General features: G+C 44.0%; 3 protein-coding genes across 6 annotated transcripts; 1 reads left to right on the forward strand and 2 right to left on the reverse strand.

Moving 5' to 3' along the window:
• The first annotated feature begins 733 nt into the window (after positions 1-733).
• On the forward strand, positions 734-74,338 carry CNOT6L (CCR4-NOT transcription complex subunit 6 like). 4 transcript variants are annotated; one of them, XM_074993764.1, is made up of 12 exons: positions 734-1,027; positions 42,164-42,285; positions 42,829-43,015; positions 44,120-44,205; positions 45,788-45,877; positions 47,387-47,455; positions 53,091-53,248; positions 60,606-60,760; positions 63,004-63,155; positions 64,917-65,144; positions 66,647-66,849; positions 69,041-74,338. In XM_074993764.1, the coding sequence occupies exons 2-12, from the start codon at positions 42,174-42,176 to the stop codon at positions 69,251-69,253; spliced, it is 1,653 nt and encodes a 550-aa protein (XP_074849865.1). In that variant the 5' UTR covers positions 734-1,027; positions 42,164-42,173; the 3' UTR covers positions 69,254-74,338. The 4 variants fall into 4 exon arrangements, with proteins under 4 accessions (XP_074849865.1, XP_074849864.1, XP_074849863.1 ...); XM_074993763.1 differs by lacking the exon at positions 734-1,027 and adding an exon at positions 1,519-1,570; XM_074993762.1 differs by lacking the exon at positions 734-1,027 and adding an exon at positions 41,970-42,080.
• A 10,017-nt stretch (positions 74,339-84,355) lies between these two features.
• CXCL13 (C-X-C motif chemokine ligand 13) lies at positions 84,356-91,595 on the reverse strand. The gene is made up of 4 exons (XM_074992023.1): positions 91,509-91,595; positions 88,364-88,499; positions 86,079-86,162; positions 84,356-85,124 (listed from the first exon to the last, which is right to left on the reverse strand). Exons 1-4 carry the CDS (start codon positions 91,570-91,572, stop codon positions 85,091-85,093), a joined length of 318 nt encoding a protein of 105 aa, XP_074848124.1. The 5' UTR covers positions 91,573-91,595; the 3' UTR covers positions 84,356-85,090.
• A 20,330-nt stretch (positions 91,596-111,925) lies between these two features.
• Positions 111,926-118,452, reverse strand: LOC142012172 (alveolar macrophage chemotactic factor-like). The gene is made up of 4 exons (XM_074992024.1): positions 118,361-118,452; positions 117,058-117,190; positions 114,749-114,832; positions 111,926-112,596 (listed from the first exon to the last, which is right to left on the reverse strand). The coding sequence occupies exons 1-4, from the start codon at positions 118,422-118,424 to the stop codon at positions 112,563-112,565; spliced, it is 315 nt and encodes a 104-aa protein (XP_074848125.1). The 5' UTR covers positions 118,425-118,452; the 3' UTR covers positions 111,926-112,562.
• Between the last annotated feature and the right edge of the window lie 25,727 nt (positions 118,453-144,179).

Genomic DNA, 144,179 nt, shown 5'->3' on the forward strand with positions numbered 1-144,179 from the left:
AGCAGACACACAATTGTGCAAGGGATGATATCCTCAGCACATATACACTCTCCCCATCCCCCAGCACACACAGTGCAAGATCCCAGCATACAAACAGTGAGATGTGCACCCCAGCACACATACACAGAGATCCCCATCCCCCGCACAGTGAACTCCCCGCCCCCCAGTGCGCACGCACACACACAGATCCCCATCCCCTTGCAGTGAGCTCCCTGCTCCCCAGTGCGCACATACACACACACACACATCCCCATCCCCCGCACACACAGTGAGATCCCTACCCCCAGCACACACAAACACACACACACACACACATTCCCCACCCCCAGCACACAGTGTGAGATCCCCACCCCCAGCGCACACACAAACAGATCCCCATCCCCCTGCACAGTGAGCTCCCCACCCCCCGGCACACGCGTGCACACACACACACAGTGAGCGCCCCACCTCCCCAGCACGTGCGCGCGCGCGCACACAGGGAGATCCCTACCCCCAGCGCGCGCACACACACACACACAGATTCCCCACCGCGCGCGCGCGCACACAGGGAGATCCCTACCCCCAGCGCGCGCACTCACACACACACACACACACACACACACACAGATTCCCCACCGCGCGCGCGCGCGCGCACACACACAGTGTGAGATCCCCACTCCCAGCGCACACACAAACACACACACACAGTGTGAGATCCCCACTCCCAGCGCACGCGCACACACACACACCCTCACTGCCCCGCAGGCCCAGCGGCCCCGGGCGGCTCGCGCGGCGCGGCGGCGGTAGGCCCGGCCCAGCCCAGCCCAGCCCGGCCCGGCCGAGGCGGAGGCGGAGGCGGAGACAGACCCCGCGCCCCGCCCCGTCGCTGCCGCCCGCCTGCCCCCGGAATAATCCCAATATTGATCCGGCAGCAGGCGCCCGCGGCCCCCGCTCCCCGCGCCCCGGCCAGGCCCCTCCCGGCCCGCGGGCCGCTGCCTGCATGTATTTGCTGCCCGCCGCCCCCGCCAGCCCGGCGCGCTGGATGCAGGTGAGCGGGGCCGGGGGCGGCGGGGCCGGCAGGCGGGCCCCCCGGAGGGAGGGGGCAGCGAGCGCGGCCTAACCGGCCCCGCGTTCGGGACGTGCTGCGAGGCCCAGGCCCGGCCGCCTCAGTCAAGGGGCTACCGGGGCGTGTGCGCCAGGCCCCGGCCTGGGCTCCGCGAGGCCCGGCGGGCTGCGCCTCTTGTGTAACACGTGGCCCGAGCCCAAGGCTGGGCCCCCGGCGAGGCCCGGGAGGCGCCGGCGGGGAGTGGGCGGCCCCGCGTCGCGGCCTGGCCTGGCCGGGCGGGAGAGCCGCGCCTAGGAGGGGCTTTCCCCGCACGGGCCGGCCCGGGCAGCCGCCGAGCCCCGGGCCGGGACACGGGACACTTGCAGCAGCGGGAGGCGCTTTCTCCCCACTCCCCGGCCACTGCCAGTACAACTTCCACGAGCTGAGCCCGCCGGTGGTCATCGGTACAACTCTTCCCAGCCTGGCTCCTGCCACAGGAAGTTTGTTTGACCCTCAGTCTCCCGGGGATCCTCGTCACACTCAGTGGTACGGGTTTCCTGGGTCCTTCGGGAGAGATTCCCACACACGTACCTCCAGTGAGTGAAAGGATTTCAGGGGGTCCGCAGCAGAAAATACATGAGTGAAAATCAGGAGATCAGCACTGGGAGAAGGGGTGCGCCGGCAAGGCCCACGTCCCAAAAGGGGCAGGCAAATGTTTTAAGTTTGGGAAAAAACTGGTGTAGAGAATGGTAACAGTCTTTTAAAACAAGCACTGCTCCAGCACCTTAAAGTCTAACAACTGTATTTATTAGGGAATGGTCTTACCCTCCAAAGCTCATTACCTGATAAAATAGTTAACTCTTTAAGGTGCTAGAAGATTGCTTGGTTTTTGTGATTCTACAGATGAACACGGCCACTCCTCTGAGTCTTTTAAAATGGTGTGTTTGTGGTATGCTAGCAGCTAAAAGTTGGGTGCTGTGGAAATATGGGGTGAAAACACAAGTCCGGCCCTGAAGAGTTTACTGTTGAGGCAATGACAACTCAAGGTGGTAAATAAGATAAACAGCTGAGAGGATGAGGTCGGAAAGGAGGTATGTTTTCAGTTAGGCTGTAGTGTATACATAGACTATGTCACCATAACTGTGCCACTCTGGGGTGTGGAAAAAAAATCCCTCTGAGTAACATAGTTACATCCACATAAGCCCTGCAAGGTGTGTGTTGTGAGAGTTTCTCCCCAGACGTAGCTGCTGCTCTAGAGGTGTTTTTATTGTACTGCTGGCTTCTGTTGGCCTAGAGGATTTTCACCAGACACGTTATATTGGCGCAGCTGTATGTCCTTGGACCAGCTTGCCTAGCTATCATCAGCTGGTAGTGTTTCTGCCAGCACTGTTCTGCAGATGTGTTGCTGAGAATTTAATCTACAGGAGAGATTTGCTGGAGACTAGGTTAGTCACTTTTTAAATTTGTGCCAGGCATATGAGGGTCATGGAAGATAGTGCTTAGGTGTTTGTAGGAGAAGTTGACTGGTGTAATGTGGAGTGGTTTCTGTAAGATAGTGGCTCTGGTAAGTAGGCCTGAGTTCAGTTATGAGCAGCCTTTAAGGTTAGGCTGAAGGAGCACATATTTGATGCTATAGGGAGAGGGGAATCCAGTGGATGGACACATGAGTGTATGCTATAATTGACATGATCAGGTGTGTGAGAAGACTTTGCCACTAGCATTTTGAATGGACTTGATGGTTAAGTTGCAATAGTCTAGGCTGCAGAAGAAGAGACTACAGTAGTGAAGATGTGACATAGAAGACCTCCATAAGAGACAGGGCTTCAGGAGTCAGGAGAGAGAACCTTTTTCTGTAACATAGTGATGTAGATACTTTATTGTGATCCTGCAAAAATTTAAGCACATGCTTAATTTACCATATGTGAGTACTGGTTGACATCTGCATGAAGTTAATCCTTGTGCATAAATGTTAGCAGGAAAGGGGCCTTTGCTAGTTAACATGTATGGCTTTACCAGGTCCCAGACAGCTTTCATTCTAGAGAGGTGGACCTTTATACAGGTCTCCCAAGCATCTCAGTAGAAGGAATTAGCATCACCTTTAAATGATGAGAGGAACATAATCTGCTAGAGCAGTGTTTCCCCATCCTGTGGTCCATGGACTGCTGGGATTCAGCAGACTGATAAGTGGTCTGCAAAAGGCTTACACTGAAAACTGGATGAGCAGAATTCAGTTGTATGTACAGACAGTAGAGTCCAAAAGAGTTCATACCTCCATGCAAATTTTTTCCGCAGTCCACAGATGAAAAAAGGATGTGAACCAGACGATTTTATTTCAGGCTCAAGATTTAGATTTTGTAACTAATATCTTGCAAAACCTTATATGAATAGAAATATTTTCCCAAAATTTTAATTCAGTGAAGTCTTCTATGTGAAGGGATATAATTAGTTTTTTTAAAAAATAGCTTAGGCACTAAACTGCTTCTGAGTTTGACAGTTTTTGTACTTTGTAACCACATTTTCCACATAGCTAGTTATAAGGCCCACATGAACAGGAAGATAACAATGCAAAACATAAAGAAACTAAAACAGAGGAGCCAGTTTTTATCAACATTTTAGTTATAGTTACCTTAAATATTACTTGGTTAAGAATATTTTATCTAATATCATTAAATTTCTTAAATAGTGACAGAGAGATAGCTGTGTTAGTCTGTATTCTAGCAAAACAAAAAGGCAGTCATGTAGCACTTTAAAGACTAGCAAAATAATTTCTTAGGTGATGAGCTTTCGTGGGACAGGCCCACTTCTTCAGATCATAGCCTTACTGAAACAGACTCAATCTATAAAGCACAGCGGTCCAAAAATTATTATCAAGGCTGACAAATCAGAAAAATTATCAAGGTCAGCAAATCAGAAGAGCAGAGAGATGGTGGAGAAGTTTAGAGGTAGATTAAACATCAAAGTATGTAAAAGAGTCCTTATAATGGGTTAGGTAATTGCTGTCCCTGTTCAAACCATGTGTTAATGTGTCAAATTTGAATATGAATAAAAACAAAAAGCAGTCAAGTAGCACTTTAAAGACTAGCAAAATGGTTTATTAGGTGATCTTTCGTGGGACAGACCCACTTCTTCAGACCATAGCCAGACCAGAATATGAATATGACCGGACTTGAATATGAATGTTAATTCTGAGCATACCCTCTGTAGGCAGCTGTTAAAGTCCCTTTTCAGTAGGACACAAACCTTCAGGTCTTTAACAGAATGGCCCACTCCGTTAAAATGCTGGCTGACAGGTTTGTGTATTTGGAGTTTTTTGATGTCTCTTCTATGTCCATTCATTCTTTGTCAAAGAGTGTTTGCAGTCCGACCTATATACATAGTATGTGGGCATTGTTGACACATGATGGCATATATGATGTTAGTTGAGGAACAGGAGAATGTTCCTGTGATTAATGTGGTTAGGTGCAGTAATGGTATCTCCAGAATAGATTTGTGGGCAAAGTTGGCATCAGGGCTTGTTGCAAGGAAAAGTTACAGGATTAGTATTATTGTGGTATAGCCTGTGTTTGCTAGTGAGAATCTTCATAAGGTTGGGAGGTTGTCTATAGGAAAGAACAAGTGACCATTCTAATTTCAGCTACGGCTGCCATGTTAGAGAGGGGAAAATTGCAAAAACAGCTTCACTGGCAAAAAGTAATGGTGTTTTAAAAAAAAAATCAAAAAACCTTTTTTGAATTTATTGCTAGTGTCAAAGTTCCTTTTGTTTCTCTTTTAAAGTTAGTTTCTGATTTGGAGGTCAGGAAACAAACACTGTCTCACTACGCATGAAGTACAGCCATATACAGACACTACTAGGACAGTGGGTGTTACTTTTCTACTCTCTTCCTTAAAGTATGTGTTGATAATGAATTTTTTAAGTCCACAGGAAATATAAATGATAAAATTCAGCATTTGCCTTGGTGTAGTTATTTTACAGTTAAAATTATAATACATTTTGAAAAGATAACTTAAATGCAGAAATGAAACATGAGGCTTCATTTGTATTTGTGGCCTACTTTGTGGTGAAAACAAATGCAGCAACCTGGTCCGACTTCCTGTGCTTAGCATTTCCCACTTTCAGGGTATGTTGTGCATCATACATTTAATTTAAGAAGTATTCAGGGCAAATAGTTCATTACGAGCCCTGGCTAAAAGCCCAGGTACCAGGAATGGTTACCCGTAAATCTTTGTTTAGTGGAGAAGAAATGTGTTTACACCTGTGTTTTTGGTTTAGGTTGAACCTCTCTAATCTGGCACTCTTGGGACTTCACTGGTGCTGGACAAGAGAATTTGCCGGACCATAGGAGGTCAATATTATCTACCACATTACCAACACTTCCACTGCTTACTGGGCTCTTAGAAGACATGTAGACATAAATTACACCTACTTAACAGCACAAGAACACTGAGTGCCAGTGGTGATGGCTGTAAACAAAAATGGGGCCGCGGGGAAGCCATGATAACTGGTCGTCCAGCTAACTAAAATCGTGTTGCATTATGGTTGTTGCTGGATGAGAGAGTTCCAGATTAGAAAGGTTCAACCTGTAGTATTGATTCAGAACAGGTCAAAATGTACTATTTTGCTAGTCTTTAAAGTGCTACTTGACTGCTTTTTGTTTTTACACCGCTATGACTGACTGCTCTTATGACTGCATACCTCCATCATGTGTGTGACCTGTACTTTCATGTTTAGTCTGATTCATCCTTACAAAACTGTTATTCACAATTAGCAGCCCAGGTATAAGATCTATTTGCTAAATGTCTTTCATGATGATGACAGAAAATACAAAGTAATAAATTTGGCTCTTCAAAGCAATTTTGCACTGCAATGACCAACACCAATTTAGTGTGTGCCATACTTGTTGTGACAAATGTGTTGGGATCCAAGCCATTTGTTTTTTAAAGCTCGGAGGTGATTATAATGAAGGAGCCCTGCAGGTGGGAGGTGTGTGGGTGGGTGCTACTGACAACTCATTCAGTTGCAGCCATAGGGCTTGATTTGGGGATTGGATTCATTATGACTGAAGGTACATTATTGTGAAAGCCATTACAGTGAGAAGTACTGTGATTTGTAACCCGGTTAGGCAGAGATAATTTTGTCCTCTTCACAGCTAATAGTATGTAAGGGTTCCAGTGATTCTCACTGAGTAACCTGTTATGTTTGATGAGCTCCTGTATAGTTACACCTCAATTTCTGAATGTTTTTTTTTTCCTTGCATATCAGAAATTTTTCCTTTCAGTTTAGTTTTTCAGAATTTAATCTGAAACTCTGAAAGACATTGTGAATAGATAACTTATCTTGAGAATCTTCAGCTTTGTTTACATTGCCTCTGTCCTTGACATAAGTTGAGAGTGTGAATATTAATCATCTTGTTAGACAAGAGCTGTGTTTGGTGATATCATATCGTTACTGCCCTTTTAGGGGTCCAAACTTTACAACATTGGTTTGAACCCTCAATTTTTACTGTACATTAAAATGTTACTTTATTTACTACAAAGAAGTGAGCAGTAAGTTTGTTTGCATCCTCCACCGTTTTATGCCTAAATGAAGAATTTTGTTGTATGTTAACAGCTGAAGTGAGTGATCCTAGAAACTTTTGCTTATTTGGGGTTGTTGGCGGTGTTTTTATTCCATTGTGTTAAACAGTTTTTCATTTATTGTTTTTCTGTCAGAATCCTTACAAAGATAATTAATTAACTTAAGTTTGCCAGGCACAGCACTATAGTAACTTCAACATTAATATTAAATTTACACCTCTGTTTTTAAAAAGTAAAGCTGATTTTTCTCTGAGCAGTACCCAGAACTAAGCTGGAAATGGAGTCTTTCCATGTAAATGGAAGGAAAAACATTTGAGGAAACATTTCTTTAGCACTGTAGTGTTATTAATTTGTTTCACTCCAAAGCAGAGCATGACTGGATCCACAGGGTGCATACTGGAACTGAGGTACCTTTAACTGTGCCCCTTTAACTATGCCCTGTCTGGGTTGTTTGTGAGGAGCAGCAAACCCTACAGGGTGCTGTTATCACTTAGTACAACAACATGTGGTGCCCCACACCCTGCTGAATTTCATGAATGCTCCCTGAGCCATGCAAATGAAACAGAAAAAGGCACAAGCAAAGTTTCTAAGACCCCAGCCTTGCTCCTCCAGAATATACCACCTTGCCTTGGTCAGAAGCTTGATCAGTATAAGTTCATTTCTCAGTGCCTCCCTTGATGTGGATTGGACATACATTAGCCTTTGTAAACTGTGCTAAGCTTGCCAAAACACAGTTTCAGGTAAAGTGTAAAACAGATTTATTGATTACAGAGAGGTTTTAAATGATTATAAGCTGTAAGCATCAAAGGGTAGAGATAGTTACTTAAGAAAATAAAGGTAAGCACACAGTCTAAATCTTAGGCCATATTAGAGTAGGCAGTATTTGAATCAAACAGTTTTTTCTCACTCTCTTGGGTGTTGTAGGTTTATAGAACCTAATACAGAGGCTTCCCCTTTAAGCTTGGGACCAGCCTCTCCAGTTCACATCTCTTGCTTCCCAGAATTCTTGTTGCTTCTAGTGTAAAGTGGGGGTAGGGGAAGGAGGACAAAGGCAATAGCAGCATCGTGCTTTTGCCGATCCAATCTCCTCAATCGTGTCTGGAAAGCCCAGACAAGCTTGAAGTTGAGCAATCTCTTGTTGTGTGATACTGGCACAGGCCTCAACAGCATTGGAAAGCTCTTGTTTACAACTCCCCTGTTCATTTAATGTCCTGGGAGGAGGTCACCTCCTTTGTTGTCACTGGAAAACTAGCAGTGGGGACTCTCAGACGTACATCATATTTCAGTAACAGCCATTCAGAAAAATATTCATAAGTGTGGATGATATACATTAGGGCAGGCAAAATATGTCCTGTGCCCCAAATCTGGCCCAACAAGCTGCCAGATCCGATCTGCAGCCCAGAAGCAGCCACAGCGAGGCTCCCTGCATGCCCTGCCCCTGCATGCTGCTTAGCAAAGCAGGCTGTGGGGCCATGTGCTTCTCTGAAAGCTGTGAGCTTTGGGGAGTAGAGGATTGGCCATGGTATTCATAATCTTTGCAGGTATGTCTCATACACAGATTCATCATTGGATAATAGTTGTTCTAAAATTGAAATCTGATGGGCTGTGACAGTGCTTCCCAAACTTAAACCATTCATATACCCTTTTGGGGACTTTGGCCTTATCGGTGTACCTGCTGTCCCAGTGCCATCACAGTGCTTGTCTCCTGACTTTTAGCAATTTATTTATCTGCGTACCCCTTCTAATCCTTTTGCATACCACCACCTTTTGAGTACATCTGCCACACTTTGGAAAACACTGGGCTATAGCAAGTTTGATTTCAGTTCAGTTTTTGGTGGGCAGAGTCCCCCCAGTTGGCATTTCTGGCATCCTTGACAAATATTAAAGTGAAGTAGGGGTCTGACAAGTACTGTGAGAGAAGTACTGTATGTGCGTGTAACTGGACTATCATTCATGTATGCAGCAGGAGAGACTTAAGATTTCCTGGGCAACTTTACTTTTGGCATTTCCTAACTTGAATGCTTGACTTTATAACCTTAAACTTTGCTTTTTTTTTTTTTTTTTTTTGTTCACTTATCTTAGAATATAGGCACCTTGACATTTCAGTTGTGAATAAGTATCAGAGAGGTAGCCATGTTTGTCTGTATCTGCAAAACCTGCGAGAAGTCCTGTGGCACCTTATAGACAAACAGCTTTATTGGAACATAAGCTTTTATGGGCAAAGATGTACTTCATCAGATGCATGGGTCTGACGAAGTGGGTCTTTGCCCATGAAAGCTTATGGTTCAATAAATCTGTTCATCTATAAAGTGCCATAGGATTTCTCATTATTTTTTCAGTTGTGGATGACATTTGAACTGTCAGTGCTCTTTATGAAAATAACTGTCTAGCAAGATTTATCCTTCTAATTGTGTATCTGCAGTTCAGCAAAAGCAGTCTCATGCATTAATGAAAAATATTGGACTCTAGCTGTAGCCGAGCAAACAAGTGAAATACTCATTTTTTAAACCTAAGCAAAAAATTGACACATTCTGACTTGCACTGTTCTTGGTGGGTCTGAAATCTTTCCATGTCATATTTGTCTGTTAATTTTTCCTGTGGGAGGCACCATTTCATGGATGATAACCTTGGATTTTTTGTAATGCCCAACTGTGCTTGCATATGCCTTTTCGCTGTTTGAAAGAGGTTATTTGAAAATGGAAGTGTTTTTTGACCTCCAAAGATATATTTTTGTCTGCTTTTATTATGTGTGAAAAACAGAGTAATTTCAGTTGTTGCAGTTCTTCACAAGGGCTAGGAACACTTGCTGGAACTTGAAATTATACTACCATAAGTTGAGAATTCTTGGGAGAGATAATTTCACTACTTAGATGACTTGAGTTTGTTGGGCATGACTTTTTATTTTAATTACTGTGCTTTTAAAATGCAGAATATCAGATTGTGTGTCAGTGACTCTTGCAAGTTTGAATAGAGTTTTGGAAACAACAGCAAAAAGCCTTGTGGGGTGTATTGTCTGCAGCTTAGCAGAACACTGGAAAGGCAGTCCTGTCAGTGAAGCTGAGCAGTTGGGTGTGAGTGAAAGGAAGGAGCTGTAACAAAAAAAAAAAAAAAGAGTCAAAGAATAAGTTTGAACTTGTGTGTATATGCAGGCTTGTGAAATCTAGTCCAGGTTTGCTAGTGGATTTTACTCCTGTGGGAGCATGAATTCTTACTCCTATGTTTTATTTCTCTCTTAAAATTCTGTGATTCTGTAGATAATTGCATATGACAGTATTTCAAGTGCCCTTGTAATCTGCTTGTCAGTTTAACGGAATGTTTGCTCCTGCTATCCTTGCCATAGTCATGAAGATGTATATTTAAATTCCTGTTTCTGCAAATCTGATATATATTTTGAATTCTTACTCATCTGGCTGAGGCATACTAGAGCAGCCAGATTGCCAGATTCAGCTGCTGCTTGCCTAACATCAATTTATTTTACTTCAGGGCAATTCATTTCATTTCATTTTCAGGTCTTCCTTCATTTCAAAGAATTCTGCATTAACGGAAGGCAAATCCAAGACTTGCTAGTTCATCCAAATTTGTTAGCTGAGGTACCAAATTGCAACTGTAACAAAAAGCAGCATATAATTGGAATTTGTGGACAAGATGTTTGGGGGAAGGCATCTTTTTAGTTAAGGTTTTGAGTTAACTCTTGGATAAATCAAAGTCCCAACACTTTCTCTATTTTCCATCTCTCTACCCTCAGGGAGTTCATGAATTTGCTAGTTGTTGCAACATGTAGATGATTGTGTCACTCAGTATTTTTATATAAAACTTTACCTGAGTGAAATCTAAGTTGTAGGTAAATGCGTGCTGTTAGTTCAATTTATGTGCTGGTTTTTTGGGTTTTTTAGTAATGTAAAAAGTCAATGGTAAGATTCCACTCACAAACAAGCTGTTTGTGCTGAAAAAAGAACCACAAACATAAGCCTGTTTCAGCCCTACTGCAGCGATGTAGAATTTTTGTAAAGAAGCACAGAGTTGAGCTTGAGGAAGGGAATAGTTAATAGAATATGATGCAATCTGAGTTGTTGACTTATTCTTGATTTAAGGACCAGTTTTACAATGCTCTTCCAGAATTTGGTTTGTTGTCTGAAGTATTATTAGGTACTCCCTTGGGTTCTAACAGTGAACCTTCAGTCATGCGGGCAGCTTTGGAGGTGGAGGCTTGTTAACATTAGGAAGAGGCTGATTTCCTTCTAGTGAAAAGCCAGATGGTTTTCTGTCCCTCCAGACCAGCAAAGGAGGTAACAGACCTTCCAGTAGAACAGGGAAAATCCACAACCCACCCCACCACCAGGCAAAATTTCTCTTCTTTGTCTACAGCCCAATTTTGAACTTGCCTTGATTTAATTTGGCTCCTAATCTTGTTTTGTAGTATAGTTGTGGGTTTTGTTTTGTTTTGTTTTTTTCCATGCAACTGAAGCTTCCCTAGGGGAGAAGGCTGACTCAAAAATGGTGGACCCCTCAGTAAACTGATCAGAGATGAGAGAAGCTCATGTTGGTATGGAGGTTTGCTTTTGGAAAGCTGCAGGATCGTCATCCTTCCTAGAGCAGCTACCCAGCGAGTGGAAAAAGCACCAGAGAGCATGGCAATTGCTTTGCGTTAAACATTCCCAAATTCTGGAATTTTAAGACAGTGGAAGCCAAAGAGGGTGACACAGAGGGTTTTAGCATCCCTTTGCACCTGGGTGCTGACTCTGCTGCAGCTACTCATGGGACTGACTGGCTGGCCATTGGTGGGCTCCCACTAGCTCTTCCAGTTTGTCAAGGCCATTTTGGCTTTTAAAACTTTTTTTTTTAAATATAATGTAGCAGTCAGATATAAATTTAGTGTTTGGATAAATGGTTTGGTGCTGGATATTTCATTACTTTCTTGTTTCAGAGGTTTCTTATTTCTCTCTGTGCACTGGAATCTGCAGAACATGGGTGTAAAACTCTATGGGGCTTATCTTTGGATTGGTAAGGGATTTAAGAAAGGAAATGTGATGTGAGTGTTTAAATTAAGTTCACACCAGTTATGTACATTTGGTCTGTGGGTTTCTTTTGTTTTTTGGTGTATTGTGTGCAAAAGTGACACCAATTTAGAACATTAGCGTATCGTGCAATGTCGTGTATTGATTATGGAGGGCACAGAAGATCAGGAAGGAAGGGAGAGGGGAAAAACCAATGATTGTTATATTTAATCTTTTAATCTCTTCTTTTGTCCGTCACTTCCTTCCCCCCACTCTGCCTGAATAGAGAAAATATTGATTCATCCACTTCTGATAAAATTGGTAAAGCACTGTATGTAGAAATAAGAGTAGAGCTGTTACATGGTGCCTTGAATGCTGGCACAGTCTAAAGCAAGATCAGGCATGCTTATGACCCTGATAACCATTTCTGACTCTGCTAATTTTAATTATGTTGAGAACAAGGCCGCTGGAAATGCCCTGTCTGGCTTCACTTTAAGTAGATTTGAAGAATGGGTATATTGCAATGTCAGTGCCAAAACCAGACTACAAAGAGAAACAGCAGAGCTGCAATTGATTTGCAAATTTAAAACAATTAAATTAGGGCTGAGTAAGGATTTTGAGTATCTGTCTCACTACAAAGGCAATTTCCCCTCCCATGTTCTTCACCTTTTCCCTGTCAGCTGCTGGGAGTGAGCCAGGTCCACCCTGACTGAATTGGCCTTGTTAACACGGGTTCTACTCTTGATAAGTATTTCCCTTTTGAGAGAGAGTGTCTGTATTTCCATTCCAGGGCATCTCATGAGCTGGGTTGTACCAATGAAAGCTTATGCCCAAATAAATCTGTTAGCCTTTGTGGTGCCACAGGCCTCCTCTTGGTTTTTGTAGATACAGACTAACACAGCTACCCCTCTGAGACTAGTTCCATCTTGTTTGCTAGTCTGCCAACAATGGACAGTACAAGCCTTTCCAGTGGAAATTTAAAGGCTGGGGATGAAGTGGGAATAATGGTGTATGTTGCCATGGAGTAAGTGCTCCATGAAAGAGAATTTTGGACCCCTAGTGTTGTTGACCCTTAAAATAGCTTCTGTTTTATATACAGGAGCATCAGTTTGGTCATCTTCCATGTGAGACTCTCCAAAGTGACTTACAAATGTTAATGAATTCATTCTTCATACAACCCCAGTAATAATCACCATTTTACAGATGGGGGAACTGAAGCAATATTATTACTGCCCCATATGAATGCACAAAGAGGAAACATATCATGCTCCCTTTCTCATCTGTACCTGGATTGTGAGCAAAGGGAGTCTTTGCAATCACTGGGTACAAAGACACAGCACTCTCCAAAGGAGGTGAGAACTATGCGAGGAGCAGGCATGGCTTCTGTAGAGAGAGTCTTCATAACATGTTCTGTGCCACAGTCTAGCCACGAGTGATGTGTTTTGAGGTCCCATGTAGTGGTGTTCTTATAGCCCTTTTGGTCCCAGGATATTAGGAGAGAGACAGTGGGTGATAGAATATCTTTTATTGGTTTTATTGAACCAATAAAATATACTACCTCACCCACACTAACTTTCTGGTATTCAGGTTCACACAAACCCACATTAACTTTCTATTATTCAGGATCGCACAGGCAGAGAAAGAGATTAAAAAAAGTCCCACGTCCTTACTACTAACACCATCACAAATGTTACTGGAGGCTGTGAAAAGAAGTGGGTAGTTCTTACTTTTTAAATCGAAAATCAAGGCACAGTATATTTAAATTATATTCAGAGACAACAAGTTTCATTGGTTGACTAAACTGTGTGGATTGGATAACAGTGTGGTGATTTTGCAGCGTTTGTGGTGTTGAGTGGAGGAGGTGGTATCATTTGTTGGTAGAGCCCTATACGGATACAAAATTTATTTTCATCTGCATCCATATCCGAAAAAAGAGCCACAGATACCCGCATCAACACTTGGAGATATAAAGGAGATAGGTGCAGTTTTGCAGGGTTTTAGTTACAAAATTTGTATCCACAGCCATATTTGCAAAAATGAACCATGGATTTCTGACTTAATGCCTCTCTGGCTTAAATAGGATAGATACAAATACCTATGGATATAAAGCAGATATGCATGGATTTGCCTGGCTCTACTTGTTAAAGACCCACCAAAGATTTGTCTCTTTTATTTGCTATTGTGACAGTAATGAAGGCCTGAAAACTAAGTCTGCTGTGTTGTACCTTAGAAATAAGCAATAAAAAGTAAAACAACTGTGGTGATGGAGTTGGCATTTTCTCAGCACTTAAATGGATGCTGTCAGCTCTAATCTTTTAAAAATTGACTAAAATAAAAACAAGTAGAGAAAACAATTATGAGTTTTGTTTTGTTGCTCTGTTCATGATAATAGTTGTGGACGTCTGGGCAGACACGAAACCAGAAATGCTCAGTCTTTCCTATTTCTTTCTGCGTCACTCATGCCTACTGCTACCTTGGTCTTAGCTCTGCTGCTATTTTTAATTTTTAAAATGAGTCATTTTTTTTCCGGGGGGTCCAGGAGCTAAAGAGGATGGGAGGATTGTAGACGGAGCTCATCTGCCCCTTTCCACACCCTCCAGAATTTTCAGTTTTGACCTCTAATGTATTAGTTTTGTCTAGTGACTTGTGTAAGTAAAAAAGCCAATTACAGAAAAGATTTTCTAAGATACCTTAATGTCAAAATTACAGAAGGTGTGTACGAGTCCTGATTGTATATTGTTTAACTTTTCTCCTTCAGAGGTTTGTAAACTGTGTGCACACGCTATGAATTTGTGGGTTTATGGGACGAGCACATTGTTACACTAAGCTTTCTCTTGTTGAACATGAGCACGGCTCTATCGAGTTCACAGTCCGTTTTGGGCGGTTCGAAGGCTAGGGTTTTACAATTAGTTTAATGTTTTCAGATGTTTACATCTGCAATTTTATGATGCTGTGTCTGTGGGGATCCCCACCCAAAAAAGCAGTCAGGGCAGGTAGGGCACCCTTACTTCTGCCCTCTTGCTGTCAAGGGCCCTGCCTTCACAGCTGTGGGGAGCCAGAGAAGGTGGCTTTCAGGCTGGCCATCCAGCTCTAAAACCAGCACCACTGCCGGCGCCAGCACAGATATGACAATTGCAGGATATCTGGGTGGGTGAGTTACTATGCACGGGATTTTACTGGCAGTCTCCTGACTGAGTGGGGGCTGGCAGCTGGAGCCACCAAACTTCCTGCAGCTAGGGGACACCCTAGCGATGGTGGCTGACCAGCCCGGGGAGCAGACCCTAACACTGAAAAAGTCTCATCTGTCCCCATCCCCAGCCAAGACTAGTAGCTGGAGTCCTGTGCAGGGTGGTAACCCCACAGCTGCAAGACAGATTTCACAGGTTTTTGCAGCCATGTAACATGACCATTTAAACAGAAACTCTCTGTGAGGTGGCTCCACACTGCCTATTGTGAATCTCATTCCTGTGTGTATCAGAAAGATGGCAACCAACAGAAGCAAGGTATCGCTGTGACTTCTAGTCACTGTAACTGCTTTTCTTGTTACAGGCCAGCTTCTTTTACTGCCTCTGTGTGAAAATGCTCTTCTGGAGACTTAATCTTTCTTAGTCCTTCATCTTCATCTTGGTGATGAAATGATCTACTTGACTGAAGGGGAATTAAAATTTGTGATTTGCAAGGACTTCATATGCCTTGGTGGTGGGATCTTATGTTCTTTTTGCTGCTATGCTGAGAAACACTTCAGTCTCTCTGGCTTTCAGATGGGTTGATTATAACCCTCTTTCAGCTTCTGCTGCTCAGAGTCTGGGATCCAAAGTCCAGAGACAAATCTGATATCCTCTAGTGGAAGGGCTTCAACATGGTCACGTTGAGACAATAGGCTGCTTTCATTGGTAGACTAGATATTTTGTCCGTTGAGCATATTGGTTGGTCTGACTCAGCTGGGATGATTCTCAGAGTACCCAGGTTTCAGAGTCATCTTGTTACTCTCTGCCTCTTGTGAGAGGAGCCTTGCCCAAAGGATGGCTAGGGGTTGACCTCTGAACACCACCAGCCTGGTAGCCACTCAAGAGCTCTTTTATGGGCTGTGCAAGCTCTGCCTTCACCTTTAGAGTGCTTTCTGCTTTCCACTGTGATTGCCCCCAAAGGAGCAGGGTACAACACTTGACTAATTTTACCATAAATCACTGCTCCTGAGTAAGACACAGCACTTGTAATAAACAGTTTATTTAAGAAGGAATTGAGATTCAACTAGAAACAAGAGAGTGTGATGGAAACATGATAACCACACAAAACAAAATCAAATCATAAAACCTGAACTAAGAAAGGTAACTCTGAGTTCAGGCTTTATGTAATAAAGTAGATTTCTTTCCAAAGTTCAGTCTGTTGTGGAACCGTCCAGCTTGTGCTCCATCAGGGGTTTCCACGCACCTTGTGTTATACTGAGACAGTCTTCTGTCTGAACATAAACATATGTCTGAACATAAACATAAACACTCCCAAATTAACTGTCATAATGTAGTAAGAAAAGCCAAAAAAGAGTTTGAGGAACAGCTAGCCAAAAATTCAAAAAACAATAGTAAAATGTTTTTTAAATACATTAGAAGCAGGAAGCCTGCTAAAAAAGCAGTGGGGCCCTTGGATGATAAAGATATAAAAGGAGCAATCAAGGAAGACAGTGCCATTGCGGAGCGATTAAATGATTTCTTTGCTTCAGTCTTCACGGCTGAAGATGTTACAGAGGTTCCTAAATCTGAGCCAGCCTTTTTAGGCGACAAATCTGAGGAACTCACTCAGATTGAAGTGACATTAGAGGAGGTTTTGGAATTAATTGATAAGCTGAATAGTAACAAGTCTCCAGGACCAGATGGCATTCACCCAAGGGTTCTGAAAGAACTCAAATGTGAAATTGCGGAGTTATTAACAGTGGTTTGTAACCTATCCTTTAAATCCACTTTGGTACCAAATGACTGGAAGACGGCCAATATAACACCAATATTTAAAAAAGGCTCTAGAGGAGATCCTGGCAATTATAGACCGATAAGTTTAACATCAGTACCAGGTAAATTAGTAGAAACACTAGTAAAGAGTAAAATTGCAAGGCACATAGAAGAGCACGAATTGTTGGGCAAAAGTCAGCATGGTTTCTGCAGAGGGAAGTCGTGTCTGTCTAATCTATTAGAATTCTTTGAAGGGGTTAATAAACATGCGGACAAGGGGCACCCAGTGGACATAATATACCTAGATTTCCAGAAAGCCTTTGACACGGTCCCACACCAAAGGCTTTTATGTAAATTAGGTGGTCATGGGATAGGAGGAAAGGTCCTTTCATGGATCGGGAATTGGTTAAAAGACAGAAAACAAAGGGTTGGAATAAATGGTAAATTTTCACAATGGAGGGGGGTAACTAGTGGTGTTCCCCAGGGCTCAGTCCTGGGACCGATCCTGTTCAACTTGTTCATCAATGATCTAGAAAATGAGGTAAGCAGTGAGGTGGCAAAGTTTGCAGATGACACCAAGTTGTTCAGGACAGTCAAAAGCAAAAGGGATTGTGAAGAACTACAAAAAGATCTCAGCAAACTGAGTGATTGGGCAGCAAAATGGCAAATGAAATTTAATGTGGGTAAGTGTAAGGTAATGCATGTTGGAAAAAATAACCCAAATTACACGTACTACATGATGGGGTCAAATTTAGCTACGACAGATCAGGAAAGGGATCTTGGAGTTATAGTGGATAGTTCTCTGAAGACATCCACGCAGTGTGCAGCGGCAGTTAGTAAGGCAAATAGGATGTTAGGAATTATTAAAAAAGGGATCGATAATAAGACAAAAGATATCATACTTCCCCTATATAAAACTATGGTACGCCCACATCTCGAGTACTGCGTGCAGATGTGGTCTCCTCACCTCAAAAAAGATATATTGGCATTAGAAAAGGTTCAGAAAAGGGCGACTAAGATGATTAGGGGCTTGGAAAGGGTCCCATATGGGGAGAGGCTAGAGAGACTGGGACTTTTCAGTTTGGAAAAGAGGCGATTGAGGGGCGATATGATAGAGGTATATAACATGAATGGTGTGGAGAAAGTGAATATAGAAAAATTATTTACCTTTTCCCATAATACAAGAACTAGGGGACACCAAATGAAATTGATGGGTAGTAGGTTCAAAACTAATAAAAGGAAATTTTTCTTCACACAGCGCACAGTCAACCTGTGGAACTCCTTGCCCGAGGAGGCTGTGAAGGCCAGGACTCTATTAGGGTTTAAAAAAGAGCTTGATAAATTTTTGCAGGTCAGGTCCATAAATGGCTATTAGCCAGGGATAAAGTATGGTGCCCTAGCCTTCATAACAAGGGCAGGAGATGGATGGCAGGAGATAAATCACTTGTCTTCTGTTCTCCTTCTCTGGGGCACCTGGCATTGGCCACCGTCGGCAGATGGGATGCTGGGCTTGATGGACCTTTGGTCTGACCCAGTATGGCCATTCTTATGTTCTTATGTTCTTATGTCTTTATGCATAGCCAGGTAAGTCCACTGACTGATGTAATGTTTGTTTTACTTCCAAGTGTTTTTTGATTTTTTTTTTTTTTTGCCCTGTCTCTTGCGGTTGTCAATCAGTAGTCTTGGGAGGGGTAAGGGTGGACAGTTGAGCCTTGCATGACATCCCTGGCTAATCAGGAAGCGTGATAGCTCCCTCTGGCCTGAGCAGGCCATCATCAAGGCGAGGTGTCCCTAAGTGACTTTCTACTTCAGATCTATAAAGCAAACTTTTAACACATTAGTCTGAAAATATTACCTGAACAGATGTGTCACAGTGATTGAGTCTTTATAATTTATGAGGTTTCTGTGGCTACTGTGTCTGTTAACCTTTATGGATAAATACTCTGCAAGTTGTGTTTGGTGCACTGTTGTGAGTTTGTTAGGGCTGAGCTGAGCTGTTTGCAAAGAACAGGGTTCCCTTTGACAAAGGCCTGTCTGTCACACTAGTCTAGCTTGTTAGATAACCAAGTGCAGTGTTATCCCCACTTAAAATTAGTAAGTGGTTTGTCACAGGCAGCATCCTCTAATTATTAATTTAGCCTTTTAAAAATCTTCCTTCTGTGCCATGGGATTCCAAGCTTGGAAAAGATTCCTTGTCCCTCCCATTTCTTCAGCTTTATTGTGTCTCTGAGTTAGCGTGAAAGTGAAACCTTCATGTTAGAAAGTAAAGTTGCCGTCCCCGGTCCTCACGGCAGTTATTCAGAAGAAGTGAGGCTGGGAACTGAGGCTAGCATTCTGAAAGTCCAGCTGTTCCTGGAGTTTCAGATAAAGGCTTGCTCACTTCTTCCAGTTAACCCTTGTGTGCATGAACTGACCTCAAGCTCTTCCCATGCAACTGGAAGAGGTTTATTAAAACTCTCTCATCCTTCTGAGAACAGATGGTAAATGTATAAGTGACAACTGTGATCTGTTAAGTAGAAAGAAAACTGAAAAACAAAGTCGTCCTCTGAAAAACTGTTCTCTTTAGAATGTCAGAAGCACTGTTCCCTACCCCCGCTCCCAGCTTATCCCATTCTGGTAGGGTTACCATAAAAAAAGAGGATACCCCTGAGAGGGAGTGTGTCTGTATCAGTATCCACCGACTCACATTGTATTAATGTCTTATAGTATTTATACTACATTAATACAATGTGAGTTGGTAGATAGTGATACTTATACAGTCCCTCCCAGGGGCGACCTCTTTCTTAAGAAGTCAAATGTGGTAACCACTGCATTCTGGGATGATGGAATCTGTCAAGGTGGGGGTACCGGTGTGGGGAAATATAGCTGGAGATGTGGCAGGTAAAGAAGATTGTGGAATAGTTGCCTAGTTATTTGATATGTCTAAATCTTGGTCTTCATTTCTATTTGTACTAACATATGATTTTTATAATCTGCCTTGGAAATGGAAGAGCTCGCACAGGATGAATTCTCCACCCAACAGAAATTTCCATTTGTAAACGCCTTTCCTGTAATGCCTTTTGTTTTGGAAAGCTTTAAGGAGGACAAAAGGAAAATAGGGCAAGACAGTTTCTTGATTACTGGAATATAGTCAAATACCAGGACAGCTTGGATTCAGATTGTCGGCCGACTTCAATGGAGCTCTGCTGGCTTCCGTCATCTGTGGATCTGATCCTTTTCTCTGAAGCGACCAGGCCTTGCTCTTATGATTCACTATGTCTGAATAAAGTTATGTGCCTATGCTTTGACCCTCTTCTTACTCGTTCCGTCTGCCTATACCTTGAGTGGAAGAGTCAGAAGAAGCTAAGATTATTAGGTACAATTTTTGACTTTCTGTTGAGGAGAAAAGTGCACTTCATCAGAGTACTATTGAGTATTTAATGGCAGTTGCTTGAGTGGGGACGCTTTAGTGCAAAGACCTCTCTGAAATGTCTTCAACTAAGAGAAGGCTTCAGATGCCAAAGCATTGTTCTGCTAGGCTACCCAACCTTCACAAATGTAAGGACTTAAAGGTGGTATGGTGGCCTCTACAAAAACCCTTATTGTTCCATTGATGTGTTTTGGTTTAAGAACAGCTGGCTATATTTTTAGCATGGAGCAGTTAATAGGTCAGTGTACAGAGAGTTAGGCCAGGAAGTAATTCATACCCCACTGACAAGTTTAGTTCTTTGTAGTTTTAAAAATGGAACTGCTCTCTTCCCAAATTAAGATATACTTTTTCCATGACACATGCAAGTTATAAATCAACTAATCATGGATAGGCTGAGGGATAGCTGGGTATAGCTCACCAGCATTTGTTTATCCAGTAGAAAAAGAAAATGAAGAAACCCCCAATGACCAAAAGTGTGCATTGGCTTTTGTTTGTCTCTGTAATATGGGAGGTTTTTCTGAGCGCTGCTGAGAGCGCCAAATGAGGGCAAATTGCTTAAAACAGGGCTTCTTATGCCCCTAGACTGGGGGGAGTCCTCCCTATAAGGCATACCAAACCAGTTGCAAAGAGCACTTCTGTTGCCATGCTGGTTAGCAAAAAGTCACACAAGCAGTTCCCTTGCACACTCCAGTTTCTCTTGTGCCGCAACCAGTATCCCTCCTTACACTGATGAGAGGTTATGAAAACCAATCTCATCAAATCTGAACAGGTTCTTCCAGTCCCAAAGGACCGTCCACATTTGCAGGTAAGTTGTGTACCTGAGATCTTACCCAGAAGAGCACACTGCACCAACCCTTTAGAATCTAAAGGTTTATTAATAAAAAGAAGAAAGAAAATAGTTGAGAGTAAAATCATTAAAGCAATCAAAGTACATACACTTCGCACAAAGTTCTTGATATAGGCTTGCAGCAGAGATGAAGCAGGCTGTTCTCTTAAGTCTCTGGAATACATCCTTTGTTAGGATGGCTCCTCAGTCCTTTCAGGCCTAAGTTCATAGCAGAGTTGCCCCTGAAGTGATGAGCTGTAGTGAGGGCAAATGAAGGAGTTCTCAGGGCCCCCTTTATGACCTTGCCCATGTGGAGGAAATTCCATTGTTCTCCCTGTGTGGAAGCACATCCAATATGGAGCCTGTTAGATGAGCAAGTCACCTGCCCAAGTCCCTGTTAGGTAATCAGCCATTGCCTGTTTGCTTGGTTCTGTATTTACGGCCAAATTCCTCAGGTGTTGATAGGAAGCTGAGAAGGCCCCTTTTCTGTCAAGTACTGCTTTCCTTGAGTAGGAACCCTTTCACAGGAGGTTGCCAAGCTTCCTGGTAAGGTCTCCCAGAAACTAAAATTTCAAATACAGGTACAAAGCCAATACTCATAATTTTAATTAAAAAATGATACATGCCTATGAGCAGTACAAACAGAATTGGCTTTCAGTAGACACCTCACTTGGCCCACTTTGCACAAGATTTGGTGCAAATATAGAACAGTGGTTGCAACAATGTATTGCACGTCCATTTCAAAATCCAATAATGTCACCCTTGGAGTGTGGGTCACTCTTTTAGGCTGTCATCTGCAGGGCGTCAATCCTGGAATTTGTGTGTGCCCATGTGTTTGTGATGCATTGCAAATTCTTTATGACAACTGCTTTCTGTGTATTTATACTGCATTTAGCAGAATGGGGACCTGGTAGCAATCCAAGGATGCAAACTCAATAGAAATAACCTTGAGTTGGTGCCACTGTCCTATGGTTGGTGGCAATAACAGTGGCACATACTTAACATACAAAAATGTATAAATGAAGCATGTCAACATGAAAACATGAAGCAAATGATTTAAATTAACTAATATCCAATGTGTCACAACATAACCAAAAAAAAGACCACATATATAAAAAGCTAATTGTATCATCTGGCTAACAAATTAAACTTTTTTTATTTAGAAACAAAGTCCTCCAAATGACAATTACAGAAGGCAGTCTATTAAACTTAAATTAGTTTGACAAAAATCTAGAAATAGGTTTCTGCTTATGCCCCTCTCCAACTGCAATGTATTTTGAGGCCTATTTTCATGTTTGTGGATCTACTTTATTCTGTTAGGCTAAGAGTAGTGCTACTGGTGTTAGCCTGATAGTGAATTTGATTTGGAGACTAGAATGCTGTTATAATTACACAGTAGCTTTCTGATACTGTATTTACCGGACCGGCACTGTTATGTACTCTTGAGGTGAGTTGCCTACTGGCCTTCGTGCTTGAGTTTAAATGATTTTATGGGAGCTTCTGTTGATGTTGTAAATGGGATTTTTAAAAAAAAGCTCTCTTGCATATTTCAGACTCATGGTTCCTTCGTCTTGAAAAGACTATCTGTTACTTTAACTGCCTTGGTGTAAAAACAAACAAACAAACCCAGCAGTGATGTAGCACTTTAAAGACTAACAAGATAATTTATTAGGCGATGAACTTTAGTGGGACAGACCCATATCCTCAGATCTGATTTGCCCCACTAAAGTTCATCACCTAATAAATTGTTAGTTTTTAAAGTGCTACATGACTGCTGGTTTGTTTTGTTAGAATCCAGATTCACACAGCTATCTGTTACTATTCAGCGTGCCTTGGTGTAATATATTTGTTTTCTCAGTGCAATTTTGCAAAGTTAGGACTATAAGAATGTATGCTGATAACTGTCAAATTAATTTTGTGAATAAGAATTTAAGTTTGGAAACCTGGTGTTCTCTAGAGTGTAGCCTTGCAGTAATATAGGTGATGAATTCATGAAAGGCTGAATTTTCTCTTATTTTCTGGATATAAAGATATTAAGCTAGACAGATGAGCATTATTGACTTCCTTGATAGAACAGCAAAACTTTTCTTCTTTTAAATATATTCTTTAGGAGGTATACATGACATCTAATACTGTTCTTCCTATTTCTCATCTTCCTTCTGCCCTTTCTGCGTGTCCCCTCGCTGCAAATACCTCTAGGTTTGGGTGTTTAAACATTCCTGTGGGGTAGTGTGACCTGTTGAGACAGTTTTATCTAAAAAAGCTTGGTTACTGTACCAGTGATTGCAAAACAGTTTTAACACTTCGTTTTCAAATCAAGCTTTGACTGGTCTAAACATATTTGCCTACAGCTGGATCTCTTTGGGTAAACCTTGGAACTGTTAAGGTGTGTGGAAATAAGCTTAGCTTTTGTGTGTTTTTTGTTTTTTGTTTTAGTGGCTTCATTCCATGTGGCTAATCTTTGTTGAAAAGAGCAGATCAAGTGAGAGAGATGAAGCTGGCCGTTATCTTTTTGTAATAGAGTGACTGCTGGGTTCACTTGTTTTATTTATTTTGACAGTCACCGTATAACACAAATAGTAAAAACAGTGGTGCGGCCTGCAGAATAAGTTCCTTTCCTCCAAGTGCAAGTTTTCATGGCAGGATGAAATGCCACTGATTATTAGACTTGATCATTAGATGGATTTTAAGCAGTTCTCTCTTTCTGTAAGGTTCAGGAGAAAATAGAATTGCTACCAAGTGAATTCTGAAAAATTCTTAATCAGAGAATATGGGTTTCTATTTCAACCCAAGGGGACCCAGCACTTTGGTGTGCAAAGGCAGCCCACTGAAGAAACTTTGATCAGTGACTCTCTTTTTAGGATAGTATATTCTTTTGAACTTTGATATAGTCACAAATCTGTCAGTAAAAACTTTGTCTACTGGAGGCCTGGCATCTAGCTGGAAACAGAGCTTCCTTCTTTCTAAGTTCACTCAGTATCTTTCCAAAGCAAAAAGCTTTCGATTCTGGTACTACCATCCTTAATTTGGACTCATGACAAAGTGCTATCTCACGGTAAAACTATGGACTGCCGCTATTGCACCGTCCCTGTGGACAAAGATAATGGTTTTTTTTGTTTCCTTGTGATAGTTGCCACTGGTCATACGATTACGTTGGCTGCTCCTCAGTTTCTCTTGCCTTTTTCTATGGCTACTTCGTTTCTGCAGCTCTTAACTCTTCTAGACCACTCTGATGACCTTTTCATATTATCATAAGGGCACTGGTAATGCCCTCTTATTGGGAGAAGAGGGAACCTCTAAACTAGTTCTTTCACTGGATAACCAGGCTACTTTTGAATCTTTGTGTAAACAGGGAGTCTTAATTAACCCTGCCTTTTCCTCATGGGGGTTAGTTTCATTTTATAGCCTGACTAGAGGTACATCATTTCTTCCTGTTCAGGAATTCACAAATATTCAGGTTCCTCTGAATTTAGATGATGAAACTAGAATTTTGTATTTGAGAAGACTTATATCTTTCTTTTTCCTTACAGCATTCTAGGAACTGGCTTGGGTTGTTTTCTTACTTGAAAAATAGTACATACAACATTCTTCATTGTGGTAGCTGTAGTCTCTGATAAACATAGCAAACATGATTTCTCTTCAGTGAGTGATGCAAACTTTCAGAATAATAGAAGAAATCTACTACAGTAAACCCTTGAAATGCACAACTTCGAGTTGCGCGTAACTCCCTTTAACGCGAGTTAAGCAGAACCCAAAGCTGCTCTGCAGCTGTCTGACCATCAGGCTCCCCCACGTGGCAGAAGCCAGGCAGGCAAATAGCTGTGCTGATGCGGCTGTCTACCTGCCAGGCTTCATGAGCTGGGGGAAGCCAAGTGGGCAGACAACCGCCGCTGCTCGGGGAAGCCAAGGAGAAGCGGCATTTTGGCTCTGAGAGTGGCAGGGAGCAGGGCACCATGTATTCACTTTCCTGGCTTCTGCTGCCTCCTGGTTCCCGTCTCCCCCAGCTTGCATGAGATTTGAGTTACACGGGGGATGCAAGGAATGCAACCCCTGTGTAACTCAGGGGTCTACTGTGCATATTTTAGAGAGTTTGTCTGTTTAATTAGGAATGGTGAGAGCGAGGACTACCAAATTTGGTGTACTGCTTCCTTTTATCATAACTTAAGCCGACTTAAGGGTTTAGTTTTGCAAGGAAAATGGGATCAGCCTGGAATGGGATTGCTTCTTGTAAAACCAAATAGAAAAGAGGCATTTACCAAATCTAGTACGGTCCTCAAAATTGACATAAGTGAACGAATGTTGAAAGAGACTGAGCCAAGATGATTCAGAAAAATGGGGTGAACCTGGGACAGGATTGCTTCTCAATAGGCCGTATAGAAAAGAGATAAAATGGAGAAATTGGGAGTAGTACTCTGTTTTGGCACAGCTACATCAGTGCTTATGTCTTGAAAACTAGAAGAAAATGTTACTGCAAACCAAAATGACTATAGCCTTTATTGTTAAAACATCATGAATGGTAAGAGTTTATAGGGATAAAGGAAAAAGAAATCACTTGATGAAATTCCTATTGAAAAACATATACTTAGAAATTAATGGACAAATTTTAACAGCAATCTGAAATAAAAATTAACATAATAAAAAGGACATTTTTGAAAAAAAAACAGTCATTTAAATAAAACAGGTACATTTTCCTTTTAATTCCCACCCCACACCCCCACTCCCCAGAAAACCCTTCATTGAGTTAAGGACCTGAGGAACCGTGGATAAATCTGTTTAGTAATTAAAATCTGCATGTAAGAAGTTAGTGAAATGATGTATAAAACAGAAAAATGTAAGTCATTCAAATTGGATCTGGTATTTCCAGTTAAATCTTTCTTGTAAAAATGCTGATTGGAGAAAACAAACAAAAAAAAGATGAGAGATAAAAGCAAGCTGGCTTTTACTGTAGTAGCAGAGATGATTTGCAAAATAATTAATCATTATTGCTCTTCATCTAAAGAAAGGAAAAATCATGGTGTTAACAGTGAAACAATTATCCGTTTCCACTACAAGTTGGCCCAGCAGCTAAGAGAACAGATTCCCTTAGGATTTTGCGCCTTTTCTTCAGGATTGGTTTCTACAGCATTTTTGTGAGCTTTATTGGACTAATAAAATGGAGCTCTCTGGAAGTCCACCATAAGAGCTACTCTCAGCTGCAGATTTCCAGACACCCTCAAGTTTCACGATTTCCTGGTAATAGAATTTCACTGTACTGGAGCTGGCACCATATGTCGAGAAAGTACCCCTAAAGTAAAGGGCAGGTTTGGAGAGTCCCACAGGATGTTTGCTGAATGTTGCTGCACCTAGCTGTGTGCTTTAATTGCTTTTAAATTATAGGGCTTTGACATTAGGCTCTTGGCTTCTCATCAGAGGCAGCATTATAAACCTAGAGTACTAGATTTGTTCAACTTGTTATTAAAAAGGAAGCTAACTGTGTAATTTTAAAACAGTCTTGCGCTAGGTTGCCTGACTAGTTGCTTTCCCAGATAGAAAACTAGGATGATCGTGCAGATATCTTTATGGATAACAAGCACCACAAAGTTTGGCAGCCACTGAAATGTGTTACTAGAACATGCAACATTTTCACTTAAATTAGGCAGGAGATTTCAGTGTAAGTGCTCTCTGCAATGAAACGTGAGCAAGGTTTGGACTGAAAACTAGCTTGCCCTTTTTATACCAGCACTGACCACAGAAGCTTGTGACAGTCACCTAGTGCAGCTGATCACAAAACTACTCCAAAATTCTGAATTGAACTTTAGGCAGAGATGACTTTGTCATCTACTTTTTTTCCGTGTGTGTTTTTGTCATTGTCATAATGGTGTCTGTATATTGGCCAGATTGAATTTTTTTAATACTTTAAATTGTCATATTTCCTCCATAATAGAGGTAATGGGTATTGCAAAGTGTTGATGGGAGTTAAGATCAGTTTTAAATTCAGTCTTAGTGCTTTTAATCTGGGAATGCGGGGTGGAAAGGGTCAAGAGAATGTGTGTCTTCCTAAAGTAACCCAGTCACTGAGTCTATACCTCCTTCCAGCAGATGGAGACAGGAAAAAAAGCTCAGTTTTGAGGACACAGCTCCTGTATGTGGTTATTCATTGCTGGCCCTCGAGTGTCCTGTCTTTACTTTAGCAGCTGCAATAGCTGCACCTGCTGGCACAAGCTTTCTGTCCTGCAGGTACATCTACACCCCAGTGACCTGTGCTTGTTGAGGTAAGCAGGAACTTGGGTACTTGTAGCCGCACACCACATCCTCTGGAGCACCCAGGGGACCCAGCGTCATCTTCAACTCAGGGGCCCTTTTCCTTCTCTTCACACAACTTCCCTTCTTTCTCCCTCCCTGTTCCCTCCAGCAGGAGCTGTGGGAGGAGCAGAGATGTAGGCCTGCTGCACTTTTCAGACAAAGAAGCTGTCAGTGAGCTGACACATTTTCCTTCCGCCGTGGTGGGAAACTCTTTGGTTTTCTTTTGTCTGGGTGCATCCTGGCTGAGGTGTGTTAGCTCTTGTCGTGGATCCACAGGATCGCTGCTCCATCCCTGTTTTTAAACGGAAAACGAGACCTTCCCTTACAGGTCAGTCATGTGGCCTCAGTGGTTCTATCAGGCCTGTCGCATGCCATGAGTGAACTCCAGTGGGGAGAAGCCCCCATGCAAAGACTTCTTACCCTCTTTTGAGATCAGTGAACCTTAGCAAGTCTGCAGTGATGCCAGCCTTTTAAAAAGAGAGCTGGTCAACTGGGGTACAACCACAGGGACTCCTTAGCTTAGCATGGAGAACCAAAGGTGAATGTCAGAGTTCAGACTGGCTGCTGTAGAGTCCACTTTGGGTTGGTCTTCCTCTGTCTCTGCCCAACCCAGGTGAGATCTCTGGGTCTCTCCAAAAGCCAGCTCTTGACAGAAACCTCTGACACCTCTCCCCTTGCTCCTCAGCTTGGAGACATATCTCTGCTTCCCTGTAGAGAGGAAGGGGAACTGGAGGGTCCTGGCATTGGAACATCTCCCCCCACTCTCAGCACTGAGAACCCATTACAATAAGCCTTTCTGTTTTTATTTCTTTTGTCTTTTAATGGGGTGAATGAAGGTTAGACTGAACAAATACCTGGCTGTGACTTTTAAACTGTACTACAGATGTTGTGCGAGTTTCTGCAGCAGTAGAAATTGTAATATGTACAGCTTACAAGAGCTGCCAGAACGATTTCTGAAGCACTTGAACACAGTTTTCAAGTCTTAACCTTTTTTTTACGATGAACCGTTTTTCTCTGTAGATATTAGCTGCAGTATTATCTTAGTCAAGCAGATAATAGCATATTGAAGAAAGTTAGCAAAAGTGTCTGCTGGATGCATGCGGTACTGAGAATCATACCTGGAAATCTTCAAGTTTAGAAATTAGGACATTTGCGTTGTGTATGAAGAAAGAGGTCTTAATGCCTTTTTACTCTACAAAATCTGTTTTTTGCACCCCTGTGTAACTTGAAAGTAGGTGAATTAGTTTTGCTCGGTTTTTTTAAATTGCCTTACTGTGACCTTAACTACATTGTTCACTTTCAGACATTCTATAAATAAATTGAACATCAGTGTTCATATTACACAGAGGCTTTTTTCCTTCTCTGTCCTGTGCATTATCAACCCATTTTCACACAAACTGACCTCTTCCCAAAAATGTAGAGTGCCTCCAAACACTTCCATGATCATTAAGGCATCTCTTTGTCACTGTGGATAAACACAGTAAACGTCTAAGAAGCTTTAAAAAAACTTGAATGTTTCTTTCTTATTGACAGTATTCTAGCTGTTGTGTGTCAGATTTTATTCAGGTATTTTAAACTGTCTCCTGCTTTTGTCAACTCACAGGAAGGTTGCAACGTGATACAGTATATCTATAGCTCTAGGTTATAGGTTCCTTTGCTTCCATATAACGTGAGTACCACTTCAAAAGAGGAAAATAAGCATAGAGTCTCCCCATAGTTCTCTTTAGAGGCTTAGGTGGTGTGGCTGTCTCTCCAGTCTTGAAAGGAGATAGAAGGAAATGACCTTTAATGCATCACGCTTCTGAAGTTCTCTTTTATGTTTAACTTATGGCTCTTCTGTTGAGTGGTCTTTTCAAGCTAGAGGAAAGGAGATACTGAGGTAATTTAGATCTACCCTTACATTCTGCTCACTTCGGGGGACCGTTGCTATAGGGTCAGAGTACCTCTGGCAGTGTTCTGCGAGAATGGGACAATAGAAGAATAGTATAAATAGGATAAAGAGAAACTAACCAGATTTTTTTTAACATAATCCTTTGTAGCAGATGCATTTATGGATTCTGAAATTTTCTGCTAAATCCATGATATCAGACATAGTGTTCAAATTCAGTTACTGTTGCTGGGTGATACATATTGATCTCTGCTAATATGTGAATCATACCATTAATTTTTTTCTCCTCTGAGCTGGTGAACATCTGTTTGAGTTAAGTTATGATAAGCTGTCTGTATTTGCACTTGTGATATAATTTGTGTCTAAAATTTTAAATATTTCATAATAGCCATAACAGTGACTGTAGAGAAGAATAAATAGTCCCAGTTCTCAGCAAAAAACACAAAGAATAGGCATGTCCTTTAGTCACGTCATTAACAACTTATTTTCAACAGAATTATTAGAATAAAAATTAAGTGAAGATGTGGCCAGAAAGGACACAGGAGCTCTTCTTGACACAATCACAGTGAGCCTAACTGTTCATTATTTTTTTCAATATAACCAATAACTAGTGGAATAGTTACAGGTATTTTTGGAGGAGTAGAAGAGGAAAGAACCCTCAAACAGATTCTGCCAGGGAAAGAATTTAGGCACAGTAGAGTCAAAAGATGTCCATGTTCTGTACTTAGCACGCAGCTTAAGAAAACCAGAGAAACAGCAATGCAAACTGTACTATTTTCATTTGTACTAATAAGAGCAGTAGAATCTGGATTGTGTTTATTGTAACATTCTGAAAAGGTTGAGAGAAACTGAAGCACTTCTTATTTACTAGGCTGAATCTTAACTTTCTGGCATCCACGCTGATGACTTTCACTAAGGGATTTTCAGTATCTATGGAACCTCTGAAGAATGCTGACCAACCCCAGTAAAAGCAGGACAGAGGAATTTAAAATCAAGCCAGATGCTACCAGTGCTACACCCTTCTGCTAGGTTTGTCAGATATATCCAAGGATACTTAAAGATCTTGACACTTCATTCAGTGTTTTAGCTTGCTTGCTTAATTTAGTAGGCAGTTTTGCTATGGCAGCTGTGAACCCATGACAAAAACAAGCATTTATACTTGGAGCCATCAAATACTACTTCAGAAGTATCCAATATGCTACTATATATATTGCTGGTGGATGTTGCTTCAAAGAGAATATATTCACAAGTTTTTTAAATGTACACAATCTTTCTGCTGCTCCTGTCTTACTGCAGCTAATAATGTGCATTCATATTTTGCGTTTCATTCAGCAGTAAGGGAGAGAAGGCCCAAGCTTAGTCTGTCCTATAAATTCTTTCTCTCAGTAATTCTCCAGTTCTAAAGAAGTGGGTCTTTCTCATGAAAGCTCGTCACCTAATAAATAGTACTGTCGGTCTTTAGGGTGCTGTAGGACTGCTTGCTTTGTTTTGTGAAGATACGGACTAATGTGGTTATATCTCTGAGACTACTTGCTAATGTAATTTTGTCTTAATTTTTCTACTCCAAAGTGATATTTTTTGGCCATTGTGTACACTGAAAGAGAAAGATACACGTGCTCTCTTTCTGGTATATTTGCTGTGGGTTTTTTTTTGTTTTGTTTAGATTGACATCTAGCTGTGTAGTTATGTTCAGGCATCCTACTTTTGGTTCTGTTAATTTATCTTGGTGGACGAGTAGTGTCAGCAAGAGCTTGAGCAGTCCCTTAAGTCCCCAGTAGAGGACATGGGAGGGCCTACTCAGAGCCAAGCTCTGGCTGCCATTACTGATGCAGCCCCTAGTGTAATATAAAATAAGAAAATGACACTGAGTGGCAATATGCAACTCTAGATATCTCTTACTGCAGCTTTCTGTGCTGTACTTGGTTAAGTAATTAAACAAGCTGTAAGGATTAGCTAAGCTAAGAGTTTTTTTTTAACAATATCCAACACAGCAAACAGGTTGGGAGTTCTCTTGTCAAGTCACATGTATACTAAAAGCCATAGAGTCTTGAAGAAGGATACATTGCAAAGTGCATTATTTAAGTTACGAACCAGTTCATCTTCTCAGCCATATCCACGTTATTTTCTCCCAATAAGCGGTTCTCTTTATGATGATTCATCCTCACAGCTGGGCCCTGAATCTCCTCCTTGCACTTCGTACACTTGAAATGTTGTCCTTTTTTACCCAGGGAATGAATGCCTTCAAAATATTCCTAGTTAGGGTCTCTCTTATGCCCAGAAGCAATGAAAGTTTTTCTGTGGCACAAGGTTGGGGGACTATAAGACGCTGTGTGTGTGATGAATGTTTTCCCTTCTCTCCAGTCCACTGTTCCTTTCTGTGCTGCCTTTGTCCTTAAATATATATTGTCTCTGTCTTTAGACAGTATTTTAACTAACTCCTCTGTCATGCTTAAGCCAAGTCTACCTCATAAGCACAGAACAAAAATCATCCTATTCAGCTTGTGTCTCTTTGCACATGTTGCTGTCCAGGCCGCTGACAAACAGAAGCCCAGAACTTTCAAGAAACAAGAGCCAGTAGTTAGGCTGAACAGACTAAAGCCATTTGTTCATTGTTATAAGACCGTAAGTGTACGTGTAGCATGTGTGTGGTGAGATTTAAGTGTAACTGTTGTTCTCAAATGAGAAATTTAGTATTTTATTGATTTTTAAGAAATAAAAGAAATTGATTTAAATTTTTAAGAAATTGATTTTTATCAGCCCTCCTGGCTGTCTAGCTCAAGCTTTAGATACTCCTGGTTTTAATCCCAGGATCGGTTTCTGATGTGGGCCATTGCACAGTCACAAATATGTTTGGCTAAGGTGTAAATACACACAGTTGTGCAGTACATGTAGGAAAGAAAAGCATTGTCAAGCCATTTTTCAGGGATTCCTGTACAGTTAGTTTTCAAGTGATATCATCAACTTGAAAAATGTGTCAACTTCACACTGACTACTATTACAATAATCTTAGGAGTTACTTCTAACTGAGCAGTTACTAAAACACTTCCTTTTCAGTTTGTGCGTTTAACAGCATATGTAAACATCTGTTCTGGGGATGATCAGTTGTATAGCCTGTCTCCAGTTAGTAGGGTGGTCCTGCTCTCAAGCACAGAAAGGGGCCAGGAAATCTGGAGAATGTATCCAGCTGAGCTGCTCACTTCCTTTTTTAGACTACTAAACAGTGCAAAACACAGGGAGAGGGAGCATAGCAGGAGGTGTGCGAAGGGAAGGGAGAGTCTTTACTTCCTGGAACTGGGAAGTCTCTGAGGGCGAGAGAGAGGAGGAACAGTACAACCAGTGCACAGATTATTAGAAGGGAAAAGTTTTAACTGCTACATAAAGTTAATATCCTCTCCTTCATCTTTGCAACTTCCACTTACACCTATGGACGTTTTATTGTCAGAATGGCATGAAGTTAGTTTTTCCTGTGTTTATATTGTGGTCCATGAGCCTAAATTAGAAATACAATTGTTCTACAAATATTAATTGGATGTTCTTGTGGTAGATGAAGTGATGAGGCTATTTGTATGGGGGTAGAGGATTCACTGCAGTGTTATTGCTGCACTAAGACAGAAATTAGTCCTATGGTTATGACACTGGCTTAACACTTCAGAGAACTGGGTTTGACTTTGTGAGCTTGGGCAAGGTGCATAATTCCCAGAGCCCCAGCTCCCCATATTTAAAGTAGGAGGACAGTTCCTCCTTTCTCTAACCCCAAGGCTATCCTGTGTATTTAGATTGTATGCCTGTGAGAACCTCTAGAGCTTATAGTGTTACTAATATCAGTAATCAAACAAGCAAGTACTTCCTGTCCTTGAAAACAGTCAATATACTGATGGACTGGTAAAATTAAGTGAAATTTAATTAACTTGATAGTGGTGGGTATGTGCTTATAGGTAACTGTATCTGTATTACCTCCTCTGTGATGCAGTCTAGGTGTTCCAGGTCTCTGCACACACGTTGTCCCATTCCCTTTGGACCTTGGGTTTAAATCTGCATGGCTCCCTGCCTTATCTTGTGATATCCCTGGCAAACCGGTCTGCCTGAAGGCCACTGTGGCTGTGTTACTTTCTCTCCAGGGCTATGAACAGGGTATGTGCTCACTTGCAAGCTACTTCTCTGCTCTTCCTAAGCATGCACCTTTATAGTTAAGGCCAAAAGCATTTTATAAAAATTCTTATATGCCTGCTAAAAGCTCACCAGAGGTCACCCATCAGTCCTTGGAAGTCCTGAGCTGAAGTCTGTACAGCCCTTCCACATGGGTTGGGAAGCGGTCCCACCTTCAAACAGGAAGTCTTAGCTCTTGGATCAGCAAGGCCCTGATTCGCTTTAAAGGCAGCATTTTTGTGGGAAAAACTTGTTCTTTGTCTGGTGTGTGGATAACCCAATTTGAGGCCTCCCCAGGAGGTGTGGTACCTTTCAGGAGATGTTTACCAAAATTCACCTTAATCATCCCCACTAATTTTGTTCCTGGAGCAGTTGTAGTAACCTAAGCCCCTGGGATTGTCTACAGTTCCCAGCCCTCTGTGGTGTATTAACTTTATAGAATGTGCTCCCCAGTGATACTGCATGGGGTTGCAATAGCTGTGTTTCAACTGCGAACATTTCTGCTTGTAATAAGTAATATTATGGTAGATGGAACAAACAGTTTGGGGATGTGGGAAGTTATTTGGTATTGAGTTCTGCTGGTAAACAGTTTGTGACTTATGGTAGGGATACCAAAAGCCTTATAAATGTCTAGTTTATCAAATATGTATTTATTTGGATTTATGGAACACAAGCAATCTCCATTTCAGTGCTTTTCTATTAGTTTCTCGCAGGTTGAGAGAGAAGGAACTATATACTTGTTTGCTAGTACTTGATAATTAAACTGAAACTAATCAATGAACAGCACAGGTTGATGGCTTCCTACATCATGTTAGGAGCATGGTTCTGCTTCATTTCTTTATCTTATCATAATTGTATTATTATTAGATTGAAGTGTTGGCAGACATTTGTTACCTTTTTCTTTTAAAGACCTCATGAATATGTCAATAAGGTAGCATGCCTGTTTTATGTTTTGAAGGTTTGTTTTGCAGAGTATTTCAGAAGTTACTGTTTCTGACCTTGTTCTTGCTGGCAATTGGATGTTTTGGGTGGCAGGGAAAATTTCCCTTTGCTTCCAGGGATACCAAAGAATGGAGAAACACTGATATCTCTGACCTAGAACATATTCAGTAGTAAGTGTTAAGTAGATTACTTTTAATACCCCGGAAGTGAATTACTCTTGTTTATTGTATATATAATGGATCTTTTTCATATTTTGTGATCAAGAGGTGAAAACGTTGTCTTAAGCATCTGTGGTTTGATCCCATTTGGCAAGCATTAAATAAGGTTGATGGGTACTGGATTGTGTTACGCTACAGGGAGGGGAAAATTATTCAGGCTGTCTGCTGGAGAACCTTGAAAAAGCACTGGGAGTTAGATAGAGATTTTGACAAATCATGAAAATGTCAGTGTGCTTGAGGCCTAGAAAGAGAGGTTTTGAATTGTGCTAACATGTTATCTTTTACATCTCTACCTCGCCTAATGAAAAAAGAAACTGCTTTTGTGTGTTCAAAACCTCTGTTCAGGCATGAAAGAAGTAAGATTAAACAGCATATGCTATAATGACTCAGTAAGATGGATTTCCATTAGTCTGTAAGCACTTCAGGGGAAAGGGCCATAACTTATGTTTTATACAGTGAACAGCTGGTCTCTGAGTGCAACTGCAATGGAGATATTAAATTATAACTTTAGATAAAGCAAGCTGGCTGTTCTCTCGTCCAACACAAATTGGTAAATTTGTCTTCTTCCTAGTTGGTGAGGGGGTGTACTTTGTTGATTTCCTCTTAAGCTCTTCTGAAAAAGACATCTAATTTAAACAAAAGTCTTAATTTAAGATGTACTTTAAGACGATCATAAATTTGAAATCGTAACTGGAGAATTCGGGGTTGTGGGTTAACTCCACATTGGCGGCTTAAAACAGTTATCATAGAAATTAGGGTTCGAAAAAGAACTAAAAGAACTAGATAAATTCATGAAGGATAGCTCTATCATTGGCTGTTAGCTGGGATGGGCAGAGATGGTGTCTTTAATCTTTGTTTGCCAGAATCTGGGAATGAGCAGCAGGGGATGGATCGCTTCATGATGATTATCTGTTCTGTCCATTCCCCTGGGGAACCTGGCATTGGCCAGTTGTGGAATACCAAGATACTGAGCTAGAGGGACCGTGGTCTGACCCAGTATAGCTGTTCTTATGTCAATGTAGGGCTGGAAGGGCCTTTGAGAGGTCAAGGTCAGCCCTTGCACTGAGGGAGGGCAAAGTAAGTCTGGACTATCCCTGACTGGTGTTCGTGCAACTGGTTCTTAAACTCCAGTGACAGGTATTTTACGTCCTTCCTTGGAAGCCTGTTCCTGCGCTTAACTACTGTTTGAGTTACAAAGTTTTCTCTCATATCTGACCTCAATCACCTTTGTTGCAGATGAAGCTCATCGCTGCTTGTCCTCCTTCAGTTATATGGAGAACAGTTAATCACCCTCCTTTTTACACAACAGTCTTCAAATAAGTCGAAGGCTTTTAGGTGCGCCCCCTCTAAATAGTCTTTTCTCATGACTAAACTTGTCTAGTTTTTCTAACTTGCCCTCATCGCTCAGTTTTGTTGCTCTCTTCTGGCTTCTCTCCCAATTTGTCCACATTTTTCCTAAAATGGACACAGCATTCCGGCTGAGGTCTCACCTCTACTTTGCAGAGTGATTAAACCCAGTTACATTTCTTTTTAAGTTGCAGAGAAAATTGTGGATATTTTTTTAGAAACATGAGACTGTGGTAGGCCAATCTAGACTATTTTATGGCTTTTGTCGAATAAACTTACGGGATTTGTATCACTGCCTCCAGTTTCTCCCTGTCAAAATTTCAGTGGGGTTATAGTACTGCTACCACATTTATCCTGAAGATCCCTTGTTATCTACACCAGCATCACTTACAAAGCTGTAGGATAAGTTTTTTAGTGAAAAACAAAAGATCGTTCTTTTTTTGGTTGACTTTCTGAAAGTCCATGTTTGAGTTCTCAGGCTACTTACAGTTCCTAAATTAAACCTTTGCAGATTCCAATCCACCAGTGTTGTCTAATGGCTCACCACTGCTTTGTTTGGCTGCATTTTCCACATCTTCAGTTTAAGCTGCATCTTTGAACTCTTTACTTTAGCTAGTAGTCTCATCTGACAGCAGATCCAATAGGTGCAGTTTCCTGTCAAGAGGGAATGCAGAAGCAGGAGACAGATGCACTAATTGCAATGTTGCTAGCTGAGAGTGGTGTTGGGCTAGCCTTTGTATACCCCTGAGCAAGAGCTGTTTGAGAATAACTGCAGCTATATATGTACCTCCTGGGCTGAGCAGGGTTAACCTGTTGTCTTAATTTCAATTTCAATATGTGTTAAACAGTTTGTCTTTAGATGATGATGGAGAACTGTTAGAATTCTTTGTATGTGCCTCTCCCAATAGCCAAGCATATACTTTATACATATAATTCTGTGGATGCAAAGATATTGTTTGGTTGTATGGACACAGTGGGCTTCTTATTAAAAAGAGATCTTCAGAGTAGGGATATGAAACCCTCTTTAGTTAATGTGAAGTTTAACATGTTAACTGATTAAATGGGGAAGGAAGTTAGCCGGGAGTGTGGGGGGCGGAGGGGTGTTGAAGCACCCTCACTAGAGTGGCTTAGCCCACAGAAAGCCCTGTGGGGCTGGTGCGGCCCCCTGTCCTCAGTGGGTGGGGACTAGTCCAGTCCCCACCTATTAACTGTAGCCAGTAAGCTTCATCCATTTAGGGTGAGGCTGACAGGTTAACTGGTGGACAGTTAGCATACTTATTTGAGAGGTTCAATAGTCTTTCTGTGCATTTGAGGATTTTTCTATACATTGATATACAGTGTTCAGTCTGTGAAATAATGGTCCTAAATATTGTTAGCACATTTTATGTTCTCTTTCTTTACTGTAATGTGACTGCTTTGGTAGCTTGCAGCTTTCCTAGGACTGCCTCGGAAATGTGTACTGTAAGCATTATTTCTATTGTGGTTACATATGCAAAAAATGAAAACAAACAGATAATGTTGGAAAGTGACCTGTGTAAAATGCTGTTGCCTCCAGGCCACTTGGAAATTTTAAGAGGTGGGTTTGCAGGTGATATTTATAGCAAGTAGCCAGGTTGTTGGATCTGTCTGTTTTGAATAACATACAGAAATAATAATGCAGAAATGAAAGAGTGTTCAATTTTAGGTTTCATTTTAAGCATTCATAAACTCAGGAATTAATTACACTGGTGTTTGACTCTAAAGTTGCTTTCAGTTAGTGCTGTGGATGGCAACTTAAGGTCTTTATAGTAAGTTAACAAGTTTCAGAGCTTGAATTTTAGGGCCCAATTCAGTGAATAGAATAATCATGGAAGAATCATAGAAGAGTAGGACTGGAAGGGACCTCGAGAGGCCATCAAGTGCAGCCCCCTGCCCTCATGGCAGGACCAAGCACTTTCTAGACCATCCCTGAAAGCCATCTATCTAACCCCTTCTTAAATATCTCCAGTGATGGAGATTCTACCACCTCCCTTGGCAATTTGTTCCAGTGTTTGATCACCCTGACAGTTAGGAACTTTTTCCTAATGTCCAACCTGAACCTCCCCTGCTGCAATTTAAGTCCATTGCCTCTTGCTCTATCCTCAGAGGCAAGGAAGAACAAGTTCCCTCCCTCAGCTGTATGGCACCCTTTTAGATACCTGAAAACTGCTATCATGTCCCCCCTCAATCTTCTCTTTTCCAAACAAAACAAGCCCAATTCTTTCAGCCTTTCCTCATAGGTCATGTTCTCTAGACCTTTGATCGTTTTCGTTGCTCTCCTCTGGACCCTCTCCAATTTCTCCACATCCTTCCTGAACTGCGGTGCCCAGAACTGGACACAATACTCCAGCTGAGGCCTAACCAGCGCAGAATAGAGCGGGAGAATGACTTCTCGTGTCTTGTTCACAACACACCTGTTAATGCATCCTAGAATCATGTTTGCCTTTTTTGCAACAGCATCACACTGTTGACTCATATTTAGCTTGTGGTCCACTATAACCCCTAGATCCCTTTCTGCTGTACTCATTCCTAGGCAGTCCTTTCCCATTCTGTATGTGTGACACTGATTGTTCCTTCCCAAGTGGAGCACTTTGCATTTGTCCTTATTAAACTTCATCCTGTTTACCTCACCCCATTTCTCCAGTTTATCCAGATCCTTTTGAATTATGACCCTATCCTCCAAAGCAGCTGCAACCCCTCCCAGCTTGGTATCATCTGCAAACTTAATAAGTGTACTTTCTATGTCAATATCTAAATCGTTAATGAAGATATTGAACAGAACCGGTCCTAAAACAGACCCCTGCGGAACCCCACTAGTTATACTTTTCCAGCCGGATTGAAAACCATTAATAACTGCTCTCTGGGTACGGTTATCCAGCCAGTTGTTCACCCACCTTATAGTAGCCCCATCTAAGTTGTATTTGTGTAGTTTATTGATAAGCATATTATGTGAGACCGTGTCAAATGCTTTACTGAAGTCTAGGTATACCACATCCACCACTTCTCCCTTATCCACAAGGCTCGTTATCCTATCAAAGAAAGCTATTAGATTGGTTTGACATGATCTGTTTTTAACAAAACCATGCTGGCTGTTCCCCATCACCTTACCACCTTCCAAATGCTTGCAGATGATTTCTTTAGTGACCTGCTCCATTATCTTTCCTGGCACAGAAGTTAAGCTGACTGGCCTGTAGTTTCCCGGGTTATTCTTGTTCCCCTTTTTATAAATGGGTGCTATATTTGCCCTTTTCCAGTCTTCTGGAATCTCTCCCGTCTCCCACGATTTTCCAAAAATGATTGCTAAAGGGTCAGATACCTCTTCTATCAGCTCCTTGAGGATTCTAGGATGTATTTCATCAGGCCCTGGTGATTTGCAGACCTCTAATTTTTCTAAGTAAATTTTAATTTGTTCTTTTCTTATTTCAACTTCTAAACCTACCCCCTTTTCACTAGCATTCTCTATGTCAGGCATTCCTTCACATTTCTCAGTGAAGACTGAAACAAAGAAATCATTAAACATCTCTGCCATTTCCAAATTCCCTGTTATTGTGTCTCCCTCCTCACTGACCAATGGCCCTACCCTCTTGTTGGTCTTCCTCTTGTTACCATTGTATTTGTAAAAAGCCTTCTTGTTTCCCTTTGTGCTTGTAGCTAGTTTGAGCTCATTTTGTACCTTAGCCTTTCTAATCTTGCTCCTGCATGCTCGTGTTGTTTGCCTATATTCGTCCTTTGTAATTTGTCCTCGTTTCCATTTCTTATATGATTCCTTTTTTATTTTGAGATCATGCAAGATCTCCTGGTTAAGCCAAGGCAGTCTTTTGCCATGTTTTCTCTCTTTCCTACGCAGCGGGATAGCTTGCTTTTGGGCCCTTAATAATGTCCCTTTGAAAAGCTGCCAACTCTCCTCAGCCCTTTTTCCCCTCAGTTTAGCTTCCCATGGGACCTTACCTACCAGCTGTCTGAGTTTACCAAAATCTGCCTTCCTGAAATCCATTATCTCTATTGTACTGTTTTCCCTTCTACCCTTCCTTAGAATTGTGAACTGTATGATTTCATGATCACTTTCACCCAAGCATCCTTTCACTTTCAAATTCTCAATAATTTCCTCCCTATTTTATTAAAATTAAATCTAGAACAGCTTCCCCCCGGTAGCTTTTTCAACCTTTTGGAATAAAAAGTTGTCTGCAATGCAATCCAAGAATTTATTGGACAGTCTGTCCCCTGCTGTATTAGTTTCCCAGCATATACCTGGATAGTTGAAGTCCCCCATCACCACCAAATTCTGGGCCCTGGATGATTTTGTTGGCTGTTTTAAAGAAAGCCTCATCCACCTCTTCCACCTGGCTAGGGGGCCTGTAGTAGACTCCTAGTAGGACCTCATCCTTGTTTTTTACTCCTCTGAGTCTAACCCAGAGACTTTCAACCCGTCCATCTCCTCCGTCCATCTCCACCTCTGTCCAAGTGTGTACATTTTTAATATACAAGGCAACGCCTCCTCCCTACTTTCCCTGTCTGTCCTTCCTAAGCAGGCTGTACCCTTCAATACCAACATTCCAATCATGAGTATTATCCCACCAAGTTTCTGTGATGCCAACAATATCATAGTTGTATTCATTTATTAGTACTTCCAATTCTTCTTGTTTATTTCCCATACTTCTTGCATTTGTATATAGGCATCTCAGACATTGATTTGATCTTGCTTCCGAGTTTTGCCCTGGCCTTCTTTTTACTCTCCCAGTGTAGCCCATACTCCCTCCCATTTCAAGTTCATCTCCCAGGTATCCATGCTCTCCACTTACCTGCAGGCTTTGCTCCCCTGCCCAGTCGAACCTAGTTTAAAGCCTTCCTCACTAGGTTAGCCAGCCTGTGTCCGAATATGGTCTTCCCCCCCCGCCCCCCTTGAAAGGTGAACGCCATCTCTGCCTAGCAGTCCTTCCCGGAAAAGGATCCCATGGTCAAAGAAACCAAAGCCTTCCTGGCAACAACATCTACGCAATGAAGCATTCACCTCCAGGATACACCTGTCTCTGCCTGGGCCCCTACCTCTGACAGGCAGGATTGAAGAGAATACCACCTGCGCCCCAGACTTCCTGACCCGTGCCCCCGGAGCCCTGAAGTCACTCTTGACCTGCTCAGCATCACACCTCGCAGTATCGTTAGTGCCCACATGGATGAGAAGCATGGGGTAGTAGTCAGAGGGCCGGATAATCCTCGACAATTAACTGAAGTGTTTTGTAGCAGCTGCTCCATTTACTGGCATAGAAACTTTCACAGTGCAAGACAAGGTGTGGAACAGCACCTATTTCGAAATAGGTGGTGTTAAGACAAGGAATAGAGCCTATTTTGAACTAAGCCATAGTTTATCCAGTGGCTCTATTTTGCAATAGGTTCTATGTGTGTAGACACTGTTTTTTTTAAAATAGGTAAGTGCTGTTTTGAAATGCATTTTGTGTGTAGCTGTGTTATTTCTAAAAAAACTGAATATTTCAGAATATCTCTTCCAGAATAGCTTATTTTGAAATCAGGCTGCGGTGTAGACATATCCTCAAAGATTATCACAAGGAGGAGGAAGAAAAATTATTCTCCTTTATTTCTGAGGGTAGGACAAAAAGCAGTGAGTTTAAACGACAGCAAGGGAGGTTTAGGTTGGAAAAACTTCCTAACTGTGGTGGTGGTTAAGCATTGGAATAAGTTGCCAAGGGAGGTTGTGGAATCTCCATGACTGGAAATACTTAAGAGTGGTTTAGATAACCATTTATCAGGGATAATCTAGACGGTGCTTGGCTCTGATCTGAGTGCAGGGACTGGACTCGATGACCTCTTGAGGTCCGTTCCAGTTCTGGTATTCTACGATTCTATAAGTAGTTAGTTTCTAAGGCACTGTTCAACGTACATGTAAGCTCAGTTTTAAAAGTTGATAAAGTCTGTGAGATAATCAGAAAGTCTAATTGGCTTTAAACCAATAATTAAATAATACTGCTAATGGAAATTTACCTTTTTTTTTAAACATTTCACTGATGGTAGATTACGTAAGAGACCCTTGATTTAAACTCTGCAAAACAATGCAGAAAAAGCTTAACCACATTTGTTTTGCTTACTATAAATGCTTAATGCACCTATGCAGCCTGGATGTTGAATTGTTGTGAATTCTATCCACTTGTGTGAAGACTTTTTCCTTTATTTGTATTTTTGTTTGTAAGAGAGAAAAGGTGTGTATTGGCCGCTTTATTGTGATAAGTCCAATAGCAGTGCGGTGGTGAGATTTAGTAGATTAGGGTGATGAGGTGGATATTCTGGAACACTCTTAAAATTCTCCCTGTCAGTCAGTAAAAAATAAAGTAATTATTCTGATGTTAGAAACCAAACTTCCATGGAAGACACTCCCATTCACAGCATTGGCCCTGACTTTATGCACTGTGAGAAGTTCTGTTGGAAGTACCAGGACTTTTGCAGAAAGAAGCAAGTTCCTGGGGTATAATCTGTCAGATGGCTTGGTTTCAAAGTTAAAGTATGTTCGTTCAGCTGTGTACTGTAATAATCCTGGCAATCTTTTAGACTCACAGGGATGCCAAAGGAAAAATATGATCCTCCAGATCCTCGCAGAATTTATACCATCATGTCAGCAGAGGAGGTAGCCAATGGGAAGAAGTCTCACTGGGCAGAATTAGAAATCTCGGGTGAGTATTTATTTATTTTTTTCCCTTCAAATCTTGGCATGGCTATCTTGCTGATTAGGAATAGAGCTCTGCTGTATATTAATAATGATTTGAATTTTTCTCTTACAAAGGTGCATTGTTTTAGGGAAGGGAGAGAACCATAATTAAAGAAAAATACCTGACTTTTAAGGATCACTCGAGAGAATTTCCATTTTGGCCCCTAAACACTGCCAAGTTTGGAGTTCGAATAATTTGGTTAAAAGCTCATTTGCTTCTGATTTACTTTTTTTTTTCTTTCCATTTCTCCTTCCTACTTAAAACTAGTGTTGGTCATTTATTGATGAAATGTTACAGATCCAGGACTTCTTCCTGGGGTATGTTTCAGCACTTACATAGGGTAAGAAATCAAAATTCTACTGTTAACAGCAATGAGATTTTCCTATCTGATTATTCTATGCAGTTCATTAAAAGTGTATCTTCATTTCCTATGATTTGTGCCTATTATCTAGAATTAAGAATAAAAAAGCTGTTTGAAGACTTAGTTCTTCACATTTTCTCTTTTAGGTAGAGTGCGGTGCTTAAGTACGTCACTTTGGTCACTGACTCACTTGACTGCTCTACACCTCAACGATAATAATCTTATTCGCATTCCACCTGATATTGCCAAGCTCCATAATCTGGTTTACCTGGATCTATCATCCAACAAACTCAGAAGTTTACCAGCAGAACTAGGAAACATGGTATCTCTCAGGTGAGAAGTGCATGGATAATGTCCCAAGAGTCTGTCAACAGTGGAGATGAGAACAAGTGAACTTTCTGAAATTTCTCAATAGACTTTTTTGAAAAACTCTTAAACATTCAAGGCAAATTTATTTTTATGATGAAGGGATTCACTTTAGCATGAAACCTCCAAATCACCAATTATTCTAGTGGTTTTTTTTAAATTACCCCATATAACTGGCTGATGTTTTATGTGGGTATTTAACTAATTACATTGTCCTACTATCTGTTGCTACAATATTCAGTGCTGGCTTTCAGCCAGCTTAGGGGTGGAAAAAAAAGACAACACTTTCAAATATCCATTGAACTTACAAGTAGCACCCCTTCCCTTCCAAGTAAAACGCTTTCTACATTGTTAAAAAGATTTTTTTATTATACCATTTATGTGACCCTGAAAGATCAGGACAAAAATTAATGTAATTTCATATTTCCTCAACTTGAAATCTTGTACGTGTATGGTGTACCCTCGGTCCTGATGTATTGTGATTTTTGTACAGTTCTTTATCTTTGAATTTAGATGTGAATGACTATACTCTTATTTATAGAAAGTATAACAATTTTAGAGCCAAAGTAGTCATACAGGCTACATCTACATGGGCAGCCTCTGTCGACCGAGGTCACTGTTGACAGAGAAAGCTCAGCAGTACCTCTGTCAACAGATCACATCTGCACATAAAAGCAGCTTGAAAGAGCAAGCCACTGTGTCTGCAGAGAGCAGCCACATTGCCCCGCCCTCTGTTGACAGAACGGCTGAGTGGAAACTCTCCAAAGAGGGCTGCCCCGGGGAACCAGAAACCCTCTCTGTTGACAGAACTGTCTACACGGGCACTCTGTCAACAAAACACGGTCAACAGAGGCATTATACGTGATCGGGGAGAGGTATAACACTGCTGGCTGAACAGCTGGGTTTTGTTGACAAACTCTCGACAAAGTGCTTTAACCACGTAGTCGCTCAGCGAGTTTTGTCCACAAAAGCCCAGCTTTGTCGACAGAGGCTTCCTGTGTAGAAATAGCCACAGTGTCACGATGGTCCTTCAAAAATGATGCTAATAAATTACTTTTTCATCTGTTGCAGGGAATTGCTTTTAAATAATAATCTGTTACGGGTTTTGCCTTATGAACTTGGACGTCTCTTCCAGCTACAAACCCTAGGTTTGAAAGGTAAACACTCATAATTCTCCAGACTGATATTTTTGGTCTCGGTAGCTTTCTGTGCTATTTTAAAACTCCTTTCCAAAGCAAGCCGTAGTCTAAATTTGTGGTATACATGGCTGCTTGTGCTGTTTGCTCCGCATACCTTGTTTCCTGCAATCCTAGAACAAAATTATGCCAGTCATATGATTACATTATTATTTTATAAAAAATATGCTCCTGCATGTGTTTCACTAGAAAAATATTGCCGGTGCTCCGTACAAAAGTAATTCTGCATTCCTAAAACATATGTAATTGACCGTCACTATATTGGAGGCTGAAAGGGTAAAAAGAAACTTTAGAGCGATTATACATGCCTTTTGGAAGGGGAGAGTAGAATGAGATTTCTGGGCAGTGGAGGTTTTAATAAAAGAGCGAAAAATAGCAGACTACTTTTTAAATAAAAATGTGTGTACTTCACTGAAAAAGAGAGTATTTATTACATTTGTGTTTGTATTTTGGGAAGACTTATGTTTTTAAGGAAAATAATTCCCAAAACTTTCAGAATTTGGCGAAATGCCCTGCAGATTTCCAGTAACCCTCTTCATAATTGATTTTTGGTGGTTTTTGTTTTTTTAAAAACTTTCTGTTTAAAATTTGTCCAGTGTCCTGAGTTTGTTCATTTGGAAAATTAAACAAAATATGCATAGCCATATTTGAGATAAGCAAGGATCCACTGTCTCCTGTAGAACAGTAACAAAACTTGGAAGTAAAATACTCTACACTGAGCAAAAGAGAGTGCTCTGGGTTGAAGCTAAAATCAGTTTTGACTTTGTTGGCATTACTATTTAAACTCTGCATTTTGTGTGCCCTCAATACACAGTTTCAAAATCCTTGAGTTGACGTGCTCTTGGAAAGAGATGCATCCTGCATGGATGCTCAGTTAGGAAGTGCATTGTGAGCCTGTTGGTCCTGAAACCCCTCTGTTTTACTTAGAAATTGTTGGAAAGTATAATTGCTGGCTCTTGCATTCAAGTTCAGATTTTCCAGGCTTTTGGGCTTTGTAATATGAAATACAAAGTTCCCTGGGAAAGTTTGGGGTTGGTATCGAGCATTTGTCTCAGAGAGAGAACACTTGTACCAGAGCTGTGCATACCCACCATGTGTGTCATGGTGCCATCTCAGAGCATACATGTCATAGTGGCACTGCACATTTTGCTACAAGAAGCTTATCAGCACCCTCCAATTGTCCATTTTCTTCTTCCCACACTACTTAAAATGTTGGGGTTTTAAATTTATTTTTAATGCAACACGTACACGCATCATTTCCAAATATAAAACTGAATGTTTTGGGCGAGGTTGAAATAAAAGTAAACCACTTACTGCTTAGTTGAAATGTTATGACTGTGTACTATCATCTGTGCTAGTTATCGCTGTGTTATCCATCATATAATAATCTGGAATTATAGAAAATGGAAATAGAAAAGACCTAGTGGATCATCTTGTCTGTCCCCTCCCAAGGGCGCTATTGGCTTTCAGGAAAGTTCAATTGCAGTGCACATTTTGATTCAGGAAGTTCTTTATTGCATTTTTTGTTCTGAATTTCTTTCAGGCAATCCTTTATCACAGGATATTCTCAGCCTGTACCAGGACCCAGATGGAACGCGAAAGCTACTGAACTACATGCTTGACAATCTAGCAGGTAACTCAGCCAAAAGTTTCGTTGATAGGCATAACTAACTGCCAAACACTGTCACTTGTATTTGATAGTGCTGAGTTGAGGCTCTGGGTTTCTGAATCACTTCCACCTGCTTTTATGTTACTATCAAGCCCTGGCATTGATGTGGTAGTATTGTAATAGCTATGACTTGTGGTAGAGCCTTCAAGGTAAATGGCTCAGGGTTAGGATTCAGAATATGGTGCCCTTCACCACTAGGTCACTGGTTTGAGTCCAGAACTGATCAGTGGTGACAAAGTGGGTGTGTACATCCAGGAGAACATGTTGCAGAAGCACTGCTGTCTCCTACTCAATTAAAAATAGGCATCATTGATGTGACTCTCAGTGGGGTCCAGAATTAATTTGACAGGGAGCCAAATTATCCTTTCACCCACAGAGGCTGAGGTACATTGGCTGGGTGACATGGGAGAGCTTGCTCAGCCTCTGTCCTTGCTTTATATTTCATTAGCAAACAGAGGGCTTCAGTTTCAAATGCTCCTATTTTGGTACTTTTCACTCATATTAAATCCAGTTTGATGTCAACTGGTAAACTTCAGTCCAGAAGTAGATCTCACACATTTGTTTTAAATCCTGGCCTTATGGGTTTATGACTGATCCTTTCTAATTCACTGCTAAATATTTTAGTTTTATGTCCTGTTTCCCTGCTTCTTCCTCCTCCAATATATTTGGACCCAAAATTGAAATGGAGATTGGCTGTAGGATGTTTGTTTGAGGCGGGGTTCTTTTCGAGTATTTAAAGTATTTGAGAGTGATACTTTGTCATCCTGTCTACAAAAAAGACTTTTTTAAAGAACACAGTAATACAAACTTCACTATGATTTGTGGGGTACTTTTGGTAAACATGAATGAGTTTCCATGACTACTTTAGTGCAGTGTGTTAGAAACTACGTTTATATGCAGATGGAATAAGAGAAGTCATTCCGTCACACCTGGACTCTGCTATGCTTTTGTAAAATCAATATCTACAATTTACTCAACATTATTTTTAAAAAGGGCTTTTTTTCTTGGACAAAGACCTTTAGAGTTTTATTGCCACCTATGTACTGACTATGATGTAAACAAGGTCTGGGGAGGAGGGGTTTCAGGAACAATACCAGATGAGAAGATTTGATCAAGTGGCAGTGTTACAGTGGTGCAGAAGTGTTTCAGTGACTGCCTTTTGATATATGAAGAGTAAGAGAGGCTTCCCAGCTGCTGAAAAGCCACCAAGAAGCTAGATGATTGCTGAATTTGCTGTTTTATTACATTTACAAGTTTTTTATGCCTTTGTGTGTGATGTTTCATACCCCTCTTTCTTCTCGTGAGCATAAACAGGCTTTGGAATTTCATGTAACTGGGGCATATCTCTCCTCTGGGTTTGTATAGCACTGTGTTGGGCAATGCTTTTGAGCTCTCAATTTGATGGTAAGTTAAGATAGTGACTTGGATATTTATAAACACCAAATTCAATTAGCCATTCTCTTTTAATTTCAGTTCATCCAGAGCAGCTGCCTCCAAGGCCGTGGATTACTTTAAAAGAACGAGACCAAATTCTGCCCTCAGGTAGTTTTTGTGGTCTTTCTGCCTCCTTCCCCTCAATGGCTCACTGACAGTGGGGTGGGGAAAAACCCAAAATGTTTATACTTAACTGAAAGCATTAAGCATAAATGTTTAAAATATGGATCAGTCTAAAAATAGCAGCATGTTTTTTAACTTTCTACAATTTATTCTGTTGCAAAGATCTATTTTAGATCATTACTAACTGACTGCAACGATCGCTAAATCATGCAGAGAATTTGTTTTAAAAAATAGCCATTAACGTATACTGCTGTCTTGGTTTTTTCCCTGTGCACATAGTGACCCCCTCGTTGTTTTATGATACTGCTTTAGAAAAGTATCACAACCTAGCCTGTGCCTGTTGACTTGCTGCAAAAGCAGTTACCTTCCCAAGGGCAGAGTTCAGTGTCTCCTACATGTCATAGCCAGTGATGGCCCTGACAAGGCAGATGGATACACAGTTGAGTTTGATTTCAACTAAAGAAACTTTTATGGCCATCTCACAGAAATTAGTGAAAAACCATAAAATAACTGCACACAAATATCACAGGCAGTGCCTCTGGACTGCTACTAAATGTAGTTCCAGAAGCTCATGAATCTGTTTTCATTTTCCTTTCCTTCTCTCTGCTCCTCTGCATTCTTCAGCTGCAGTAGGAGAAACATTGGAATGTCTGGTACTGAAATTAGTTTGTTGCCCTCTGATGCTGCTAATACTGAACTGCAATCATCCACTTCAAGGGATTTTTTTAAAGAAACTGAACCACATTCCTTGGCCCAGTACAAGTTCATCTCTCTCTTTTTTTCCTCATAAAATTTCTGGGTTTAGAACAAGAATTCTTTTTTCTCTTCAAACCAAAATTCATTATTTCAGTGGTAACACGCTTAGAGTCTTCAGAGAATTATGTGGCTTCAGATGCACAGAGTGATTGTTTCCTCCAAAGACATTATTCATGGTATCATTCTGATATTTAGCCTTCTAATAGGAATGCTAACATCAGCTGCCTGCTCTATTTAACCTTTGCTTTTTCTTTAATTAATTACCTACCTCTTTAATGTAGCAAACCACAAATGATGCGTCTTCTGGGTGTTTTATTCACTCTTTATGACTTACAAAACCTTCGTAAGTTTCCATTGAAGTTTCCAGTTCCTAATCTGGCTGCAGAAAATTCCCTGGTAGTAAGTTAAGCATAAGAAAATGATTCTTCAGAACAGACTTTCATCTGTGCTTTTATTTTTCCTTGTGCTTGTCATTTTAATTCATTTTCATTTTTAATGAAGTTATTGCTTTAAATGAGCTGCCAGCTTTCATGAGGAAAAACTATTTTTGGTTAAAATTAAGACAAATTCAACAAATTAAAATGGTCTGAGAAGCAATTATCTAGTTAACTTTTAAGGCTTGAAATATTATTTTCCCAGAGCTCTGTGGCCAGTGTAATCAGAACTTGGGATAATGTCATATCCTCAAATTGAGATATCTATCCCACTCCTTCCTCCAAAAAAGATTTGTCTTATTGCTTAGGAGAGAGAAGTCTATTTTGGATTACTTTTAATCATTGTAAATGCTAAGATGAAACATTCAAATATTCTGAATAGCAGTTGAACTTGAGAGATCTGTGGTTCAGGTTGAATGAGTTAAGCATAGAATCAGAGAATCATAAAATACTAGGACTGGAACGGATCTTGAGAGGTCATTGAGTCCAGCCCCCTGCCCTCATGGTAGGACCAAGTACTGTCTAGACCATCCCTGACAGACATTTATCTAACCTGCTCTTCAATATCTCCAGAGATGGGGATTCCACAACCTCCCTAGGCAATTTATTCCAGTATTTGACCACCCTGACAGTTAGGAATTTTTTCCCAGTGTCCAACCTAAACCTCCCTTGCTGCAATTCAAGCCCATTGCTTCTTGCTCTAGTCTCAGAGGCCAAGAACAACAAGTTTTCTACCTCCTCCTTATGATACCCTTTTAGATACCTGAAAACCACCATCATGTCCCCCCTCAATCTTCTCTTTTCCAAACTAAACAAGCCCAATTCTTTCAGCCTTCCTTCATAGGTCATGTTCACTAGACCTTTGATCATTCTTGTTGCTCTTTTTTGGACCCTGTCCAGTTTCTCCACATCTTCCTTGAAATGCGTTGCCCAGAACTGGACACAGTGCTCCAACTGAGGCCTAACCAGCGCAGAAGAATGACTTCTGCCTTTCTCACAACACACCTGTTAATGCATCCCAGAATCATGTTTGTCTTGTTTGCAACAGCATCACATTGACACACAATTTAGCTTGTGGTCCACTATAACCTCTAGACCCCTTTCTGCCATATTCCTTCCTAGACAGTCACTTCCCGTTCTGTATGTGTGAAATTGATTGTTCCTTCCTAAGTGGAGCACTTTGCATTTGTCTTTACTAAACTTCATGCCGTTTGCCTCAGACCATTTCTCCAATTTATCCAGATCATTTTGAATTTTGACTCTATCCTCCAAAGCAGCTGCAACCCCTCCTAACTTGGTATCATCTGCAAGCTTAATAAGTACTTTCTATGCCAATATCTAAATTGTTGATGAAGATATTGAACAGAACCGGTCCCAAAACAGACCCCTGCGGAACCCCACTTTTTATACCTTTCTAGAAGGATTGAGAGCTGTTAATAACTACTCTCTGAGTATGGTTATCCAGGCAGTTTTGCACCCACCTTATAGTAGCCCCATCTAAGTTGTATTTGCCTGGTTTATTGATAAGAATATTACAGGAGACTGTATCAAATGTGTTACGAAAGTCTAGGTATACTATATCCATTGCTTCTCCCTTATCCACAAGGCTCGTTATCCTATCAGAGAAGCTATCAGATTGGTTTGACATGATTTGTTCTTTGCAAATCCATGCTGGCTGTTCCCTAGCACCTTATCACCTTCCAACTGTTTGCAGATGTTTTCCGTAATTATTTGCTCCATTGTCTTTCCTGGAACGGAAGTTAAACTGACTGGTCTGTAGTTTCCTGCATTGTTCTTATTCCCCTTTTTATAGAGAAGCATTATATTTGCCCTTTTCCAGTATTCTGGAATCTCTCCCGTCTCCCATGATTTTCCAAAGATGATAGCTAAGGGCTCAGATACCTCCTCTATCAGCTACTTGAGTATTCTAGGATGCATTGCATCAGGCCCTGGTGACTTGCAGGCATGTAACTTTTCTAAGTGATTTTTAACTTGTTCTTTTTTTATTTTATCTTCTACCTACCCCTTTCCCACTAGCATTCGCTATATTAGGCATTCCTTCTTCAGACTTCTCAGTGAAGACTGAAACAAAGAAGTCATTAAGCATTTCTGCCACTTCCTAGTTTCCTGTTACTGTTTCTCCCTCCTCACTGACCAATGGGCCTACCCTGTCCTTGGTCTTCCTCTTGCTTCTGTTGTATTTATAAAAAGTCGTCTTGTTTCCCTTTGAGCTAGTTTGGGCTCATTTTGCCTTTCTAATCTTGCCCGTGCGTTCCTGGGTTGTTTGCCTATATTCATCCTTTGTAATTTGTCCTGGTTTCCATTTTTTATGAGATTCATTTTTTTATTATGAGATCATGCAAGATCTCCTGGTTAAGCCAGGGTGGTCTTTTGCCATATTTTCTATCTATCCTACGCAGCAGAATCGCTTTCTTTTGGGCCCTTAATAATGTCCCTTTGAAAAACTGCCAACTCTCCTCTGTTGTTTTTCCCCTCAGTCTTGCTTCCCATGGGACCTTACCTACCAGCTCTCTGAATTTACCAATATCCACCTTCCTGAAATCCATTGTCTCTATTTTGCTGTTCTCCCTTCTACCCTTCATGAGAACTGTGAACTCTATGATTTCATGATCACTTTCACCCAAGCTGCCTTCCACTTTCAAATTCTCAGTTAGTTCCTTCCTATTTGTTAAAATCAAATGTCGAACAGCTTACTCCCTGTAGCTTTTTCAACCTTCAGAAATAAAAATTTGCCTCCAATGCAGTCCAAGAACTTATTGGATAGTCTGTGCCTGCTGTGTTAGTTTCACAACATATATCTGGATAGTTGAAGTCTCCTGTCACCAACAAATCCTGGGCCCGGGATGATTTTGTTAGTTGTTTTAAAAAAAGCCTGATCCACCTCTTCCACTTGGGTAGGTAGCCTGTAGTAGACTCCTAGCAGGACATCACCCTTGTTTTTTGCCCCTTTTAGCCTAACCCAGAGGCTCTCAACACATCCATTTTCTATGTCTATCTCCCCCTCAGTCCAAGTGTGTACGTTTTTAATATATAAGGCAACACTTCCTCCCTTTTTCCCCGTCTGTCCTTCCTGAGCAAGCTGTACCCTTCCGTACCAACATTCCAATCATGTGTATTATCCCACCAAGTTTCTGTGATGCCAACTATGTCATATTTTTTTTAATTTATTAGCACTTCCAGTTCTTCCTGCTTATTACCCATACTTCTTGCATTTGTATATAGGCATCTAAGATATCAATTTGATCTTGCCTCCCAGTTTTGCCCTGACCCTCCTTTTACTCTGCCATTATAGCCCATGCTCCCTCCCATTTCCGACCCATCTCCCAGGTCTCCATGTTCTCCACTTACCCGTGGGCTTTGCTCCCCTCTCCCCATCGAACCTAGTTTAAAGTCCTCCTCAGTAGATTAACCAATCCGTGTCCAAATAGGGTCTTCCCTCTCCTCAAAATGTAAATGCCATCTCTGCCTAATGGTCCTTCATTGAATAGCATCCCATAGTCAAGGAAGCCAAAGCCCTCCTGGCAACACCATTTTCGCAGCCAGGCATTCACCTCCAAGGTGCACCTGTCTCTACTGGGGCCCCTACCCCTGCTAGATACTTTTGGTATTTTCTCTACTGTTCTGTACATCAATATTAAGCATTAACTAGCTGCCACATTTACTTTTTTTAATCTATACCTTCTGACTTCAAAGACTTCACTCTTTTGTCTTTGGTATGGGTGTGGTTTTTCACTGGAAAAAGGAAAAGTTAATTCTCGGATTATCTGTTAGAAGTTGGAAGGGCCGTGAAGGTAGTAGCATACCAATCTGATTTAGAGAAGTACTATTTTAGAAAGCTGTAATACTTTTTAACTGAGTATCACTGAAAACTATCAAAATGTTATAGGAGTGGCCCGTCTTCCAGCAATTTGTTATATAACCATGCTGTTTAATTCTGTTCAGTTATATAGGCTATTTCAGCTTGAAACTGCCATTTCAAGGTATCTGAAACAACAGATACTGGATCATGGCTCATTTAGCAATCCTTTCTGTGAAACTCATTGCTTTTCCTAAACAAAAATTCTATAGAGGCCTATTGGCTTCTCTGGATTATTGATGAGTTGCAAAAGTGCAAAACAAACAGTTAAATAGGGACCTAACTGACATATCGGTTACACTTGCGACTCCAGTTGAGGTGTTTTTTTCCCAGTTTACCTACTGCTATCTCAAATTATGCCTATTGCTATCTCAAAGGATTTTATATCCCCCAAGTTAATAAAACTCATGGGGAAAAACCTAGTGCACATATTGAGATATTGATTTACTCTCCAGCAGAGGGGAAGTAACACACAATAATAGGGATCCTATGGGGAGAAAAAATACTGTTTTTATCTGTATTCATCAATAATCCCCTCTTTGTTTCCTCCTAGCTTCGTTCACAGTTATGTGTTACAATGTATTATGTGATAAATACGCTACCCGGCAGCTATATGGCTACTGCCCATCCTGGGCATTAAATTGGGAGTATAGAAAAAAGGGAATCATGGAAGAAATCGTGAACTGTGATGCAGATATCATTAGTCTTCAGGTAACAGTGGGGGAAAAAAAAAAACCCCTCACTTTTTTTGGCTTTCATCTGAAAACAGAATACCACTTTTTGAACCAATATTATTTTCAGAGTGTTTTATCTCAATTGGTAATGACAGGCCTCGAAGTGTCAATTATGGAACATGAGCAAAGATTTCAGTTGCACTGTTGTATTTTTAATGTGAGAGAAAATAGGCAGCAAAACTAGCTAAACTAATATGTAATTGTTAAAATTTCTACTTATCTATAAGCATCCTAAATATTTTACGACTTGGCTTATAAGAAGTCAATAGGCTTTATAGACTAATGGAAGAAATTGTATTTTAACCTAAAAAAGATATTTTTTCCAATCTCTTGCTGTGCCTCCTATCCAAAATAGCAATAGATTTAAATGAAAAAGCTGACACAAACTGAGTAGCAGTGGTGCTTGCTCTCCTAGAAAATATGTTGTAGAATCGGGAGAACCCTTCAGTAAAAGAGAGCTTGCCAGGCACTAGTGGTTGATTGCTGTATATCTCTAGCTCTCTAAATAAGTATCAAAATGACTGGTGTGGATTCCTGTTGATGTTCAGGATGACTTCTCAAAATACACCTGTCACTTTTTTTCTTCTTGAAACTTCCTTTTAATTTTGATTTCCAGGAATTCCAATCTATTTATCATATATAACTAGTCTAAAATGTAAAATAATATTCCACGGAAGCAATATAAATCTGTGGCTTTGGCAACAAATTATTTGGCCACAGATTTTTGTTTTGATTTATGAACATATAGGCTGTGGCCACACTTGGACAAAATTTCGAAATGGCCATGCTAATGGCCAAATCAAAGAATACTAATGAGGCACTGAAATGAATATTCTTCCTCGAGTGTCCCCGTGGGTGCTCCACGATAGGTGTTGGGCTTGCCCCGGCACTGCAGATTGGATCTTTCCAACAGTTTCTGCCGGACTGCACATGCGCCAGCGCGCGCCGTGCCCCTGCGCACTCCCGGCCACATGCACGATCTGGTCCCCGCCAGTTCCTTCTTAACCGCCATCGGCTGCAGACAGAATCTGCTCAGGTTGCGGCCAGAGTCAGTGTATTTAGAGTTTTTCAGAGTTTTAGAGTTTCTTTTCAGAGTTCTTAGTTAAATTGTTTGTTTCTTTATTGCAAAAAAAAAAAAATAATATATATATATATATATTAAGTAGAAAGTCTTAGTAACGAGACGGAGGATCGGAGGCAACCCGGGGACGTGAAGGCCAGTAGGCCGCCTGCTGCGGCAGGCTGGAGTCCGTGAGAGGGGAACAGGCACAAAGAAGGTGCTAAGTACCCTATTAACAGCTCAAAGACTCACCGCAATGTCCTCTTCAGGATTCAAGAAGTGTGAGTCGTGCCGCGAAGCTATGCCGGCCTCTGATGGGCACAGTCAATGTATTAGGTGCTGGGGGAATCGCACATCACCCAGAAATGCTCCTTCTGTGCAAAGCTCACGGCCAGAGCCAGAAAGGATAGAGAAATGCGGCTGAAAATGCTGCTGTTTGATAAGGCCCTCCAGCCAGACGTGCCGGAGAGGCCTCAACCGGAGGGACCCACAGGGCTCCATACAAGGAGGGCAGTGTCCCTCATCCCCTCAGTGCAGAAACGGAGGAAGCTCTCTCCAGCCCGATCCCTGCCGGCGGTCACAGCGAGCGGGACGGGCGTAGCACACAGCCCCCAGCCGCAGTCACAAGCAAGCGGCAGCGCACGTGGCAGAGGCTGAGCCTCTGATTACTAAGCAGCCGCCCACGCAGCGTTCAGAGCGGCGGCCAGGCAAGCGCCGGAACCAGCGGCACAGACCCCCGTGGCACCAATGGTGCAGGGCCAACAGGCACGTAGCCTGCAGGCACCGGAGGAGACCACCCGCGCGGCACCGCAGATGAGCGTGCCAAGCGCGACGCCAACAGTGGGGCCGAGATTCCTGGCACGGGAAGGGGCAGAGCCAGCCCCGCAGGGGAGGGCAAAGGCAGTAGCGAAAACCTGGCACCGCAGCCCTTCTCTGGAGAGGGCTGCAGGGCTGCTCTCAACAAGTCCTCCCCTTATGCTGCGTACACCAACCAGGAGACATGGGTCTCCCCCAGCATACCCAGAGCCTCCTTCTCCGTTCCTCCAACCAGTGTCACCATGGCTCGGGCCACCCTCGCCTTTTCTGGGATTTGACCCTCTGGAGTACTACCACAAACCAATTTCACCATTGTCTCAATCATCCAGACAATCTCGCTCCCCCAGACATCGGGGGTATGCACCTCGAGAGTGGTCCAGGTCTCCATCCCAGGAACCATGCCCGTGCTGCCACGGTCGTCCTTATCACGCTGGGCATAGACACCACAGGCATACACCCAGGGGCAGGTCTCCCTCAACCGCCCAGTACCCCCGCAGGCACTCACGGACGGGGACGGAAACACAGGTGTCTCAAGGGGAGCTGATTTTGGAACCCCGAGATTTTCCCTCGCAAGCCTCCAGTGAGAGGGTGTACCATGAGCAGCAGGACCCTGAGAGTTCAAGGGAGGTCTACCCTAGTGGTTCCTCCTTGTCCTCCCCCGACGAGGCTACGGCCCCCGGGGATGTTGCTCCCCCGGACGACCTCAAACAGTTTCAGGAGCTGTTTAAAAGGGTGGCTTTCACGCAAGGCATCCAAACAGCAGAGGTGCAGGAGAAGCACCACAAGCTCCTCAAAAACCTGAGGCCTCCAGCCTCATCCAAAATCGCTATCCCGCTCGACGAAGCAATCATGGAGTGTGCTACTACTATATGGCAGACCCTGGCTTCCGCTCCACCTATAAACAAGAGGGCGGATAAGAAATACTTTGTCCCGGCGAAGGGCATGGAGTTCCTGTTTTAGTCACCCACAACCAAATTCTCTGGCGGTAGAATCGTCTCAGCAGAGATCGAAGACTTCCCAGTACAAAGCGGGGGGAACAGATAGAGATGCCAAGAAGCTAGAGCTATTTGGCAGAAAGGTATACTCCTCCTCCACCCTGCTGCTGAGAGTGGCTAATTATGCAGCACATCTAGCGAACCACAATTTCGACAATTACTCCAGGCTTACTTCTCTCATGGATTTGCTTCCAGAAGATAAGAAGCCGGTGCGGAAGGCCATTGTGCAAGAGGGCTATGCAGCTTCAAGGACGGGAGTCCAGATCGCCCTGGACGTAGCGGACACGGCGGCACGCTCAACAGCTACGGCAGTGGTCATGCGCAGGGAATCCTGGCTCCAGACATCGGGTATCCCGAGGGATCTGCAGGCAAAAATTGTCGATCTCCCTTTCGACACGCAGAAGTTGTTTGCAGAGTCAACTGATTCGGTCCTTCATTCCAGTAAAGACTCGAGCCACACTCAGAACCCTGGGTATTTATACCCCTCCATACAGAAAGAAAAAGCATTACCCTCAACAAAGGCGATACCCGTACCAACCTCAGCGTGCTCAGTACCAACGGAGCTACGACCAAGGGTGGCATCAACAGCAACAACAGTATAGAACTCCTAGGCGACGTTCCCAACAAGGCCGTGCATCCTCGGGGCAGGCCCAAAGGCAACAAGTTTGACGGACAGGTCGAGGGCTGCACTATTACTACCGTCACGCAATGTCATCCACAATTAATGTTCCATCATCGCCTCCTACCGTTCCACTCACAATGGCAAAAGATCACCACAGACAAGTGGGTACTAGAGATCATAGCCACAGGTTACGTGATCCCCTTTCAGTCGCTCCCACCGCCAAGACCTCCGCCCAGGCCTCATCTCAGGGATGCCTCCCACGAGGCGAAACTCAAGCACAAGGTGGACCACCTGATGCTTATAGGGGCGGTGGAAAGAGTGCCGGAGCAACTCCAGGGGAAAGGGTTTTATTCACGATACTTCCTCACAGAGAAGAAAACAGGAGGCTGGAGGCCCATCTTAGATCTTCGAGGCCTCAACCGGTACTTGCGCAAACAACGCTTTCGGATGATCACAGTCACCTCTATACTCACGGCACTGGACGATGGAGATTGGTTTGCAGCCCTCGACTTAAAAGATGCGTATTTTCATATAACGATCCACCCGGCTCACAGACGTTTTCTCCGGTTTATGGTTAGGGTTTAGCAAAGAACATTTCCAATACAGGGTTCTGCCATTCGGCCTCTCCTCAGCCCCCAGAGTCTTTACCAAGACCCTGGCAGTGGAGTCAGCCTTCCTGCACAGACAGGGGTATTTATATTCCCATATCTGGACGACTGCCTACTGAAAGGGGCCTCGAAGGCAGAGGTACTACGCATGGTACGCGTAACAGCAAACACGTTTTCTTTGCTGGGCCTGGTCATCAACCTTGCGAAGTCAAAGATCGACCCCACACAGGACACAGAGTTCATAGGGACACGCATAAATTCTATCACAGCACGGGTTTATCTACCCGACGCTCGGTTTTGCGCCATTGGTTCCCTGGTACAAGTCATTACATACAGCCCCACGGTGCCGGTTTTAACGTGCTTGCAGCTGCTCGGCCACATGGCAGCGGCAACGTTCGTGGTACAGAACGCCAGATTGCATATGCGCAACCTACAACATTGGCTGGCGAGCGTTTACAACCATCATCCCATACCGTCCACAGGGTGGTGTCGCCCCCGACAGAGGTGCGCAGATCCCTGCAATGGTGGATAAACCCCAAGAACATGCTAACAGGGGTACCCTTTCACCAACCACAAATCTCTATTTTTCTCACCACCGACGCCTCCCACATGGGGTGGGGAGCACATATTGGCGAAAAGGTGACACAAGGACTGTGGTCCCCTACGGAACAGTCACTGCATATAAATATACTGGAGCTCAGAGTGGTGTTCAACGCCTGCAAACACTTTCAAGACCACATACGAGGCAAGGTAGTCGGGATCAATACAGACAATATCTCCACCATGTTTTATACAAATCGACAAGGCAGAGCTCGATCCTGTGCCTTATGTGCGGAAGCAGTCCGGCTGTGGAACTGGTGCATCGCCAACAATATAACATTGAAAGCCTCGTACTTACCAGGCGCTCACAACGTGAAGGCAGACCAGCTGAGCAGGCACTTCGCACTCACACACGAGTGGCAGATCCGCTCCGATCTGCTACGACTGATTTTTCATGCATGGGGGTTTCCCCAGATAGACCTGTTTGCCACTCAGCACAACAAGAAGTGCCCCCAATACTGCTCCAGGGCAGGACTGGGGCGGGGGTCCTTGGGGGACGCGTTCGCGATTTCGTGGAAGGGCCCACTGCTTTACATATTCCCCCCCCATGGTGCTCATCCACAAGGTCCTGCAGAAAGCCAGAAGGGAGAGAGCCCGCATGATCCTAGTGGACCCCACATGGGATCGACAGCAATGGTTCCCCTTGCTACTCCGCATGTCGGATCGTCCACCGCTTCCCCTTCTGGTAGCGCCGGACCTGCTCACGCAGGCCCAGGGGTTCATAGTGCATCCACACCCCGAGTCCTGTGCCTACAAGCATGCTTAATCCATGGCTCAACTCCCTAGAAAGTACATGTACGGAGGGAGTACAACAAGTCCTAGAAAGTAGCCGAAGGATCTCCACCAGGAAGATCTACAAACATAAATGGTCTCGATTCACTGCATGGTGTTCTACCAAGCAGTTAGCTCCCCTTGAAGTGCCCATACCTGTCATACTAGAATACTTACTGGACCTCAAGAGAGGCGGGCTCTCCCTCTCCTCGTTGAAGGTCCATCTCGCCGCTATATCGGCTTTTCGGCATGAAGAGGAAGGGCCCACAGTGTTTGCCCATCCTATTGTTACCAGGTTCCTGAAGGGGCTGGTAAACCTGTACCCCCCTCGGAAACCGCTTCCACCATCATGGAGCTTGGACCTGGTGCTCAGCGCACTAACGGGACCACCCTTTGAACCCTTAGCCACGGTTTCCCTCCGTCTCCTTACGATAAAGACAGCTTTCCTTCTTGCAATCACGTCAGCTCGCAGGGTGAGTGAGCTCGCAGCAGTTATGGCAACGCCACCCTGCACGGTATTCTCAAAGGAGGCGGTAACCTTACGGCTGCACCCAGCCTTTGTTCCGAAAGTTTCCTGAGAGTTCCATCTTAATGAACCTATAGTTTTACCCTCATTTTACCTGAAGCCTCATAGCTCCAGCAAGGAGGCACGCCTGCACCTCCTGGACGTGAGGAGGGCGTTGGCCTTCTACATAGACAGAACTAAGTCCTTCCGGAAAACGGACAGACTCTTAGTCTCTCTCGCTCCCAGGTCAAAAGGAGAGGGTCTCTCTTCACAGAGAATCTCGAAGCACATTGTGTCCTGCATAAAGATGTGCTACGAACTTCGAAAGACTCCTTTACTGGCCCTGCCTAAGGCTCATTCCACCTGGGCGGTGGCGGCATCAACAGCCTTTTTCAAGGGCATCGCGCTAAAAGACATCTGCAGAGCGGCAACCTGGTCATCCTATGACACCTTCGCCAAGCATTATGCCCTACATCAGGTATTCCAAGAGGATACCCGACTCTTGACAGCGGTCCTTTCGGGGGCAAGCTGCACATAACCCGATTACCCACCTCCTTTCTTGGGTTACTGCTGGGTAGTCACCTATCGTGGAGCACCCACGGGGACACTCGAGGAAGAAAGAGAAGTTACTCACCGTAGTGACGATGGTTCTTTGAGGTGTGTCCCCGTGGGCGCTCCACCACCCTCCCATCCTCCCCACTTCGGATCTGTGTTTGGTGTTTTTCAGGAGCATCCGAGGCGGTTGGTCAAGGAACTGGCGGGGACCGGATTGCGCACATGGCCGGGAGCGCGCAAGGGAGCGGCGCGCACCGGCGCATGCGTGGTCCAGCAGAAACTGCTGGAAAGATCCAATCTGCGGCGCCGGGGCGAGCCCAACACCTATCATGGAGCACCCACGGGGACACATCTCGAAGAACCATCGTTACTACGGTGAGTAACTTCTCTTTCAGTGCCTCATTAGCACGCTGCTAGCTGCAGCACTTTGAAAGTGCTGCGTTTCGCTCATGCGCGGCTTGGCTACATGGGGATCCTTTTCAAAAGGATCCTGCAGATTTCGAAATCCCCTTATTCCTATTCGCTGATTTCAAAGTCTGCGGGGTCCTTTCAAGAAGGATGCCCCTATAGCTGATCCATGCGGGAGCGAAACGCGATGCTTTTGAAGTGCCACGGCCAGCAGCATGCTAATGAGGTGCTGAATATTCATTTCAGCGCCTCATTAGTATTCTTCGATTTGGCCATTAGCATGGCCATTTCGAAATTTTGGCCAAGTGTGGCCACGGCCATAGTGGTGGGAACATTTTCTTATTAACATGTCACTAACTGGCTTCATTGTAACATTAACTAAATTCAATTCCAGGAAGTGGAAACAGAGCAATACTTCACCCTCTTTCTGCCGGCATTAAAAGAGCGAGGGTATGATGGATTTTTTTCTCCAAAGTCACGTGCCAAAATCATGTCTGAGCAGGAGAAAAAGCATGTGGACGGCTGTGCAATATTCTTCAAAACTGAAAAGTAAGGGGCAACTTCATAATGTGTGTATTTTTTTACAAAAGATACACTAAAGATCAATATATAATAATATACGTGGAGATACACATCTCATAGAGCTGGAAGGGACCTCAGGAGGTCATCAAGTCCAGTTCCCTGCCCTCTTGGCAAGTCCAATTTCCATCCCTAATGGATTTTTTTTTTTTTAAATCTATATGCCCCAGACCCTAAATGTCCTCCTCAAGGGCTGAGCTCACAACTCTGGGTTACCAGGCCAATGCTTAAACCACTGACCTGTCCCTCCCCCCAAAAAAAGTAGCACTGGAAACATTTTTCTGCAGGTCTGAGAAAATTAAGCTATGTGTTTGTTGGAATGAGGGGCAACTGAATTAGTATGTTGTAAAACTAAAAATTCACGTGAAGTATTTTTTTCATTTTCAAACATTGGAGTTGTGCTTCTGTTAGATACCCCTGTACGTACACTTCCTTTCACTTTGCAGGTTATGCACAAACTTGTTCCCCTTTGTGAAGGGGATATGAACTAAATTAATGACATAGCTTCATTAAGTTCCTAAAATCTACATAATCTCTTTGTCTTGGTAGTTTTAGATGTAGAGCAGTGGAGTCCAAGACAAATTCACCTGATCACCAGTGCCCTGCCTCCGCTCCGGCCATGTGCTTTTCCCACCACCATGGCCGTGTGCGCAGAGCGGCCAGATGGGTGCCCCACGTGTGCGGCTCTCCTGAGCTTCATTCGCCACATCTTTCCACCCTGTTTTCCACGTGCGGCGAACAGGGAGCTTATTGGACACTGCAGATCTAGACATTTGTTGCAGGCATAGGCCAACAGTCTGTAGTGTGACTATGACATGAGTACAGTTTAGCAATTTCTGCTCTGTGAAGAGAGCAATAATTTTGTGTTTGTAAATACCAGAAATTGTAGTTTGGGTGAGGAAATTTGTTTTAAAAAAATTCTTTTCCTTCTTTTGGAAATGAGTCAGGAAATTTTGCACAACTTGCATCACTGAGACATGATTCTCTCTGATTAATATGTGCTGGGTGGTTATGTAATACTTCCATTTTAAGAGCAGATCATATTTTTAAAAAATAGTTTGCCTTTTTGGGTTGCAAATTTCCATGTTGGGAATGACTTAGTTCCTCTTGGGTAAGGTTTGTCTATGAGGTGCCCTAGCCTTTTTTGGTCAGAAGCAGGAGATGGATGGAGAGAGCTTGATACCTGTTCATTTCACACCCTCTGGGGCACCTGGCATTAGCCACTGTCTGCAGACAAGATACTGGGCTAGATGGACCTTTGGTCTGACCCAGTGTGGCTGCTCTTATGAGAAAGGCACAGAGACAACAAACACTCAACACTCAGTTTTGCCGTGACACCAGTAAGAAATCAGAGCTGAAGAAGTGGGTCTGCCCCACAAAAGCTCACCAAATAAATTATTTTGTTAGTCTTTAAAGTGCTACTTGACTGCTTTTTTGTTTTGGTAGTATATAGACTAGCACGGCTTTTTCTCCGTTACTGTCAAAAATTTCTCTTTCTGAACCTAGATGTAGCCAACTTGCCTAATTATAGCTTTAAAAAAAAAACTCTGAAAATAAATTGCATGTATCTTTCCTCACCCATCCTTCATTTTTCCATGGCCTTTTTTAGGTTGTCTGCTTTTGGGAGCAAGGACAGTCTCTTAAGCTGTGTCTAGACTAGCCCTGAACTTGAAAGGGAGCATGGTAATTAGGGTGTCCGGCATTTACTAATGAAGTGCTGTGGTGCATATGCAGCACTTCATGAGTCGAAATCTCCCCCATGGCAACTTCGAAATGTGAAACTTGGAAGTGCCAGCTTGCATGTAGCCGCGGGTCCTTTGAAGTGCCCGCGCTACATTGAAGTCCCTTTGCTCCTCAGAATTTTGACCTGCAGCTACACACAGGCTGGAACTTTGAAGTTTGGCACTTTGAAGTTGCCGTGGGGAGATTTTGACTAATGATATACTGCATATGCACCGCAGCACTTCATTGGTAAACTCCTGATACCCTAATTACCATGCCCCATTCGAAGTTCAGGGCTAGTCCAGACACAGCCTTAGAGTATCTGAGCATGAGTAAGCTAATAGACCCCTGATCTCATTTGGCACCTCTGGTAGCTTCACAGAGAATGATGAGTTAGATGGTTTGTGGTAAACTGTTAAAACATTTTTAATGCAACTGCCCACTTATGGATAATGCTCTGTGTATTTGCTATGTGTTTTGTCTTTTCTCAGATTTACATTGGTGCAGAAACATACAGTAGAGTTTAACCAGGTGGCAATGGCTAACTCTGAAGGTTCAGAAGCTATGTTAAACAGAGTGATGACAAAGGACAATATTGGAGTAGCTGTGGTGTTAGAGGTGCACAAAGAATTATTTGGAGCAGGTCAGCATAACCCCCACTGCTATGATATGTATCAATAACATATTTTTTTCAGATGCACTTTTTTTTAAGTAAATTGCTCCTTTGTGGACCGGTTGTGTAAGATACTACTGAATGTAAGACTCTTAGCCAAACATTTGCATTGGAGCACAGTTCAGTAGATTACTTGGATGAAAGCTCTTATAAAACAGGATATTTCTTCATTCTGAGATTAGATACAACACAAGTTGTCATGAAATAGCAAAAATGTGTTTTTCGAATCAAGAATTTTGAATCGGAGCATCAGGCACGTGGTGCTCTCCTTCGAAGACTCTTGTTCTTTCGTGATTTGATTTTACTTACTGAATTATACTTTCCACCCAGGCAGGAGTACAGACCTCTCTCCTGATAGGTGAGGGCACTGTTCAATGTCTCATGCTTTCCTCTCCATTTTAATCCTTCACAGCAACCCTGTGGCAGTGTGGAACTGGCTACCAAACTGTTTTTAATAAAATATTGTTAATTTGTGATGTCTCACAATGTCTGTCAAAGAATCACATAATTCTTTTGTCGCCTTCCAGTTTGGTGGCCTTTTTTATATAGCCTTGACATTAGTAGTCAGTCTCTAACTGCAATACAGGAAGAGACTTTCTTTAATACAATCTCCTGTCTAGATTGCAGTCTCTCCATTTGAAGGGAAGTAAAAGCACTAGCTGTACTCTTACAGCAGTAGGGGCACGACTAAACTAGGAACTAATTTTGAAGTTAACTTCGAAGTTAGGCAGTACGTTGAAGTAGCCAGCAGAGAGTCTACACACATTTCCCCTTACTTTGAAGTTAACTTCGAAGTAGGCAGCCCAACTTTGACATCCTTACTCCATTCCAGGGAATGGAGTAGTGCCCTACTTCGAAGTAAGCAACTTCAGGGTTATTTTTGTAGTGTAGACACAGCCTAGGAGTCTTACTCCAGGGCTCTGACCAGGAGTTGGACCGTTTCCTAACAAACAAATTGCTATACCAGTAGGTAAGAAACAATTGGAAAAAATAAGTAAATGGTGAGGAATAGTCTGAATATTAGGTGTCTTTCTTTGCTTAAATTTTATTTTATTAAGAAAACCCAAAATTCAGCTGGTTCCCCTCTCGTAGTTTGGGATTAATAAACGAGATAATTTTTCAGGGTATTAGTAGTACTGACCACTGTGCAGGGAGTGCAAGATGAAATGTTAGGAATAGGTAGAATGTTGTCAAGGATACACAGTTCGCCTCATGGTGCCTTCCAAAGATAGTCTGTGCCCTCACACAAGTGGTGGTATATAACACCGTCATGCTTATTGCACTGCTGAATGGGTAAGTAATTTTGTCACAGCTGTTGTTTGAGCTTTTATTTGCTGCTATGTGTAATGCATACAATTGTACCAGTGTTTGGAGGACATAGCATGGGTTATAGTGGACATTTAGTATAACATCCTTCTTTGAGAACTCTTTGATGGAAGAGTTGTAATTGTCTCAGATTAACGAGTTAAGTCTTTCTAGTCGCCATTTGCTTGTAGTCAAAAGTTTGTATTATGAGACCTGTAACCAAATAAGATTAAGAAACAAAATGCATTGTTACTGTGAAATAGAGCTTTATTTAATTTGTTGTTAGACTTTCTCCAGTTGTGAAAGTGAGAATCCTTTTTTCAGTTTTAAATGTCTACCTGATGCAAGAGTGGCAGTAATTCTGCATTATCTGTAATGAGAGGGGCAGTTAATTCACTTGATATTTTAATAAAACTTTTCATCCAGGGATGAAGTCACTTCATGCTGTGGACAAACAGCTGCTTATTGTGGCAAATGCCCACATGCACTGGGACCCTGAATACTCAGATGTGAAGCTCATCCAGACTATGATGTTTGTCTCAGAACTGAAAAACATTCTTGAGAAAGCCTCCATCAGGCCGGGCAGCCCAACAGCAGACCCTAATTCTATCCCTTTGGTGCTCTGTGCAGATCTTAACTCTCTGCCTGATTCAGGTATTTTAGAACTGGTTTGTCACTTTAATGATTATCTTTTTTTTTTTTCCAGCTTTGATTTTTATTAGAATATTTGCGCTGGCTTTCCACCTACCATTTGCATGGTGTGCGTGCACATCCATTGTAGTTGGTGAGGAGGATGAAAGCTTTCTGAATAAAATCCATCTGTGGTTCAAAATTCACAAATCTGTTAACATAACAAATGCCTCTGTTTGAGTCCATAACAAATACCTTTCAGTATAGCAAAACGTCCTGTAGCATCTTAAGGAATAACAAATGTATCAGGTCATGAGCTTTTTTGGGTAAGACCCGCTTTGGATGATTGGAATAGACAGAATCAAGGATGTGTGTATATATAGCGGTGGCGGGAAAGGAGGGAGAAGGAGAGTGGGTTACTTGTCACTAGTGGGACCAGTTGGTGAAGCAAATTAAGTACAATGTGTCCCGTTCCTGCCAATATCAAAGGTAGGGAAATGGAGCAGTACAAGGCCATACTAGTGACAGGTTACCCCCTGTCTCCTTCCCCGTCCAGTTGTATAAACCCTGGATTCTGTTTGTCTACTCTAGTCATCTGAAGAAGTGGGTCTTACCCATGAAAGCCTGTGACCTAATAAGTGTGTTAGTGTAAGGTTCTACAGGACTGCTTGTTGTTTGGGAAGCTACAGACTAAGGCAGCTACCTCTCTGAGATACTTCAGTATATACTTAGCACTTCAGGTATTGGTCATGTGCAAGATTTGCTAAATATTGACTATAAAAAAAGGATAAGATCTAAAATTGATATAGTTCAGTTCAAGCTTTATATTGTAGTAATAATTCTGTATCCTAGGGGCAGGATACCTGTTTTAAAATAAGCTTGTGGTGTGGTAATATTTAAGAATTCAGAGTTAAAGGTTTATTATACTCTGGGTGAAAAGCTGACATAGTAAGATGAGGGCAGAGAGATGTGACATGGAAATGACCTGCTCAGGGTCGATCTTCTGGGGTTGATTTTGCAAGTCTGGTAGGGGTTGACCTCTAAGGGGTCGCAGTTGACCCCTGTATGCCTCACTAGACATGAGGTGCAAGGGAGGTTGACAGGAGAAACTCTCCTGTCAACGATCTTCTTTGCTAAGGACAGCCAAGCAAGCAGAGTGCAGATAGTTTGACTATAGCTATGCAATTGCTATAGCTAGAATTGCGTATGCAGTCGACTTACTTTGCCTAGTGTAGACATAGCATGATTCTTGATGCTTTGTTAGCACAGAACAGTCAGCATTCTTAATGTATTCACGGTTTTGAAGTACTTTCTTTCAAACATTATAGCAGTGATGCATCTTCATTATGCAGATGCACTCAGGAAGTAATTTCCCACCAAAGGAGACTTAAAAAAAAGAAAAAAAAACAATTGCTGATATCTATGAGATCATGATCTGTCAGTTATTAACCTACGATATTTAAATTCCATGCCTGCTGTGTTTCAAGATTTAATTCAAACTAGTTGCATCTGTGTTTTGCAAACAGGTGTTGTGGAGTACTTAAGCAATGGCATAGTAGCCGACAACCATAAGGACTTCAAAGAGCTGCGTTACAATGAGTGTCTCATGAACTTCAGTGGCAGTGGGAAAAATGGGGCTTCCGAGGGAAGAATAACGCATGGCTTCCAGCTCAAGAGCGCCTATGAGAACAACGTGATGCCTTACACCAATTACACCTTTGATTTCAAAGTAAGAGCTGATCTCTTGGACTGAAATTTACCATGGGTCTCGCCGTGCTGGATTAAACCCCAGACCCATCTAGTCCTTTGCCCTGTCTGAGAGTTGTAGCACTTGATGCTGCAGAGCAGCGGTTCCCAACCCGTTCAAGACAGGGACCCATTTTGAAAATTCAGGAAGACTTGGTGACCTAAGGCCATTTGAAACCAGGTAGGGGAGAGGTCGCAGGGGAGGTTCTCCCCTGGGAAAAATGCCTCCCGACTTAAATCCCTCTCAGCTTCCCCTTCCACCTCCAAACTTAATCCCCTTTCAGATGGGTTGGCAGATTTTTAGAAAACTTAAGCGGGATGGGCAGCACCACCTGTGCGTTCCCCACCTGGGGCTTCCTATCCCGTATAAGATTTCCAAAACCCAGGTGGGGACCCGCAGCCGTACAACTGGAAGCCGGCTGGGGCGCAGAGTCCTGGCCGGCAGTGCCAGCTGTGGGATCCCTGGCTGGGGGGCGGTTGGGGATTCTGCAGCAGTATGGTGGGAGCTGGCTGGAGCATGGATCCCTGACTGGCTGTCTGCCCCCCATCCTAAGACTTAAACCTGTTTTAATACCCCCTGTCTCCCGCACCTACCTCAAAGAGGAGTTCCAAGCTGCTGCTGACCCCCTCTGCTCCTTAGTTGGGCTGTCTCCTTCTCTATTCAGCTCCTCCCAGCCCTCCTGCTCCCTTCCCCCACCTGAAGTGGGGCAATTCCCTGCCCTACAGGGTTAAATGGGACTCAGTTTAATTGGTTTTAGGGCAGGATCCCTAATGCTGGCTGTTTAAACCAATTAAATTGAGTTCCATTTCAGCACCGCAGGGCAGGGATTGGGAGCCAAAGAAGAGTCACAAGACTGCAGTTAGCTCCGTAAGAACCAAGCTGGCAACCCTTAGAAAATCTAATCGCAACCCATGTTTGACTCCTGACCCATAGCCTGGGAATCCCTGCTACAGAGGAAGGTGTAAGAACCTTCTAATAGCTAGGTATGAGGTAATTGGCTCCCGCACCCGACATATTAGGTCTCATCCTCATCCCAAATACCTATAGGTGGGCTTACCGCCCGAAGCATGAGTATTAATACCCCTTCCAGAATTTTTCTTAGCATTAACCATTGTCACTCTGGATGTTCTTGTTATCTATATAAATGTCCAGTCTCTTGCTGAATCAAGCCAAGTTAATGACCTCAAAGACATCCTGTGGGCGATTAGTTTCACAGTCTAAATTATATGGTGTGTGGAAAAAGTACTTTGTTCTGGGCTTTGAATTTGCCATCTATTTGATTTAATTGCAGGTTGGCTTGTTCTTGTGTTATGAGACAGTTTGCTCCAGCAGTTACTTTGATAGCTCAGTCTTGGCTAGCAACTCATTTTTATGATCAGCAAAGAGGGGGTTTGGAGCACTATCTGTGGTGAATGCTGATGCAAATGCTCATTTTAGCTTCTCTTATTTCCTGATCTTCCTTAATTGAACACTCTAATCTTAGTGAGCCAACACTTTCAGATTTGTTTGTTTGTTTCCTGCTTCTGATACTTACATAGAATTTTTTGTTATACCTTTCACTTGTTTTGAATTCTGTTGTATCCCTCTGAATTTCCTTCTTGCCCTTTTGCAGTTCTGCTCCTCTTATTTCTTGGCTTCGGCTAGGTTTCCAAATTTTGAAGGATATCTGCTTGTTTTGAATAGTCTCTTGAACTCTGCTTTTGAGTCATACTGGTTAACTGCTTCTTTCTGCTTCTCTTGTTCAGCACCATCCATGCTTTTTGGAACTGTTATATTTCCTTATAACATCTAGGACAAATCTAAATATATTGTTTTCTTTACTTTTGGTTTGGCAGCTTTTTTTTTTTTTTTTTTTTTTTTTTTAAACTAATCCTTCCATTTTATTGCCTTCTGTCTTCTCTGAAGTTTAGTATCACTGTATATTTGCTTTTTGGTACCATCTTTCCCCCTAGATTGTTGAATTTAATTACATTATGCCCACTGTTATTTGATGGCTCAGCTGTTACTACTTTTTGTATATTTGGGTGGGGATTTATTTCTGTCAGTCTTCCCATGAATGGTGGTGAGGAGTTAACAAGGGTGTACAGCTGTGCCAAGTATAGCTTAAGAAAATGTTAAACGATAACGTGTGACATGTCTTCATTTTAACAGAATGTTTTTCTCTCTCCCTTAGGGTGTGATTGACTACATTTTCTATTCCAACACTCATATGAACGTGCTTGGGGTCCTGGGGCCTTTAGATCCTCAGTGGCTGGTTGAGAACAACATCACTGGGTGTCCACACCCTCACATCCCTTCAGACCACTTCTCACTGTTAACACAGCTCGAACTCCACCCGCCGCTCCTGCCTCTTGTCAACGGTGTACACTTGCCTAACAGGAGGTAGTGGAGCCCTGCCCCTTTGAGGGCTAGGACCTGTTGTTATGGACCTGTACAGTTGTAAATCAAAGTATGTAGGAGTGAAGTATGGCCAACCTTAAGCTGCTTCTTCAAGCTCCTTTCATTGTGTGTTTTGATATGAGATTTTGCACATTTTGGTGCATGTTGGTATCATTTGGCGCTAGGGCTGGAACCAAAGTATTATTCCCTTTCCAGGATTTTAATTTAATTTTTAAACTGGTAAGCTTATTGTTTTGTTAGGAAGCTTGGGTTTATAAAATGGGCAAATCAGATTTAAAACATACATAATAATCTATTTAAAATTAATGCTTTGTTCCAAACCACAGCACAAGCCCTCCTTTTTATAAAAACAAAAAAAATTAAGCAATTAAAAACAACATTTCAAAACAACCTGTTTCAGTTTTAGGGGATAATAATTAGACATACTGTTTTGCTGAACTGAAAATGAAGATCTGGGATCTGCATCCAAAATTAATTTTGCACATTAGCAAAGCACTTAATATTTGCCTGTAAATTATTAACAGTACAGCCCTCCTTCTGCCTCCATCTAGCTAATTCCGGAAAACAAAAAATGGTTGCCTTTATGTATTGAAGGGCAGATTCTCTTTTGGTGCAACTTGATTGAATGCAATAAAATTATGCCATTAGAGAATATGGACCTGCGCGTATAATGCCCCACAGAACTTTGGGTTGGCAGATGACATGGGAACTTCCTTGGAGCTTTTGTTAAGAAATTAGGAATTCAAACTGAGTGTCCTGTTTTAAGATGTCTAACAGAGAAATCTCCCTATTTTGACATCCCAGGATAGGAAACTTTTGCAGCGTAGGATATAGAAACATAAAATTAAGAAATTGCGCTTGAAAACCTGTAAGTTTTCTTATTGGTGAATTCTCAGAGCAAATATGTTCCATCTCAATCTATAGGTTCCCCTTTCTCTTGTTATATTGAAAAAAATGATAAACCTTGGATTGGATGTACTGGTTAAGGGTATGGGTGGGGCTGGGAGCGGGCAACCTCTGGAAATGATCTTCTGTCTCCAAAGTGCATGTTAAATAGCTGTGTAGGTGCTTTTTGGGGTTGGGATAGAGAGTGGTAGCCATAATCATTCCTTGGATTATTTTTCCTGACCCTAGTTGCCAAATAGCCATCATATGCTTTTAATACTTTGTTTTTGTTTTCCGTCAAGGTTGAATTAAAAAGCTGCTGGTTCGTTCCCAACTGTTAACGCTCTTTAGCTGTATTTGAAAATCTTTCTTTTTACACTCTAGGTGGCCAGTTCAAAACATTGTGCCTCAAGAGGCAGTAAACATAAAGCAATTTTCTGAAAGAAATTGGTTGGCTGCTTACTGTTTAAAAAAAAATATATATATATATATATATTTTATATATATATATATATATGTATGTATGTATGTATGTATATGGCACAGTAATAAGAAAAGGTTGTGTCTGTGTTTTTAAGTTTTTCTTTATTCTGCTTTTTTGCTGCTATGAGATTTTTCTTGAATTTATATTTTAAACTTTTCATGCACTTTACTGTTTCTAGTCTCAAAATGTGATATTTTTAATAAAAAAAGATTTTCCATTATGTGAATGAAATTTTTAAACAGATAAATAGCCTATATTTATGTCTCCTTCATATACTTAAAAAGGGTCAAATTTAAATTATTCAATTAGTTTTAAATACTATGGAGCAATCTTCTCTTTTGCGAAACTAATATTTTCGGCTGTTCTGCCATTGTTTAATTATACATTTATTTTGTCATTTATTCATTTGATTTATTCAATGTCAGGCTCCAGTATCAAATGTTCCCTGTATTTGTTTGGGTGTGGGATGGGCTGCAACAGTTGGTTCAGTGGAAATGACAACCCCCCTTCAAAAGTGCCTGAAAGTAGAGGCATCCTCTCTCATTTAGGATAAAATTGGAAGTTATTGTAGTGAAATTGAATGTGAAAAAATACACAAAAATATCTACCCTACCATTTAGAAAAAGAAAAAAAGCCCTTTTACAGATTTTCCTCTAGGTGCAGGTATCTCTTTTTATATACCTCAAGTGTTCAAGACCTAGGCATGCATATAAATTGAAAAAGTATTTAGTGTATAGTACTGGAAAGTAGAATAGCATGAAAAACTTAATTTTGTGGACATTACCTTTTTTGTAATCAGCTACTGTATCCTTTTCTTCTTCTTTTGGAGGGGTGGCTTCTCTGCTCTGGAGATATGCACTAACAAACCATTTTCCTCCTTTCATACACGCATGTTAACTAGCAATGTGAGCAATATTTCCTACCATACTTCACTCCCAATATTTTTGAGATGTTTGTATAAATGGAATTTAAAGTTCACTTATGATTGTATATGAACTGCAGAGGAGCCCATTTATAAATACATTAAAAAACCACAATCTTTTTGTAGTATTGGGGGAAAATAAAAAAAATTGGGAAATGTAAACAGTTTAAGTTTTATTTTCTTCTGATTTATAATTAATTGAGGCACTCTGTTGCAGGAAGGTGTTTAATTGGGTTTTCTCTGCTTCAGAATACATTATTCAAAATGTCCAGTGTTCTGTAATTCTTTAAAAAAAATTGATGTTGCACAAAAGCTTTTATATTGAAATGGGTATTGTTTGTTGGTTTTAGTTGTCCCACACACCTGAGCATGTTCACCCAAATTTCACCTGTGTAGTTCTCTTCTGTGATTTCTTTTTGTCCCCCTCTCCCCACTGTATTCCTTTTTTTTTTTTTTACAGAAGGAGCAGTATGTGTATTGAGCTTCCATTTCTGATGATCAGAAATGCTGCTGTCCTTAGTATTTTAATTTAAAATACAGAAAATCTGGACTCCTTGATAGTGAACCTAAAAGACAAGTTGTATGTCCTGCTTACCTGTAAACTATGTATGCACATGATACAGAAGTCAACACACTATCATGTGTCTAGGATGGGAACTCCTGGCTTTAAATAGAAAATCTACACCTACTAAGTCCACCTTCTCTGCAACTAGGATTTTTCTGAAAACTTGTTGTGAAAACTTTTGAAATGCAATGCTCTATAAAGACATATGTGTATTTGTTTCTGGGGCAGAAGTTGACATGGGAAAGGAAACTGGGATAAGTGGTACCACTAATCTTCACAGTGGATACATGGACGAAAAAATACAGCATTTTTTTTTTTCTCTTCAACATGGATGCTCGTCTCATAGCTTTAAACATTGGGAATGCTGCAGCATCCTCAGGACTGATCACTGGGGAAAAGAGGCTCAAATTCACATACTGCTCCTTGCTTAGTTGGTTTTGTTTTAAAAATACTGTGCCTGGTGTCAACTTCTAAGCAACAGCACTGCCTAAAGGAAGCAGAGAAAAAATATCCAACACCGTTCAACGGGCAACTTTTTAAAATTCAATATGGTAAATCTGTTAGATATGAGGTTTTGTGTGTGTATATAAAAATTTTTGTACAATGTAGCTGAAATATTTTTGTTTAATTATTTTGATGTAAGGAGTGTAAACATTTTGTGTACCACACGTTGAAGTCAGGTATGGCACAATGGGTTCTGAGACCAGCTTTTTTCCCATTTGCCTTGATCAAACCTTTTATTTTTATTTTTTGCTTTCTTTCTGTTCTTAGCATTCATCAAGAAAAGACTTCATTTTACCAATAATCTTACTATGTGTTTTTGAAGTCACTCTTGTTCCTAATCAACAGAAATATAGAACCTTTTTTGAGTACTCTTTGTTTATAAACCGTGGCCAAAATATTTAGTCCCTTAAAATCTTGAAAAGCACTTATTAGAGTTAACCTAACTCTGCTCTCAGGGTTTCATCATTGACTTCCAAAGGGGCACAGTTAGGCTAATGCTGGCAGAGTCTTGAAAAATCTTCTATCCTGGGTGCTTTTGAGTTAGACATCTCTATCCATGGTTGTGGCCAGATGCCTGAATTACAGTGGCCTGTTTTTTCCAAGATACTGAGCACCTGCAGCTCCCATCTTCTTCACAAAGTCTGAAAAATCAGGCCAGTTACATTTTGGTGTCCGAACATAGTTTTAGGAGTTTAACTTTTCAGGACCTAGTTCAGAAGATTTTGAGCTAAATCACCAGGGAGTATATGAAGATATATTAAAGGCTCATATCACTTGATTTCACTGGGATTAATTTGGGTGAGGGGATCACAGGAACAGAATAGAAGAGATAAAAAGACACTTTAAAATTTGAGTTAAATTCAAGGCCATTCTATTTGGTCACCCTGTAATATGTGAGGAAAACATGGTGGGTACTTGGGCATTTACATGTGTTCAAAGAGTTCTCAGTCAGTAGTGCCTTATGAATACTCTTTCCATAATCTATATAACTGGGAAATTAACAAAGTTCAGATTTAAACCCAGCAATTGAAGTGACTACATTTCCATTATAAACTTTTTGTTTTCTTGGCTTAGGAAGATATCTGGCATACAAGATTCAGGAATGGAAGGGTTGTTTTTTTTTTAAAAAATATTAATTATCAAACGATATTAATTGCTATTTAAATCACAAGGGATTTTTTTTACTATAGCCTTGAATGCATATAAATTAAAAAAAAGTTGTACTAGCCATTAATCAAAATAAGAAATGCTTTTTAAATGGCTAGATTATTGCACATTTACATGGTTAATCAACATGTCATCATTCTGTATGGCCATGTAGAGAGTTTTCTTTACTTACAAAGTTCTAACTTCATGGAAATAGGGAAATGTTCCATCTTCAGTGTTACATTGTAGAATGACATTTCATCTTCTGCATTGGAGGATGATAGGTTGAAACACGCTTAGCTGTAGCATGTCTCATTGTTATGAGATATCTAGTCATGACTAAGAAAGAGGATGTGTCCTGAGCTTCAGTGCTCATTTAAACTTTTGTGGTTTGGTCCTCTGAAAATACAATAGAAAATGACTCAATAAGACTCTACTGTATAAATATACACACATGGCCCTGAATGGTCCCTCAAACGCTTGATATCTTTTATCCATCCGCACTAGGATGCCATCACCCTACAATCAGTCCTTTTGAAAAAACAACCAAAACAAAAACAAAAACGAGAGTGGCACTGCATAGTTTGAGGAATTGGTAATGTGACAGCAGGCCTTTTACCTCTATTACCATTTCAAATGTGATTGCATTTACCCAATATTCATAAGGAGGAGAAGTGACACCAAGGGAGAGCAACATTGTAAAGCTTTAATTGCGGCTACTTGTACAGCTGTTGAACAGATGACTCAATATGTTAGTTCCTGAGAGAGATTATTGAAAAAAGAGCTGAATAAGTTTAGCTAAACACTGGCAACAATGGAAGTGCATTGTTGTGGTCTGGGCCTGCTAAATTCATAATCTGAAAGTGTCATCTTACGTTAGGTCTGTAAATATTTTGCAAGGGTGCAGTAAAAGTACATTAACAGCTTTTAAAAAATGATCTTTATGCCAAGTATCAGCCTAGAAATAAATTCCATAAGTTTCTAAACATTTTAAAATGAGTTTTATGTATGTACCCCAAGCACTGTTATACCTGACTGGGGGAAAATTAAAATGCTGAACTCTAAACTCGTGTATATCCTGAGTAGTATTGAAGACATTTTGTACTGATACTTCCCAGACTTCATTTACTTTCAAAATCACTGGGAGAAAAGATGATGAAAGCAAAGTCGGGAATGCTGCCTTGGCCTTTGAAAGTGATTAGAAAAGCAAATAACATCATCATTAAACGTTTTCTTATTGTAGACAATTTATTGGAAGAATTTAACACATGGTATACAAAGTAAACTTGGACGGGTTGGTTTCGTTGGAAGATAGAGCACTTCTGGGACAGTGGATTTTGATGTAGATTCTAAAATAAATGTGAAGCTGGGGGAATGCATTGTAGTTTAATAAATGTATTTGAACAATTTTGATGGCAAAACATGCCAAGTGATATGACTCTTTTCAGCATAGTACAGTGTGTTTAGCTTGCAAAGTCCTTCACTGTTTAGTAGTGAGAGGTGGAGTGTGAGTCTGGTATTATTTGATATCATCCTTTTGTTAAACTGTTTCCAAGGCTTAAACATTTACCCAGTTCTTATTGCCTTTGTATTTGTCTTTGTTTTAAAGCAAAGAATCATGGTGACTCTCTTTACAAGTGATGTTGTTCATATTATGTTGGCTTTGTTTTCAAGTTTTAATTATTGCGTAGTATGTTTTTTTCCAAGCAATTAAACTATTGTGTACACCATGTTATCAAGATTTGCCTGTAATTCACTAAACCCATAAGTTTTGGTTGGATCGGTGGTGATGAGAGCTCAGGCTATGCTTTTCTGAATATTAGACCATGGGAGTAAGTTGCTCCTAAGTACAAGAGACTGTTTCCAGGTAATCTGAAACTGCACTATAATTTTTCTGTACAAATCTACTAACATGCAATTTTCCCATTTTATGAAAATTCTAAGCAAACTTGCCTGATTCGTGACTCAGTTCTGTGTCTGAACAGCTACAGGATAGCACATAGGAAACTTGAATTAAGTGCCTGTCCTGCTCCCGTTGAGGTCTGATTGGTGTTTCACCTTGACTTCAACGGGAACCAGGCCAGGCTCACAAGTCTGCATTGAACGGCAGATTTCTTAAACACCAGCTTGTAGGAGTGTGGGGAAGGGGGTGTCCCTTTGAGATTCTGTACAGTTGTCTCAATGCAGCAAATTCCTGGATTCTGGGAAAGTTTTTGAAAATGCACCACTGGGTTCTGTTTTTTCTCCTTCCTGGTAATACACAGAACCATGAGTTAAATGGGCCTCTTGCCTCAGATATAACCTGCTTAATCATATAATCTTAACCAAGTGCCAACTGAGGGAATGCATAGGGGGATTTCTTTTTCCATTCACATTTGAAAAAAATTCTCTAACCGTTCCATTATGAAAACCTTGTTTCATACACAGTTTGGGTATCTCAAAACCACATGTAGGGGATGTGTGTTGTGGGGGAAGAGTATAACAAAATCTTCATCTAATGACTGAAAATCAAAGCAGTCTATTTCAGACCTGAGCAAAAAAGTCTTACTCAGTGTTTCCCACAAAATAATTGCAGAACTGTTGCCCTCCCTCCAAAAAATGTTCTCTCATCAAACGTTATTCTTAAAAATTCAAATGATCTTCCTTTTTTTAAAAAAAAAAGTTTTTTCCTTACAAGAAACAAAGTGCCAGAGAGTTGTAGCTTCAGCTGACTTCACTGAGTCAGACCATTGAATTTCATGTCATCCATAAGTCTACTTTTTATCATGAGACTGTCAGCAGCTCTTCTTTTTGTTTGTTTTTTAATTTACCAGTTGATTGGGTGGGAGCTCTTAATTACACAACTCAGTTGTGGTATTTTGCGCAATACATACTGTACAACGTGCGTTCAAAAGACAGAGGTTTTACTTTTGCAGAAAAATATGAACAGTACAGAATAGGGGACGGTAACTGTACTAAGCAGTCCTGCCTTTTTAATCTCATGGCAGCTCAGAAGGGAGGTGCTGAAAGCCTAGAATTATTACTGTTGGATGAGATGGCAAAATACTTCTTTTCTGTTACAGAGATTGGGTACGGATCACACATGATATGTATAGGGCTAAATAGCTGCTTGTTTCTTTGCACCTGTGTACTTTTATTTCCTTCTGTAGGCAATAAACGGTCATTTTGCAACTGCATTTTCTGTCCTGTTTTTGATTTTTGCTTTTCAATATCGTATCCATCACAAAAGGAGCTGGGAGGAGAGAAGCTGGGTGTTGGTTTTACTGTTGTACGATTTGATGTGGAGAAGAAAGCACCATCTTGGTGTTTACAATTAAGCTGCTGCTTATGGTCACACTCTGAGTGGATAGAAGAGACTGCCCAGGTAACTTGATTTGAAATCCGTGAGAGTTTCTCCATTAAATTCAGTGAGTTGTGGATCAGTAGTTACACTTGTGCATAATTACACCTCTTATCTTTGTCTAATGGGTAACATTGAATTATCAGGTTTTCATTAAAAAAAAAAAAAAGTCACATTCAATTCTTGCATGCATATAGGTTAACCATTGATGTTTCCGCACATCACTGAGCATCTGAGGGTGTAAATGATGAGCCCTGGATTTGGGATTTACTAGATATTTTTACTGAAGTGCACAAAGGATGAGCGTCCGGCCAAGTCCCTTTCTATCTGGTTGGGCTGTGGTGTTGACTGGGTAAAGTACTAAACTAACACACAAGTGTTACAGAATGACAAGCAGGTATTAGAGAGATTCGCCCACTTTTTTAAAGTGTGCTATCACAGCTGTTCTCTATGAAGTTCAAGTTGTCAGTTTCTCTTCCTGCTGTCATGAAGTCCTGTTTTCTGGTGCTAAAGGGCCAAGCATGTTCCTCCCCTTTCCCCTATGAAAAGTAAGTGCAGTACGCTCCTTCCGACTCCTAGCTTCTGATGTACACATGCTGGGTGGAAGTACCTTGTTACAGTTCTGCAGGGCCTGTTCAGCGCTAGAGGGATGGGGGGATTATTGTCATGACCAGCATGACGTGTTGTTAAGATCCTCGGTATAGGCTCAGTGTTTGGGAAAGTTTGCAGGGTCTAGAACCTGTAATGCCAACACAAGCATTTGGATTGTTCTTATTACAGTAGATCCTCAAGGCCCAAACTGAGATCAGGGTACGTTGTCGTACACATCCGTGGAGATGGACTGTTCCTCTACCTAGGTCATCTCTTCACCACAGGTATGAGGCAATTTAACCTAGGCAATTTGAGTTAAGCGAGTAGAGTTAATTCAAATCGACGTAGCTTAAATCTACTTCCTGTGGGGACTGTACTGTGCTGAGTGGAGAGACGGAATTCTTCCTATCAACTCCCATTTCCTGTTCTGGTGGAATACTGTATTCATAGGAGAGTAATTGGTGGTCGGATTATGGTGTCTATAATAAACATGATAAATTGACCTCCAGCTAAATTGATCGCTGCCCCATCAGTCAGGCCCAGAGTGAAGATGTGCCCTGGCGTGGCAAGTTGCATTTGGAGCCTTTCTTTCTCAGGGTGAGAAAGCAGCTCAGATGCAATAAACATTATGGCCTTCTCTGGCGGTCTGCAGTTTCCCTCCCTCCATCCAAGGGAGGAAGATCAAGGGCTGCCTAAGAAAAAGGCCATTCTCAAGGTGTACATGCACAGCCAATGGCAGCAAGTCTCCCAGGCTGACAGGCTAGCAGGGATCACCTGCGCTCTGGAAATAGGTCACCCGGGCTGCAGTGTGGGCTCTGAAATCTTCACAGTGCTTGCTCCACAGCTATTTCGAGGCCGTTTGCATGATGAGTCCTGCTAGCCTGAGTCTGCGGACCTGAGCCGAGAAGCTGACTGGCACGCATTGTGCAGATGTACCAGATGTTCAGACACCTCTCTAGTTGCTTCACCAAAAAACAGACAAGTTCTGGCTCTGTCTCCTTTTGTGCCTGTTATCATACTGCGTCAATGAGTGGAAAGAGAAGAGTTAGGCCCTCATTGACAAAGAGCAGAATGCTAGGATGAAGAAAAAGAGCCCCCATGCCCCTTTCATCTTAAGAGGTGAAAAGCACAGAGTTTCCCACAAGCAGTGTACATCTCAATACCCTTTGAGGAGGGTGGGCTTTCAGATTCTGACCCAGGACAAACAGAAGAGGAGGAAGACGTCTTTCAGCAGAAGGCTTTTGGTAATAAGTCCTGTTTGGATGCTTTCCGTGTAATGAAGGTCTAGGATTGAGAACCCATCGTGAATAGGAAGATGTATTAGTGACTTTTGTGAAAGTTTTCTAAATCACTATTAAAAATGGGTCTTGGACGTCTTTTCGAAAATATTAATCTATGTTACTAGGAGTCCAGGTGCTCTTCTAGGAGAGGTTGCTTTTCACTAGGTGTTTGTAGAACCAAGGAGATCCTTGCCTTTAAACAGTATTGGCATGGGGGCATTGGGTCTGTAGATATTTCTCTCATTTTTTTCCCCCATTTGTGTACAAAGCCTTATGAAGGCCTCTAGCTCACTTTTAGGTGATTGAGAAAAGCCTTGTAAAAAGTTTAAAAAAAAAAAAAAAAGAGCTAGTCCAGTAGGACTTTAAAGACTAACAAAATAGTCTTTAAAGTGCTACTGGACTGCTTTTTTGTTTTATTAGTATATACACTAACACGGCTGTCTCTCTGTTATTGTAGAAAGTTCTTGAAATAACGCTCTCCTCGGACCTGCATTTCTCACTATTGTTTATCAGTTGGATTAAAATGTGAGCAAGTCCCAAAAGTCCCCTCAGTCTCACACTGCTTCTAGGTTGGAATTTTAAACCCCACCAGATGTTCAGCAGATGAACCAGCAATGTGAAGGGTGCTTTGTCCAATTGTCCCACACAGAGAGCACTGAAGGGAGTTTTGTTTGCTGTCTTCCCTTTTGGTGCAGTTGTTCCTGGGGTCACAGTGTGTGGTGTCACTCCAAATAAAGGCAAAAATTCTCTTGTGCATGAGCTTTGGTTTCATTTCACATGTTACAATACCCTAAAAGGTATGGGTTAAATCCTGGCCCCCATGAGGCTTTCGTTGCGTCTTCATTAGAACACAACTCAAGTCTTATGAAGTTTGTTTTAATTCATGTAAGCAAAATTCTGGGGGACATTAATTCTCCCAGCACTAGAAGGGGGAATAATATTTGCTGTACCTGCCTCTGGTGGGGGCTGTGTGGATTAACTCTTTCAACATACCATGGGCCACATACATTCTCACTGTGAAGAATGAGAACATAAAACTAAAGTTGGAGTGGTAAGGGTAGAAGTAAATAAACGGAATGTCCTCGTGTCATCTGTTTATAATAGTATTTGTTAAAGTTTAGTCCATTTTGGACAGAAAGGAGAAACACCCAGAAAGTGCACAGACAGCGGGTGCTTCCTGCAGTAAGTTAAATACCCAGTACATCAGAGAGGGGAACGACTAATTCGCATGGGTTAAATTGGCCAGCTAGCTCTATGAAGGATGCTGTTGAGTTAAAGGAATTCCAGAGCTAGGCTGCAGTAAGGTTAATAGACCAGCTGTGGAAGTTATGTGAGACAGCTGGTGTGCTGAGCTCTAAAAATGGAAGAATTCACCATTCATTGGGTAGCACAATCCCAGTTTCTTATTTTAAAATGTCCTTTGTGGAAGCAGTTCTGGACCAATGAACGTGGGAATTATAAACAACAAGGTGCAGAGCATAGCCTCCGTAACTGGTAATCAGTCATGACTTCCTCCACCTCCACATGTAACCTGAGTTTCCATCTTACCACATCTCATTATCCTTTCCTTTGTCTAGTCTTTTTCCCTCTCCAAAGTAAAGGTCAGGAGCTACCCTGACAGGTGAAAAGAATCTGTGTGTCTACTTGGCTTTGAACTTCATTTTTTTTTTGTTTGATGGAGTTTTCTATGGAGTGGGGCCACTTCAGTGTTACCTCCAATATGCTCCTGGGCTGCCTCGGGATAGAGGGAAACAAGCTACCTGTGTGAGAATGCTCAAACAGCTGCCTGAGGAGACATGTGAGCCATTAGCTATTATCTTTGAAAAGTTATGGGCAGCAGGAGAGGTTCCAGAAGAGTGAAAAAGGGTAAATACAGTGCCTTCTATGGAAAAAAAGGAATAATGCAACCCAGGGAATTACACATCAATCACCTTAACTTCTGTACCAGAAAAAAACAATGGAGTAAATAATTAAGGAATTCATTTGCAAACATCTGGAAGATAAGGTGATAAGTAAGGTGTTAAGGGATAAGATAAGGCGATAAGTAATAGCATGTATTAGTCAAGCTCAAATCTTGTCAAACCAACGTGATATGACAGGGTAACAAGCTTTGTGGATGGGGGCAAACTTTAGATGTGATATAGCTAGATGCCAGTAAAGCTTTTGATATATGGAAATACAAATGATGTGGAGCTACTGTTAGGTGGGTACATAACTGATTGGATAACCATTCTCAGAGAGTCATTATCAGTGGTTCACAGTAATTCTGGAGGGACATAAGTGGAGTTTCATACAAATCAGTTCTGAGACCAGTTTGATGCAATATCTAAGTTGTTTATCGAAATAGTGGCATAGCGAGTACACACAAAGTTTGCAGATGGTACCAAGCTGGGAGGGGTTGAAAGTGCTTTGAGGGATGGGATGAAAATTCAAAATGAGCTGGACAAATGAAGAAATGGTCTGGGACAAAGAGGCTGAAATTCAATAAGAACAAAGGCAGTTTTCCACTTAGGAAGGAACAATCAGTTGCACACACGCAAAATGGGAAATGACTGCCCAGGAAGCTGTCTGTAGGGTTTTGAGCTCTTCTGTTGAAAGGAAGCTCGAGGTCATTGTGGACCACAACCTAAATATGAGTCAACAGTGTAACAGTGGCAAAAAAAGTAGACCTCCTTCTGAGATTCAGTGGTAAAAGTATTGTAAAACACGAGAAGTAATTCTGCTGTATGCTGTGCTGATTAGGCTTCAGCTGGAGTATTGCATCTAGTTCTGGGCATCACATTTCGGGAAAGAGGTGGACAACATGGTGAAGGGCCAGAGAAGTGCAACACAAATGGTTAAAGGTCCAGAAAACATGACTTATCAGGGAAGAAAGAACTGGGGTTGTTTAGCCTGAAAAAGAGAAGACCAAGAGACAGCAGCTTTCAAATATTTTAAAGGTTTTTACGAGGAGGAGGGACGAAAAATTACTCTCCTCAACCTCTGATGAGAGGATAAAAAGCAACAGCTTTAAACTGAAGCAAGGGAAGTTTAGGGTGGACATTAGAAAAAAAAAAACTTCCTTGTGGTCCAAGTCATTTAGAATGGAAATAGATTGCCTAGGAAGGTTGTGGAATCTCCATCAGTGGGGATTTTGAAGAATAGGTTAGACAAATGTCTGTCAGGGATGACCTAGATCGTGCTTGGTTGTACTGTGGGTGCAGGGACTCGACTTGATGACCTATTGAGGTTCCTTCCAGTTCAATGATTCTGTGATTAGTTTCCATTCAGACTTCAAAGAAAAGTTTCTCACATTTGAAACCAATAAATGTATAAATGATTTTATGGAATAATACACAGAGTGAAGCCAGGCTCGTTTTGTATCTGGTAACAGCAGAGTTGTAATTGCATAGCAATCTGTACCACCACAAATGACTTTTTTGTGCCATAAAACATAGTTGATCCAGACCAGAGTCCTAAAGAGATTTCTGCTTAGCCAGCAAGGTGGCTCAGCTAGCATAGTAGTGAGTGGAACATAACTATTCACAGAGAACACCAACAGGCTCCTCGGATGGGGAGTCAGGACACCCGGTTCTGCTCTGTGTGCTGCCCCCGACTTACATCATGACTGCCCCTGACTTACATCATGACTTCCCCTCTCTCTACCTCTGTCTTGTAAATGGACACAGGGACTGCCTTATGGCGTGTTTTGTGCTCTGCTTAGCACAACAGGGCCTTGATCTTGGTTGGAAGTGGCTATAAATCAGAGCTCTACTAATGAAAGTGCTCAAAGTGGTAGAGGGGCAAACCAAGAGTTACCTTTTAAATAACACCTCTTAGGGACGTGTGGTAGATAAGTAGGGCAGGGAGTAGCACTAGGCCATATACTTAAGAACAGGGCCGCCCAGGTGTTGATTCATGGAGTCTTCCCTGTCTGGGCACCAAAAGATATTCTCAGAGCTAAACTTGGGGGCAGCTTGGTCCTTTAGAGTCTCTCTCTTCTGAGATGGTCCACAGAGTTCCTAGACCACAGATGCAAATCAAATATCAGAGGAGCTTTCTGACACTAGATTTCTCTCTGTTTACCCCACTGGGGCCAGTGCTGAGGTAATTAATTGACAGGTAAGCCAGCAAAGACCAGAAACATACACGAGGGATGTGAATAGAGCTGTTCTGGCCCTAAGATGAGTCAGGGTGGCTGTTCCAGGCCCCACAAAGAGAAGAGCAGGCTGGGAGGGCAGCATGGTGGGGTGGTTCAGAAGATCAGTGCAAGCAGGCAGGCTGGGCTGTGGTGGGTGCAGGGGGCGGTGGGGTGGGCATGATCCTTGCTACTGCCCTCCCCCAGTAATCCCCAGGCTTGAGTCATCGGGGAAAGGAGGCATGGCTTGGGCAGGGATGGTGTAGGGGGTTGAGGACAGAGGTGGGGGCCTGATGGGGGAGGGTCTGCCCCAGGCCCTGTGCCCGCCCCCCACCCTAGGGACAGCCATGGACGTAGAGGAGGATTTGTTACACACAGAAGTTATACACAGTCACCTGAACAATGGGCTCTGGATTGGAAATGCTAATGTGCCTTGAATGTACTCCCACGCAAGTGCCCCAGGACGACTGCTCTAATAAAGTGCTCCGTGCCCCGTTATTTCCTTGTCGTAGGATCCCCAGTGTGTTAGGCTCTTTTGAGAGACACAACAAAGCCAGCCCTTGGCCCCAGATGCGCACAGTCCAAGGTGAGGCAAGTAGACAGCCCTTAGGTAATGGGGTCAGGGTCCCCCCACCCGCCACCCTGTAGACCATGACACCCTTCCCTGTATCAGCGTGTGAAGAGGGACTGAAATGCGGACAGGCTCAGGCCTGGCAGACAGAGTTGCAGCTGCCATAACCACTGGGGTGGGGGGGGGGCACGTGGACAAAGGCAGAGGCAGTTTTTCAAGATGCTGACAAATGGGTGGAATTTCTGGTGGAGGTGAGGGGGGTAAAATTAACAGCAGTTGCGGGGTGGGAGGCAGAGCCATAACCCAGTGTTTTGCACCCAGAGCAAAATGTTACTTTGTGCCCCCCCACCCGGCTTCCACATTAAAAAAGGTGCTAGTGATTATTATTTATGTACCCCCCCACCGATTCCTGGGAGTTTTACACCCCTCCCTCCAGTGCCCCACAGGCCCTTGGCACCAGCCCATCCTCTGTATCTCTATCCCTCCTCTCCCGCCCCTTTCCACATCCCTGGTCCCCTCGTCCACTGCCCTCTGGATCTCTGAACCCCAGCCACCTTTCTGCCACACATCGCAGCAGATGGCACCACTACCTGGCCCAGGCCTTTGCCCAGGGCTCTTCCCTTCTTACCTGCGGGCTGCAGCTCTGGAGCTGGAATGGGCTCCGCCCACACTGTCTGCACACACCCCATGGGGAGCAGCCGCGGCTGAGCATCGGCTCCCAATGCACATGGAGGCAGGCGGGGCAGAACCCTGAAGCGTGGGGGTGTGGGTTTAACCCCTTAACTCCCAGCAGCTGCCCACCCAGTCTGGGACAGGGGCCAGCACAGACAACCCTCAGACAGAGGTGGAGGGGCCTTGCAACCTATTGCTACTTCACCCCAACAATGCTGTGCCCAGGATAAGCCCCCCCCACTATCCCCGCCCTCCTTATGGGGCTGGACGGCATTATATAGAGCTTAAAAGGAGGTGAAGAATACCAGTGAGAGCGCTAACAGGAGGGGACAGCTAAGGAAGCTGAGTTTTATCCTATGTATGTTAGAGGGTAGAGTCGTATACTTACTAATTATTTAACAGTTAACTGATGTACGAACAGGGAAACTGCACTTGAATCTTCCCCAGGACGCATTTGGAGCTAAGCTCTCCACAGTATTTGTCTAAAAAAATATTAAGCTTGCACACGGCAGAGTTCATTCTTACCATACCAGTGAAAACAGGCACAACTCCACACTCATTCCCCTGAGGGCACCTTCGCAGAACTACAGCCATTTACACTGCACCCTTAAACATGCTTATTACACTACAAAATAGTAGAACAAAGAAGGAACAGTAGCTGGGAAGTCTGAAGTGCTGCTTTCAAGGAAAGGATTTTCAGTCCGTTAATAAGCCTGTTTCTGCTCTGTTTCCTTTGCTGGGAAAGATCAGGCAAGGACTTGGACTATGTGGATGCTCTTACTGCATTGAGAGGAGAGAAAAAAAGGTAGCACGTATTTTTAGTTACTTAAAATTACCCAAACCAGGAGACCACTTTTGCAAATTACAATTTAGAGGGTGTGCGAGCAAGGAGCTGTTCCTATCCTTGTGCTGCTTGTGATGGTTCAATATTAGTTCTTACGTGGGGAATTGAAAGTTGCATCACAATTTAAAGAACAACAAGAAGTCCAATGGCACCTTATAGACTAACAGATACTTTGGAGCATAAGCGTTCGTGGGTAAAGCCCCCCTTCGTCAGGTGTCTCTGATGAAGGGGGTCTTTACCCATGAAAGCTTATGCTCCAAAATATGTTAGTCTATAAGGGGCCACAGGACTTCTTGTCATTCTTGAAGATACAGACTAACTCGGCTACCTCTCTGATACTTATTACAATTTAAAACCAATTAAATTAATGCCTAAAGCGACTGTTTCTGGTACATAGCAATTGGTGAAAGGAACATCTCGCACCATCATGTCAATGCTTTACTGAAATGAATCTGGTTAGTTGGTGGGTGCTTTAAATTCCTGTAATGGTATTTCTCATCCAGCCTCTGCGACCCTTCTAGAAGGGCCTTTCCAAAGACCGAATTTCCCACCTGAAATACAGCTCCCTCAAGTGTAGCATGTGGCAGCTAGTGAATGGTGGACAGTTGCACGCTGCGGTGGGCTCTGTAGGGAAAGGGGAAAAATATCTCCAGATTGCAAATGGAAGTTGAACTGGCAGAATATAGCACAGGGCTAGATTCTGACTCTTGACTGACTGCAAAAAAAAAGGCTGTGGTGTGATGAGACTCCTCACTGTCTCCTATTTAGACACCTGCTGTTTTGTTTCCTTGCTCAAACTGAAAAAAGGTTCTGCTGTGTTTTCTTATCTTTCGTCCTCAAGGTGCCCTCTGCTCACCAAAAGTGGGGAGTAGCAAATGAAAATACGATACCTCTTGGCCAGCTGATGAAGGAATAGCTGGATCCATGGGGCTTTGGGATTCACACAGACTCTCTGTTTAGCCTTCAGGGTGAGTCTGAAACACAATGGGTTCATTTTAGCTTCTCACAATATCAGCACTCGGAAAATCTCCCACCAAGTCCCCCAGTATAATCCACCTGTGTCCAAGGTGGAGCTGGGCTGGGGTGTGTGGAACTGGCAGTTTCAGCACTCATTTCCATGCCACGGGGCTGTCCCCTAAGGAATGTCCTCGCTCAGAGCTAAATTGGGTTCTCACGTGGCCACTACCATGCCCCTCCCGCCGTCCTCCTGAAAAGCTTTGGTGGCGGTGTTATCTGGCATGTCTGAGGGTGGGGTAAATCTCAGTTGCTGCTTTCACACAGGCTGGTAACACACCCACTTTGTAGCCAGGCCACTGACAGTCCTCAGAGCCTTCCCAAAACTACACCTGAGTGCCCAGAAGGACAGACAAGTTCTCCCATGATTCAGTAGGAAAGAATCCTAGAGCAGGTCAAAGAACCATGGGATATGCCATGGAGGTCCATGTGACACACTGGGGCGCACAGGACTAGGGGACATAGTAAAACAGAGTGAGACTTTGCAGTGTGGCTGCTCACGCTGGACTTGGGTGACTCAGGTTCTGTTTGTCTCGGCTCATGCTCAGTGAAGACGGCACAGACTAAGTGTAGACAAACCCCTGTGGGGAGTGTGGTGGTTCACCTCAGTGAGGGTCAGTCCTGACAAGCAAAATTGGTGCAAATCGCTGAATATCTGTGTTTATATTTGTATAGAGCAGAGGTTATGGCTACGTTGTAATGCAAGTACCAATTGACAATGAACTCGTTTGCACAAAGTCTTTTGTAAACGCCAGTGTCTTCGTACACCTCTGCAAATGGTTGATCCAGCACATGCGTGGTTGTGATCTACCTCTGGCTGGCCTGTACAGTGAACCACAAAAATGTGTGCAGCATCTAAATCAGCATTTACAAAGGTGCTAGCTAACTCGAATTAATTGTGTTGTAATAGGGCCATAAACACATAAGAGGGAGCCCAGGTGCTGGTATTCTGCATGCTCAGTCAGGGCTCTTCCTGAGTGTAGGTAAGGCCTAGGTTAAACTGCCAAAAGCCACGTTTGCATCAAGTTAGCACAGTGGAGGGGTTTGCCCCAAGGCTCGTTGCACAGGAGATTTATAAGCTAAAATGTGAATGTGAAACATTGGAAGTTTTATAACACCCTATGTGGCTCTTCCTGGTTTAGTTTGATACTTTGGAAAGAGCTCACACTAAACTGGAGAAAGCTACACTTATTCTGGATTAAAAGTGTCCATGTGAGGTGTTACGCTGGTATGACTGGAGATTTAGCTACTCAGCTATAATAGGAAACATTTCTTGAGACACTGACCTTGTCTAGACTAGGAAAAGCATCTGTGGGTTCCTTGTGTGGCAGGGACCGTGGTTTAATTAAGGGCGCTTAAAAAAAAAGTTAGTTTCTCATTTTCAACCCTGGGCTCTCCTTTTTTCAAAGGTGTGAAAACTTGCCTGCTTTCACTTTTGAAATGCATTAAAATAACACAGCTGAAACTTGGTAGCTAAAGCCTGGCCTTACACACTGAGACCTTGTCTACAGAGTTCTACCACTTAAAGTGTACCAATAAAATTCAGTCTTCCTTGGTGGGTTATACTGGTGTAGAGGAGCTGTATACTGCTATAGATATTCCAGCAGTAGTGGTGGTGACTGGGAGCTCTGGGTCCCTTTGACTCTCTGGGAGTTGATACAATTGGCCTCCTTCCTCCCGCCCACCCCCAACACCTCTTCCTGTTTGCCGTCCTCCCCACGGTGATTTTTAATTGGGTGCAAACCCCTCTCTGGACATTGTGTTAATAAGTACTATAAACTCTAGAGACTCATGCAATCCCCGGTTCAGTATCTGATACATTGGCCGAGGTGTGAGACATCAGAGAGACAAGACCCAATGCATTTTAAAAGGGACCTTCCTTAGTTTAGACTAGGCCAGTGAGGATTCAGAGGTAATACCTCACAAGAGGCATTTCACTTTCTTTCTAGGGACAATTCTCATCCCTTATGCCAAGCAGGTCTTGCACGCAGTGGAATTTGTTATAGTCCATCTGCAAGAGGTCTGGCAGAATTTCGAGAGCTGTGGCAGGACCGGTGTAAATAACTCATGGATTGAAAACTCATCAGGTAAATTACTTGGAGAATGAATGAGAAAACTTTGCAGAAATTGGGAGTCATTGGTCTTTGGACTGCCTACTCACATAATCTCTTGCCTTCGGCAATGAATCCCGCGTGGAATCACCTCAATAAAAGCAATCTTCCCGGGACCGATGACATTTGATGTTTGCTTGCGGCATCTGCACCTCTGGCTGGGCAGAAGGCTTTCCATGGGTAGACCTGAAACAAGAAGCATTGAACAAGGACCAAATCTGGTCTCAGCCCCTCCAGAGAACACCTCAAAAATAGTCCATCCTCAGAACAAATAAACGCCAGTGAAAACAGTCACCTCATTTACTTCTGTCTTTTTTCGGCTATGAGCCGTGGCTTTCGGAAGGAAAGTTGGACGGGAATTGAGGGTATTTTGTTGCCTTTTCTCTCTCTGCGATACCTACAGAACACTTTAGGCTGCACATGTGCTGTGAGAACTCTTTCTCATGCTCAATAGTACTTGTTTCATCGTTTCCTTGTGTTCTGGGTTGGTTGCTTTGTATTCATCTCTCATCTGCTGCCTTTAACTTGGCCTACATCTAGGCTCACCATGGGAGATCTGGCACATTCTGAGGTCAACATCAAACCTGGAACGCCTCTCGAGCTGTGAGGATTAAGAAGGGTCGATGGGAGGAGCTCTCCCACTGACTTTCTTCAGTGAAGACGGCCACCATAGTCCATGGCTGAAAAGTCAATTTTAGGTACACAATTGATCAATTTTTCTGGCTGTCCCCAGAGTGGGAGGTTGATGGGATAAACTCTCCCACTGACTTCACTTAGTCCTTGTGACAATGAGGAATACCAGGGTCTATGGCAGAGACCTGATGTTTCGATTTAGCACATCCTCACTATGTGCACTAAATTGAACCCTGGAAGATCCACCCGGAACAAGTCGATTTTCTGGTAGTTGTAGATGTACCCAAAGTTGATCTAAATGTTAATGAAGATCAGACATATTCAAATGGGATTTAGTGTTCTAACTGCTTCAGCCACTTCTGAAAAAGGGACTCTGCAAAATTTTACACATTATCTCGTTATCCCCAAAATAAATTGTCTTTTTCCTTCTTTTGCAGTGAAAATGTTTGCCTTTTGGTTCAGATGAAAATGACTAGTTTGTCTGTAGTAGATTTTTTTTCCGTGTTTGAGTTACATTGTATGTTTAACCAAGACTCAACAGTCTTCTATGTAATATTATTTAAATGGTTTATTCTGAGTAATAAAGGCTTTTCTTTCAGAAGCTACCATCCCTTTTTCATGAAACAGATAAGTAGGAGATGAAAGTCAACAAAAACTTGTCCCTCAAGTCTCTTTTGAATAGAGGCACATTTGAAAATTTACCCAACATTTAATATGATCCTTTGATTTCTACCTTTCTGTACAAATATCAGAGGGGTAGCCGTGTTAGTCTGGACCTGTAACAGCAACTAATGGTCCTGTGGCACCTTATAGACTAAAAGCAAAGTTTTGAGCATGAGCTTTCGTGAGCAAAGACTCACTTCATCAGATGCATCTGATGAAGTGAGTCTTTGCTCACGAAAGCTCATGCTCAAAACTTTGCTTTTAGTCTATAAGGTGCCACAAGACCCTTTGTTGCTTTATGTACAAAGTGACTGTTACCTTACAAAGTAAAATAAAAGAATAATTGTTACAGTAATAATTCCTTTTGCAATGTTATTGTAGTGAAGTGACTTAAGGAGGATAAAAGATAACTAACAGAAAGCAAAAAGGGGACAGTAAGCATTGAGGATTTAAAGTTTTGCTCAGAGTCTTGCAAAGGTACAGGCACATGCTTAACTCAACATACTGTTAATAGCAGCTTTCCCTGAAAGCTGAGCACTTGGGCAGCCACCCGGGAGAGATTCAAATGCCTCCCGAATGATTGGGAAAGGGTCCATAGCTGTCCACACCTGGCCACCGATGTTTCTACCAGTGGTGCACATCCTCATATGCCTTGGTGCACAGGACAAAATTTATTCCACACATGGATGGAAAAAATTAAAGGGAATGGTGGTTAGGAGAGCCACTAACTTCAACAATTTGCAATGCATAAATATAGGCATTGTAAAGTTTTCCCAGGATTGGGGTCAATATTACCGACTCCTTGATAGTTCGTTTGACTAGGTTGCACTGCTTAGCATGCAGTAGGTCAATTTTTCCAATATCGTTACAGGTCCAATCCAGCTCACATAGGTCTCAATGGCAAAGCTCCAATTGACATCACCAGTAGCAAGTAAAAAGCCCAGCCTCTTTGTTTAGTATTCCACCCAGGGCTGCAGTTTCTGAGGGGCAAACTTGGCTGCTACACGGCGGATGTTAAAGCGGTAAGCTTTGACTTCTTTTTCACCCGTAAAATGATCTGCGTTGGCAGCTGCCTTCTGGACTGCTGCAGCTAATGAATACATTGAACGAGTTTCGTACTCAGTGTCACTAACAAAGAAGGGTTAAGACACATTTGATCAGAAACAGAGTTGTGGAATTTTAAAGGGAGTTGGATGGAACGTACTTCATCTTATGTTACCTGGGCAAGAGAATAACAAAAAAGGTGGAAGCATCTTTTGGTAAACCAAAATTAACCACACAGCTCCCCCTGCCTGGAGCTGTTGGATGGACAGAGGGGCAGAAGTACTGTTGGAAGCTTAAGCTAAATATTAATTTACACCCCTATAAGAACTCACAAGTGTTTTCCAAGTTGTGTCATGTATGTCAAAAGACAGTTGCATCATAACTAATGTTTGAAACTGGTTAATTGAAAATAACCTGACAGCATGCTCTGTCTCATTTGCAGCGCGGCTGTGATGTTTTCAAAGTGGTCTTATTTTGGACGTTACAAGGAGAAAAGCAGAAGGAGGAGTACTGTACATGGGGTTGCATTATAATGTACTACCAATAGTTGGTGTGTAGATAGTGACATTTATGGGCTTGGCTAGTCCATCTGGACACAGAATGACTGCAACTGTCGGCTCCAGTCCTGCCTCTCTCCATACCACACCACCGACAGTTCCATTTTGGTCCGGGGGCTCAATACGGGTAGAGCTCTGTGCGTGGGTATGAGCATCTGCCTGCACAGTTCAACTATCAGACTCAGGGCCTTATGAGGTAGACCTCGCAGAGCTTACTGGCAGATCTACTGTGAAAATTGCACCTTTTTAAAAGCATATTACACAAGAGAGTGAAGTTCTAATGGGAAAAGTTACTCACCAGTCAGTGTTGGGAGTTCAGTTACAATCAGGGCTATTGCCAGGGCGACAGCCAAGTTCTTCATCTTTGCTCTGTTAGGTGAGGTCACTAAAGGCAGCTGGAAAGGATCTTACTTTTATTTCCATGCCAAAAGGGGAACTTTCAGATTAGCCATACAAAGGGATTTTCTATTCAGCGTCCTGTATATATAAGGAACATAATATACCGGAACAATTTCTTCTCATAGGCTTTTTTTTTTTTGGTTTGCGTTGCTTGGACACTCTCCTCTTTCCTTCCTCTTGTAATGCATGTGCAGGGTTACAGTACAACATGCGTACATGCCCATTCGCTAGTGGGAATTAGGCATATAATTCTTACTGGGAGGGTGTCAGAAGAGAATCCTGGGACTCTTCACATGTGGAACAGTGTTAAGAATGCTCAAAGGTAGCTTAACCAGAGCGGTTCACAGCTGATGTCCACGCAGGTATTGTCTGCTCGGATATGACGTGATAAAATAAAAGGTAACTCCATGCGCTCCAGCTGCATGTTATTTCCCTTCCTCCAGGCCATCTGGCCTCACACAGATGCAGAGAAGTCCTGTGCTGGGGAAGTTCGGTCTTGGTACTTCCACCCTTGTTGTCCGTCGAAGCAGAACAAGAGGGGCCGGCGGTGGGGCCCTTTGACAAGCTGTGGGGGAAGAAGGTATGAGAAGAACTCACCAGTGTGTTTCGGGGAAAATGAGGAGCGAGGGTTGGCAGGCTGCAAAATGACAGCGGAGGCGAGAACGTAAGGATAGGCTGTGAATAGCCAGCCTCAGAGACTGGAGCTGGAAAAAAAAACGGCTTTGCACTTCAATATTCTGCTGGACAGCTTTGGAAATAACCTGTAACAATAGGGACTATCGTCTAGCCCCCTGATGCACAGTCCAAGCTGTAAAATGGGAACACGACTACTCAGCAGCTGTTAGCAGGGCCTTGATATTTGATGCTAGGTGTGATGTGGGGTCATATTTAATCTTTCAAAAAGGAGGACTTCCCTGAGAGGGAGTGTGTCTGTATCAGTATCGCCCAACTCACATTGTAGTAATGTGCTGTATATATTATAATACATCAATCCAACGTGATTTGGGAGACACTGATACACTCCCTCTCAGGCGTGTCCTGATTTTCATAATGGTAACCCTATAATATGTCTGCTGTGGTCCGTACTCTCTTGATGTGCAATGTTATTATGTACTGGATCTCGTCAGAGCTTAGCTTTGTGTCAGTCCCAGAAAGCTGTGGCTTCTCTTGGCCCAATCCTTCTCTTTTTCTGAAAATAGATTCCGTTTTAATCAGTAAACCCTGAATAAGGCCAGACAACCTTCTGCTGACCATCAGCAATCCAGGCTGTGGCCTAGCAGGAGGACATGCTTGCTTCAACTCAAATTCAATTCCTTATTTCATAATCAATGGTTCTCTATCTTTAGCTGCTGGTGTGGTTTCTCAGTAGACGCTATTATCACCTTCTGAAGCAAACGGTTTTTCTACTCTGGCCTGATTTTGACAGAAACTTCTAGCTAATGTGCCGCTGTCAAGCGGCTTCCAACACCACCTCAGGTTGTAAAAGTCCCAGCTGTGTCTTACATGGCTGTTAAATCCCCGCCTTGCCTCCATGAATTTTTTTATGCTGCAGCTCTGTGCTGCCAGTGCAGAATTTATTGGCACATAAGCAATGAAGCAGCAGCTAAAAATGGAGTGGTTTATTGCCTTCAATATAAACCATACAACCAGTGGAGTAGCCCCTATAGTATTGAGTTTTTATTATTTAATCTTATGTGAAGCTCTTTCAGGTTTTCCAGGCCAGGCCGATGTATTAATTTTGATGGAATAAATGGGGTAGCGTCAGGTGTAATGCCGGCATGTGCTCTGTGAGCTACTCTCACCTGATCCCACTTTCCAACACCGCTCCCCTCTGAAGTCCATGGCAAAACTTGTATGAAATTAAATGGGAGTAGATTGGGGCCCTTGCTTCCTCTGAGACTCCCCATAGTTTGATGATGCTGACAAATCCATAAGGACTAGAATGTTTGCAGCAAACTGAGCTTCATATTTGACGAAAGGCAACTTTTGAACACAACTCCCCAGAGAAGCAGTGTATTGACTACTTATTGCATCTCTTTAGTCCTAGGAGAAGACAGAGGGAATAGCGTATAACTGTTAACATGTAGACCCTTGGGAGTTAGTACCTCTAGGCTCTAAGCACTGCAAAGTGTTGACCTTTCAGCTGGGCTGTGAAGCTCAACTTGTTGATGTTTTTAAAATACTTCACCCACTTTGAAGGCGAGACTGTAAAAAATATCCCAGGGTTTCCTCGAGTGGATTCTTTCCTTTTCAAGACAATAAGATGCCCTTTTCTTTCCAGATTAAATATTATACTCGAGAAAGTCACCTGTTTGGACTACAGCTCAGCAGGGGAGTTCCTGTTTCTGGACACTAAACACATGCTTGCTTTCTTAACAATATATAGTAGAGTTAAGTCTATAATACAATGCACTATTTAGAACTCATTTTCACTTTCCCGTATTTTTGAAAGGATGCACTGAAGAGCACGTATGGGGTGGGGGGGAAATTAGCACAATTATGCAAACAAGCATTGTCTATTTTAAGAACATACAATAAATTCCCCTTTATGTTTTTCCCATTGATTTTAAACAGGAAGAAAAAAACTAAGTTCTGCCTACGTAACAAAGCAAACCAGCAGTCATGTGGTACTTTAAAGACTAACAAAATAATTTAATAGGCGATGAGCTTTTGTGGGACAGACCCACTTCGGCAGATTAACAGCATTTCCAGTACAAACTGACAGTTATATAACACAGAGGTCCCAAAAAAATGAAATGAAAACTGACAAATCGGATACATAGAACTGATGGTGTGTGTGTGTGTGTGTGAGGGGTAGATGCTACGTGTCTTGCCTGCAATCATTATGAATAACAAAGAAAGGGAAACAATCCTTGTAATGCGTAACAAGAATTTCTAATTTGGAGACAACCTATACCTCCAGATTAGCAGCACTGCTATGGCACCCTCATGGCCCCACAGTGTGCTAATGTTTTTATGGCTGACTTACAACAACATTTCCTCAGCTCTCATCTCCTACCACCCCACCTTTACTTATGCTACATTGATGAGATCTTTATCATTTGGACCCACAGTTAAGAGACTCTGGAAGACTTCCACAGAGATTTTTAACAACCTGCACCCCACTATCAATTTCAGCCTTGACCATTCCACATGAGAGAGACATTTCCTGGACACCTCAGTACAAATCACAGATGACCAGATCCATAGCACTCTCTACCGGAAACCACTGACTGCTACAGTTACCTACATGCCTCCAGCTTCCATCTAGCACACACTACATATTCCATTGTTTATAGTCAAGCCCTTACATACAGTCGCATCTGCTCCAACCCTACTGACAGAGATCAAAAACTTCAAGATCTCTGCCAAGCATTCATACATCTTAATTACTCACTGGGAGAAGTAAAGCAACAAATTTACAGGGTCAGATGAATCCCCAGAAAACAGCTACTTCAAAATAGGCCCAAAGAGGTCAATAGCAGAACACTACTTGTCGTTACCTATAGTCCCCAGCTTAAGCCCCTGCAGTGCATCATCAAAAAACCTACAACCCATAGTAAAACATGATGCTACACTCTGGAAGGCCCTAGGTGAGAGGTCTGTTCTCTCCTATAGACAACCTATTAATCTAATGAAAATTCTCACTAGCAACCACAGGCAATGCCACAGTAATACTAATCCTGGAATTTTTCCTTGCAACAAACCCTGCTGCCAACTTTGTCCACATGTTTATTCTGGACATACCATCACTGGACCTCGCCACTTTAACTACAAAATCAGGGGTTCATTCTCCTGTGCTGCAACCAATATCATATATGCCATCTTGTGCCAATAATGCCCTTCTATTATGTACATAGGACTAACTGGACAAACACTTCACCAAAGACCCAATGGGCACAGCACAGACATTAGGAATCTTTATACACATGAACCTATCAGGGAGCATTTCAATGGAGTGGGCCATCCTGTTAAAGACCTGAGAATATGCGTCCTACAACAAAGAGACTTTAACAGCACATTACAAAGGGAGATGTGTGAAATGGAGTTCATGCTCAAATTGGTCTCAATAGAGATAGCAATTATCTCATACATTACAAGGACTGTTTCTCTTTCTTTAGTATTTGTAATGATCTCAGCAAAGACACTTAGCATCTACGCCTCGCACACACCCCTTCAGTTCTGTGTATCTGATTTGTCAGTTTTTATTTCATTTTTTGGACCTCTGTGCTATATAACTGTCAGTTTCTACTGGAAATGCTATAGATCTGAAGAACTGGGTCTATCCCATGAAAGCTCATCACCTATTAAATTATTTTGTTAGTCTTTAAAGTGCTACATGACTGCTGGGTTTTTTTGTGAGAATACAGACTAACATGGCTACCTCTCTCTTACTTCTGTGTTTCTAAGTTTGAGCACCTGTGAAGCTGATACAACATTCGCAAATACATGGTTAAAGTGTGCATGATAATTGGATTAAGAGATTTACAGAGCTCATTGCATATCCTGATGCAGTACTAGAGTCACTGAGACCTCATCTGGGGTGAATGAAGTCTCTGCTCTACAGCCTCAGCTGTGAGCCAACTGGCCTTTAGCTTGTGTTGGTAGAGTGCAGGGCTTCAGACCCTATGCTTGCAGGTTCTATTCCTGGTGCTGGCAACCTGGGTCTGTTGGCTTTACAACTGATGCATTGGCTGGGAAGAACTGCTAGAAGGTCTCAGTGCCTCTGGGTACTACATGCTTCTGTGGGCTGAAGAAGTGTATCCAGAGCTTCTGAGACCTTCCAGCAGTTGTTCCCAGCCAATAGGCCAGTTGTAATGCTGACAGACCCAGGTTGCTGGTACCAGGGATAGAACCTGCAAGTTAGGGGCTGAAGCCCTGCACTGTACCACATGAACTGAAGGCCAGCTGGCTCTCAGCAAGGCTGTAGCGCAGAGACTTCACTCACCCCAGATGAGGTCTCCGATGCCTCTGGGAACTACACTGAGTTTAGCCAAATACCTGTGAAATACTAATATAAAAGTACTGCATTCCTAATGTATGCATACAATTGCCGGTGCTGTGCTGTGCTTTGCAAGTCTGTCCCTTAACGATTTCATTGGCTCTACACTATTTCATTTATCCTCTCCTTTTATGTTGCCAGCTACTCTTTATAATTAAAATCAAAAGGCCTTTGACTTATTAATAGCCATAGTCTTGTGTCAATGGAAAATAGAGATTTTAAAATTATATGCAAAGACCCTAGCTGGTGCAACAGGCAGGAGGTGAGTTTACTTTCTCATTTAAGGCCAAGCTGAAGGAGTAGGAGCAAGTAGTCCTAGAAATGTAATTGCTGATGTTCTGTGCATAGAGAAGTTGTAGAATCTCCATCGCTGGAGATATTTAAGAGCACGTTACAGAAACTTCTATCAGCGATGACCTAGATGGTACTTTGTCCTGCTGTGAAAGCAGGGGACTGGACTTGATGACCTCTTAATGCTAGTATTTGATGATTCTATTATTTTAAATTATATTTTAAAAAGTGGTGGTGGTGGTTGAAAGGCGGGGAGAGAGCAAATATCTGGAAGAAACCTTAGAGTTTTTGATAATTTTTCTGTTCCAGGAGAGTCTCAGAATTATGAATACCCCAGGAAAGTAGGTCTTTCATAACTCTGAAAAAAACTCCTGGTTGTTCTTTCAAACGTTTGCAACTGAAAGTCAACTTACTATGGCTTTGAAATGTTAGCAGGCAGAAGAAAACAGTCATATCAGACCAGTCAGAGACACCCTCCGGTGACTGGGACTCCTCCTCAACTTAGGAAAGTCAACTCTCATTCTGAACCCAAGAACAGAATTCATAGGGACGGTGCTGGAGTCAGTGTAGGTAAGAGCAACCTTGCTGGAACCCAGGCTCCAGGCTATGGCGCAGCTCATTCAGTAGCTCTTGAAGTACTCCACCTTGACCACAAGGGAATGCTTGAGTCTCTTGAGGGGGGAATGGCAGCTTGCAACTTATGTAGTTAGGCATGCCAGATGGAGGCTTGGGCCACTTGTGCTTGCCTCTGCTTACCACCCTGGTCAGGACAGGCTTGACTTGGTAGTGACAGTACCAGAGCAAGCCCATGAATCTCTGACCTGGTGGCTGGACCCTCATATAGCCCAGGAGGGAGTCCCCTCGGCGCAGCCCAACTTCCTCTGACCTTAGTAACAGATGCATCAGAGGTGGGCTGGGGCAGGACACCTACAGGACCTGAAAACACAGCCATCAGTGGTTGCAGGACAAACATACCCATACGTATCAATGTCAAGGAGCTCAAAGCAGCGTGTTTGACCTTCCAGACCTTTCACGCCGCTCTGCAAGGTCACAGCATGACAGCTCTGACAAACAATACCACCGCCATGTTCTGTATACACAAGCAAGCTCTCCACTCTGCCGTGACGCTATCCCTGTGTGGGATTCTGGATAGCCTGATCCATCCAGCTGCCAGAGTCCTATGGCCTGGGAGTGCAGGATGAGCAGGCAGATCATCTCAGCAGCCCATTTCACGATCGTGAGTGATCCATCTCTCCAGCAGTCCTTCCATCTTCCGCAGGTGGGCTTTTCCCCAGAAAGATCTGTTTGCTACCCGGGACTTCCGTAAGTGTCAAGAGTTCTGTTCTTTTCAGAATCACTGTCCAGGCTCCATCTCAGGTGTGTTCATGCACCCTTAGGGGATCATCTACTGTACACTTTTCTCTTGCTCTGGTCCTCAAGGTCCTGCCGAAAATGTGCACAGAGAGAGAGAGAAAATTCTGCTAGCCCCAGTGTGGCCTCACCAGTGTTGGAACACACCACTGCTGGAATTATCAGGGGACAGGCCAACAGCACTACCACTCCACCTGGCCTTACTCACTGAAAACAATGGTCACCTTCATAGGGACCTCCAGTCCTTTCATCTCATGGCATGGAAGCTCCATCGTTAAACTCATGGGCGCACCAATGCCCTCAGCCTGTGAGAGAGGCTCTTCTGGGCAGCAGGAAGCCCTCTACTGGAGCTACACACCTGGCTAAGTAGAAAAGGTTCTTGTGCTACTGTGAACATGGTCACCTAGCACCACCCCAGGCATCCATCCCTCTTACCCTGGATTACCTGCTAGACCTGATGCAATAGAGATTGGCAATGTTGTCCATCACTAGTCACCGATCTCAGCTCATATTTGCCAACACTCTGGTGATGCATTTCCTGAAAGGTTTAAAGACACTACATCCCCATTCACGGCTACCTAGATCTACTTGGGATCTCACCCTGGTGCTCTCCAGGCTCATTGTGTTCCCATTTGAGCTCCTCGTTCCCTGTTCCACCTTTCTGGGAAGGGCCATAACTTGGGCAAGGAGGGTGTCTGAGTTGAAGGCGCTGACTTCAGAACGCCCTTTCACAGTCTTTCACAAAGACAAAGTGCGGCGTGGGCCACCACTGGCCTTTCTTCTCACCCTAGTGTCCTAATTCCACATGAGGCCGGGCACCTTGCTACCGCTCTTCTTCCCAGTCAGCGACTGCAGATGTCCAAAGAGCCCTAATGTTCTGTATAGAGTACACAAAACCATCCAGAAAATTGACCCAACTCTTTGTAGCAGTAACTGACCAGATGGAGGGTGTCCTAGTCTCCTCACGGCACATGTCTTCATAGATCATGGACTGCATCCATGCCTGCTGCAAACTGGACAACGTCACATGCTCCCACAACCCTGGTTCACCCAACAAGGGCACAAGCCTCTTCGACTGCCTGCCTGGCCCTGGTGCTGATAGAGGAGATCTGTAGAGTGCCAACCTGGTCTTTGATGCACACATTTACCGTTCATTACTCTATCAACCAGTAGGCAAGGGCTGGTGCAGCTATTGGCGGAGCCATTCTCCAATCAGTGATTCCTAAACTCGGACTCCACCTTTGGGAGAGAGCTGGGAGGCACCTGATTGGAACTGAAGTGGACAAGCCCTCATAAAAAAAAAGACCCTGTTACTCATCTTCTCCTGCTCTTCTTTGAGATGTCTTGTTCACGTCCATTCCCGTACCTGCCCTCCCTGTCTTCTATCAGGTAGCCAAACTGAAGAGGGGCAGGTGAGTTGACAGAGTTATATACTGAGTACTATAAAGGCAAAAGTTCCTGATGTTCATGCACAGAGTATATGCTCAACTGATCAGAATGGATGTGAACACCACACCTCAAAGAACAACTGTTATGAGGTGAGGAGCCGTTTTACTGAACAACAGAAGAAGGACTTTACTGTAGCCTGCATATTCCTGACCTGTGCAGACCACCAGGAAGGGAAATTTTATGGCACCAGTGCTTTGCTGGACTTCTGACTTTGAATTTTAGAGGCTAAAAGCCCAACTGTCCCCTTTAAAAATAAGGAAAGGTAGAGTTTGTGGGTTCTTGGTGTTCTCCACGTGTCTGCCCCAAGCGTCAAATCAGCAATTTCCATCTCCCTCTTTGCAAATTCATGGCCCTGGCTGGTTCAGGCAGGAGTCAGGTGTCTTCATACAGGGATGTCATTTTCTCTACTCCCCTCACCATTTTCTTCCTATACCTGTAACCACTGATTGCAGCTTACTTGGCAATTTTAATAGTTGCTGGCCACAGCCAGTGACCCTCCAGAGGTCTGAAGAAGTCTAGGCTGGGATTATTATCTGCAGATCTGGAGGCTTATTCCTGTCATTTGTCCCATACTTACGATTTCTTTCTGGGATTTCCAGCAACGACTGATTTCTGCTGACAGTCCCAGACTGCCTCCCAGAACAGATTGCCTCAGTGTATTTTGTTACTTCTGCTTGTGAGCCCAGCTGAAGGCAGAAAATACAGACACATGCAAAAAAAAAAAAATGAAGCCCAGCAAGCCAACAACAAACGTTTTTAAGGTGGGAAATGTCTGGCTACCTCTCTTTGGGGTAAAACTTTTCAGCAGGCACTCCAAGCAAGCACAGTTCAGAGACATTATCACCAGTATCATCCCTCTGCCAAGCAGGAACAGAGAGAAAACTGTGCTAGTCTATATACTATCAAAAAAAAAAAAAGCAATCCAGTTGCACTTTAAAGACTTAAAAAAATAATTTATTAGGTGATAAGCTTTCATGGGACAGACCCACTTCTTCAGACCATAGCCATACCAGAACAGACTCAATATTGAAGGCACAGAGAACCAAAAATAGTAATCAAGGTTGACAAATCAGAAAAACATTAGCAAGGTGAGCAAATCAGAGTGTGGAGGGGCAGAAGGCAGGGAGGGGGGGAGAGTCAAGAATTAGATTAAGCCAAGTATGCAAAAGAGCCCTATAATGACCTAAAAAATTCCCATTTCCGTTCAAACCATGTGTTAATGTGTCAAATTTGAATATAAAAGAGAGTTCAGCAGCCTCTCTTTCCAAAGTAGTGTGAAAATTCCTCTTCAGTAAGACGCAGACCTTCAGGTCTTTAACAGAATGGCCCACTTCATTAAAATGCTGGCTGACAGATTTGTGGATTAGGAGTGTTTTTATGTCTGGTTCGTGCCCATTAATTCGTTGTCTAAGAGAGTTTGGAGTCTGTCCAATATACAAAGCATTTGGGCATTGTTGGCACATGATGGCATATATGCTGTTAGTTGAGGAACACGAGAATGTGGCCGTGATTCTGTGAATAACCTGGTTAGGTCCAGTGATGGTATCCCCAGAATAGATATGTGGACAAAGCTGGCAGCGGGCTTTGTTTCAAGGAAAAGTTCCAGGGCTGGTGTTCCTGTGGTATAGACTGTGGTTGTGGGTGAGAATCCTCATAAGGTTGGGAGGTTGTCTGTAGGAGAGAACAGGCCTGTCACCTAGGGGTTTCTGGAGTGTGGTATCCTGATTAAGGATAGGGTTTACGTCTTTAATAATTTGTTGCAGTGGTTTGAGTTGGGGGCGGTAGGTAATGACCAGTGGTGTTGTGTTCTTGGCTTTTTTGGGCCTATCTTCGGGGAGCTGGTCTCTGGGTATTCATCTGGCCCCGTCGATTTGCTTTTTTATTTCTCCTGATGGGTAATTCAGATTTATGAATATTTGGTAGAGATCTTTTAGTTTTCGGTCTCTGTCAGTAGGATCAGAGCAAATGCGATTGTACCTGAGGCCTTGACTGTAAACAATGGAGCTAGTTGTGTGTGCAGGATGGAAGCTGGAAGAGTGTAGGTAAGTATAGCTATCAGTGGGTTTCCAGTAGAGTGTGGTACCGATCAGGCCATCCTTGATTTGTACTGTAGTGTCCAGGAAATGTCTCTCTCGCATGGAGTAGTTGAAGCATAAGTTGATGGTGGTGGTGCAGATTGTTAAAGTCTCTGTGGAATTCTTCTAGAGTCTCTATACCATGGGTCCAAATCATAACGATGTCATCAATGTGTCATAAGTAAAGGAGGGGTAATAGGGGATGAGAGCTGAGGAATCGTTGTTCCAGGTCATAAATAGCGTATTAGCATATGAGCATATTGTGAAGCCAAGTGGGTGTCCATAGCAGTTCCACTAATCTGGAGGTATAAATTGTCCCCAAATCGGAAATAATTGTGGGTGAGAACATAGTTACAGAGGTCAGACACCAGAGTGGCAGTGGTGACATCAGGGATGGTATTCCTGATCGCTTGTAATCCGTCTTCGTGTGTAATATTAATGTACAGAGCCTCTACATCCATGGTGGCAAGGATGGTGTTGTCAGGAACTTTTCCGATGTTTTGTAATTTCCTCAGGAAGTCGGTGGTATCTCAGAGATAGCTGGGAGTGTTGGTGGCATAGGGTTTGAGGAGGGAGTCGACATAACTGGATAGTCCGGTGGTAAGGGTGCCAATACCCAAAATGATAGGGTGTCTGGGGTTTCCAGGTTTGTGGATTTTGGGAAGTAAATAGAATAATCCAGGTTGGGGCTCAGATGGTGTGTCTGAGTAAATGAGGTCCTGAGTAGTGTTAGATGTCCTGGGCTCTGCAGTTGGCTTCCCAGTGGAGAAATTGCAATGTGTATGTTGGGTGCAACCTAGCAATAGCTTGCGTTATTTATACACATACGGCTCTCCTGAAATGAGATGGTCATGCAGCAGTCAGGTCAATTTCTTCCTCCAGGAGGCTCAGCCCAAAAAACCAGTTCTCAAAAAGCCACTGGGCCTCAGGAATAGACTAAACAAAGCCTAAGGCAGAGTGCAAGCACTCCACCCAGCTCTGCAGGGAACCTCGCATCACCCAGACCTGACAACACACAGCAGCTCTTCCCAAGCATCCACTCTTTCACTATATTAGGGACAGGAGCCCTGAAGAGGATCAGCAACAAAGTCAACTGCCATAAGGCATTTCATTTTTCACTGGCACCCTTGTGGCAGACTTAGATGTGCCAGTTCCTTCCTTCCGTCCACAAAGAAGGCTGAAAGTCATCTCTGTACACCTTCCATCTCCAACAACAGGTGTGAAACCCACATTGGGCTTCAAGGCATTAGTGTTCCCTGCAGCATGTTACATGGTGACCTCCTTTCACTATTTGATTTCATGATTCTTAGCCGGTGACCAGAAGTGTTTCTCTCCCTCCCTTCAAACTTAACAGCAGCTCTATTGTGGCTGAAGGAAATTTCCCATGTTGTCCCATACAGTGGATTTCTCTATAGTACCTAAAACCAGCTTGATGAGAATGTTGCATAGATTGCTGGAAAGATTAAGAATAATTAGGTCACTTTGGACAACTCCCTGGGCTTGACTCAGAGGCGTAGCTAATTGTTTGGTAACACTCACATTTCTTTCTTAACAAGGTTCAAGGGACCAATAACTGAACTCACACTGATTGGTTAAAGACAAAGCAGTTCATTATGAAAAAGCCATGTACATACCCTTCCCTGGGGTAGCAAATTCTCCCGGTGTGTTTACTGCACCCTGATGAAATTCATCGCTACACATTTCAGCTCACAGCACCTACAACAGGATGCAAGTTGTGAAATTATATATGTCACTAAAATCCAACCCGCCAGTTTATATCAGTTCCATAACTCATTGCCCTGTATCTTCCTTACCTTTGTTTTGGGTATTAGCTTTCCAGGTACTGGGCTGTGGCAGTATTTCCCTCTACTTTCCCATATCTTGTTTTGTACACCAAGTTACATGCGTCAAGGAACCATGAAAGTAAGGCCATGACTGCACTTGGTACAGAGTAGTCACAGAGCCTTGCTTTGATACGTTCCCCATTTTCTAATGCCAGCACCAACTTCAGCTTTTCAAAGTATTGTGGGACACCGGACATGGGTGAACAGAAGCATGGGAAAAGTAGAATGCATTCCGCTAACAAATACAGGTTGAAACTCTCTAATCTGGCACTTCCTCCCCTGGCATCATCCATAATCTGGTATGATTTTAGTTACTCAGATATCTACTAATCATAGGTGTGGCCAAGTTTCCTACAGTCCCATAAGATTTGTTTCCAGACACCAGTCCTGGCTCTCAGTGCTGTGTGTGGTTATTTAGCTCTAATTTACCCCAAATGTCTTCCAAGAGCCCAGTGAGCAGTGCAAGTGTTGGTAAAGCTGACAGACAATATTGACCTCATGTGGTCTGGCAAATTCTCTTGTTCAGCACTGGTCAGGTCCTGAGGGTGCTGGACTAGAGAGGGTCAACTTGTATTCCAATATCTCTCAGCTATAAATATTAATACCACCCACGTAACTGCTAATGTGTAGTATATTTTAAGGCATAGCGCAAATATTGCCTAACTTTGCTTTGGTTTTTGATGTCCAGTTGCAGATATGCCATGCTGGACTGCTGATTTTCTTTTCCATCTAATATACCCCATCTGGGCTCAGATCATGTCCAGTTCTGTGATCTCCATTCTATGGCCAGCTGTTGCAGCAGAAGCAGATGGCCCTTTTCAGGCATTATGACTGTGTTCGCCCTCATGGATGAAGCCGCTGCCTCTCTCTGTGCTTGGGAGCTTGACCAAACTGCTTTGGTGAAGCACTGGAACATACCTTGATTTGTCGCCAAACAAAAATCTCTGTGCTGGAGGTGGGGGAAGTGGCGGGAGGAGGGGAGAAGCTGAAACAGTGGCTGTGCTTTGCGATGCCAGGGCCGCACATAACACTTCTCCTTAAGGTGGAAACAAGAGGAAGAACAATTGAGTGCTGGCCAATGTCTGAACAAAGCAACATAGTTCACTGCAGTTGGTGATGAGGGGCCCCCGTCCAGCTAGCAAATATACTTCTGCTGGGAAGGCAGGAGAAATGCCTCATGAGGCGTGGTACAGAGGTCAGTGGCATGCTAACAGCCTGGCAACTATAGGGAAACAGCTCCTCCAGGGAGGCGGTGGCTATGGCGTGCAGTCCTCTGCTGGCCGACAGAGCCATGGCAGTTTCCCGATGGTTTTGCCAGCTCGGGGGTGTCCAAAAGACATTTAAAGATAGCCACAGCCCCTCTCCCAAGTCAGGGGCATCCCCCCAGCTAGGCACCCACTCCCCAAACTGCTGGCGACTCACTGGTGGCCCTCCTCCCTGCACCACGCGAGCTGCCCCACCACCACCACAACCAACATTGGAGCCCTCCCACCCGCACTGCCACATGAGCTGCCCCACTGCAAGAGGCCCCCGTGCCCCTGGAGCCACCGCCATGATGGTGTTCACACCATGGGTGCTGCCACCGCCACTGCTACTACATGCTCGTCCCACCCCGGGGTGGGGCGTGTGAACAGCGCGGGAGGAGGGCACCCCATGCGTGCGGCTCTGACAAGCCACTTTGCCACACCGCCGTGTCCACTTCGCCACACGTGGCGAGCGGAACGTGTATTGGACGCTGCAGCTCCAGCTAGCTCGCAGCAAACCGGCCCTGAGGCCGGAAAGGGCATTTGGCGCCGTCAAACCTGTGTCACTGAAGTCCTGACACCTGGGGCCAGATTTCTAAATTTAGTCTGGCACCAAATGCCCTCATTTTCTCACCTACGAGGCCCACCATAAAAAGCTCAAAACTACCCAACAGGTGCGCCACCGTGCCCACAGCTAACCTTTAGCCCAGAGAAACAAGCAGTTCTGTAGCACCTTAAAGACTAATAGATGTAGTCTCTAAGGCGCTGCAGGACTGCTTGGTTTTGTGAAGCTACAGAGTAACACAGCAACCCCTCTGAGCCTCTTCATTGCAGAGGTTCAAGTTCTTACCCAGGATGGGGGCTACTTAGGTTCAAAGCTCCATTCTGCCGAATGGGGCTCCAGCTCGCCCTCAGTGATGGCACTGAGCTTTGGGGGTGGCTGTTTCAATCTCCTCTCTTGGGCTACGGCTACACTAGCCCCTTCTTCTATGCCACAAAAGCTCACCACCTACTAAATTATTTTGCTAGTCCTTAAAGTGCTACTGGACTGCTTTTTGGTTTTGACCAGCCAGATGAGTCACCGGGTGCCTTTCTGATCCCCAGTTTGAGTGCAGCTACAGCAGTGGGGAAACTCGCACTTATGCAATTGAGTAAACAATGGACTTTGAGTGAGTTCTCCAGAAAATACATACTAGCAAAACTGATACGTTGCTCAACAGAGTATTTGGGGAAAGCAGACTCAATGTCTTGGTCTGTGCTAGAGAAATTAGTTGTGTCTAGAATTTCCACCCTTGCTGCTCTCCTGCATGGGTTAGCAGGGAACTGATCTTCCTCAGGCTCATGAGATCTGCTTAGGATTTTTCACTAATTGTGAGAACCACTCCTTAATGGATCTAGCTGACTCTGACAAGGAGGGCTCTTATTAAAATGACTTTGCACTTGTCTTGTCCTTCCACCGTTCTCGACACACACACACACGCTAATAGCTCTTTGGAGGGTTTATATTACTGTTCTGTTATTATTAATTATTTACATTACCATGGTGCATAGGAACCCATCAGAGAGAAGCTCCTTGTGCCCGGTGCTGTACAAACACAGAAGAACAAGCCAGTCCCTGTCCCAAAGAATTTACAATGGAAATAAAAAAACACAACACCCTAAGTGGATACAGGCAGATGAGGGTGAAGAGGGACACGATTGGTCAGTGCACCTGACCATGTGGTCTCATCATGCCATCGCTGGGACAGAGGTGCGGAGAAGGACTCTTGCTGCATTCAAATACTGAAGCCTTCTGTGAGCATAGGGCATTTGTGACCTGATGCACTTCAGTAACCATTAATTTCCCTCCACTGGTATTGCTCTTTATGGCAGGAACACGCGTGCCAGGCAGAGCCACTGACAGCTTTTGCCCTTTTTTCTGCCTCTCCAAATGCAGTGCTCAGGGGGATTTTAATCATAGGCAGGGCTTGACTTCTATATTTGGAAGGTGGGAATGGCAGCTCCAGGCAAGCCAACAGGGATGGTGGCTGGGGGTGGTGACAAATTCCCTGCCTGCCCCGGGAACGCCATTTCACACTGAGGTGCGTGTTCAACTTTAACCGTGAGTCCAAGGGCATCTTAGGCAACTGAAAATGCCAGTAGTTTTGTATATAACATAGAAATATCTGACGGGCTCAGTGTAGCTAATTTCTGTGTCAAGAAATAAAATTAAATACATGTTAGATTTACTCAGCTCCAATACTAACATGTTCTGACATCGTATGACAAAGTCACTCAAGGGACACTGCTTAGGTTTAAAATTGTCATGTCTCTTCCAGCTCAGGTACGCTGGTGTCTGAGACAATTCACCGTTCAGTAACTGCTCTGTTGTAGTTATCCCTTTAACCGGTTCCTTATCCACCTTCCACTTCTCATATTACTGTAATCCCCCTTTTCTCCCACATGCCTAATCGTTTTTCCAGCGGAATTGTGTCAAAGGCCCTGAAATCCAGGGACATTAGCTTGACTGTATTGCCCTTGTCTAAAAAAAAAATCAGCTCTCTCTGCAAAGAGATTGGAAAGTAATAGTAATTTCTACTGCTGTTTCAAAGGCTGTAGTTGAAAGGTGCTCACAAAGTTATCATCATTTAGGCTGCTTATGGTTTGCTGGTCACCAAGCTTGGAACAGCAACAGAGAGGTGGCCGTGTTAGTCTGTACTCCAACAAAACAAAGCAGCAGAAATGTAGCACTTTAAAGACTAACAAAATGATGTATTCGGTGATGAGCTCTCATGGGACAGAGCCACTTCTTCAGATCAATTTCATTTCCGATACAGACTGACATTTGTAAGCACAGAGGACCAAAAAATAAAAAGACTTGCCATAAAAACTGACAAATCAAATAGGATTGAAGGAAAGGGGGTGAGAAGTTGGGGGGGGGGGGGATGTTAATTGTTCTGTCTGAGACAAGCTTGGAACAGATCATTTAACTTTAGGAACCACGCTGATGGCTCTTTTGTATTTTAATCACTCTGCTAACGAACTCTATTCTGACTCTCTGCCTTAGGGGCTGAGTGGCAGTAGTTTCCTGTAGAACTCCTTACATGGCAGTGTGCACACAGGCTGCCTGCTTGAATCTTGCAGTTTGCGGTGGCAGGGGACAAGGCCTTCCCTCACAAGCTCTGCTTGTTAGTTCGCTCCTCCTGTGCTCTGCAGAGCTGGGACTCCTCTTGGGAACCACCTGCTGGCCCTTCCTGCTTCCCTCGTGGTTCCCTGCTACTGTGGAACCTGACCAAGGGGTGGCAACGTGTGACAGACAGTAAAGCCATCCAAGGGCTGCAGTGGCAATCTGCAAGTCCCCTCTTTTTATAATGCAAGGATTGGCTAAGGTGTGTCATACCATCAATTCACTAATGAAAACACTATGGAAAATGGTGAGGGAATTAAGAGGGCTCAGACTGCGATCATGGCCTGGTCCCTCCCCACCAACATTTATCAGTACCCCAGGGTAGGGGATTATTATTAATTAGCTATTGCCTGTTTCTGCCAAAATGTTCAATAGTGCAATGCTGGCATTTCAAATTTCCATCGTTAGGCACAGCACCCACATAAATAAGAGTAACAAGGGGGTTTTGCGCTCTAACCTCAACCCTAAAACAGAGCAATGTGTCCCACAAAAAGTCGTCAGGAAAGAAACATCTGTTGGAACTGGTTTGCAGGTCTTACTGCCTTGTCAGTCATGGTCAGCAAATTAGCATTCCAAAGTGGGGTGGGCAGGTCCCATGGGGGCTGGGGAGGCCTGCTGTGTTTCAGGCTCTTCCAGCTCATTAAAAATGTTGAGCTAGGTTAGTGTTTTTATGGACGTGTTCACAGTTACGTACTGCTGACTAAAGCTTTTACATTCTACAGCCTTATCTTCTGCCACGCGCTGAAAGGATTTTTTTTTTCATATGAACGTAACTGAAATTTCCCTCGATTTGGATGATATTAGACAGGCTGGGGGGGGAATCCAGGGATGAAAAGTGGAGCCTGACCTAAAAAGTTTGCTCGCTCCTGGCTTAGAGCAAGAATGCTGTACAGCTCAGGATCCATGTACCTTGTCAGCCACACACGATATAGTTGGGTCCAACTTTGGCGACGCAGGAATTTTGCTACCTGGGATTTTCACTATATGCTGCTTTAGGTTCATCGCTCCCTTTAAAAGTCTTATTTGGACTGCTCAGTAGTTATGATTTGTACTATAATAGCACTTATGACCCTTCCACCCAGCTAGGGACTAGGGACTCTGTGCTAGGTGCTGTACTAAATATACACCACAAATATCATCTCCACTTCCTTCCAAAGCCCTTACAATCTTGAATGTCTTTACCTAAATACAGTGGCCTGAAGCAGCATATGATCACCAAGGCATAAGCGTAATGAAAGGCAAGGCAGCCGTCTCATTATGTCCATTATCAGTCACTGTCCAGCTCATACCGTTAAAGGCAGGATCGATGCACAAACAGGCTGGGAAAAGAGCACATTAAAGGCACATGCTATCATGCAAATAACTGTCTATTGCTTGGTGGTTTTGACTTCATTATGGGTGGATGACCCAGAAAGGGAAGTGCAGCTACCCACACTGCAATTGATGTTACAGTGAAAAAAATCATTAACCACAGTGAGGTGTAAATTGTTTAGTAGTAAGCAAACTGCTGAAGTGTAATACAGGTTCAGCCGCTCTAATCCAGCACTCTTGGGACCAGACTGGTGCCAGAGAAGAGAATTTGCTGAACCACAGGAGGGCGACAGTGTCTAGTAGCATTACCAACACTTTCACTGCCCAGTGGGCTCTTAGAAGACATTTAGGCGTAAATTACAGCTAAAGAACAGCACAGACCACAGAGTCAGGACTGATGGCTGGAAACAACCTTTATGGGACCACAGGAAAGTTGGCCATAAGTGGTCGTCTCGCTAACTGACATCATGCCGGATTATGGGTGTTGCCAGAGGAGAGTGTTCCGGATTAGAGAGGTTCAACCTCACTAAGCTAGGGGGAGAGGTAGATACGCTGGAGGGTAGAGACAGGGTCCAGGCTGATTGAGCCAAATTGGAAGACTGGGCTGCAAGAAATCTGATGAGGTTCAATGAGGACAAGTTCAGAGTCCTGCACTTGGGCCAGAAGAATCCCAAGCATTGTTACAGGCTGGGGTCCGACTAGCTCAGTAGTAGTTTTGCAGAAAAGGACCTGAGAGTGGTAGTGGATGAGCAGCTGGACATGAGTCAACAGTGTGCCGTTGTAGCCAAGAAAGCTAATGCCATATTACGTTGCATCAAGAGGAGCGTTGCCAGTGGATCCAGAGAAGTGATTATTCCTCTTTATTTGGCTTTGGTGAGGCCGCATCTGGAGTACTGTCCCCAGTTCTGGGCCCCCAATTATAGGAAGGATGTGGCTACGCTGGAGAGGGTCCAGCAGAGGGCGACCAAAATAATTAGGGGGCTGGAGCATATGACATGAAGAAAGGTTGAGGGAATTGGGACTGTTTAGTCTGCAGAAGAGAAAACTGAGGGGGCGGGACTTGATGACAGCCTTCAACTTACTGAAGGGAGGTTGCAAAGAGGCTGGAGAGAGGCTGTTCACAGCTGGCAAAACACGGAACAATGGTCTCAAGTTGAGGTTGGAAAGGTCCAGGTTGAACATTAGGACAAACTTTTTCCCTAGGAGGGTGGTGAAGCATTGGAATGGTCTACCCAGGGAAGTAGTGGAGTCTCCATCCCTGGAGGTATTTAAGTCGCGCCTCAACAAAGCCCTGGCTGGTCTGATCTGATGGGTTTGGTCCTGCTTAGAGTAGGGGGCTGGACTCGATGGCTTTTTTAGGTCTCTTCCAGCTCTATTGTTCTATGATTGTATGACCTACCCTAAAGGAGTGATGCTCCAGGCGCCAGGACAACAGGAGACCTAACCATGTGTGAGAGAGCACGTGATACCAATGGCTCCCAAATAATCATGCTTAATATGAAGAATGTAACTATGTTCAAATTGTTTAGAAGTAAGATCTAGAAGCAGAGGCAACGGGGAGTTGTCATCGGCCACTAGATGGCAACCTCTGGCTCCAGAGCTGCATGCAGCTCTTTAAGGAGCAACTTGCAGCTCCGAGAGCTGCTGCCGTCGACTCCATGTGTGACTCCAGAGGCTGCTGCCGTTTAAACAAAATGTATCGATTTAAAAATAAATGCCGTGTGAGCGACAGCAGCTCCAGAGCCGCTGAGCAGTCAAGGGTGGCAGGGAGCCTGAGAAGGAAAGCCGCTGGGCAGGGGCCACCCCACGTGGGCGGAAGTCAGCCAGCAGGAGAGGAGGGGCATTGAGCCTGCCCCTGCAGGAGCCAGTTAGCCCAGTGAGAGGGTGGTGGGGAGCAGTGGAGGACCTGAGCATGCTGAGGCAAATGAATCCTCAGGATAGGGGAAGGAGGTTGGGTCTCAGAGGGGTGAAGCCTGGGGGCAGGGGTGGGTGGGTTTGTGGGATGGGGGGTAGTTGTAGCACATCAAATTTGGGGGCTGAGGGGGGTACAGCCTGGAGCTGGGGGTAACATAACTTTCTAAATGGCACAAGTAATTGTGTGTGTGCTGTTATTAAAATAGGGTGGCCAAAAAGTACAGTTTGACGTGATTTCTTAAGGACTGGCTCTTGAAGGATTGATTTTGTGACTGAATTTGGAAAAAATGGCTCATCTCACAATTTTGGTTGGAGACACCTGTCATAGGCACTTCTGTTACACGTGAAGTGATTGCTTTTATTCATGAGGAAGCACCACAAAGTAAAGGGATACTCCTATATAATGAATACCTGAAAATCTAATCCAACTTTGCCACCAACTTCTTTGAAACCTTGGGTAAGTTACAATGTGTGCCTCAGTTTCCCCATCTGTGAGACACAGATTTCCTTGCATGACAGAAATTATCCAGTGGTAGCAAAATGCTTTGTTATAACTGTGCAGAGTATTGTGCTATTGAAGGAAAGCGCAGGTGATTTTGTCAAAATTCTAGAGAGTTGTCAGAACTAGATGAAAAGGACACAATTATTGTAAAATGTGAGCTTTAATTGAATTGTGCTTGCTTCGTAGCACACACATAAAGAGTACATTATAAAAGTTATAAAACTACAATCTGTTCCATGAATACTTTGCACTGAAAGTGCTTCACATTTTTTCCAGTGATGGTGGAAAGAGTCCTTTAAGATACACTGTTGTATAAAGTTTACTAGCAAGCAAATAACAAGCTAGGGGATTTCTATTTGGGAAGTTATGAATATGTAACATTGGAAAAAGACACTGAGGAATCAAATGCAGGAGTATTATACAATGGTTCACTCAACAAATTCTCCTCAGAGCAGATGCCATAACACATAGTAAACATTGATCCATTTCGTTCAAGAAACCTACATACTATTGTAGTTGGTTTCATTCAGTCTCTCTCTTCCTTGGTACATGAAACCGCACAGTGAAGCGCTGAACAAGAAATCTGACTAATGTAAAAATAACTCCAACTCTTCTAAAACATGTGAACAGGGAACAGTAACTAACAAAAGTTGCTGCTTGCTTAGAAAGAATAAATCTGTGGGCCAGGTAAGAAAGATAAGAGGAAGGAAAAGCAAAAAGCAAAATTAGGAAACAATCAGGTGTGTGCCCTTCATCCTTTTTTCTCCAAAAGTTGTATAAGCATCTATTCAATTTGTGGGAGAGCTCTTTGTTCCTTTCTGTAAGGGAGAAAATAAAAAAGTAAATGCAGAGAAAGCAGGTTTATTATTACAGCTATACTACTGGACCTTGTGGGGCAAATATCACTTAATCTCTTAGTTTTGTTTGATTGTCTCAAACCTTATTTAGGATCTGCTTCATTATGTGAGCAAACAAACCAAGCAATTGTGAGAATTATGAGGCACACAGAACTTTTCCATAAGCACGAAACAGGCCTGAAGTTTTAAAAAGATGATTGTACAATGGGATAAGAAAAAAAGGGTGACATCTCTTACATGATAATAGACACAAAACATGTATAACTTTCCTGACTTGATTTTGTTCAGGTTTAACACTAACAATCAACTTTGTCCTAAAATGGCCTCATTGATTATAAAACATTGGCTCAGCAGGTTTTGGGTGACAATTTTAATTCTTAAATGTGGCAGCTGATGTTACTGGTGTAACACTTTGTATTTTAATGCTCAAGAGTCAGGAATTGAGAGTTATTCTCATAGTCTGCCTCATCTTGACCACATTGTGCATCTTCTAGATTTCATGTTGCACAAATCTCATAACATTATAAACCCAAAAATAAATGCTCAAAAACCAACAAGGGAAATACCCCTGGTAAACATAAGATCATTAATGGTGGTGTTTTCAGCAGACTTCAGCACTGGCTTTAATCTGCTCCCACTAGAAAAAAAATTCGTAACTCACTCAATTTTCAAAAGGAAAAGGTCACAGCTCTTAGCTTTAAATCCTTGCTCATTGTAAAGCCAATCAAGTACAGGTGGTACCTCCTTGGTCCAGCACCCTTGGGACCTGATTGGTCCTGAACAAGGGAATCTGCTGGAGCAAGAGAAGTTAATGCTGGCCCCCCTGTTGCTGCCGGCTGTAGGTCTCCAGCTCTGACCGAATGGGGGCTGGGGACTGAGGAGGGAGAGGATTTCTGGAGGAAGAGGCAAGGAGGCTGTGGAGCTCTGTAGCCAGGGGCCAGAAGCACAGTCCCACAGGAGCAGATCGAGCCCTGTGGCCATTGAGCTGTTCTCCTGGCCCTCAGCCACCAGACTCTGCAGCCAGCCTGCCTCTTCCCCCAGCGTGCACCTGTCCCTGCCTCTCCCCTGCCTCCCTGAGCTCAAGAGCCCCAGATGAGCCATTTGCAGAGCTACGCCAGCTCTGGGAAGGCAGGGGAGGAGCGCCAAGCACAGGACCTGTTCTTCCCCATGAGTGATGAAGCCTGGGAGCGCCCATGGGGATGCCGGACCACAGATGGTGCTGGAGCACTGAAGTTCGGACTACAGCAGTCCAGCCTGTAGTGGTTTGTGGCTTACAAGCTGTTGTCCCCCATGTTACAGTTCAAATATATTCTTCTAATAATGAAAAAAATGAGCCTAGTCCTCAGTGCAGGCAGAGGATCTTACAGTTCGAGCACTCAGCAGGGACCTGAGATCAGGGCTCACATTCTGGTTCTGCTCCATACTTGCCTACGTCATTGGACAAAGGTCACACCATAAAAGAGGGGCCTTTCCCGAAGGAGTGTTTGAATCTGTTTATAGCTTCAAACCTAGTGTGCTCTACCCTTCCAGGGAGGTCGTAAAGTCAATGTAATATCCACGAGCACTCATGACCTACCAGGAAAGTATGTGGCGATACCCAGGGAGAAGAGCCAAGCAGAAAGCTTGGTTTGTGGCATTCAAGTGGTTGAGCAAAGAAGTTTGTTGAAGTTTAAGTGGAGACACTATTTTTCATGTTTTATGAATTAGAAATGGCCAGCTGAATCTTGCTCAAAGGTTCCAGGATAATTTCTTCCCTGGCTGAGACCAAACAGTAGTTTGCAAATGCAGGGGCATATTTTCCCCAGAGAAGTAAGAAAATGGTGACATGGAAGATTAAAATAAAAAATTAAAATATTACTACAACTGCAGCTCGTGCGCTCAAACCGCTGTCTAACAAAGCATTAATTTCAATGAGGCAGCTTCATACAGTTAGGGTTCAGGATCAGGTCTTTACAATCTGAACTGGTTGCACTGGGGTGGGGGAAGGTATGCAAATTTTAATTGCCCAAGGGGTTCTCACTCATGCACATTGCACCATTGGTATCAGATTACTCATGTGTAAAGATTGCAGGACTGAGTTCTATTTGAGGCAAATGATTTAAACAGAACTTACTGGTTCTGTAGGTTAGCCAGTACTCTCTTAATCCAGGGGCTTCTGGGATTCACACACACACTCTTCCCTGTTTTCAGTTTCAGTCTGAAAAACAAGCAGTTTAAGCTTTCATTGCATACAGTGATATTTAGTTCTTAACAAAAATCTACCCACCTGAGATAGTTCACTGGTTTGCACACTGGCCTGTTAAACCAATCCTTCAGGGGGCCATTTTAAAAAAGTGGGGGATGGAGCTTGGTTATGCCAAGAGGGCAAGGGGACTGGACTTGATGACCTTGTGAGGTCCCTTCCAGATCTATGTGATGTGTATCCCTCCAGTGGGTAACTTATGGCGCATGCTTCACACTTCTACTGAAGATGGAAAGGAGTGGGCAGATAGAAGTAATTCTGCCTGATGTTCGAGGAAGCATAGACACTGTCATTTGTTCAAAGAAACACAACATTTCAGGTGTAACTTCACCCCCACGTGAACAGTCTGCTCCTCTTGCAAAGCCCTGACTGCAAAGTCAATATGACAACTTGCAGTTACACATGGATCAACTCGCACAGGCCTCGGTGAGGCCTAAAAGTAGAGGTTTTTCAACATAACCCATAACTGAGCACTGGGCAATCAAAAACATTTGTGTGATTGAAGAAGGGAGGGCTGGACTGGTGCAAGTTCTACCACATAAATTTTTACAACTAAATCAAAACCCATTCCTTTGACATAACTAGCTATCAGCACATTTTAAAGGTTTTGGATGTTTTGGTCACATTGGAGTAGCACACACAAAGCTGTAGGTTTTTCCTCTAGAAAACAGAAGGGACCAAACTGATGTACTTTCTGTATTCCTCAGTTTCAGACATCGTCTCAGATAAAATGGCACCTGTTCTTAGTCTTACATAACTAACACCTGCTCCCCAACCTTTTCAGAAACTCAGTGCTGACCACTCATTTCCCTCTCCGTTCTAAAGTTTATCCATAGCTTTGTGGTCCCAGAGTTGAGCTAGAAATCTGGTGAACTCAAACTTTACAGGAAGATTGCCAGTATTTCCTGGCTCCATGCAGGTTTGACAACACCACAAGAGCAAATTCATGCAGTATTTTGTTTTTTTCTCTTCTAGTCTCAACCAAAAAAAATAGTAAATGGAGAAACAAATCGAATTAAAACCAACAAAATTTAAAACTTTCAGCACTTAACAAGTGTTCTGAATCTGTCTTTACTACCATGGAAGTAGTTTAGACAGTTCGTCTGTAGCTAAGCCATGATTTTTATACTTCCATTTCCCCTAAGTGGCAAGTCAAACCTATACCTTTGGGCACTAAAACCTAAATGCAAAAAAGACCATTTATATAGCTAAATAGTTGTATGGAAGTTGAAATATAAAGGTCTATACTTAAGTTCTGAAGAGGACACCGGTTACACTTACAATGAGTGGCTTGGTTTTATCAAGGGAGTGGTTTGGTGCAGAGTATAACTAAGCACTCCGTATGCCTGGCTTTTCTGTTTTTGTTCTCTGTGTGGTACGATTCCAGCAGCAATGGACAATGAAGTAGTTAACAAGTAGCTCACCACCCTGAGAGAACCTTAAACTATAATTTTGCAACAGGTAACTTGTTTAATCTTTTCAAAGCTGACCACTCAGGAAAGAATAATCCCATGGCATAAAAAAACTTTCCTCAAGGCATGTACTGAGGCCGGACAGTGGCAGGTTGGAAAACTAAATGCATAAAGTTGGGAATCCTTGAACTTCCACTGGCCTAAAGCTTCTACTGAGGCTAATGGAATCATCCATCCTAAAGACACAATTCCATGTATCTAAAAAAATTCTACCACTTACACAGAGATTCCAGGTTCCTCAACAAAAGCTGAAAAGTATCACAGGGCCTGATTCTCAACATAGCCTTAACTGGTTGAAATTTAATATGGCCTGTGTTAAAGAGGTCAGACTAACTGATCTCCTTCTGGTGCCTTCTTGCCTTAAAGTAGAAATTCTCACTTGCACTACTGACTTTTGCACTAGTAAAGCACCGAACCAGATATTTTAGAGTAAAAGCAATTCTGAATTACTGCTCAGTTGTTTTTTGATGAGCTGGACCACCAACTCTTTCTCAGAGCCCAAAAGTGAGCACCAGGAGAGACTGAAGTTCTTGTGCCAGGTTTCAGTCTTCTGAAGGAACAAAGATGAGAGTGTGGTGCAGCTACTGAGGCATGTTATTGGTGAGATGACAGGGGATACCAGTTCACAAAAAGAGCCAAGGTGAAGCTCTTTCTGTCACTGATGAGTATGGTGTATGATACGCATCAATAGCAGTCTAGGGTACTTACATAATTTCTGTGGTTCGGCAAGTCCCTCCAAGAGGAATGATCTCAATGCTTTCATATTTCTTTGGATGGATAAAGTCTGAAGTCAGCTTTGTACATCTGCAGTTCTTATATGAACTATTGGCTTCTAGGATAGCTGTGGAGCAAAAAAATCATTTGATTAGGTATAACTCAGGGATATGAGCAGACTGAGTATCTTACACACAGGGATACAGAGAAACCCTTGCTTTCTGGTACAGTATTAATGGAGGTTCAACCCCAATGAATGGAAATCATCATTACACCTGGTATTTCTAAAGCCCCCTTCCATTAGAGGATCTCCATGCACTGAACTGATTAGGTGGTATACCATTAGGTGGTATTTTACACATTGGGATCTGAGGCATGGAGGATCAGTTTCTGATCACTTCCTCCACAAACAGCTTCATTAAAACTAATGAGGTAACTGGAGGAGCAAGGGTTGGATTTTTAACAGTATTGATTTGAATGGGAGCTTGGGGCTTCTGAAATTTCCACAAGGTGCCTTTCTACAACTTCATGTGCATCTTATTACAATAGTGCATGGTTTCCCCTGGGGTGGGGGGAGAAATTCTCGAGGGGGGGGAGGTGCAAGGCAACCCATCCCCCCATCCCTCCAGTCATTCCCCACACCCGAATCAAAAGCCAGCCCTTGCTTCTGGCTCTCAGCCCCTGCCATTTCATGTGGGCAATCCAGCACAGACCCCGTAAAAAGCAGGCAGCCAGTGAAGGCCCACATGGAGCTAGCTGCTTCCTGCAAAGGTGAGTGAATGTGGGTTGCTGGGGGGGAGAGGAGGATGGGGTTAGATGAGGGGCTGGCAGTGCCTGGGATTGGGGGAGGGGAGGGGCTCAAGGCAGGCGGCTGGGGTGGCTGGCCCACAGTAAAAAAGAGGTGTGGGGGGGCCTGAGGGTTTCTGAAAAATCAAAGCGTGGCGTGATGATGAAAAGTTTGGGAACCACTGCAATAATGCCTAGAGGGCTCACCAGAGATCAGGTTCCTATTGCACTAGGTGCTGTACATGCATATAAGAGACAGTCTGTACCCTCCTCTCGCCTACATGGAGTGTGAGTTTTCTGAGGCATAGAGAGCTGAAGTCCCCTGCCCAAGATAACCCAAGAGATATCAGAGCAGGGGACAAGACCCAGGTCTCCAGACTCCTAGAGCAGTGCCCTGTCTGCTGGCCCACACACACTGCAAATCCAATGAGAGAAAAAACATTTTACTCTTTCCTTTACACCCCTGTGGAGAGTGAGCATAACCCCTCCTGTCTCACCACCAAGTACTTACCAGCATAAGCAGAATGACAGATCCCCAGCAGACAGATCAACAGAATGGCAGAAGAGGGTCTCATTCTGGCTAGAGTTGTCAGCTGAAGTCCTGCAGCAAGTTCAACCACAGCGTTTGTCTGACTCATCTGGTGGAGAAGAGGCTCCTATTTATTTGGGAGGTTCACACTGTGGCAAGCTCAGCAGGATTTTATTTTTAGAAACCAAAGCCGAGAAATGGCATCATCACACTTCACGGGCTGCTACCCAGAGGTTCCCCTGAGAATAGCTGCAGAATTTGCAATATTGCTGACACAATCAGCAGAAGGAATTAATAAGTATTTTGCTGATTTTAGAACCAGCTAAGCGGTAGAGGAAAATATTACTTTATAGATGAAAGCCAAGACTTTCCTCACACAAGATAATGTTTACACCAAACCATGGAATCACAGAACTCTAGAACTGAGAGGGACCTCAAGAAGTCATCAAGTCCAGTTCCCTGCCCTCATGACAGGACCAAGCACCATCTGTATCATCCCTGGTAGATATTTATCTAACCTGTTCTTAAATATCTCCAATAATGGAGATTCTACAACTAGCCCCTAGGCAATTTATTCGAATAATTAACCAGCCTGACAGTTAGAACATTTTTCCTCATGTCCAATTTAAACCTTCCTTATGGTAATTTAAGCCCATTGCTTCTTGTCCTATCACCAGAGGCTAAGGAGAATAATTTTACTCCCTCCTGCTTGTAACACCCTTTTAGGTACCAGAAAGCTGCTATCATGTCTCCTCTCAGGCTTCTATTTTCCAAACTAAACAAACCCAATTCTTTTAATCTTCTCTCACAGGTCATATTTTCTAGCCCTTTAATTATTTTTGTTTTTCTTTGGACCCTTTTCAGTTTCTCCACATCTCTTCCTAAAATGTGAAGCCCAGAACCGGACATGCTATTCCAGGTGAGGCCTAATCAGTGCAGAGTTGAGCAGAAGAATTACTTATTGTGTCTTGCTCACAACAATCTTGTTAATAATATTAAAATGTGTAATATAAAATCTTTATTGGCTTTATGTGATAATGCCTCCATATTTTAAAAGCCTACAATATATCTCTTGTGTACTTTTGTGCATTGTATACTACCAAGCGTGCTAGTACCAGATATCACCTGTCCTGAAGTGTCTCCAGTCAGACACACATTTACAAAGAGCATTAGGTAAAATCACGAAGCACACATTCAATGGATTAAAAACTAGCTAGCAGCCCTCGCCCCACATTAAAGGGGAATCATCACTGAATGGCAGTGTTTCTAGCAGGACTCTGCAGAGTTGGGCCTGATGGGGTTCAACATACAACAAATAAATATAAAGCCACTGCTGATAAAATTTATGGAGGACCAATTGTTGGCATGGTACGTAATGAGGGAGTCAGAGAATGATCTGGCTTGCTTTGTGAGTTGGGCCTATTCAAACAAAGCGCTTCTTATTATAGCCAAACACAAAAGTTATGCTTCGAGGAACAATAAAGGCAAGACATGCCTACAGAATGGAGGCTGTACAATGGAATATGTTGACTCCAAAAAGTGTCAGGGGGTCAAAGTGTACAAGCAACTTGACCTGAGCTGTACTATGGAATGAAGGGCTGATGTGATCCAGGGACTCGAAATCAGGGGACTGGCCACTGGGAAGATGGTTTCACCTCTGTACATGGTACTGGTGACAGGCATTGGAATGATGGAGCCAGATCTGGGCCCACATTTTAGAAAGAGGTTGAAAAATTGAAGGGTACAGACACAAGCCACAAAAATAAATGGAGGATTGGAGAAAACACCCTGAAAGGAGTTTTAAAGACCTCAAACTCTTTACCTGATACATTGGTCAAAGTGACTTGGTAAGTATCAGCCTGAGGATTAAATACTGGCATCTCCGGGGCATGAGAATCTCACAAAGGCCTTGTCTAAACTTACCAACACCGCTGACCAACTCCAGTTATGCTATTTGTGTAGCTGAAGTGTCTTGCGTGAGGTAAAGTCTCCCGTCAATGCTGGCTCCTCTTCTCGTTTTGGTGGCGTACTGGCAGATGGGCGTGAGCTTGGAGACTGATTTATCGCACCTGCTGCAGACCTGATAAATTGACAGCCAGCGCATGGATCTTTTCAGCATCAATTCACTGCATAGCGTGGACAATGCCAGAGAAATGCAAATATTGCCAGTAGCTGGGAGCCCAAATGAGAAATAATGCAAAACCAGGTAATGGTGAGGACAATGAACCATTGGTACATATTGCCAAGGGATCCGGAGGGTTCTGCATCTCCTGATATCTTCAAGATCCAGCTGGAAGGACTGCTTGAGCCAGATAAATTACTGGCTGCGTGAGGGGATAATGGCTTATGGTGTTTAGAAGGTCAGACTAGATCAAATGGTTCCATTCTATGAAATAACATCAGGAATCTGACTAGCATTAATAATCACATAGGCTATGGCTACACTAGGGCTGGGTCTACACTCTCCCAGCAGCTCCATGCTAATAAGCAGCCTGGCAATTGCAAATATTTTCAGGCATAAGGGGCTGGCAACAGAGGGGCTTTTTGCTGACAGGGGCACATCCACAAGGCCTCTTTACTGTCAGCACCTGCCTCTGCCAAGGCTGCTCTTTAGCATGGAGCTGCCAGGAGAGCGGCTCTGTGTAGACCCAGCCTAGAAGCATTTGTTGTCAGAAGTTACCATAGACAGAGAAATCTCAGTAGAACCTCCGCTGTCGACACATTGCTGCTACATACAACTTGCTCTGTCAACAGAGAAAACTGCCAGGCTGCACTGCCCTCTGGTGACAGAAAGGAGAACAATCGCTCTGCAAACAGGGCTGTCTGGCAAGCGGAAGCCCTCTCTGTCGACAGACGTGGCTGAATTGCACATCTGCCTACAGAGTGTTATGCCTTAAATTTTTGAGTCGCGGCTGATGCAGAGTTCTCTCAAGACTGTTGACAGAACGCTTTAGCGCTGGCCATTTCTACACAGGCCACTTTCTCTGAAAGTGGCATGGTAATACACGGCCTGAAATATGCTAATGAGGCACGGATGCAAATTCCCCACACCTCATTAGCATATGGTTGCGTGATTTGAAGTCCAGAAGACCATTCTTCCGGACTCCAAAAAGCCATTTTAGAAGCGCAGCCCCCAGGTGTCTTCCAGAAGGAAGTCCTTCTTCCGGAGGCCCCTTCTTCCCAAAAATTTTCAGGAAGAAGGGGCGTCCGGAAGAAGGACTTCCTTCTGGAAACTCCCCCGGTGCCGCGCTTCTATACGGCGTTTTGGAGTCCAGAAGAACGGTCTTCCGGACTCCAAATCACGTGACCGTATGCTAATGAGGCACGGGGAATTTGCACCCGTGCCTCATTAGCATATTTCAGGCCATGTATTACCATGCCACTTTCAGAGAAAGTGGCCTGTGTAGAAACGGCTGCTGGGTCTACCCTTGCATTCCTCTTTCAAAAGAGGTATGCAAATGAGGTAAATCAAAAATGCAAATGAGGTGCAGATTTGAACAACTGGCACCTCATTTGCATATTCTTATTTCAAAATAGCTTCTTTTGAAAGAGGAAAACCACTGTAGACACTGCTCTTCCGAAAGTAAACCCCATCTTCCAAAGAACCCTTCCCATAAAAAAAAACAAACAAACAAAAGCCGTGATCGTCTGGTCTGGCAACATCTGTGGTCCAGCAGGAACACCGCTGTTCCTGGACCAGAGACCCTCAGACTGGAACCTGTAGCAGCAGGGCCACAGCCAGGGTTGAAGCCCAGAGCAGTGTCAGTGAGGGCTGTGGCCAGGCTGGAGCTCACAGTGTGGCCCAGGGCTAGAGGCAGCTGGGCTGGAGCCTCAGTGGTGGCCAGGCTGGAGCAGCAGCATTGGAGGTGTGGGTGCGGCAGAGTCCCACAGGCAGCTGCAGGAGGCAGCCTCGAGGCAGCAGGGCCAGAATCAGGGCAGAGGCAGGCTGGGCCCCAGTGGCAGGGAACCTCCCCTGGTCTGGCAAATCCCCTTGTTTGGAGCCAGACAGGTCCGGAGGGTGCTGGACATGGGAGGTGCAACCTGGAGTATTTGTGAGGTCACATTGGCCATTTTTACCAATTTTACCAAAAAAGGAAAATTCCAAAATTAAAAAAAGTTAGGCCAATCGTACTCCTTCCCCTGTTATCGGTGTTGGTGTTAGGGCAGTGGGGGTTTACTGGGGTGAGGAGAGGTGCTTCGGGCCTTTGGACGGCTGCCTCTGTGCTCAGGCCGGCTTACTGGCATGGCGAACCAAGGCTTGGTCCTACAGGGCCCCTGCCAAGCCCCAACCGGCTCATGTCAGCCAAAGGAAACCTGAAAATAGAAGCGTCAGGATCAGTGTCTCTGGAGTTCATGTCCTCAGTTCTCAAGGAGTATCCACCCTGTGTCCCCAGAAGCAGCCAAAGCGGGGGTGGGAGTTGGGGTGAAATGGAACCTGGGAGGAACCGCTTTTTTCCCCAGCATCCTGCTGGACTGAGAAGTGTACACATGAGCCGTTGCATCTGTTCTGACTGACTCTGGCCTGTGCCCTCTGGCTACTGACTCCTTCGCCTCAGCTTCACTCCCCACCTGTTTCTCTCGCTCTCTCCTCCCCAGTTTTCTTCATCCCCCAACTCCTTCCATTTTAGGAATCCCCTAAGTAAGTCAAACCTTCCCTCCTAAACGTCACAGAACACACAGGAGTGCCGCCATTGTAGTTCACACTGGTTGGTTGTTACAGTCCTACCCAGACCCTCTGTGCCTGATCTACTTTGGCAATATCGTCTCATGGTTTCTTTGTACTTCTCAATCTGTTGGTCCGTTTGCTCCAACCTAAGACACAAGACAAAAGCTGGCTGCCAAGAGTCCCTGCCCCAAAGACCTTGCAATCTGTGCCTGCATCACACACAGCACAATGGGATCCCAGTCCATGGATGGGGCAACTAGGTGCTCCACTCTGAAATAATTATCCCAGGACGCGATGAAACAGCATGTTTCTCCAGTATGGCTACAGCAAAACTTCAGGCTGGATGCGAGAGCCACTTGGGACTGGGAAAGAGAAGCAGGACCCTTCCCTCTGAGCTTCCAGTTAAAGTGCCTGCCCGAGACAGCCCACGAGGGGAGCCGCTCTTTATAGACGAACATCTTCTGCAGGTCTTCTGCTCAGCTCCTTAGCAATTAATCCTATTTCCTGCCTTGCACTGAGTGACCATCACAACCCATCAATTCTACCGGGCAATCTCAGCATTTTAAGCTGTAGTTGTAGGAGTCTCCTGTTTGGGACCCTCGTGGAGTCATGTGGTGGTAGGCAGGCCGCCATCGACCTGGTGAAGTCCCTTCTAGTTCACCACAGGGTCCTAAAATCTCACATTTCTGGGCTTCAACCAGTCAGTTGTAAGGGCCAGGCTGTACAGCAACAGCCTGACTAAAGGCTGCTAAGTCAGTCAAGTGTCAGAAAAAGTGGCTGACTTGGCAGGGAATGGTGAAGCATTTGAACTCCAGCCTCACTACAGGAGTCAATTTGTGGCAGCTGAGGAAGGAATCAGCCTTGTTCCCTGTGTAGAGATGTGCACATCACAAATGACAGACTCATTTCAGGGCCTGCTAGGGCTTAGGTATGCTGAGAATGGAACGTCCCAGAAGCGTTTTACAGGAATCAGTCCCAATGCTAACGACTGGTGGACACTGCTGAAATAGGCTGGCTTGGAACAGAGACCTGTGAGCGTGTGGTGACAAGATTCACTTACATGCTGCTAGTGCATGCTGAATATAGGCCTGCAGCTCAAGATCTGAAGCAGAAGGATCTGGGTTCAGTCAATATTTCAGCCTTGCTGTTTTAAATGGCGCTTGTGCAGAATCATCAGCTATATCGTGGTACGGCCCAGCATCTGCAGACTGAACAATTAAAAAAATTAAAGGGCCAGATGCAATGAGTCAGTAGAAGATGAGAGGAAGGAAAAGGGGGTTACACTGGTAGGATGATTGTAGAATGATGTGCCTGACGCAGTGGTCTAGAGTCATGTAAACATTCTTCAGAAATTCACCATTTAAACAAACCCTAAATCAATGTCATTTCTCACAAACTCCACCCCTCTCTCACCATAGCATGTCTGTTAGAGGCCCCATGGTTAGTATGCAAATCCAATCTTTGAGCTGAACAGTCATATAGGACAGCACACACTACAATTTACCTGAGCAATTTCCCAGTCCCCTCAGCCTACCTCTACCCTACCACGATCTTCTCCAGAAGTTCTTCCAGAAGAGATCTTCCAAAGCAACTTCTTACAAATGATCGTGTCCACACACGAAAAAGCGGATCAAAAGATTGATCCACTCTTTCAGTAGAAAGCTTCCACACAGCCCCTGCTCTTTGGAAAAAACAGGCCCGGGATTGAAAAATCCAGTGCCACGAGGACTGCCCTTTTGACAGAAGGGCCCATGGAGTGCCTATGTGTGCTTTTTTATTTTGGAAAGAATCTTTCGAAAAAAGGCATTCTCTCTCATCCGGGAAAGGAAGAGGGCTGCTGGGAAAAGGACCACGTTCTTTCAATTTCAGAGCAAAAGAGCACATTTTGTGTGGAGACGCCTGGCTTTTCTGAACAAAATTGCTAGCATAGATGCAGCCTCAGTGTTTAAGGGCGAACGTGAGCCTTGTGGTAGGTGCTTACTTACCACCCTCCTAGAATTTCACAATTCTATCCCTGCCACAGGAGGGGACAAAAAAGAACCTCACAGAAGACACTTATTCCAAGGGGATTTGGAGTAATTTGTACAGACCCACAAAGGGCTTGTTCTTAAATTCGTCACCTTTGATAAAGGAACTGTGAAGAAGTGTGTTGGGGTAGAGGACAAGGGAATACGTGGAAAGCTGCCCCCAGTTTGGGAAGGATTTGAACTTTATGCCTCTCTTTCCCCACCTCCCAAGAAAGGTTCCTTGAAAGTCTGTGCGTACCAAGGGCAGGGGGAGAGCATTTTCTTCCTTTGGTAGTGAGCAGTATCAGGCTGCATCTGTACTACCACAGAAGATCGACCTGCTCAGACCTTCCAAGGTTGATTTTGCACATCTACTACAGATGCACAAAATAGAGCTCTCAGGGATCGCAGTCGATCCCTGCGCTCCTTGCAAGACACAAGGAGTAAGGGAGGTCAATGGGAGAAACTCTCCCATTGACCTTTCCCTGTACAGACAGACAAGTTAGCTAAGTGCAGATACATTGATGTTAGCTACGCAATTGGCATAGCTAGAATTGTGTATTTGCAGGCAACTTTCTTAGTCTAGTATAGACATAGCCTCAGTGTTTGGCTTCAATCGGGTTCCGCAGAAGAGGATTCTTCTTTTCAATGAGGGCTTAACTCTGCCAGCCTTTAATGACAATAGTCAGTCAATGAAGATTAACCCCTGCCACTAGTCAAACTTTCTGCAGTGGCCTGAGCTGAGGCTACCTTTGGAAAAGCCCCCACCAGATGTCAGATTTTCCTAGGTTTAGAAATAGACAGTAAGAGTGGTAAAATAAAACTGCACTTTGTCATTTCTCCCCCATTCTAATTTAGATGAACACAGGACATTGGCTAAAGAAAACTCAGACAAAGCCATCTGTTTCCTTTGAGCTGAAATAAGGCTCTCTTTGGAATGTCCCCACCCCCCATTACAAAAACGTGCTCTCTGAAAACCATGACCCTGTGTGCAACGGAATTTTTCTTCTTCCATTTGCACTGCCAGCAGAAAAAAGTCGGACATCAGAAGACAGAAAAGCTGTGTCCTCACCATGTCGCTCAAGGCTCACAACCTCAGAGTCTGAACATACAAGTATTTAATACTAACAGATGTACCTGACATTGCTTGGGTCCTCAACTGTAGCAATGTAACTGTTCCTGGGCCTCCTTGTCTGTCCTCTGGGGTGGTGGGGCAGGCTGAGTTGTGATCCCTGGCCCCAGGCTCTGCTCTGAGATGGAGCAGGGCAAGAACATTTTCCTCTGCCTCTGTGTGAGCTCGGCGGGTGGGACGGGGGTGGACCTAGGGCTGAGAGGGTTTCCAAAGTCCCAGCATTAGCTCTAGGAGGAGGGTAGGGCCAGGACATTTCCCTCAGCCCCAGTGTAAGCTCTTGGGGCAGGAGGAGGGATAGGGGGTTGGATCTGGGCCAGTCTTGGGTTCCTGGCTCCAGTACTGGGGGGAATATTGCAGGGCTTCCTCCTGAACAGCAGTGTGGCAAAGGACTGTAGGGGAAGGTTTGGGGCAGGGGGGCACTTACCTAGTCTGGTGACTGGCAGGGAAGAGTGTCCCCTCCCCAGCTGGCCACTGATCTTCCTGCTGCAGCTGCCCGCAGTGGTCACTCTGCAATATGGCTGTTCCTTGTGCTCACTGCCCGCAGTGGTATGTCTGAAGTATATCATCCCTCATCTCTGTGCCCCTTCCTTTCTATGTTCTGGAAAGCCATCAGATTCCAGGCACTTCCCACTTGCCAGGCACAACCAAACTCTAATCTTGGTTTAAGTTAGGCTGAGAGGAAGCTGCATAATAAATTTGGTTGCTCTAGCTCTTATGAGTTAGGAGGAGTTATTGAACAAGGACCCAAAGATGCAAAGACCGATGGATTCACAGAGACACACTAAAATACACACAGACACAGGCAGAGAAAGAGTTTGGTAAGTGTTCGAATAGTGGCAGATAAAATTAAAGCTGTCTTATTAGAACTGGTGGCCTTTTCACATCAGATAGCTAACAGTTTAGCTGAAGGAGACACGGTGGTGTTCTCAGTGACGTGTTGCGTATGATCAAGAGCAGAAAGTTAGCATTTAAAGAGTTCAAAGCACTGTCCAGAGTTTAGCTAAGGCTCAACACTTCTGTGTAATGGATGGTTCTAGGTATTACACTTATTTTAAAGCGGGGTACACATGGAGAAGAGGGAAGTGACTTGTCAAATGTCACACAGCAAGTCAGTGGCAAAGAAAGAGTTAGATCTCAGGTATGTGAGACAGACAGCCCGGTGGTCTCCCCCAACCCCAGACTTGTGGTCCTAGCTACCTAGAGAAGTAGCACAACTGCCTAATAAGCCCAATTAGAAATAGGTGTGTCCTTTCCTTGAGAGGTTTCAAAGTTAGCGACTAAGCCAACTGTTAAAAATTGATTCCCTGAGATACAATTTTGTAACGTTTAAAAAAAACAAAACAAAAAAGGAACGGGTAAGGTACTGCACCTTTCACTGGGACACTCAATGAATTACTGTGAGCACTGAATGGGACGCAAGATACCAAGCCTCATATCTGCTTTCTCTAGGATAGAGTGAATAGATACTCCAAGGTCAAACAGCATCTCACGCTAACAGAAAACACTGGATGCAGGCACACGCACTGGAATTCAACACTTATTTTGAGCCTTGCTAGGAATGACTATTAATGTGGTCACCAGATGTTGGTCTTTATGCAACTTTTCACCTGTGTGTCTGGTACATTGGTGAGACTCGACTTCTAGGTTTCATCTCCAGTATTGTTCTGGGACCAGACACACCTCCTCTTTTCCACCCTTCCTCCACTGTACTTTTCATGGATAGTTTAGCCTTCCAGCCTGTAGCAGTGAACCCTAGCAGGTAGAGCTCACTAACATTAAGGAAATTCAGAGCACAACTATATATTAGGGAATGTTTCAGGATCACCATAACCAGAGCATTTTGAAGTAGAATGGAAACGGTTTTCATCCTGTGCTCCACATCACTGGGCCCAGACAAACAGGGGCCAGGTTTACCGGGGTGGGGAAGGAACTCCTGTTCCCCTGGAGGAACAGCAGCTTGGGGAGCAAGCCTGCAGAGTTGCAGCAGTCAGAAGAGCAGTAACCTGGTGAGCGGCAGCCAGAGACTGAGCAGTGTAGGAAGTAGCCCAGGGCAGGGAGCCAGGAGGCTGTCCCAGTGAGCTCAGCATGTTTCAGGGGATTCCCCGCTGAACTGGTGATTGGAAGCACGCCCACCACTGACAGGACCCTGGGAGGGGGTCTGATGGAGAGGGAGGGCCCAGGCCCCCCTACCTCCACCCCTGTGACCCCAAGGAAGGGGGAGCAGGAACAGCTATATTGACTACGTCTCTGAGGCCTAGCTGTTTTATGGACTGGGCCTGACTGCAGGGTGTAAGCCCTCAGAAGAGAGGCAGGGCTGGGGGCCCTGCTTTTGGGAAAGGGAGAGGAATTAGTCATGGCTCCTACTTCAGCATAGGATGTGGAATACAGATTGTGGAGCTGTTTTGTGCTTTGCCACTGGGTTGGAAGAAACCCACATGTCTTCCAGCCTCTGCCTAGTTCCCCACACAGCAACTGCGTGGTCTCTGAGGGGGCAGAGAGTTAAGCTGTTGGTGCTGGGTCTGACACCTTCCTCTCCAACATGAATGAAGCGGAAAAGAACGTCTTACTTTGTTTTCAGTGGCAAGAGGACTGGAGTTTGGAAATGACTGAAATAGGGGAAGCCTCTGCCACAAGTGTCATCTTAGTTTCACATAATCCCCGCCACCACCTACCCCATTATACAAGACTGCAGCTTATCTACATGCATCGTCATTTACCAAGGTACCAGTTGTGCTTTAAACCACACTAAACTCCCCCAGCCTGAAAATCTTGTGCCATCACACTTTTTTTTTTTTAAATTTGCTTGCGTTGTGCTTACTCTCAAAAAGAAATTCAGTGCCCTATTTGTAAATGTAACGTCACTTAGGTAGGCACAGGGGGATTGTCACGTGTCAGAGAGAAGGCTAAAGACTAGAGGTTAAATCCACAAATGTCCTTCAGCTCCCTCTCAATCAATCTTTTGGACACAAGTGCCAAGGATCACCAGGGGCTCGGGGACATAATGAGAAATATGGAGCAGGAGCAAGAGACAGATCCTGTCAGGGAGACAGCAGACTGGCTAGAGAGAGACAGACACAGAGAGAGAGAGAAGTGGTAGGTTGGCTGCTCAGGGATGGGGAACAAGTTATTGGGGCACAGAGGTGGTCTGAGGACATCAGAGATCACAGAATCCTAGAATTCTAGGGCGGGAAGGGACCTCAGGAGGTCATCTAGTCCAGCCCCCTGCTTCAAGCAGGATCAACCCACACCAAGTCATCCCAGCCAGGACCTTGTCAAGCCAGGACTTAAAAACCTCCAGGGATGGAGAATCCACCACCGCTCTAGGCAACACATTCCAGTGCTTCACCACCCTCCTGGTGAAATGTTTTTTCCTAATATCCAACGTACACCTCTTCTTCTGTAACTTCAGACCATTGCTCCTTGTTCTGCCGTCTGTCACCAGTTAGAACAGTCTCTCCACCACCCTCTTTAGAGCTTTCAGGAAGTTGAAGGCTGCTATCAAATCTCCCCTCAGTCTTCTCTTCTGCAAACTAAACAAGCCCAAATATCTCAGCCTCTCAATCATTCTAGTTGCCCTCCGCTGAACCCTCTCCAATGCGTCCACACCCTTTCCATACTGGGGGGGAGAGGGAAGAACTGGATGTCATATTCCAGATGTAGCCTCACCAGTGCCAAATAGTGGAAAATAACTTCTCTAGGTCTGCTGGACATGGTTCTCCTTCCTGGCTACAAGGGCACACTGTTGACTCATGTCCAGCCTCTCCTCCACTGTAATCCCCAAATCGCCAGCAAAGCTGGGGAAGGGGAGCAGCAAACAGGGCTGGGAGGCAGAGATACGCGTGGGGGAGGCTGGGCATGGCCGCTGGGCAGGGAGAGGGCAGACAGCTGGCTACGATAAATATAAGTCAAAGTCTTTGTGATCCAGCAGCTCCTATTGCTGCAGGGGGAGGCCCAGAAGGGGAAAGCAGAAAGACATGCCCATGCGCACGCTGCACCATTACGTAGGCAAGAAACAGAGAGGGCAAGAGAGTAAAACTCCACTGATGGCACAGCTTGGTTCAACCTCTAGTTCACTTACATCTTCCTCCAGGGGGTGACCAGAGCAATGCCCCTGCTAGGACAGTTTCCAAAGCAACAGAGTTAGCTGCTGCTGAGGCCTATAGTTATTTCAGCCAAGATTTCCAGAGCAAGTTTCAGCCTGGCTCTTGGAGCAGTCAAGGGCCAAGAACCAGCAACCTTTGCCAGCCTGCAGGGGTTTCATTACCCTTCTGGATAAGCAAAGCCGTCCCCTCCTGAGCACACATGTTGAGCAGCTACAGGGCTGGATGTCTCTGGCAAAGGATTCAGCAGGAGCAAACGCTGGACAGCAATAGCTCATTCTCCAAGATCAGTTCCTGTGTGGCTGGTAGGGTGAGGAAGCTGGTACAGTCAGGGTCTAAGATCTGAAGATTCCGCTAGGGCGCCATTCACAACCATGCTTTGTCATTCAGCGAGACCTCTGTGACACAGCCCATAGGAGTCCCACCATACCAAAGCCTCAGGGGTCAATTCTAGCCATACTGACCTCCAGTTCTTTCCAGAGGCTCCCCCCCGACCACCAGCAGTAGCCAGGCCACTGCCTCCGGGGTCTTTCAGGTCTTTGGGCACATCACAAGAGACAGCACGGACTACATCCAGTTACCTACCAACCCAGCCACCTAAAGGAGGAATAAGGAAGACCTCTCTCCATCACACAAACACCATTCCTACCACATGGTCTAGCGCCTTCCCCCCCCCCATGTGACCCCCACATATCCACAACCCATTGCTACCCACCCATTAGGATGCAACCTTACAACCACAACTGTAATAAGACCTGAATGAGATTTTCTGCCACAGGTCCTAGCAAAACACCTTCTGAGTCCACCCAGCAGGTGAATGCTTAGAACCGTGTAGGTTCTAATGCCGGATGGATACACCAGCTCATAGTTGAATGTGAGCTTTCGAAAATGCTGCACAACCTTTCCTTAATAATAATCATACAAGCCCTACCGCACACTTTTTGCCACCAGACCCCACCCTGAGCGTAAACATAACTTCATCCTTCCCACCCAAGGAAAAAGACTTTGGACTACGGACTTTGGGAAGAAGACTAGGGATTTTGCTGTTGCTAATGTGTTTCAGGTGAAAGCTGCTCAAATATTATGCTACTGAGCGTTGGCATAAGCTTGCTGACACTTTTGTTCCTCAGTTCCGAAGATTCTTCTAGTAGTGACAACATTGGCTCAGTGGTTAAGTCTCACTTTCAAATTGGGAGGTGGGAGCGTTTAAGAAAGAGCCAGATTCTAAAAAAAAAAAAAATTTTTAATTGTATACCAAGAATGGAACCTCTACATCAGTGGTTCCCAACTGGGGCTCTGTGAGAGGATGTTTTCAGGGGGTCCTTGAAAAAAGAGACAAAAATGATCATACAAAATAAGTTTTAGATAAATTGCAAAGTTACAATCAATTATTATTTTTAAATTAAGGATCTTCCAATAATCTTAATTGCTGTCTGTGGTTTCCTTGTTCATGTAGCACAGGGTCTGTAGCGGCTCGAACTGGCTCTGGTGAGGGTCTGTGAACAGTCTGCGGAGTGACTGGGGGTATGCGCTAGTGAAAAGGGTGGGAACCACTGCTCTGAATCAAGCCTCTTTCCATGTCAAGAAGTGGTTCTGGTTCTAAATCAGAGCCAGGCTGGATCTAGCTCAACTCAGATGTGTCCAGATTCTGCGATGTTTGGGCAGGCCTGCCGACTGGGGGAAAGGGGCCCATTGCCTGGGGGCTGGTGTTTCAAAGAGGCCGGGAGCTCAGGCTGCTGCCACAGCTACTTGGGCAGCAACAGCCGCTGGAGCTCCGAGCCCCTTTGAATTTCTGTGGCTCTGAGCGAGGGGCCCCAGCATCGCAGTCCAGGCGGCACTAAGGGCTGACTACCCTAGACCCTGCACCTTCTGCTGGCACAGAGCTGGGATCCCTCCCACCTTGCCCTGGGTCTGGCAGTGGCTGTCAGACCCACTGCATTTAGGGCCAGATTTTCAGTCGAGCTCCCCTCTTGTTTAGGTACTGAGGTAACGTGGTCAGAGTTTCAAGATAACTCTGCACACTGGAGCTGAGATCTGTTGAAAATCTAGCCCCAAGCTCCTGAACAGCTGGCTCAGAGACTAGACACAACAGGTAATAGGTGGAAGCTCTGGTAGATAAAAGCTGAGGGACAAGAGGGCACCAACACATGGAGAGCTTGCAAGGATATCTTAATGCTAATAAATAAAACAGGCTAAAGCGTCGTGTTTTTCAAATCTGCCAGTGCAAAGCACATGGAAAAAAAGGTTTAGCTATGATCAACACACGTTGTATTGATATCTAACAGGATTCTGAAAAGGGGAAAACGTCTGTGTGGTTTTCTGGGGAAGGAACATGATACCCAGCATAAATTTTCAGTAACCAAACCCAGAGCGCTTTGACACTTCTTTAAGCTTCCCACTAACCACTTCCTGGGTGCCAGTAAATCAGAAAGAGGGTTCTGATCTATTAAATAAAAACAACAGTTGAAGGGACAGATGAGTCCATAGGTGATCAAGCTTGATAATATTTTGCATACCTTCTGCAGAAGCTAAATCTGTAACGCAAGCCGAGGTGTCAACATTTGCTATTAACTGTTGTGTTCCTCCACCTACTCACTCTCTGCATCATGGATTTGACAACTGCTCAGACTTGGAGCTGGCCTCAGGCAGGACGGCTTATTTTGGGCTGATTTTTTTTCCCTCTTGATTAGCAAAGAACTTTTGTGCCATGGCAGCCGTCAGGCAAAGCCTTGTAGCTCAGAAATCACATGATGTCGTTTGCCCAAAATACAATTTACCATTTGGTCCTGCTCTAAGCTCTCTGTTGAGCCTCCATTGTGTGAAGGGAAAGGAGGGTGGTTCTCATTTCACCCTAAGCGGTTGAGCTGGCCCATGTCCTCCCAGTGGGTTGGGAGACAAGTGGGGTAACTCTCACTCTTTCCCAACACAGCCGCTTTACTAGCATGGCATCCACTTGATGACGTACATTGAAGGAGCCGCACATGGCAAGTCCCACAAATGTCTGAGGTTAGACCTTTGTGTGTATCTATCTATACCTATAGATATAGATATATGGGGCAGAAATCAGTCCAGTCGTGTGAAATGAGCTTCGGATGCAAAGTGATTTGCTCCAAAGCTTGTGGATGTTTTCAGATAACCAGGAGAACATCGTCACTGTTCACAGTGACTCCTTGGAAGACCAGAATTTTTCCTAACCAAGTATTTGTTAGGAATTATTTTCTCAGGACAGCTTCATGCTTCCCCTGGGAATGGAGTCATAATTCCATGAATCAAAGGATTAAGATACTGCAGAGGAGTGAGAGAGAATGGATCTAAAAAGAGGATCTCAACCTCAGCCGTAGCTGTTGCTACTGAGACCTAACAGCGGGATGCGTACAGGTTGAATCTCTTAGATCCAGTACTCTCTCGATGGCAACATCCCTGGTCCAACAGGACTGAGCTGGGGCCAGGGCAGGGACTGACAGCATGGCCAGGGCTGGAGCCAGAGACACAGTCTGCCCTATGCCTGGAGTGCCTGCCTGTCCCACAGCAGCATGGGGAGGATGGAGACATAGCACTGCGGCTGATGCTGGAGACTCCACCTGCCAGAGCCCTGCAGCAGCCTTGTGAGTACGGGGATGGAGCACCAGGGTAGCCCACTGAACCCCCTGGGGAGCAGGAGGCTGGGGCAGCCTAGGGCAGAAGCCCTCAAGCTTCCCTGGTCCAGCAAATTGTGTTGTTTGGGTCCGCTCAGGTCCAACAATGCCGGACCAGGGAGGGGCAGCCTTTATTCTAGAACTTCAAGCCTACTAGCATTTGGGTGACTTTGGTTTCTGGGTTTGTGAGGGGGCGTACCATAGGACTGCAGGGTTAATGCCTCTCTTTGGGCTGAGAATGACACATCCCCTCAAACCTGGTGGGCATGCTCCAGTGGGAGGTCACAGCCCAGTTCATTCAGGCCTGGCAGCTGGATTGGGAGGAAGTGTCCTGCTAATTCCTGCTGAAGGACCCCCGACACTTCACAGGGCAGAACCTGGCAGACAGCAGACCCATGGCTCCCAGGTTCTAGATGTCCCAGTGGGAGGAGAGAGTGGGAGACCTGAGAGACTGGGTGACCCAAGAGACCAAGCTGCAGAGAAGTAGGAAGGAAGAAACCCAGGGAGGCTTTACGGGGAGATGGTCGGAGACCTGGCGATTTGCTCAGCACTTTTTGGCTGGATCCCAGCTGAGCTGGTGGCCTATAACCCCTGCCACCAACAAGGCCCAGGGCTGAGACCTGGTGGAAAGGATTCCCCCATCTTGGCCACCACCCACCATGGAGCGGCAGCCCACCTCACCACTCTACTGCCTCCAGCCACTAAGTCACCCATCCCTGATAGAGAGGGCAGGTAGTGTGACTTTGGTAGTTAGGCCACATTATTCCAAGACCCAGAGGGGTTGCACAAACTTCCCCACAGGCCTATAAGGACTTGTGGCCCATCCCAAAAGGGAACAAGGTGTGCTTGACCTGTGAAAGGGTTTGACTATGAGGAGCATCATTCAGAGGTCATAGCTGTTTGGAGACCTAAGCACAATTTTGAAGCAGATTCCCAGGCTAACATAGGGCAGAATTTTAGGGCCTATACACCCTTCCTTTTGCTTCTGTCTCTGACAGTCCCTCCTTGCGACATAGAATATATGCAGATATACATCTTGTAGAGCTGGAAGAGACCTTGGGAGGTCATTGAGTCCCATTTCCTGCCTTGGCAGGGCCAACCACCATCCCTTTTTTTTTTTAAAAAAAAGAAGCTTCCCCTATTTCGCCCCAGGCCTGTAAACAGCTCCATCAAGGATTGAACTCACAACCCAGGGTTTAGCAGGCCAATGCTCAAGCCCCTGAGCTATCCCCACCTGCAGGGGCATAACTGGGTGCTATAACAGCCTCTCTCTCAAGTCAACAGCTCTCAAGCAGCAAGTTTCCTGGTAAATCCAAAAAATGCCACCATTCATTGACCTCAGCACCTTCCTGTGCATGGCGCAAGTCTTCCTCCCCCTTCCCCCGCAACCCACACCCCCCACCATTCAAAGCCGAATGGAGAACAGCAACTTCACATATAGACAGCACAGTACAGGAAGCAATATATTTAACTCAACCAAAGGACAATGCTACGCATGGGTTATTAGCCAAGTGGTGACAATCTATGGATTAAAAGTGACTACAACTCCAAGGCCTGAGATACATGGCGTACAGAGAGCCTGCATGGAGAGAGCCCTGTTGATGCCAGCATGGAGCTCAGTGCAGGGTTGAAATCTCAGGTTTTTCAAAGAGTTTCATTAGTAGATGGGAATGTCTCTGCTCCTGCCTCATTGTGCCTCCTCATGTCTGGCATCAGGCAGCTCACAGATGCTGAATTGACAGGAACCAGGAGAATAGAAATAACTAGATAAATGCAGCAGAAAGTCAGGCACTGGCCCATTTTTCCATTAGCTTGCGTAGGCCTCAGCAGACCTGTGTAAAAATATCCCAGGCTTGCTGATTGGCTTAGCGGGCCAAAGGAGCATGCGGTACCAGGTTAGCTCTTCGGGATAGAGAATGCGCAGCAAGAGCGGATGCACGAAAAGGAAACGGCAACTGAGCGCGTGACGGGGTGGGCAGAAATACAGCCAGGTAATGGGGAGGCAGAGTACCTATTAAGGTTATGTCTGAGGGTAGTCCAGCTCCCTGATCAGCATTAGCAAGGGAAATGGAACTATCCCTCCCGCCACCTCTACACTGGGGGGTGCGAATCTTTTCGTGGCCCTGGGTGCTGTAGCTCGGTTGACTTAACTCTTATGTGCAGATCCGACCTATGGCAGGTACGTGCCTTATATGGCTGAGCCCACTCAAGAGGGTCAGCGAGGCAATATCATCACATCTTTCAAAAACGGTTAGCAGAGGGAGGTGGAATTAGCTCCCTCAGTAACCGTTAGTAGTCAACTGGAGAGTTGGAACAAAAATGACACTCTCCAAAAGCACAGGCTCCTGCCCTAAGAGCAAGCCCATGAGAACAAGCCGTTTTGCTCCATGGAGGTTGGTAGGCCTGCACAATGCTGGTTAAGGATTCAAATCAGCCTAGTACCACACGCATGTCTTGCTGTAATTTAACTTAAGTGATGCATTAGGTATGGAACACTGAATTCAGAACAAAGCCACCGAGCCATATCAACACTGTTAAGCGTCTCCATCTTTGCAGCATCCGATGCACAACATGTATACAGGTGGATGTTAAGGAGTTTCGATTCCCCGTGTTTCATACACTAGCAGGTAGCTTTCCCCTTTCCCAACTTCCCTTTGGACATCACTGACGATTACATTTTCCCCCCTCTGCACTGTTTACTGAGATGTTTTGACCCATCTGCAGTGTTTTGCCACTGCTGTGGTTTGTGGTGTACCAGCTGCTTCAGCAGCGGGGGCAAAACTATTCGTTTGTATCAGCATCAGACGGTAAGCCACACACAGCTGACTTTCACCATCTGTCAGAATAAAACCATTCCGCTATTCCTTGGTAGATTCCATCCAGGCTTGTGTAATGAGTGAATAGGAAGTTACTGTTAGCATTTTATTTACAGGCCATCAGTGTGCCGCTGGTGTGTTTGGAAGTAGGGCTGATATTCGCAGGGCACCTCAGAGCTGCATGCAAACAAGCTGGCTCAGTAGTGTAGGGACTTGCACAGCTTCCCTCATGACAATATCTGAGCATCTTCCACTTTGATAGAATTTCTTCTCCCAGTAAGATCCCTGTTTTACAAATGTGGATCCAAGGCATGGAGATTAAGAGCAAGATCATTAAGGGGGAGTCGGAGCTGCCCTGCCAGTGCTACAGAGCCAAACTGCCCTGGCTCGCTGCCTAGTGGAATCTCTAGGACCAAGGTGGTGGTGGTGGTGAAGCATATACCTTCCCAGTTGCTCCCTGGGGGTTGTTTTGTGTCTTTATGGAGGGGCTTCAGAAAGCCAGGATAAGCACTGCACCACCCTACTGCACATTTTCCCCAAGTAAGGCAGCCCGGAGAAGTGACATGAGATTGGTCAACCCTTCCAGGCAGCTGCCCAAAACAATCACTGTACAGTCCATCCCTACCTGACCGCTGCCCCCTTACACATCGCCAGGACCTTTCCCTACCCAATCCAAGGCTATGACCTCCCTCCCCTCTCAAGTCTTCAGGCTACCGGTCAGGACACACCCCATTCCCCTGCACCTGCCACAGCTTTAAAAAAGGCACCTGACAAAGGATGGTTATTCATGTTTCCCCACCATGCCATGACATCTGTAGAGGTCATTGTTCTAAGAGAGATGAGGAACAAGTGAAGGGAAGTCTCCATACAGAGCGACCCCATGATTCTCAAAAGACTTCCCAGATCTACAGAGACAACCCCTGTGGGAAGTCACACTCTGTAATGTCCCGAAATGCACAGAAGATAGGTGACACGGTCTAGCTAGGGGCATGCCCCCAATTAGGGTACCCGTATGTCCCGTTCTGGCTGGGATGATACCCTTTTTTAAGCTCTGTCCAGACTTTTTGGCACAACTGGGCATCGTCCTATTTGATGACTTGTCTGGCCATGCAGTTGATGAGAAGAAAGCGAGAACCATTGCATTTAGGTCCAGTAACTCCTCTGTACGGACATTCTCCCGGCCCCTTCTGCTATCTGGTAGGAGATTTCCAGCAGACACCTCAAGAGAATCCATCACAAGCAGATTGCCTTCTGGTGTGCCCTCTGCAAACTGCCTTTCGAGACGCAGAAGAAATGCAAGTCCCATCAAAGCACTTCCTGAGGACCCCTCGCACAAGAAGAGACCAGCTCTACCAGACTGTTACCCACCCCCCATACCCCACATTCTTCCGCTCTGGCTTCTGACTCCCCAAATAATCTGACTACAGCAGACCACACAGTTCCTCCAGAACCCCAGCATGGAAAGGTGAGCCAACCCTCTCCTGAAGGAAAGGCTACCCCCCAAGGATGCTATATTTGAAAGAATAAATGGTGCCTCAAAAATCCCTCAGCTGAACACAACCAAGAGGAGAATCAGCTCCCCTTTCACAGCTTACGCCAGGCAACTCCACAGAATCACAGGATACTAGAACTGGAAGGGACCTTGAGAGATCACTGAGTCCAGTATCTGCACTCCGGACAGGACCAAGCACCATCTAGATCACCACTGGTCTTTGTCTAACTTGCTCTTAAACATGTCCAATGAAGGAGATTCCACAACCTCCCTAGGCAATTTAGTCCAGTGCTCAACTACCCTGACAGTTAGGACAGGAAGCAATGGGCTTAAATTGCAGCAAGGGAGGTTTAGGTTGGATATTAAGAAAAACTTCCTATCTTCAGAGACCACGAAGAATAGTTTGTCTCCCTGCTCCTTGTAACAATCTGTTAGGTACTTGAAAGCTATTATCATGTCCCCTTTCAGTCTTCTCTTCTCCAAACTAAACAACCCCAATTCTCCAGAGAACTTAGTGTTTCCTCACAGGACATCCAACACAATACTGTCATCAGAAGGATCAGCTCCCCTGGCAGATAACTTCATGGATCCTGTCATCAGAAGAGCTAGCACTACTTCATGGGCCTCCCAGAGACACCCATCCCTTGGAGGACCTATGTCCACTGCTAAGACCACACAGCAGGACCCCACCCTTAGGAAGACCAGCAGAATGGCCAAGACCACCCAGTGGGACCTTGTCTCTAAAAGGTCTTTCATTGCATCAAAGATCCCCAGAGATAACTCGTCCACAGAAGAGCTCACGGCATCCTGGAAACTCCCATGCAAGATCACAACCTAAAACAGCCAGTAATGATGCCTCCAAAACTGTCCTTCCTAAAATGATCAGTGCTGCCCTGAAATCTGTAAGGCAAGATGCTGTCATCAAGCCAGTGATCACGTCAAGATCTTCCCAGAGTTCTCAACACGTGGGGAAGAGACAACAGGCTAATTATACAGCAATATTACAGATTGAGATTGTGGAGACAGGGCAAGAAGATGAGAAGCAACCTACAGCGAGGACTGCTCCACGCTATGGTAAACTGCTTGGATTGAGGAGCTGGTGAGGACAGCCTTCTTCAATGACTTTGACCTCCTTGTACACAGGTTTACTAAAGACTCCATCATATCTGAGCAGAAGGGAACTAAGAAGGACAAACCAACTGCTTGCACAAGCCCTCTGTTGAGCCATACCAACATCATGAGGGAAGTCAGGAGAGAGAACATCTGCTGACACTATGAACCAGCAGTGCTATTCAAGATCGAGAAGCTCTACTGGTCAGATGAGGAGAGAATGTTCCTCGACAGGCCCACAATCTTAATGTACAATCCCATCCACGGGTGTGTCTGACCGTGTAGCTCAGAACAACATGCAGGATCCAGGGTGCCTTCGTCCTCTACCCCGGGTTCAATATGCGGGGGACCTACAATAAGATGCTACATTTCCAGAAGTAATGACCAGACTTATAAAGACTAAAAACACCACCCCAGGAAAAGATGGTTTTCACTATAACTTCCTGAAAAAAATGGGATCCCAGTTGCCTGTTATCAATTGTCAGTTTCAACAAATTCAAATATTTCTGCCCCATTCCCAGCTCCTGGAAGAAGTCCATCATGGACATTAGACAGTTCGGACTGGTTGCCATGGGCCCCCCCCACCCACTATGCTCCATCTTGCCAGCTCCCGGTGCTGCTCAGGAGAGGCGGGGCTGGGACAGAAAAAGGACAGAAAGCGGTGAGACAGGGCTGGGTCTCCTAGGGATGCCCTGTCACCCACTGCCAGTATGTGGAGAACCTGAAATAGAAGCCGGACCAGGGCAAAGCCTTCAAACTGACATACAAGGCAGATGCCAGCAACCACTTCCTCCCTGGGGCAATGGTTGGGGGTGGTATGTATCTGTGTCATTAGAAGAATCAGTAGCTTGTGGACATTGATTGCCGTAAAACGTCTCAGCAACATCTGTATAATTTTAATGGGACTCCCAAACACCACTCACTTTTTTTGTTTTTTTTAAAAAAAGATACTTCAACATCAGGCAACAGCAGTATTGTATATGTGACACATGGAGCACGTTTCTCCAGTGCCCTGTCCTACTTACAGCACCAGAGACCTGCCTTTGAGCGCACTGAGAAGTTTGAGTGGTCTCTGCTGAGGAACATGCCGCAGGGGGAACAATTGTGGGACCATTTCACTGCAAACCTCCTCAGATTTCCCACCTGAAATATGTGGAATGACAATCGCCTCTTTGGATCAGTTCAAAGCCAGTTGCCTCCATTTGCCTTTCAGACTGGAGCTACAGGGGAACTCCCATCATTGAAAGGAGGCAGAAGATTTTGAGAGATGGACTGTCATGCAGGATAATACATCTGACATCTAGCCATGGCTGTGGAACTGGTTCTGTGTCTGCCTGGTACTACAGTGCTTGTTGAACGCCGTCTTTTCAATTACGAACGATGACCTTTGAATGTTTTCGCCCTGAAGGGTGTCTTGGGCGCGCGAGTTTGCTTTTCAGCAACTTCTTGCGGGATCAGTGCAGTCCAGAGAAAAGTTAACGAGCCCTCGGAAAAATAAGATTGTCTGATCTCAACTGATCTCAACCAGCTTCACACTATGAAGAATAGCATCAAGACAAGGGACGATACCAATAATGACTGAACTGTAAGTAAAATATATGAAACTATAAAATAAATGAACATGTGTATAAAATCTATGGAGCTGCCTTATCTTTTTTCACATACTGTAAGTAAATTTCTTTGAGCACTGGCCATCCCTTGCCAGACATTCCATTTTCAGTTAGGGATAGATGGTCACCTACCCTGGAGATGCTCAGGTGCCCAATGGAGTGTGAGGTGCTCTAGGAACGAAAGACACCATTCCCCTCTGATGACAGAAGAAATATGAGGTAGTGACTAGTGAGAGTCAGACAACTGGATAACAGGTACGTACGGGAGAATTGTCTGCCAGTGGAAAAATACTGAAAGCAACAAGTTCTTAAAATGTGAACTGGAAGTGACCCAATGACCTCGCTTCACGTTGCTAACTGATTCACCAGAATCATCCCCAACACACAGAGCCGATCTCCAGTGGTGAGCCATGGGGCTCGGCCATCCATCCACTCCCATCCTCGCTCCATGCTGCAGCTGTACCCCAGCGCAGCTCTGGAGATGAACTGGCATAATCCCCTCCAATGGGACGAGGAGCAGCAGGAGCTCCTGACTTCCCAACAGCTGGACTTTTACATGTGTATGTACCAAAAGATGGGGAACCGTAGCTTTTCCTAAGCTTGTCAGAGCAAAGGCTGAGTAAGAGTTCAGACTGACTGTTAAAGTTTTGCTCCTGTCTTCAAACCCCAAGCTAACGGAATTTACTGTAGAATGGTTCCAGATTAAGAAACGAAACTTTCACTTCATGGTGGGTTGTCTGGCCAAGTCACACTGAACGGAGGGTGTTTGGTACACTGCATGTTGCAATTACATGAAAAAGGGAAGTGTCAGGTAATTCAAACCAAAAGCGAATCGGTTTCCGAGTAGCAGGGGGCTTATAGGGGGGTGACCTTGTTTCAAATTTGCAAAGATGGGGGAGGCCCCTGGTAGCAGTTCTAAATCATCTTCCTGGGCAGATTCACACAGCATTAGCAATGGAATCTGATCATGTGTCTGGGTCTGTGTTTGTGGCTGGGATAACCTGCGTTTGTTCTAGACACGCTGGCACTGGCAGCTTCTGAGGGCCCTGGGGAGAAGTGGGAGTCAGTCCTCAGCACCACCCAGTGTTCGTTTAAAGGGCTGGGAGCTCCCTACTGTAGCTACCACAGAAGAGTAGCCGGCTAGAGCCTGGGGCCTTTTGAACCATCCGACCCTGGAGCAAATGCCCCCTTTGTCTCATCCCCCACCTCTCAACAGCGAGCCTGATTGAGCGGCAACTGATTAATCACGCCACACATTTACTGGCAGGAACACACTAAATAAAGCCAGTTAAACCTATCTGGTGCCTAAATGTACTGTTATTTATTTGCATATTACATCAGTCTGATGTTATGTCAGCCCCCTGGGGTCAGCAGCTAGTGACACCAATTACAAGCTAAGTAAACCTTTCACAGAGAAGCCCAGTTTATAATGCAGTTGGGAATTGCCCACAAGGTTTGATTCATTAACAATGTTAAACTCTTCCAAAGCGAACACTGACACCTTCTAGAAGTTAACTATTGCTTGGACAAACAAGCAGAATATACACTCTGAAGTCCCATGTGTCACAGTTGCAAATGAGATGGGTTGAAACCCAAATCAGATTTGGTTTAAAAAGTATGAACTGAAACACGGGTGCAAATTTGCTGGTCTCCCGTGATTCCAAGCTGGGCCTCAGGCCTCCCCTCATCAGCGTATCTGAGCAGGTTCCGTGACCATGAAGGATTTAAGGCTTTCTTCCTAGCCAATGGTCAGGAAGGCACAAGTTTAATGTTGCTGGTAGCTTTAAGGAGGAGGGTGTGCAGGTGTTGAAGACCAGTGACAAATGTTGGTTTGTTCCTAACCGATGCTGTTGTATGACTGTTGAGAAGTGAGAAGTTTGCATGGCACCTCAAGAGCAACACCCAGCTACCCCTTTGAGCTAGAAACTGTCACTAAAGTCTTTGTATCAAGGGTCCCCACAGGCAGAAGCAACCTTATACTGGTATAACATCTCAGAGGCTAGGGCTAGGGCTACACTACAAAGTTATTTCGAGATAACAGCAGCTATCTTGAAATAGCTTTGAAATAGTGGGTGGGTTGTTTCGAAATCTGTGACCCTCATTCCACAAGAAATGACTTGAAATAGATATGTCAAACTAAGCTGTGTTATTCTGGGGAATAAGGGTTATTTTGAGTTAAGGGGCCTCCAGGCCCCAGGGCACGCTGCTGTGGCCAGAAGGTCTCTCTGGCCACAGGCAGCGAATCTTCTGTTTGTCGTCCCCCCTCCCAACTCCCAGCCCTCAAAGGCATAACAATTGCCATAAGGGGTTTTTGTCCTGGGCCCACTGCGCAGCCAACAGCCTGCTCCTGCACAACAGGACAGAGACAGCAGGCACAAGGAGGGCTCCTACCCTCCCCCCATGTCTCCCCTGGAGCCTGCACAAGCCCCGCCAGGAGCCTGCCCAGGCCCAGAAGAGATGGGCGCGTTCCTGGTTGGAGGTGGAGATCCAGGACCTCATTGCAGTCTGGGGGATGAAAGCATCTCCCAGGATCATCCACCCCCGACGCGGGAACATGACCGTCTATGGCCATCTACGGCCACATGGCAGAAAGTCTGGTGGCCCATGGCCCCATGCACACCCACAAGCAGGTGCGTATGAAGGTCAAGAAGCTCTGACAGGCCTACACCAGAGAGGGCAGGACCAGGTCTGGGGTAGCACCCAACAGCTGCCCCTACTTTGAGGGCCTGGATCAAATCCTGGGGGGCAGGGAGATCCCCTCCCCACCCCTTGTGGTGGAGTCCAGCTACAACCCACCCATCACGGAGCTGGAGTCGGACAGTGGGGACGACGACCAGGACCTGTCGGAGGACCCAGACTGGGAGCCAGGGGGCAGCAACCAGGCCACCCTGGTGACAGGGAGCCTGTCCATGGATGTTTCCCAGGCATTGGACAATGTGGGAGAGGGACCATCCAGTAAGTGCCATCTCCATTCGCCGGGCCCAGGCTGGAAGGGCTGGTGGGGTGAGGGGGCGGGCACGCCATGCCTAAAACCCACTGGCCACAGGGCACGCAACCACTGGTGCGCATGGGACCATGTGCCACGCTGCTCCTGGGCATGCGGTCCCGAGAGGCTGCCACAGGGGGGCCCATGGCTACTGTGTAGGGGGCAGCTGGAGAGGCCTGCCATGTCCTTGGCCCCTGGGTGGGACACCCTGCCCCCTCAGGCCACCGCAGAAGGGAGGCAGTGGGGCA

Source organism: Carettochelys insculpta, chromosome 4 (genome assembly GCF_033958435.1).
Source record: "Carettochelys insculpta isolate YL-2023 chromosome 4, ASM3395843v1, whole genome shotgun sequence".
Classification (NCBI taxonomy): Eukaryota; Metazoa; Chordata; order Testudines; family Carettochelyidae; genus Carettochelys; species Carettochelys insculpta.

What these genes read in the sequence shown, in the direction of transcription:
- CNOT6L (XM_074993764.1), top strand. Translation starts at nt 42,174, where the DNA reads ATGCCAAAGGAAAAATATGATCCTCCAGATCCTCGCAGAATTTATACC. An exon ending in GGCAGAATTAGAAATCTCGG is followed by an intron (nt 42,286 to 42,828) that starts GTGAGTATTTAT and finishes TTTCTCTTTTAG; the next exon opens with GTAGAGTGCGGTGCTTAAGT. An exon ending in CAAAGAATTATTTGGAGCAG is followed by an intron (nt 63,156 to 64,916) that starts GTCAGCATAACC and finishes CTTTTCATCCAG; the next exon opens with GGATGAAGTCACTTCATGCT.
- CXCL13 (XM_074992023.1), bottom strand. Translation starts at nt 91,572, where the DNA reads ATGAAGAACTTGGCTGTCGCCCTGGCAATAGCCCTGATTGTAACTGAA. An exon ending in TGCCGAAGGCAAGAGATTAT is followed by an intron (nt 86,163 to 88,363) that starts GTGAGTAGGCAG and finishes ATTGTGTTTCAG; the next exon opens with ACTCACCCTGAAGGCTAAAC. An exon ending in CTTCATCAGCTGGCCAAGAG is followed by an intron (nt 85,125 to 86,078) that starts GTATCGTATTTT and finishes CTCTCAATGCAG; the next exon opens with TAAGAGCATCCACATAGTCC.
- LOC142012172 (XM_074992024.1), bottom strand. Translation starts at nt 118,424, where the DNA reads ATGAGACCCTCTTCTGCCATTCTGTTGATCTGTCTGCTGGGGATCTGT. An exon ending in CTGTCATTCTGCTTATGCTG is followed by an intron (nt 117,191 to 118,360) that starts GTAAGTACTTGG and finishes TTTGCTCCACAG; the next exon opens with CTATCCTAGAAGCCAATAGT. An exon ending in TGCCGAACCACAGAAATTAT is followed by an intron (nt 114,833 to 117,057) that starts GTAAGTACCCTA and finishes CTTGTTTTTCAG; the next exon opens with ACTGAAACTGAAAACAGGGA.